Below are 132,002 nucleotides of genomic sequence, written 5' to 3'. Positions count from 1 at the left end.
GTCATACACAACTGCATCCGTTTGTGGGTAATTTCCATAGGGGCCGTCCATAAATGACGTGACGAGATTTTGGACGATTTTTGACCCCCCCCCCCCCTTCGTCACACGACGTCCCAAAAAGTCAGACCCCCCCTCAAATTTGACGTCATAAAGCTCTGCACCCCCCCCCCCCTCTCAAAAAAATGTAACATGCTTCAAGTCGCTTTAAACTATTGTCATTGTAGTGCGTATTTAATGTGGCGCTGCACTCTTATGTTGAAGGAGAAAATATTTATCAAAAAGTATATTTAATTACGTAAGTAGAACGTGTTGTCTATATTTAAAGTTGCGCATTTGTATGTGACGTCACATTTCTAAACCCCCCTCCCCTCGTCACACATCGTCACAAATGTCTGACCCCCCCCCCCCCCCTCCTAGGTGCGTGACATCATTTATGGACGGCCCTTACCTGTACCTAACTTTTTTTTCTCTGGCGCCTCTTACTCCCACATGTTTGCACTGTCTGTTTCGATGTGCGTGTCTCTGTTAGACTATAATATACCTGTGCATTACTTGTTATGGTGCCCATTGCTCTCACATTCCTTTCCTACTGGTTTTTTTTCTCAGTCTGTGTGTGTGTTTCTTTTACAAACGTTAAATACCTCATTTGTTAATTGTGCAATATTCATTAAGTGCCCTGTACTCGTCCTCTGTAATGTTTGTGGTGTTGTCTTTGTTTTGTTATTGCGTTCACTCACCACAGATCTACCATGTAAAATAGTTGGCAAAATGAATAAACGGGATCATCCGTGTAACAAATCAAGTAAACTTAAACCTATTGCGTGGTGCCAGTGGCCTTTGTATTTGAAGACACATGCCAGATATGCAGCGTATTGATGTAATCAGCTGATAAAATAGCCTGCGTAGCCAAGGATGTTTAGGGAAAACGGTGTCATCTACTCAGCCACCGTTTGTACCGGTGGGAAAAGCTTCCACTCCCCGATGAGCTCACCGCAAGAAAGTGGTAAGACATCACAGTTTTCAGTTTCATTTATTTGGTATAGCCTTGTGAGTCATTCTGCTCTTGAATCGGGTGCAACCGCAACAAACAAAAAACAAAAACATGAACAAGAACACATCTTAAAGTGACTATGTGCAAACAGAAAATCCAAGAATAGACAGCAAAATATTCCAGAAAAGCACCGTACACCAACGCTGTGTGCAAAAATCTCAGTGGGATGCAAGTCAAACAACAACAACAACCACAAGACAACTTAGATTAAGGCCATCAGTCTAACTCCATACTACAACAAACAAACATGGCCCAACCAAAAAACCGTTTTCGAAATCACCAAAATAAAGCCATTATAGCAATGTAACAGTGATCCTAAGAACAGTGACAGAATTTTCATAATAAACGACATAAACAACATGTACCACCGCACCCTGCAGCCATAGCTGGCTGCATGAGTCACTCCACAACAGCAGGAGCATTTTCAATGCCCCTTTAAGATCAGCACACTAAATCAAGGGATTAGGAGTGTGCGCTATGGGGCGAATACGAACGGGTGTCCTCTCACCAACCACTTGACTGAGTCGGGAAGCGTCGTGAACTCTGTGCTATCTGAGGTCAAGCTCCGGGCTGAGGGGGAGGAGACGGGCGAATGGCAGGAATGCTGGACGATGGACAAGGCAGAACGACGCACATATCATCATAATGGCCCAGTAAACACATTCCTGCGGAGGGAGCTGGTAGGAACGTTGGGTTGCTCGGTCAATGGCCAGGGTCAACGGCGGCGTGGTGTATTCCGCAAATATGGCCGACTGTGAGGGTGGGCACAAGCCGGCCTGAGTTGGTTAAACGTTGAGTTTTATAAGGGCACCACGGGGTGACCAGCCCCTCCCCACCTAGCCTCACCCCCCCACTCCCTACCCAGCCCCACCCTCCCCACCCAGCCCCCCCTCACCCTCCCCTCTCCACCCAGCCCCACCCCTCCCATTTTTGGATGCACGACGGACGGACACAATAATCTCCTGTGGGCTGGTGGAACCAGGTGGTTCCTACCAATAACATTCCCATATCTGCAACGAAGAGGATGAATTCCTCCTCTTTGCGGATACGCAGATACACGGTGCTTTAACCCAATTGTCTCCAGAAAGAAATCCATATTAGTATTATCCACAACTATAGATGCGATTATTTTAGCAAGCAGTACGTTACTAGGATAAGAAGGCTTCGTGTCATGTATTAAACCCACACCTCGTGGTTGCAGTAGGCATGGCAATGATTAGTGACAGTGGTAGCAGCTTCAATGATAATATCCTCGTTAAATGTGATCCATTGTCTACATCCGTCATCACTTACATCAACCATCATCAACTCGAACGTCATTTTGTCATCGTCATTACCGTCATCATCCAATATCACTGTCATATCTTCACAATGTAACCTTGTCATCATCGTCACAATTATTCCTATCCCACAGTCGGTGTCAGCACGGAACGTCGGGGGTGCTGACTCCGTTAGCCGTATCCCACACTGACGATTGTTTGTATCGCCAAGTGTTTGCCATCCTCTGGGAGTTGAATCCAATGCCACTCGGCTGTCTTGGTGGCGGTAAACGATAAATGGGGGCAAAGGTCATCTTCATTATAGATTGAATTTACGAAAAGCAGCGAACTTGGCAACGACAACAACTTTCGTTTTTACTGTAAGGCGCTGAATCATATAACCAAACGTCCATCGTTAACATAATTGTCTTTTTGATTTAAAGCTTTCGTAGAAGGGAAATGTCCCTTCTACGTGACTTTACCGAAAGAACCAAGAATATAATTGTCCTTATCCATCATCATTCTAATATTTGCTGTCATGCATATCATCATCATAATTCCTGTTATCGTAATTCATGATCGTGATTTTAATTATCATAAAACTATTTTTGAATCATTATTCTTCATCATTGTAATTAGCACCTATCATCCAACGTCATCATTAACGCTCGTTGACTTGATGAATCTTCAGTCATTGTTGTCATGTTACTCTTGTTCACTTTCACAAATCGTCTTCATTGCCTAACAAGTTACCCGTGATCTATTTATATTTTCTCCTTTGATGATTACAGTCTTACAGACGAGTGTGTTGATGTGATTTGCTTGTGCACCACTGCCACCAAGGATCACCAAATAATTAGTTTAATTGCGCGGTTATTGTGTGGGTTTAGCGCTTGCCTTCAGACTCTTTAACGCTCTTTAACGACAATGTTATTGACCAAAATATGTTGAGTTTTTTTCATTCAATATATGTGGAACATTGACGCCGCTGTGCAGATGATGAGTCACGGTTAAAAATGGCCATAGCTAAGAGGACAAGGTGATTATAAATAAGTAATATTTAAGAATACTTTTTTTAAAACACGCTTTAATGAAATGTACCGTACTCGTAATGGCAGAACTCCACGACTCCAGGAAGTGGCCCCGAAGCTTGCCACAACGTAAGTGGCCGTGGTGATTTACTGCCAATGTCAGTTAAGCGTGGACAATTTAGACCCAAGGCGAAACGTAAGATATAAAAAGATGGTTTAAATTAATTTTATTTTTAATGATAGAATATAGTATTGTCGTCAGTATGACATAAGTATACCATGTTTGCAGTCGATACCACATTGGGAAGTGGGTTAAAATTGAGTTACACCATTTGAGGATACGACAACAGACGGAGTGAGTTAAATAAAAAGCGTTCAAAATAAAAAAAATAAAAACGGGTTTCAACGCTGTCATTGTAACCGGAACAAGTCCTACAAACATTACCACGTTATTTCTAAACACACGATGTCAGTGTTATGTTCTTCGTTCTCTTCATTCTCCAGTGTTGTCGTTGTCAGTGCTTTAGCCATTTATAGTGCACTACTTCGGAGTTGTTCATAAGAACAAGTATAACCCGTAAAAACAAAGTTTTTCACTATAAATCCTTTATATGCGTGGCGGCTAGAGTCCTCTCGTCCTCTGGCTTGAAATGGCTGCCACCTATGGGTCAGATGATTGTCTGCCAGTATTAAGCAATTGGTAATTAAATAATTACTTTGTTTTCCCTAAACAGTGTAAAATTTTGGAATTTTTTTTTCCACGAAAATTAATTGTCTCGCAAAACGAGTCTGTGTGCAAAATGTCAACTCGATTGGATCACGGGAAGTGGGTTAAAAAACGACCGAAAGATTTGCACGGTCGTAAGCAAGCAAGCAAGCACGCAAGCAAGCGAACTTAATATAAAGGATTTAAAAAGGACGATCTGTTGACCCGGCACGAGATTGCAAGTCGAGTAAGGTCAATATAAATGGTTACTTCATTTAGTGCTGAAATACCGAATATTTGGCAGGAGATGGCACCCATCATACAAAATGCACACGACCGAGGCTTCGCGCACGTGTGTGTAGAGTATTTGATTATCTTACTCGTCCTCGGTGTATGCAGCACAGACAACACGCCCCTGTTTGTCAATCGACTGCTGGTGCTAGGACATGGCCGTACTGCATTGTATAACAACGCGAAACGCAGCAAAACTCTTGACCTTCGCGGGGGTTAGGGGCCGTCAATAAATGACGTCACGCGATTTTTGACGATTTTTGACCCCCCCCCCCCCCTTCGTCACACGGCGTCACAAAAAGTCAGACCCCCCCCTCAAATATGACGTCACAATGCTCTGCCCCCCCCCCCCCAAATAAAACATGCTTCAAATCACTTTAAAATATTGTCATTAATGTGGCGCTGCACTCTGATACTGTAGGAGAAAATATTTATTAAAACGTCAATTTAATTAAGTAGAACGTGTATATATGTATTTAAAGTTGCGCATTTTTACGTGACGTCACATTTCTTAACCCCCCCCCCCCCCCCCATCGTCATACATCGTCACAAATGTCTGACCCCCCCCCCCCCTAGGTGCGTGACATCATTTATGGACGGCCCCTTACGTTCTTCAAAATAGCCGCAATCGGGCGAATCCACGATCTGCAAACTCACACGGGAAACGGGACAACTCGGGGTTTAGTTCCCGGTTCGGAACACGACACCCACCCCTCCTTTTGGGTTTCATGTCACCCCACATCAAACCAAACATTAAATGAAAAGCGTATTTTTTTTCATCACGTAAAATCATTAATATTTTCCACAGTGGTAAATATGACGTGTGCACGTACAGCACATGTATAGAATGGGAAAACATAGTCAGTAGGAAAACAAAAGTATGGATTCTAGATTTGAAGCTTTCGTGACTGCAAGGATTCATACTCTTAGGTTTTTTTCGGTAAAGTCACGTAAGTAAAAAAAAATAAAAGTAAAATAATATATTCTTGGTTCTTTCGGTAAAGTCACGTAAAAGGGAAATAATAAAATAATAAAAATTCAACATAATAAAATATTATTTATTAAATAATAAAATAACAAAAAGAAAACATATTTAATTATTTTATTATGCTTTATTTTTATTATTTTATTATGTTTTATTTTTATTATTTATTATTTCCCTTCTACGTGACTTTACCGAAAGAACCAAGAAGATGAATCCCTGCAGTCACGAAAGCCTTAAAAAGTAAAATAATAATAAATGAAAATGAATAAGTATGGAGTTGGTGAGAAAGATTTTTAAAACAATGTAGTGAGATGGGAACGCCACGTGGCTTGGGACCCAGGACGGGCAGCATCGTCGCGAGCAGTGCAATCATGCAAGCTCCTGTGCAGCAACTTCTTGACGTGGCCGCAGGAAATCTCGCGGTCAACCGCGAACGTTCAAGCCGCAGGACATTTTTTTCGCGTGGATAGTTAAATCCGCGATGGGAAAGCCCGCGAGCCATTGGTGTGTATATATTGTAGCTATACAATCAAATACGCTGACAAGCCCGCGTTGCATATTTTTTGTTTCATTGTGAGGAGTGAGCTATGACCCACGTGCAACCTGAGATGCGTTACAGAATCAGAAGATTTATTCATACCGGAGGAATCCGATGAGCTCTAAAGCTCTTTTTCACAGGTGTTCAGTCGCTTGCGCAGATGTCCATAGGACACAGATGCAGTATGCTGTTTGTGGGCCTTGACTAGATCATGCAATATGTAACACGATGTTTGTTCCTTGGGTAGTGTTATTTTTTAATTGCTTATGCCTCAAAAGTATAGAAAATGGCTATTCCCCACAAACTTGCTTTTGTGACCAGGACTTTATATGAAAGAATGGCACAAATGCACACCACGTTTTCGCATTGAAAATAGGTACATTTCTAAATGTCACTGCCCTGGTCACAAAAGCAAAGGTTGTGGGGAATAGCAAGTTTCTGTACTTTTGAGGCATAAGCAATTAGGAAATAACACTTACTACCGAGCAGCAGCAACAACATCCGAGTGTTGTTGCTGCTGCTGCTCGAGACCATCACCAACACGTGCGTTCTCTGTCTGCAGGATTACTGGCCAAATCACCTGATGATGCCTTTGAGTGAACCACATTCCTTCCGATATTAAGACGACACTGGAGCTGTGCACTTTTAAATCATCTAGATTGAAAACTCATTTCTTTAGAACTGTTGTTTGTGTTTCGTTTGTTTTCCTTCCCCCGCACATCCGATTAGCGCGGTTGGCTACGTACGGTCCGCAAGAAGTTCAACACACATTCAAATGATCTTGTTCTAGACTCAAAGCACCAACGTGTGTAGCGATTCGAGACATCAACTAGCCTTTTAAGGGAAAGCCATAACTGTAGTTTCATTAAATTTCGATTTAAAGCTTTCGTGACTGCAGGGATTCATCTTCTTGCTTCTTTCGGTAAAGTCACGTAGAAGGGAAATAATAAAATAATAAAAATGAAGCATTTATTCCCCACACACACCACTATTGAATTTTTATTTTTATTATTTTATTTTGTTTGATTTTTATAATTTAATTTAGTTTTTATTTTATTATTTCCCTTCTACGTGACTTTACCGAAAGAACCAAGAAGATGTAGTTTCATTATGGAGAATTATCGGTGGTGAACATCCTCACTTTCTCTGGACCCATACACACGTATTCACCAAATAACGATGTGGTCATTTATTGAAATGGCATGGTGGGTGGGGTGGGTGAGTGGTTCAGCGTGTCCTGATGTGGCACGCCCTACAATTCCTGCCGAGGCAGTGGCTGTGGGTGGGTGGTGTGTGTGTGGGGAATTTCCCCTGACCAAGGCTGTCAGGTTCCCCAGCAACGGCGATGGCACGTAGCGAAGGCTGCCCGGCAGCAAAGATTCCGCTGCCTCTGACCAGCTGCACGTACGTGCAAACAAAGGCAGAGGGGTGACCCGTGAGAGGGCTTAGCTGTTTAAAGCTTTCGTGACTGCAGCGATTCATCTTCTTGGTTCTTTCGGTAAAGTCACGTAGAAGGAAGTAATAAAATAATAAAAATAAAACATAATCAAATAATTCTCACGACGTTTCGGCCACAACGCAAGCAGCCGTCCTCAGGTGAAAACCAGGTCTGACGCTGTCGCCTCGACAGACCTGGTTTTCACCTGAGGACGGCTGCTTGCGTTGTGGCCGAAACGTCGTGAGAATTATTTTATTATGTTTTATTTTTATTATTTGATTACTTCCCTTCTGCGTGACTTTACCGAAAGAACCAAGAAGAGGGCTTAGCTGATTCTAGATTTGAAGCTTTCGTGACTGCAAGGATTCATACTCTTAGTTTTTTCGGTAAAATAAAAATTAATAAAAATAAAATAATAAAATTAATTTTGATTAATTTTAATTTAATACAATTTATTTTTATTAATTTTAATTTCATTTTTTTACCTACGTGACTTTACCGAAAAAACTAAGAGTATAGGGCTTAGCTGACTTTTCGGGGCAAGTGCCGTTTCGTGAGCAGCACCTATGAAGGCCGGCAACGGCGCGAGATGGGTTGGTCAGCACCACGCCCGCCCGCCTGCCCCCCTGTGGCGATGCTTAAACACCGCACCAGGCGCTCATTATTTGAGGCTGAGTCGACCTAGGAGAGGCAAGCGGACCGGTTCAGGTTAATAGTCACCGGTGCTGGCCGTGAGTGGGAATCGAAAAGCAGGTCGCTGGGTTCCGCAACGCACGTACGTCCACGACAAAGACAAAGGTCCCCCGTATAGCCTCAACAGACGATTGGGGCAAGTGCTGTTAGAAAACACCTCCGAAGGTCGACGCGGCTCACGAGCAGGATGGGTGCCCGGCACAACGCCCGGCCGCCTTTGTCTCCCCCATTGGCGATGTTTAGACACCGCACCAGGCACTCACTCATTAGAGGCTGAGTCGAACACACACACACACGCGTGTGCTTTCAGGGCTCAACCCTTGGCTTGGCCTTGTGTTCAGTTTCACCTCGCCTGATGCTTCCTCTGGGCTGGCCTCAGAGGCTTTGTAGCCAACGTTTTCCATTGACGGTGGAAATTCGCTGAGGAGTATATTTGTATTGAGCATAGCAAGCTGCTGTAAATGTGTCAGTTTTTTTTTCAGTTTTTCATTTATTTTGGTATAGCCCTGTGAGCCATTCGGCTCTTGAATCGGGCGCAACCGCAACAAACTAAAAAAAACATGAACAAGAAAACATCTTAAAGTGACTATGAGCAAACAGAAAAATCCAGGAAAAAACTGCAAAGTCTTCCAGAAAAAAAGCACCGTACATCAACGCTGTGTGCAAAAATCCCAGTGGGATGCAAGTCAAACAACAACAACAACCACAAGACAACTTAGATTACACACTCCGTTTAAGATTACAGGGGCGGAGTTTGTGGGGGGGAGGCAATGCCCCCCCCCCCTCCCCAAAACTGAACAACTTTATTAATTTATTTTCAGTAGTTTACAATTAAGATGACAAATTAACTATATGCACCCGCTATTTCTAATGTAAGGGTCAAAGCGAACCCCTGACCCCCCAAATATAGAAGTCAAACACCGCCTATGCATGGAGCCCATTGCGGTACGTTATATTGCGTGTTGTGAATGTGAAGAGCCGTTGCCTGAAACGTCGCCTCTTGTATACCATTTCTTGTTTTAAGTGTATTGAGGAATGTGTTGCGGGTTTTTTGTTGTTGTTTTGCTATTTGCATTCGGGTGTAGAGAAATTGTGTTTTCCCAAGGGAATTCGAACAGGGGAAGATTAGGAGGCTCTGCACAATTCTGCACTCTGCTTGCCATGCGATTATGAAAATTGTTAACGAGCGCAAATTAAACACGCAGGATTTCGCGACCAATATCATCCATAATATAGTTTTTTTGGGTTAGATCATATAAATATGGAAACGTGTCGTTAAACCCGCCATCACCCTACACAGCCAATTAGTAAGGTTTGTCACGTAAACAGAACATGCCAATTCGTCACTAGTACAGCACTAACCGGTGTGTTGGAGTGCAAATCCACAACATTTACAATCTGAGTACGACGTTTCGCCAGTAATTACAACGGGCATCGTCAGACAGACAGCCGAATCTGGCGTCCTCTGGTCTAACACCGTTTGAGACTCGGCTCAAAAGAAAGCTGTATCTGGTGTGGACCAATCAGGTTCAAAGACAATGCATATATTATCAGAGTATGTTTTTTTTCATTCTGACCACAAGTGTTGTGGTTAATGCAGACATGATTCCTTGTAAAAGGTTTCAGTTTGGTGTTTAAACATCTAAACACCAGTTTTGTTGCCAGAAAAAAGAGGAAAACCTATTCTCATATTTTGGTTCTGGCAAAGGAGGTCCAATGATGACACATTTATATTTACGTGATCTAACCCAAATCATCCTATATTATGAGCTGAAGTTCAGAGCACCAGTGTGATTTTGCGAGGAGCGGTAATTGAATGTGTTGGTCATTTAAAGCCACTGTAAGTGCACAGTCGAGTAATAATGAGACAAAATAGTAAAACAAATAAAGCGATACTGTAATGGCCATTATGTTGACAGCAAGGCGAACATAAAGCTTAATTGCCATATATAACATCATACTAAACGTTTAGTACTTTAACAATCTTGCAATATAATAGCGTTACTTGATATTTACGTACAGTGTCATTAATGTAGCCAATAAAAGGAGACGTATCACCAAAGGCCAAGATAAAGACAAACAAATGAAACCAGGTGAGGACAAACGTAAAATGAACTAAAAGGGCATGAGCGGGTGATGATACTCCATTCACAGGTCGCAGGAGAGAGAGAGAGACAGAGGAGTGGGTAGTGGTGCCGTTGCTTCACCCTGCCATCATCGATGAGATGCCCTGATAGCTGAGGGCTTGCAAAAGCAGGGTGAGTAGCCTGAGTTGCAGCTGGTGTTCTGCATGTGCAACGGTCTTCAGGGTTTACCGTCCCCGCTCTAATTTCACTCGCGTGGATACTGGGCTTTCCACTACAGTACCCCCACCTCTTCTTGGTTCTTTCGGTAAAGTCACCGTAGAATGGAAATAATAAAATAATAAAAATTAAATATAATAAAATCATTCTCACGACGTTTCGGCCACAACGCAAGCAGCCGTCCTCAGGTGAAGACCAGGTCTGTCGAAAAGACAGAGTCATTAAGACTCTCGACAGACCTGTTCTCCACCTGAGGACGGCTGCTTGCGTTGTGGCCGAAACGTCGTGAGAATTCTTTTATTATGTTTTATTTATTTATTTTATTATTTCCATTCTACGTGACTTTACCGAAAGAACCAAGAAGATGAATCCCTGCAGTCACGACAGCTTTAAATCGAAAAGTACCACCACCATCACCTAGTCCAATCCTCATTATCAAGCACATCGGCTGTGAACGCAAAAGCTATCTCATGAAAGTTAGACGTTCCTAGGGCACTTATGCACTTTTCAGTCGGAATATATCTATCACTTCTGACATCATAGCCTGGATTACTGCTTGCTCAATTACACTTATTCCCCTGCACAAACTTCGAAGTATATTAATGGAGTTTTCTCCCAGCTCCTTTACTCTGCCGAGTTTCACATCCATGGTCTTGACCTATCCCACTCCAGCCATGACTTGCCCTAAGATCACTGACACTTCTGAAAGACTGGCCGAAATCACCTTTTCATCTTCAACTTTCCCAGTTTTTGTATTATTTAAGTTCACCTTCATGGTTTATATGACTCCAGGATGTACGTGACTTTAGTGTGAATTCAGTGTGCTTTGTGCTTTCAATGCGGTGTTAGTCATTTGATTGTATGATCACGGTAGTTGGGTTATGCTGATCTCTGTTTATTTTCCCATCTTTGAGTCACGCTTATGTTTCCTTTGACTTTATTTCACACCATTAACGTTTGCCTTTTACAACTTTATCACGTTGCATTTAGATTTTAGCATTGTGGTCACTGATCTCAGTCTCGTGTCCTTCATTAATTGAGTAATTCTTGAGCACACTCTGAGGACGCTGTAATTTTTCACACCCTCAACCCCGGCTTTTTCGCCACGAGCTCACACTTTCGGCCTGACCACCAATTGTCCCCAGAGTTCCTTTGGTGCCCCCTTTAGGATAGTTGGGGTAGGCCCCTAGGGAAGTGGGTGAGATTTAGTAAGCTTCATGATAGAGTGTTATTTTACTTCCAGACGTTTCGGGGGGTTGGGGAGGGGTGCTTCACATTGACCAGCGAGCTCTGCTATTGCTCCCCTTGAGGGCAAGCGTGAGGGAGGTGTAAGAAGGGGTTTGTTTGAGGTTTTTCGGGTGGGTGATCAGAATGGGCTGCCTCGTGTCTTTTAGATTGTGGATTGTGTGAATGGGGTTTCATTGGGTTCTAAACATGAGATGATAAATGTAGGGAAACATAAGAAATATGTTTTTTAAACTGTTTCGCTGTGTTTTAAATACTGGGCACCTCCGTGCAACTACATTATTTGTCGGTGCGCATCTAAAATAGGACTGCTTTTGCCAACACTTATGAATCACTCGTATAAATGTAGTTCCAGCAACAAGAACAGGACTACATAAATGAACACATACCCGCCTGCAACACTGATGTATGGGGAATAACAATGATTTGGTATACTATTAAAAAGTACTTTTTGGAAAATATATTTAGGACAAGTACATTTCAGGTGCCATACACCACCCATAAACAAAATAATAAAGTAATTCACTCCAGCGTGCTCAGATCACTTTGTTGTCTGTGCACAGCACAATGCGTTATTTATAATGCTTATGCAATGCCGCGACCAATATTATTCATAATAAAAGTTGTTGAGTTAGATCGCATAAATAAAAAAAAACGTGTCGTTAACCCACTATCACCGGTCAGTCAGTAAGGGTTGTCACGTGAACAAAAGTGCCAATTAGTTACTATTTAATCACGCCGGTGTGTCGGAGAATAAATCCACGACATTTTGCTTATTGTTAATGTTGTGCGTTTAGTTGTGGTGGGTTAATGACCGTAGACCAGTAAGGCTGAAAATCAAGAATAAAATTTCACTGGGTACACTATTGCTCAAAAGTACGTTTGTTTGAAATGTGCATGAAGTTATCAATAATGCACATCTACTCATGCATTACCATTGAAATTGAATAAGCTAGTGAGAAGGCTGGGTGATCCACAACTGGACAATGGATACATCTGTATCAAACCGTCTCCTCTCTCTGGATCCACCCATCTTCCATCCCCCCTCAAATTCCCTCCACCAACATATACAGTGGATAGTGAAAGACCCAACCCAGAATATACCTAGGTTTTATCCTCCACGAAGCTCATGGACCACCCTTAATTGCATCCACAAAAAACCGTGGCAGATGCGGATACCTGATGATGCACAAATGGAAAATTAAAAACTCTCCATTGTGCGACTGTGGTCATCTAGAACAGACCGTACAACACATAACGACGCAATGCTCGATCCACAAATACGAAGGAGACATTACAGCAATACACTCCGGTGCGCCTGACACTGTTATCTGGCTTGACCACCCGAATGTGAAATTGTAGTTGTTGCTCTGCATCAACATCAGCCACACGGAAGAAGAAGACTGGATATGAAAGCCTTGTAAAACTGTACTGCCATGTACAACTGTACATAAGTGGGATGCATGATAAAATGTAACGTACATTTTAGTGCTTAGATGATACGTAACATTGGACCACGTGCAGGACTTTGATGTAAAGCGCAACTTATATGTAGATATGAAATAATCCAGATAACCGGAAAGGCTGAATTGAAAGGATGTTTGAAGCAAGGCTGGATTACGGACCAGGCCAGTGGGGCCAGTGCCCCGGGACCTCGGACTGCCAGGGGGCCTCCAAGCCTCAGGCGTGGCCCAAGGCCTCCGAAAGAAGTTGAACGCCAGGGCCCTCAGTGGGCACAGCGCAAGCTGACCACGAGGCCCCTGGGTGCTTAGAGCGTGAGCTCGCCACCAGGGCCCGCCATACCCCTCAGGGCTTACAATGTGAGGCCCCCCAGACCCCTTGGCGTTTAAAGAGTGAGCTGACCACTAGGGCCCCGGGCCCCTGGGTGCATTCAGTGTGAGCTGACCACTCGGGCCCCCAGACCCCTCGGTGCATACATCGAGCGTAACACCTGGGCCTCTTGGTACATACAGTGCATGCTTAAAACGAGAGCCTCTTGCTTGGCACACCACAGTATTATAGTAATATATTCAGATAATTTTATCATCTTTTCTAAACCAACAGCATTTGTAAAGGCTATTTCAACAATCCCTCCTAAGGGCTATATTCTAACAGCCTTTTTTAAGGGTTAGGGTTGTTTAATTTTACGTGCTTTTCTATTTTTTAATTTTATCTACTCAAAGCTGCCTTTAGGTACAAGTAGACTATAAAATACTACCACTTGATTGTATTTTCCAACAACAGTATTTGAAGGGTGTTGTTATTATTAATATATATTAATTCAATTATTATGTAATAAGTATTGAGATATGCTATAAATATATTCATATAAATAGCAAACTCGTTCTGAAATATGGACCACAAACGTTGGAATTGTGGTGCTTCCAAAAGGAATGCCAAAAAAGAAAAGGAGGCAAGAGGAGCGGTTTTGCTTTCAAAGTGTTCCACTCATTGCCAATTTCTTTCAAAAACCCTCTCATAGAGTTTGTGCCTTACGCAGCGCGTTCACTTAACTTAGTTACCTTAGATGGCAGTAGCTCAGATGGTGACGAGTTTTTTCACATGTTGCAGTCACTGTATACATTTTGCTCTTCATCCACACACAGGTGGAGGAAAGTCTTTCGGAAGACAGATACCAGACTGACATTAAAATCGCTGTCCAGTACTCAGTGGAGTGTTCGGGCAGAGTCAACCAAGGCACTGTGGAGAAATTACACCCTCATTAGAGAGGCCTTCAGTGTTATGTGCAATGATGATAATGAGATAAGAGATACTCAAATTGAGGCCGCTGGACTATGTGTTAAATTGGACACCTAAGAGATGGTGTTCATGACACATTTCTGGGACATCACACTTGACCGGTTCCACGCAACAAGCATGCACCTACAGAAAAGTGACATTTACATCTCTGTAGCAGCACAGCGTTTTTCTTCGTTGAGGTTTTTTTTGTGGCAGGACAGCGAGACCAATTTGAGGCTTTTGAAAGGGCAGCCTTAAATGTGACAGGTTTCTCTCAGTCATATAAGCACGATATTCAGCGAAAGAGGAAACGCAAAACATTTGCAGATGAGAGCTCAGAGCCAGGTGTGACACTTGAGGGGAGGGAGAAGTTCAAAATATAAACATTTTATGTGGTCATTGATAAGTTAGTGGCATGCCTTGAACATCGCTTGGATGCTTACAAGCGTCTGAGCAGTCTCATTTGGAGTTCTGTTAATGTCAGATCAGGTGTCTAACAGTGATGTCACACTGGAAAAGGTAAATGCACTCTCCGCTGCATATCCATCAGACCTGGACATGGATTTTGCCAACGAACTCATCCAATTCAAGACTATCATGTCTGACTCTGAGGGTGAGAAGTTCCCAACTAAATTGCTTGAGACGTTGCAGGCACTTAATCTGCAGTCAGTGTTCCCCAATGTTTTCGTGGCATTTCGGATTTTTCTAACTTTGCCAGTGACAAACTGCCAAGGTGAGAGGACATTTTCCTTTTAGGCAGAATAAAAAAATTAGCTGCAGAGTAGCATGTGCCAAACACGTCTCAGCTCATTGTCACTTATGTCAACAGAGTCAGACCTTGTCAGACAGCTAGATTTTTACGGTCTAGTGGACGATTTTGCGAGGAGGAAGGCAAGAAAGACACCCATATAGGAAAGCGGAGGGGGGGGGGCCTCCAAACGACATGTGCTCAGGGGCCTTACGGGACCGTGATCCGGCCCTGGACTTTGAAGGTTTGCTCACAAGATATGCTTTAGAGTGGGGAAAATGCCTTGACAAAAATAAACATTCTTCACAACCTGATCTATATACACTACAATCCCTTTGATAATAGATATTTTAATGGCCTCGTAGCTTTGAGGACGCCATGAGGAAGCCCCCCGCTGCGTGGGGACACGGAGTGTATATACTTACAGTATGTACGATGAAAAAAAACGTATTCATAGACACAATGGGACGATGCATACACACACACATTCAGACACTGACTCTATCTTCACCGTGTAATGTGAGCAATACCCATCCCTGCGTTTTCCATATCAAGAGTTCTAACAATAGTCATGTAAATGAGATTCCTCAAGAGCACCATGGATATTGAATAACCAATCCCACAGCCAAGTGATTCTCCCTCTGTTACAATTTAAGGACTGGGAAATGTGTGCATAATGTACATGGTAAAAGGAGTGGATATGTTTAAGTAACTCATTGGAAAGACAGATACACTAATAAAGAGTGAAATGGAATATTTTTTTATGAACCCAGACAATTTGTATTAGTGGCTGGAAAACCAAAGCGGCCAATCTCTCCTCAAACAACGCAAGGTGACTGCTCACATATGTTGGGGGACCTTGGGGCAGCGGTGGAAATGTCAGAATTGACGATCATCTCCTCACACTTGCTTAAACTTTTATAAATTCGAATTTACCAGCCTCCGTTCTTCCCAACTAATCAACGTGGGTAATTCTTTTTTAACGAGAGTTTATTTAGTGTCTATAAGCAGGGTTTTCCAAAAATGCAGTCTTCGCGACCCACCACGCTACTACGTCTTTCCGCATTTGCCAATTTACTTCCCAATTGTAAATGTTGTGGATTTACTCTCCAACACACCGGTGGGCAGAAGTAGCAACTAATTGGAAGGATTTGTTTATCGTGACAAATCTTACCGGCTGTGTCGGGTGGTGGAGGGTTAGACCACATTTATACTTGTGACTGTAGGTGTGCACATATCAACAACTCGTCACATTATTTTTAGGTGAGGAGGAATGTAACGAAGGCACATGAGTAAACATGGGTTATTCTCGAAATTAGTTCACGATACTGTCAAAGCACAAAGCACGCGATAAAGCACTGCGTGGGTGTGGACTTCTGGCACGTGGTCGAGGTGGAAAGCACCTCGTGGGTATGGACTGCTGGCACGTGGTCTAGGTGGCAGCACGAGGCTTTGTACAATTGTTTAACAATTCAGCTGGTATCGACCCAGCTCAATGAAAAATTCGGTTGGCTGGGGTTTTAACTCTGTTGAAATATATTTTTTAGACACAGAGTATCAGCATTTCCAGTGCTCGTTGCTTTTATGGCCAGCAAATCCTGGAATCCAAGGCAAAAAAGCAATACCCAAAATCGTATTATGACACCGTTGTAACAACATTTTCACACGTTTCATAATGATCTCATTGAAATACAATTATATATTTTTCTTCCCTCCCCCCCCGTCAATTTATTTTCCAGAACTTTAATTGTTCATGTAACATGCAAATTGAATATTATCGTGCAGCTTATTTCCTGTATATACATGTTGCTGTACGTGTGCAATATAACGTAATGGATAAATGATGCAATTATCCATTCATTTGTTAACTATCCGTAGCCAACGTGGCGTGGGTAGGCCTTCATCCTGCAGTGTACTAACAAAGGGCTGTACAAATCCAAATATACTTGTCCGGCATTTCCTACTCGCTATACTAAGTAAAATTTATGACTGAATACGCAAGGAGTTGTACGTAATGTTTTTACAAAATAATGTAAGTTGATTATGATTACTTTTCTGATCGTTTTTTTTCTAAATCAACATCGTTTAGATAGATTTTTATATTGATTTAACCTCGGCCAACAGTACTGTGATTGTAGGCTATATACAAATTAACCATATTAATTTCCTACCATATGGTCCTTGCATTGTTCTAAGCTTCTGCCATGATATTTTAAACTGTTGCAGTTACTTTTGAACAACAATAATAATGTATCGTGCTGCTATAAACAAAACAAAAACACCATTGATATGTGCTTAAGTCACGATTGTCTGAATACACATATCAAAAAGTATGAACATATAAGAAAAAAAATAGTGGTATCTTTTGTAGTAATTACAGTACAGTCAAGCTAGTGCAAAACAGTACACGTTCATTAAACGTGTTTTTTTTTTACATTTTAATAAAATAGCGTACAATTATTATTTCCGTTGAGGTTATTCGATTTGCCCCCCCCCACATCCCTTTTTCTTCCTAGTTGCCTGTAACCTCTGTTACATTTCCTGTTCTTTTTTTAGATTTTCTTCCACAATGTCTCCTTTTGATATCATAACACATTCCCACTGCTCTGTGGTTGACACACACGAGCAGGGGAAAGGGAAGACGCTTATCTTGCAACTAAAATGGGCTGAGCAATCCATGTTCCGGATTTGCTGCACAGTTCAGCATTGACTACACAATGGTCCAGGACTGCTTACTGCAAAATATTGTTGGCAATTACACGTACGAAATAAGTCGAGCGAAAATTGAACAACTTGTGCATCCTTTGCCTTCTAATGTTTGATACTTTGATATATACTGTACTGTAATCACGTGATGCCACATCAGTCATCCATGCATCAGTCATTCACTGGCTATTACATTTGTAATGGATTAACTACTGGTAACCGAAATAAAAACTTTAAAACAAATTAATTACAGAACACGGCACCAATGGTGACAATTAAGGAGACAGAATCCGTTATTTGAATGAGGTAGGTACTCAAAATATTCAAACTTGTACGGTATTTTAATAAGCTGGGTTATTGCTCCTTCCTACTGGAAACTCAGTGAGAATTTCTGATCCTTCTCATAGCTGTTAGTGGGCAGTTCCACATTATAGACAAACCTCCGTCATAATTTCAATCACCATAATGATCGATCTGTAGAATCCGAATCTGGATTGATACTGGAGGAATCCGATGAGCCATAAAGCTCTTTTTCACAGGTTTCCAATAGGGGCGGATCAGAAAGTTACCAGGCCTTAACTGGTAAAATAACTTACCAGGCTTTACCTGTTAAAATAAAAATTGTTTAGTTCTTAGCTTAGTTTACAACAAATGTAATCACCATTTTTCTCATCAAATGTGGGAAGTTTATTGATATCTGAATTAGTTCCAAATAGTTAATATACAGTACTCTGCCTCAGTAAAAAATTATAATGAATTATTATGCTGATAACTATTATACACATCTTGAATGCGTTGGAATTTACTCCTGAAATCGTTGAACTGCCCTAATATGCAACGAGAACGTCTTTCACAGTCAGCAATGGTTTAAAGACTGAGTCATCTCATTCTGCACGCTGTGTTTTTGGCTCCAAATCGCATTGCTCACGCTGATTATGAAGGGGCGAGTACCATTTCTCAGAGGGCACCTGCCCAGGCTGAAAGTATTGGTTCCAAAGCTTAGCAATACAAAGACAAAGTTGCCCCTCATAGCCTTGAAAGGTTGTTGGGGAAAGTGCTGTTCCTGAGCACCGATGAAGGCCGGCACGGCAAACGACGGGGTGGGTGGCCGACACCACGCCCGACCGCCTTTGTCTCCCCAGTGGAGATGTTTTTTACACACCGCAACAGGTACTCATTTGAGGCTGAGTCGACCTAGGGGAGGCCCCGGACCGGTTCAGATAATCGTCACTGGTGTTGGCCGTGAGCAGGAATTGAACTAGGGTTCGTAGCGCAGCAATACAAAGATCCCCCATATAGCCTGAACAGAGTGTAGGGGCAAGTGTTGTTAGCGAGCACCTATGAAGGCAATACATTACACATATACACGCACAGTACAGCCCTTTTGTCAACGCTTTTCTGGATGAGGGCCATGCCACGCCATGCGGGCTGTGGCCTATTTCTGGCCATACTTCACCACACTGGCCAGTGTGAGTTGGTGAAGGCGAGAGCACAGACCTTGCGGCATAGTTCAGTACAACGCTGGCTACGTGGCCCCTATCAGCCTCTGCCATACATGGTCCCTCACCCAAGCAATATCCAGGCTAAACTTGCTTAGCTTCAGAGCTCTGACAAGTCCGGGTGGATCCCAGGTGATTTGGCTCATGAGATCCACAAACACCAGGCACACGCATGCAAGTCAATCCCCTAGCTCTCCACAAGCAGCCAGGGTTGTTGCTGCAGAGGTTCACGGTTCGAATCCAGTGGCTGCCCAGGTTATTGGGGGGGGGGGGGGGGAATGTCACGGTGGCAATGTTAACTACCTCGCCTGGTATACAGGAGGTCGTGGGTTCGATCCCAACCCCGACGCCTGCTGTATATATGGAGTTTGAATGTCTCTCTCCCCGTGGTCACGTGGATTTTTCTCCAGGGCCTCCGGTTTTTCCTTCCACATTCAGAGTATTTGGCTGTTATACTTTTCCACATAAGCCACTTCGTTGAGCTATCATTTGTGGCCAGGTCACTTCTGAAAAATAACTATATAGCTCAGCGGGTCTTTCCCAGTAAAATAAAGAATACAGATAGTTACTGCCAATGTATTAGCCGTAAATATACTGTCCGCGCCGTCCGCTCATGTGGACATTTAGGATACCGTGACGTCGTTTTTTAGAGTAGGTCATTGTGTGCTGGGCTCATGTCATGGTGCAAATTTGAAAAAAAAAAACTAATTTCAAATATATCGCAATTATTGCACCCAGTGGCGTCACTAGGGGGGTGCGGGGGGTGCGGACCGCACCGGGTGACACCATCAGAGAGGGTGACACCAAAACGACTGTCTATACAATTTTGTGCAGTGTTTCAACAGAAATGTATTATTTTTAATTAAAAAAAATTCCTGTAGTTAGTTATAACAACAAAAACCTCTTTCGTAAGCCCAGCTTACATGGACTGTATCAAATTACCTACAAGGCTAAAACTCTATGCTAATTTACTTTTTGAACCTTCTAATGTGCTCCGGTCAGAGCTGTCATTGTTACCCAACTACAGTGACGATTCCAGTCACGTGCTTTCGTCTGCCACGCGCTATAAGCGCGCGCTGTTGTTTTCGTCGCTGCTCGTGAATTTTCGTCGCTGATTTTGTCAAATTTTCTGGTGTTTTAGCTACAATATTGTGGTAATTCGTATTGGTGAACCTATATCAATAACTTTTTTGAGAATGAAGTAGTAATTAATGGAAATATTGCAATTGAAAGGTGTAATTTTAATGTTGCTAGTTGTTTACGTCACTACTATTGCCATTACATTCAGTGATATACGGGAATTACGATTTACGAGTAACATTAGTACAACAAAAACATTACTAAAGGATTCTGTATAGTCTGGTACGGGCGGAGGTCCATGAGGGGTGACACCACGAGTCACCGCACTGGGTGACACCAACCAAAGTGAAGTCACTGGGTGCACCCGATTGCGAAAGTCTGGCAGGACCCTGCTGAATAAGAATCTTAAGACCCAGTGAGGCTTTCCTGGGTAAAATACGAGTTTTTCTTCTTTTAACACATTCCTGCGGAGGGAGCTGGTAGGAACGTTGGGTTGCTCGATCAATGGCCAGGGTCAACGGCGGCGTGGTGTATTCCGCAAATATGGCCGACTGTGAGGACGGGCACAAGCCGGCGTGAGTAGGTTAAACGTTGAGTTTTATAAGGGCACCACGGGGTGACCAGCCCCTCCCCACCCAGCCCCACCCTTCCCACCCAGCCCCTCCCCACCCAGCCCCACCCAGCCCCTCCCCACCCAGCCCCACCCTCCCCACCAGCCCCACCCTCTCCACCCAGCCCCACCCCTCACATTTTTGGATGTACGACGGACGGACAAAATAATCCCCTGTGGGCTGGTGTAACCAGGAGGTTCCTACCAGAACCAGTATAATTGCTTCATAGCTGTACTCTTTCTTCGTTTTGCTTTTGTGACATTGATGACCCAGGTCACTCTTGCAAATTAGGAGCCGTCCATAAATGACGTCACGCACCTGGGGGGTGGGGGGGGGGTCAGACATTTGTGACGATGTGTGACGATGGGGGGGGGGGGGTTGAGAAATTTGACGTCACATGAAAATGCGCAACTTTAAATAAATATAGACAACACGTTCTACTTCATTAAATATACTTTTATACTAAATGTTTTCTCCTACAACATCAAAGTTCAGCGCCACATTAAATACGCACTACAATGACAATAGTTTAAAGCGATTTGAAGCATGTTTTTTTTTTTGGGGGGGGGGGGGGGGCAGAGCTTTGTGACGTCATATTTGAGGGGGGGGGGTCTGACTTTTTGTGACGCCGTGTGACAAGGGGGGGGGGGGGTCAAAAATCGTCCAAAATCACGTGACGTCATTTATGGACGGCCCCTTAAGACGATCCTGGCATCGTGTGTTCCTCACCTGGTTGAACAAAATACACTTGCAACTCCGGTCTACACATGCCACTCGGACTAAAACACAAACAAATGAGTTATCGGTGTCGATTTAAAACGTGCAAACATGGAACGTTGGCACCAACGTTGGGTCAACGTTGGCACCAACGTTGGGTCAACGTTGGCACCAACGTTGGGTCAACGTTGGCACCAACGTTGGGTCAACGTTGGCACCAACGTTGGGTCAACGTTGGCACCAACGTTGGGTCAACGTTGGCACCAACGTTGGGTCAACGTTGGCACCAACGTTGGGTCAACGTTGACACCAACGTTGGGTCAACGTTGGCATGTTGACTGGGCAGGGCCCCTCCCTGCAGCTCCCTCTCCCCCACCCCCACAACGGCGTGGTGGTCGTGACGGTATGACGTCATGTCACCACGGCAAGGCGTGACGTCACGCCGTGGTGGGTGGATGGGGTGGGGGCATGGAGGGGATGACGTAATCTGTCCGCACGAGCACGAGGGAAGGCGGGGGGAGAGACACACACACAGTGAAGAGTCATAGGCAGGCGGACGCACACACACACACGGACCCACACACACACACGAGGGAGACATCGGCAGAGCGGACAGGGAGGCACGAGGCTCCCGGTTACGTCCATTAGAGAGTCGCCCTTTCGCCTCGGCGCGGCGCATCGCCTCCCCGAGCCATCTCGGTGGGTCCCTTCCTCCTCCATCTCCTCCATCTCCTCGTCCTCACCGACTGCAGCGTAGCAGCTCGACTCAGCAGGTGAGCGGCCGCGTGTCTGGTTCGACTCCGGCCCGGGTCCCACGGTATTTCGTGGGGTGTTGGTGGTGGCGAGAGAGAGGGAGACGGGGTTTAGTGGCGGTGATGGTGGTGGTGATGGTGGTGGTGATGGTGGTGATGGTGGGCGCTACGGGAGGGTGCTGCTGTGCTTGAGGGGGGGGGGGTTGGAGTGTGTGCCGCTGGGTGCCTTTGTTTGCCTCTGCCATTAGGAGCCTTAACCCGTGCCTGTGCGTGGCTCTGGCAGGACGAGCCTTGGGCTCTCTCTCTGTTCACTCATCGGAGATTTCAACCCCTAACCCACGCACCCCTCCACCTCCATTCCTTCTCGTGGCTCACGTGAAATCGTCCATCACCTCGCTCCCTCTCGCACTCGAGTATTTGGTATGCGATGGGAAATCCATCCGTCCATGGGCATCATCATCATCATCCTCCTCCACCTCGCGCGAGCCACCGAATACTCAAAGCCAGCCATGATCGTTCACCCTTAAACCCACCACATACGTCCCAACGTTCATCGAATACTTTCCTCGAGCACTAACTCCATCCGTACCTATCGATATCTGTCAATCGAGATATCATTCACACAGCCAGCCACTCGGCGGGTGACACATTTGAGTAAATGTCTCTCAACCGTCCGTCCCCAATTCACTGCTGAAATGATGAACCCATTTGCATCGCTACGTTTGTATTGAAAACAATCAATGCCACTATCACGAAATGCCTCCTAACGCTCATTGCAACTACCCCTATTCCCTATTTCGCGCCTTAAACCCGACTATCCCTTTACATTAATTAAATCCCATGAATATAACTTGGATCTAGACCAAAATCCGTACATTTATCCGTCGTCCTTATAATATCTGTTCACCCCTCTTATCATTAATCCAAACCTTAGCCCATCCTACCCCCCGCTCATACATCTCGTTGTTCCAATGCATTCATCCAATCCCACAAGTACTGTACTGTCAACATCCATACTGGAATCGGTCCATCCCCTCTTGTCACACTGCACGTGTACTCAACAGCTATCTCACTACCATATTACCAAGTCCATAAACTCCATCATCAACCCTTCTACCATTCTCTCTGGCTCATAAACATCATGCAACCTTCCTTATCTCATTAAATCCAGTCCTCGTAACCACAACATATTTTGACCAATTTGTCTACAGCCATGAAAACAGGCATTTATCCATTCATCAAGTACTTTCATTCTTTGCGAAATCCACCCTTTCCTCTTATCACTCTATCCATGCACCAAGTCATGACACAATCACTAAAATCGATAACACAGCCAATTCTGCTATCATTATAAATACTTCAATCCCTGCAGTCACGAAATCTTTCAATACCTCAAGTAGTCTATACCTAGATATCCAGTACAGTCACTCTATGTACACAAAACCCAGACAGCCGTTTGTTGGTCGATGCATACATCATTCAATTCCTCTATCATTAAACACAGGCTTTTCTGTAACTATCTCCACATTTTCAGCGAACCCTCAAGCACTACGCATGAGCAAACTCTACATTTCTCATTAATCTGATCCATCATTGCTGGGCTATTCCTAAAGCCACTCTTATTATTATGGGCACAAAAACAGCCATAGTCTGATTGAAGGTGGTCTATGGGTCTATCACACCATCCGTAAAAGCAAAGCCATCTCTCTTTAAATCCCTAAACCAATCCAACCCTCCGCTCCTTAAAAAATTCCATCCTTCTAATACCTTTTTCATTTACCCATTATCATAATTCCAAAAGTACATTTATCCAACCATCCACCCCTCCACCATCCTTTAACATGTCAATATTTATTCAATTCCGTCCATAAACCATGGCGACCCTCCATAACACCCTTTTTCAATCTATCCACGCATATTTAAATCCACAGCTGGATTAAAGCCACCTCCATGCCGTGTCAGCCATGGGGGTTGCTTGAATCTACTTAACCATACTAATGAAGGGTGTGGTGGTGGTGGTGGTGCGAAAGCAGGCAGGGTCAGTTCAGATATCACCTGCCACTGATCTTAGCCATCAATATACATCCGTCCTGAACCCGTCGTGACAAAAGCCACCCATTCTAAGTACACACATCCCCAAACACATTCTTGCATCCATTCTTCCATTCTCTGTCAGCGACACATTCATCCATCCATAAGTCTGCCGCCTCATTCATTAAACCCTAAGTCATACATGTCAACTCCATTCCTTCCAAAATCTTCCTTCTGAGCTAATACATTAATGTAACTCTCTCCCATCCATCCTTAAAATCAAGTATCCAAGCATCCCACCGTGTAACTGTCTCTCACAAATTCCATGTCTCTTTACGTGTTTGTCCCTCGCCAAATGAATCAATGACATTCTCCATCCTTTACCACGATTCATCAGCAACAACACCTCCACGCATATTATCATTCTCGATATGAAACTCCATGACAACAAAATCACATTTGCATACGTGGGCTGTAAGATTCATTACGTACGAATACATACAATTGCAAAGCAACTAGCGTTAAACGTCCGGTCGTTGGTTAAATGTGCATGCAGAGGATGTTAGGAATTTGATGGCACAAAAAGGTTAAGCATCTTGGATGTTTGTAAAGGATCATGGTGAGAAAGTGTTTTCGATGTAATCAAGAATATTTAGTTGTGATGGGTAGGTCCTATGCACAGCATGGAGAAAGCAATGGGCCACCGTAAATCGTATCTGATCTGGCCACGGCAGTTGTAATTACCTTTTCCACCAATGGAAGAGGTAATAGCATCGTTGAAATATGACTGCAGTGCATAGCAACAACAAATAGTAGAACATCGTTGAGCCTGGAAGCCATCGGCTGCATTTACAACTTAAACAAGGTCGTGCAGTTGCCACTCAATACATATCTATACATATCCAAACAAAAGGAGGAGACGGCATTGAGAAGAGACACGTTACAAAGACAAGCATTGCACTGGTAATCCAGAGTTTGGCAACCAATGGGGAAAATCTGAAGCCAAATGGTGGAATAATGTATGAGTAGCCAACTGCGACAGGATGTGGTCAAGAAACTCGGGTTGCAGCCATATCATTTTTCATTATGTGCTACTAAATGTCACGGTATGGTGATTATTGCAATATCAGTTTACCGTACCTTTAACTGTATTTCACACTCTATATTCTTGTTGTCCTTCGATGTTCTTCACATGTGACTAAAGATGACCTCGTCGTTATTCAACCGCATTTCGCTCAACGCAAGCGTTTTTTATTTACTGACGCTAATAAAAATAATGCACAACCTTTCATAAAATGGTGACGTTTTAGAATCGAGGTATCAGTTACCCTCCCCGAAATTTTACAAAGCGCCAATTTACCAGATAATAGCAATGTCATAATTCGAATTTTTGTCGTTAACTTTAACCACCGTTACTTCAAAAATACATTATTGTTTGTCGGCAAATGAAATATGTAAAGGACAAATTTAAACCAGCGACCATAATCTCCATTTCATGATGATTTTCAAAACGGGGACGGTAAGGTTATTGTGTGTAAGCTTATTGTACCGTATTGCCATATCGCAGCAACCTTAACAGGAACTGGGCGATCGTGGGTCTGATGTGGCATCGGTTGGATCAGCAGTGGCATTGGCCGTGGTGCCGTTTGGAGCTTCAATGCCTTCCAAAAGCCACCGTGATGAGCTGTGGTGCGGCGGAATGAGTGTGGGTGGAAATTGGGCGCTTACACAAAAGGCTTTCCTCCTCCACCACCCCCAGCCCATGCCATCGAATCGTCATCGCCTCGACACCAGGCTTGCCATGTTGTGTCATCGGTGTCATCAGGAGGGCAAAACAAAAAGCTGGGGAATTTAAAAGGGCTCTGATTGCCTTTTCACGTGTGGGAGTGAGAGAGGGGGAAGGGCATTTAGCCGAGTAAGAGGGATGGGGAGTGGGCAGCTGTTGGGCTAAGTGTTAGTGAGGTTGTGCACATTACCACCGCTTCCCATCTCGCTGTCTGTGGGCTGCCCGTCGCCAGCCAATCCGTAATGTCATACACCCCTACCTATGTGTATATGTCTGATGAGGAAATGGAAGAGATGCGCCTATATGTGATGTGTTTACAAATACAAACGTCAATGGATTGCCAAAAGGAGAGATTATCCCCCCCCTCCTCGACTTTTCAAATGTAGACTTATTCACCATTGTCTCAGTCGCCAATAGGGATGCGTTACCCTCCCTATGATCAAGTCAGTAGTGGGGAGACACTGATGTGTGTGTGTGTATATACACTGCTTAGCTTTCCAAAGTAAGACTAACCCATTGGTTGTCATCTGTACGAATGCAATTACTGTCATTGTTTATATGCGCAGTGTGTGTGTGTTTTATATAAATATGACATACAGCATCACACAAATTAGCATTCGCCTTAGAGAACACCAATGTAGAGGCATCTGCTCATATTTTAAAGTCTAATTCACACGGTTGTGGAGAGGAAGTATGATTTAATAAAAGTAAGAATTTAATGTAGATTCAACAACGTGGCTAAAACACGATAACTGTTTTTAAAACATAGGTTTAAGGAAGGTCCAAACTAAATCAAACATGTTGAATGGGAAGAAAGAGGGCACTGTAGGTGTTCACTTTGCATTGAAATATAGTGAGAGCCTTCGAGCACAGACGGCAAAGAAGATTGGTTTAGACTGGGGGGGGGGGCATCAGAGGGCTCCCCCACCACCTCCCATTACACAGAGATGAACCCAGAGACCTGCAGAAGGAGATAGTGGGTGGAAGGGAGCACAGGTAGCTGGAATTGGGTTACAAAGGTAAGTAGGAGGCAAAGCCATGAATGAATGTCACGACACGTGAAGCTCTGTAAAGGCACACTCTAATCGATTATACAAATTTGTCTTGCAACGCATTTTTAAAGCCTCTTAATAGCCCCTTTTTGTACCGTGTGTCCCTACGTACAACGTCTTCACAGGTGATAAATGTGTATATGATATGCACTGTTGATTTGTGTGTGTGTGGTTAAAGTAGAACTGATGATTTAAAGTAAGTATCTTGCTGTCCGGATTGATGTAATTATTCATTTCACTTTACTCTCCCAACCCGGATGCTGATGTCAGCAAGAATGGGGTAAAGACACTGTCTCTGATGCTTGCATAAATCTTCAAGATAAATAGGTCCTGCTGTGCGTGACGGGCATGGTTCACCAAACCCATCTTAACAAGGTTATATTTAAAGATATTTGCTTTGAAAATCCTCCTTTAATGTGTTTATATTTAACGGTAAATGTTTGTATCCGCATGAAATGAGCTATTAACCTTCGTCATATATGTTTGGTTAGGATAAAAACACGCGGTATCCACTACCGTTGTTGGCTCGGGGTTGGATTTATTGATATATTTATTGGTTAGAGGCAAGCATCATTAATGATTTGTGTCAGGCAAGTGAATAAAATCATGAGTCGGTTTAGACAAAGACAAATACAAAGATCCCCCGTATAGTCTGAACAGACTATTGGGGCAAGTGCTGTTTGTGAGTCATTTTACACACACACACACACGCCACTAAATGCCATTATACTTGAGCGTGCACTTAGTGAAACGGAGCCGTCCAGAGAAGATGGGCGCTTAATGCGGAAATATATCAGAGGAGAAGATTTATTTTAATGAGCGTCAGCGTTATTACCCTAGCTGCACCGTTTCCTGCCAAGCGGCACTTGGACGCCACAATTACAAAGGGTAGCGTCCGGGGCTGATCATTGCATCTCAGAGGTCGCAAACGGGTTTTGATTCCTTACCCGTACCCGGCTGCACCAGGGTCGCAAACGGGTACCCGTACCCGGCCGTACCCGTACCCTACCCCCGTACCCGGCCGGGTACGGGTATCGGGTACCTGATTGCGACCTCTGGGATGAAGCCATGTTGCAGGCGCGGGTGGGTTGATTCTAGGAACTTGAATTGTGAGAATAGACAAGACGTTGGGAAATGAGTGACCAAACAGTTACTCACCAGTGACTCACGGTCTACCCGTACCCGTACCCGGCCGCACCAGGGTCGCAAACGGGTACCCGTACCTGGCCGGGTACGGGTGGCCGGGTATCGGGTAGGGTACGGGTATCGGGTACCCGGTTGCGACCTCTGTTACATCTTAAAACTCGTCACTGAAAGTAACGTTTGAAATTATCGCGTCATGGATCCCCCCCCCCCCCACGATATGTAGAACATGCACAGAAACAATGATTACTGCGTGAATACACATCTGCACATGTGGGTTCCTTCTGCATGTACAAAAAAACTTAGTTTGGCTGAAAATAAAAACCCAATGCAGGAGCCTCCTGAAATTGAGTCTTTGATTTCAGTGTGGCTTTCCTGGATAAGTATTTATTGTTGCTGTGTGTTGTTGTGCATTTGTGGTCACACGTGAACATATAGTTTATATTTTTTCACTGTTACGCTTTTAGGTGTTCCTAGTTTACGCGTGTAAATGCAAACAACCCCCTATTTATGATGCCATAACACAAAGGCTTTGGGGCCATCAATGAGGTGTTGTTTTAAGCTTTGGCCGTTACATATCACGTTGTTTAGTACTGCACACACTGATTTCCTAAATTGATGTTCATGAGCAGGAGATTGATTCCTCGTTAGGGTCCCTTATGATCAGATGTCGTTAAGCTGCAGCATAAATAACGTAAGCGTGCGTCTCACCTTGTTGTGTGACGCTGTTTGTTGGAATTAAACAAACGCACGTTGCTTTCATTTTGCTGTGGAAATTTGTTTTCAGTATGCAGCGTTTTTGCGAAATAGAGTGCTGATTTACGGATTGACTCTGGTGGGTGGTTAAGCTGACAACAATATAAGTAATGCAATAAGCAGTTGTCTCAAATAGTGATGTGGGCTCTTCACAAGCAAGTGTATGGTTTGACCACTACTACCCCACTTCACATACCATACATGGGATTTCGGTACGGGCTACCTTGACATTTAATTCGGTTGGCATTCCAGGTCAAATTCTTTAATTGTATTGCCAATTATTTGACTGAAGTGGTGTCATGCGCATGCCTTGCTGCGGCATTGTTCAACAACTGAATAGAGTGGTTCAGGAACCCGTGTCAGAAGGGCGATCCCTCTCAAAGGAGCCGTTTACTTAGCTGCAAGACAATGTCTGCATGCCGTCTTTGTTCGTGGCATAGATAATGAATGTGCATCTGTGGTCTTTGGCTCGTGTTCTCAGTGTATTTAAAATAGGCCGCGATTCAATTGATTATTCTGTGTTGTTAGCACAGTAGTAGAATTTGTACCGTCACATTTGCACATTGTCTTGTGTACGTTGCCTTGACAAAACGTAATTTGGCTGGAATTTAATAATCTGTCTGTGATAGTCGAGCATATGCATTGACTTACTCGCGCAGCGTCAGTGCTCGTGGCAGATTTCCATTTTATTATTTTTTTCATCCCTCTGCCGAACGTTGAGGTTACTCAATGGCGATATGGTACAATTTCAAAATCACATCCTTCAATAATCCGCAAATCCTAAAGTTCGAGGTGCCTCCGCTATTTACCACAACTCACTTGCCCCGTACATAATCCACCTGTGCAAATTTCCTAAAACCTGCGAGTTTTGTCGATTTTTTTAAATCTTTGTGGAGCCGTTGAGTAACCTCAACATTCGGCCGAGGCAGTATGCTGTGGAGGAGTCCCATGGCGAAAAATACATAAAACCTGTGAAAAAAAACAATTTTTTTCGTACAAATGTCTTGATTAATATCGCAGTGCATCGTGGATTACAGGGGCCATGAAACTCTCTCCCCATATCACCACGGACGAATGGGGTTTCACTGCTGTGAAAATGTGGCTTGGTTTTAATGGCTTCAAGCTCGTGGGGCGGCGTTACGTTAGACAACCCCATAACTGAAAGCATGGTGGGGGGACGGGGGGGGGGCTATAATCCAGCAGTGGATTGACAAAGGGGTCTGTGTGTGGAACCGTATTATGAAAAGTATAAAGAGCTACCTGCGAGTCAAAACTATGGCACGAAACGGGCTTAGTTTTGCCAATTACATCTCTTAACCACAACACTCATGAACTGCTGATATATGCGTTCAGCAGAGGTGAGTGTATTGCCACATGTCTATATTGAACAGTATATGAAGATTGAATGTGCCTTCATGTCGCCACTGTTGAATTTTTATTTATAAATTGCAGGCCACAATTTCTCTTATTTGCAATGTCTGCCTTGCATGCTAATAGCCTCTTGAATTCTGACTTACTACCATATTAATGTGAACTCCCAACATCCTTTTGTCCTAAACCCAGTCTCCCACAGAGTCCTTCACTTCCTGCAGGTGACTGTGGTGAGGAAATCGATACAAACAAAGGCCACAGTGATATAAGTTCGTTTGCAAGCAAAGTGCAAGCCGATTAAAAATTCATGCTGGAAAAAGAGTTTCCCCAATGTGGTTTTGGATCCGAAATTGATTGGCATAAACACCAGTGTGAACTTTGAGCGATATTGCTCGTTCGTTTTGTATGCCTCTGACATTCAATAAATGATACAACAAATGATACGTCATAGGTACACGTCTGTGCACATTTTGGAATGTTAGTCGGTTCCCCTGATGCGTTGTTGCATTATCATAAAATAATAGGATGTTTGGCATTCACAACGTTTTCTGTCAGTTTAATAGTTTGCACTAGCTATAGGCTCACCCCTTAATGAGTTGTTACATGTCAATCCCAATGGGTGAATGCATTAGTCTTCAAAGGGTTACACAATAAATACACACTCGTTATTGTTAAAATGCTTTGTTATTATGAACGAGGTTATTACAGCATTGCACCAATATCACATTGTGATGTCTGCAATGTACATGACAACCGTGATACCTGTGGCTTGCCAAATGTTTCCTGCTGCATTATTTCATGAAGTTGCACAGGTGCACTTTGGGATGGAGATGAAATGTGTCCATAATTTCCATGCTGAGCTTGCGATGGAGAAAGTGATTTCCAGTACACTCTCGATTATCCGCGCTAATGACAGGGAGGACACCCGCGGATAATCCAAAAGTATCCGTTTTCTGCGAATTTCTGTGCCAAAAAACACTAATATAGGCATACATTTAAACTCACAAAATGAAGAATCGGATAAAGCACTCAAAATAAAGCACAACGTACGATTTTGATTGTTAGTATTTCGATTTAGAACTAATCCTAATGATCGACTGATCGATACGTGTGCTCAGTAATAACACTTTATTGCTCCCGCGCAGAATACTCCACCCAACGAGTGGATATAAAATCCATGCCAATCAAAATCAATCAAACTCCTCCCACTGTTGTAAAGATAGGCAACTACTGTACTGTAGAGGCAATCACGTGGATTTCGGATTAACCGGAGCACATATTTGTTCGGTTTAAGCACGTGACTTTTAATACACATTTCCAATAATAACAGTGTATAACTGTTTTTAGATTATTAATTTGGGCTTTAAAAAAATCCATGAGTTATTTATGTCAATCTGGATAAACCACACACAGATAATCGAGAGTACTGTGTATATAAAGTACGGTGGGACATGTCTGTAATCCAACACTTTGGAGGATTATTCAGAGCTCTCGACATGCACTCTGTGACAATTAACCTCAGTCGACTGGGTGGCTCGGAGATATCGGTACAGCAGTTGGATTTTAGCCATATCTCTATTAATTGTTGAGCATTCAACAGCCAGTCCAGTTGCCGCCTAATGGCAAATATGTAAATGTTACAAATGAACTGGTCACGTGTGTTTAAGAAGGACTATTCTTTAAAACAGTCTTGAGGCTTTGCAAGACTTTCCTGAATGATGACATTATTGTTGTGATTTATTGCTTATCATATGAAGTAGAATCGTTGACCTGGGGTTTGGTGAGCACATGACAAATACAAGAGGAGGAGGAATTCACTTAAAGCCTTTGCTGTATGAGGGCTAATGCTGTTGTAATCTAAAGTTGTGGCTGTAGAATCCTTACTGAAAGTGCCCTTCTTAAAATGAAGGCTTCTTTTCTGCTCTATAATCATTTCTTCATACTGTATAGGTTTCAGAATAAGAACCTCAATGCCATTGATTGCATCTGCTGTTTGTTGAGCCTTGATATTACTTACTTATCTTTGAGGTTTAAAACGTGTGGTTGTGTATCCTTTAATGTTTGTTAAATACATGATAAAACTCAACGTGTTTGTCAAGGAATAAAAATATATTATAGGTGATATCTTTAGCAATGGCACCACTGCCAATGCAGTATCACATGAAAAGAATACCAATTGTTGATACTTATTTGCTGATGTGTTTGTGCCTGGATCGACAAGTCATGTTGTCTTGATTAGAGTTCGAAATTTCTTAGGATTCCTCTTCTGGAAATGCAATTTTGATTCTTACAATCGAATATGATTCCTCATGACATGCAGGCAAGAAGGGGGCGGGCCCATGGGGCTTTGGACGAATTGCCAATTAAAATGACGGGTCCACGCTTCGGTGTAAATATGTTTTAATGGAGATTCTGGGTGTTTTTCTTACTAGGTAAGGCCCCCACTGACCTTATATATACACAGCTTTTATTCAGAATCGACCTCGCCACAAATGATAGCTCAACAAAGTGGCTCATCACGTGGAAATATATTGCAGCCTAATACTATAATCGCATGTTGATTAGAAATGTGGAGGGAAAAACTGGAGTACACAGAGAAAAATCCAAGCGAACACGGCGAGAACATGCAAACTCCAAATATACAAGTGTGAGGGATGGGAGCAAACCCACGACCTCTTGTATATCAGGCGATGTAATTAATATCTTGCCACCATGGCATGCTAGAATCCACCCTAATACCAGCTGGTTGATACAGACCAGATTTGCCATTGGATGGCAAATGCTCAGTAATTGAAATGTTGCATTAAAAGTGAAGAGTTGTGAATGTGAACCCATATACTGTATTGTAGTGGGAAATGTGCAACATAGGTCCCTTTTTAGGGGTAAATTATTCCAGATTCAATCTGTATCAAAGTAGGTTATGCTAGTTAGATAATTAATCTACGTGTGAACATGCAAATAATGTTATCAATTGCCTTACTTGTCTTGAATATTTTAATGGCTCACAAAACATATATTTCTTATTGTGCAGTGTGATTACTTTTAGAATAATTATCCTAATGTTGCACACTTCCACAGGATGGCCAGAAATGATTGAACTGGGAAAATAAGTATTTTTTCCTCGCCTTACACGGCATATCAGATTTCCTGGGTACATCTGGGGAGCATAGCCATAAACGCAGGGGTCAATGGCGACCTCCTGTGTAGCATCCCATCCGTAATGGAGTCAATCGGGTACTTGCTCTATCCGGGAAAATTGTGACGTTATGCCGCATACCGACACAATTAGTGTCTGCGTTAGGAATGCGCATGAGAGGTTGTAAGCTCGTGCATCTCACATTCCTGCGGAGGGAGCTGGTAGGAACGTTGGGTCAACGGCGGCGTGGTGTATTCCGCAAATATGCCCGACTGTGAGGGCGGGCACAAGCCGGCGTGAGTAGGTTAACCGTTGACTATAGCCCCACCCTCCCCACCCAGCCCCTCCCCACCCAGCCCCTCCTCACCCTCCCCTCCCCTCCCCACCCAGTCCCTCCCTGCACGACGGACGGACACAATGATCCCCTGTGGGCTGGTGTAACCAGGAGGGTTCCTACCAGTAATACGTGTGTGTCTGATCGTTTGTGTGTACCTTTTCCTGTTTTCCTACAGTACTTGGCATTGCAAAATAATTTTGCGATAACTTCACTTGCAATTACATTTGATATCTACCCTTGTCTGTTTCAATATTAGTTACTCTAATCACCCTAAATCTTTTCAATGGTTATGTAAATTAATTTGTAATTGTGCTGTGATCAGTCTAACAATAATCTGCCGAGCTGACTTTGCGCTACAGGGAATTTATTATTTAACATTGGTTTGTCTTTTGTGTGATATTTTTTGATTTTCTAATTTGATATCGTTGTGTTAGCAGTGTTTTCTATGTGCTTCATTCGCTATACTTTTTTTTGCTTTTATCATTTTGGGTGTCCCAGGTCACTCGTGCAAATGCGGCTATATCCTGATCTCCTGAGTTCTTACCTAGTGGAACATAATACACCTGAAATTTGAGCTCCGCAAATTGACCGTCTTTCCAGGCTTGTTTCCTCTGGCCACTCACCGTGCCCGCTTGCAGTGATTTGTGCTAGCAGGTAATTTGCTGGGGTGCATGATGCATGTGCTATTAAAGCACATCTATTCTGAGCAAGTCATCCATCGCAATACTAGACTTTGGATTTACAGAGCGTCTGAATACACATGTATCTCAACGTGCTGCATGACAAACGAAGGGAAAGGAAATGGGTCAAGGAAAACCATCCGCTTTTTAAAACCAGCAAAAGAGGCAGCCACTCGTCTTTGGGAAGCTTTGAGCCAGTCACGGAAATTCCTCGTTTCCAAAACCACGGTCATGCTATATATGTAGGATGATCACGGTTGAGAAGAGAGCACGTACATAAGTAAAATTCACAACAAATACATTATGGACAAGGGTAATTTCACGAGGATGAGAGTATGCAATGCATTGAAGAATCAGGATTTGACCATGAGTAATGGGGATTTGGTAACTTTTACGTTTGGAATGAAAGCTGAATTACAGTTAGAGGTGAAGGGCTTTGAGGCTTATCGCAGCAGAGGAAAGAGTGACCATCATGAGAGGTTGAAATTAAGGGTAACTGTTTTAGTGTTTGGTTAAAATGTACACATTCTTGGTTCATTCGGTAAAGTCACGTAGAAGGGAAAATAAATATTTTTATTATTTTATTATTTCCCTTCTACGTGACTTTACTGAACGAACCAGGAATATGAATCCCTGCAGTCACGAAAGCTTTAAATAAAAATTTAAAATGTACATGTTTACAGTCGATCGACATTTATATTAACAATATAACTATAATGCACAGCAGAGTTCTTGTTATAACATCTAGGCATAGCGTGTATGACGTCTGGACAAATAAACATTTGCAATGTCTAAATGCCACATTTAAGTGGACGTATGAATGGCATCAACTCGGCAATGCTGCTCAACACGAGTACATTAAACATGTTTGGATACAATTGTAGCCGTGAGGTTGACCGCTTAACTTTTGTTATGATAGTTAGCTAATCCATTTTTAATTTTACAGCAATGCGTGTAATCCTTAATGCAAATTATAACTCAAATCATTCTAATTAAGCAAGTGATATACTGCAGTCGCATGATTCGAAGTTTTCTAAACTCTCATGGTTTTCCATTAATCCTGTGATCACATTGAATTGTCTATCTTTTTATTATTAAGTAACAAACTAGAATAACTAGCTTTTTGTTGTTAAATTCTACAGCATTTACTTTTCTTCGAAGTTGACTGGAAAAGTTGGAGCTGTTTATGTTAATCACCCCTGTGGTCTTCCAGGAAGAAATTAGTTTAACAAGAATAATTCTATATAATTTATTTACTACGTGAACTGTAGATGAGCCTACAATTCCAAATTAGGATTTCTTAATTCAACATTGGGACATCTGATCCAACCTTGGTTTTTCCCCCCATCCCAAAATGAAAAAAAATGAAAAAACAAGAAAAGCCCACAAAAGATGTGTATCTATATATGCAAGCATTTAGAAATAAAAAAAATTCGTTGAATATTCATGAACCTTAAACGCTCATGGAGATAGTGAAGTGACCCTTATCCGTGGTACAAATGCATTTAGGATTTATACATTCTCTAAATTAGACCACATCTCAAGATACTCTACAGACACGGTGTGCATATTTATTTTAGAGGGAGGCATTCAGTCATAGGCAGAGGAAAAATGGAAGGTCTTGAGCCTGGACTCAAACAAGGACACGGATGTTGATGAAGGATCTGCCTACAAAATATTGAAACTATTTTTTTTATTTAACCAGGCAAGGCGCCCACTGAGCTATATAGCTCTTTTTCAGAAGCGATTTGGCCACAAAAGGTACCTCAACGAAGTGGCGTTATCACGTGGAAATATATTGCAGGCAAATACTCTTAAACGCATGTTTTGAAATGTGGAGGAAAAACCAGAGGACCTGGACAAAAATCCACTTGACCACGGGAGAAACATGCAAGCTTCAAATATGCAGACGTCAGATTGGGGTTCGAACCCACGACCTCCTGTATACCAGGCAAGGCAGTTAACAATTTCGCACTGGGGTGCTATACACTCCCATCCTACCCAACATGTATCTGTATTTGGCTACATATTTGACTACAATTCTGTTGAACCAACTGCATCTCTCTCAATTTATCTCTGTCGATTACAAAATGTGCGTTTGTATTAAAAAGAAAAATCAACAAGTAAATCAATTATGATCAGTTTGCCACAAGAATGAATATGGAAGGAAAATTAGCTGGAAAGGAAAATCTGGTGACCAACACCTTGGGTGGATGGCAATATCATCAAGACACTTGCCGAGCACCGCTTTGGCAAACGCACCAAGAATAGCACGCGATTGGGATTCCTGGCAAAGTAAAACTGTCAATGGCTTGAAAGATCAGTATTGATTTTAGGACGAATAGGATATATTACGGCACATAAAGGGGCTTGGTGTCGACAGCGTCGTCACTGCTGGTTTCCCCAGTGCCGATGTTCGCATTACACAGCAGATTCCCTTGGGGGCGAGTCGAGGCCGGTGGATACAGACGCCACTTGTCACTGCTTTCCATTGCCAGGAATCGAACCCACCACGTGATTAGGGTTCATAGTGCAGTGCACACACGCACGCGCAAGACAAATAAACCCCATAAAACACGTTTGGTGCAAGAGCACTTGTAAAGAAAGGCCGGCACGGCACATGAGGGGGTGGAGGTGTCCAGCACCACGCCCGACTGCCTTTGTGACCCGTGGCGTTGTTTACACATCGCACCAGGTACTCATTTGAGGCTGAGTCGACCTAGGGGACACACACAAATGTGCACACTCCCATGGTGCATTGCGTTGCTGCTCTCAATCTCCTCCACCACTGCTGTCTCCCCCACACTGCCATTGTGTGTCTGCACTGTGCTCTCTCCTCCCTACGCCGTGTGCTGCTCAGTCCTCGCTTCACTAACCCAACACTTCTTCCCCTCCACCCCCAATGCCGCACTCCCCTACCCCTCTGTGCTGCCCCCCTTCGCCCCTGTCTCAATGTCCCTCCGCTCCTTCACCCCCACTCATCGTTTTTTTAAAAGCACGGAATGGAAGAGTTGGTTAAACGGCGTTCGTTTATTTAAGTGCAAAATGCCATTCCCAATTACATACGCTGGATCGCAATCAGCTGATCTCAATGAACTCGGACTCGTATCTTACAGAGATGGTGCTTGTTGCGTGTGACATTTGGCAGTTCACCATCAAGCCTGACCGCTTGATGCACTGTGTCGACACCAGTCCACAGTTTTGCTTGTACTGAATCGATGCTGCGGAAATGATGCGCTCCCAGAAGGTTGGGTGGCTTGATGGGTTGGCTTCAAAAAAATACTTAAATCTTTTACGTGGAGAGACCAGTGGTGTCTTATTATCTACTCAGTGTTCCACGCTCAACTCTATTATTAATCGTGTTCGTTTATTGAATGAAGTTTCTAACAACTGTACAATTAAGTACAATGCAACTCGAAGGGCTTTTGTATACTTGTATCTACTGTACTTTTGCTAACCTACATGAATATCCACATTTACATCGTCTAAAACAGCATTGCTGCGATGCCACAATTTTCTGGGAATATCTACCATTACCGATGCTTGTATGCTGGAATCTACTTGTAATTGCCATCCGCGTGTGGCCCTGCATAACAACATAAACTGTACAACAGCGGTGGCTAGCTCGATGCAATTCACTGAGGTCATTTTAAAATACATTTATAGATGTGAGGTTTGTAGTCTAAACATCCTGACTTTGCAGCCGGGCGATTGTGAGCGTGTTGTGATTAATGCAGTTGTTGCAGATTTAACACACAGATGCTTCTGCGCAGTTCATGCATGGCAGGCGCAATAATAAGCCCCTAGCATATACTCATTCTAGCAGCTGGCTGTGTTCTCACTAGATGTGTGCAGGCACATACATTCAAAGACAAAGATCCCCCGTATAGCATTAACGGGCTTTGGGGGAAAGTGCTGTTCGCATCTAGCACCTATTGAGGCCGGCACGAGCGGTGGGTGGCCAGCATCACGCCCGGATCGCCTTTGTCTGTCCTGTGGCGATGTGTTTACACACCACACACGTTACTCATTTGAGGCCGAGTCGACCTAGGGGAGGCCCAGGACCGGTTCAGATAATCGTCACTGGTGTTGGCCGTGAGTGGGACTTGATCTTGGCTTGCAGCGTTCGTAGCGCAGCGCCTTAACCATTGCACTACCGCTCCCTGCTACATACATCGTACACACACAAAATATGGTAATTGTATTTCCTTTGTGTCGTCTCACTTGACCAGGTTCCAAAGTCCTGCCCTGAAAACGTGCAAGCCTATAGCGTTGCAGTCATCTGCATAGGCTTGCACTCTTAAAAGGCAGCAGGTGCAATTGTGTGTTCAAATTCATCGTACAAACATGATGGAGCAGAACATTATTTTTACTGCAAGGTTTAATCACGTGACTTTCTGCCTTAATCCTGCTCCTCCCTGAATGCTCCTAACTCGCCCCTTTGGCTTGTTGCCAAAATTCTACTCATTTGCCTTGAACTCTTCACATTGCATGCAGCGGGGATGTGGAATTGGCACGTGAATTAACGCTACGAAAATTATTGGGATTTTTTGAAAACGGAAGCAACGTTGCCATAAATAATCGCACTGCTTTTTCTTTAATCTCCATTGGCAGCCATGAGCCAATAGTGGGAATTCCTTATTTTATCGCCCCCAGATGGGTGTTGGGCAGGACAGTCTGTTCTCATGTCACGTTTATTTTAATAACGCGATTTGGATATAACGCGATGGATGTATTTGGGAACACATTTTTTCATGGCGCCGATGCGAATTGGCTATAATGCGATTGAGTGAACAGAAGTACGTCGCAGCACGAGTAGGGAACACGCGGTTGTACGTCTGCCTCGGCGTAGCATCACGCGAGGCGGGATGCTGCTGGATGCTTCTAGATGCTACCAACACGCCACAGTCTTTGTTCAGCCTGCATACGCATCTCACGTGTTATTGCGGACTGTTTTTACCATATATTTTTCCATAACGCTGTGTTCTTCAGGAACGCAACTACCGCAATATAGGAGAACAGACTACTCTACAGTGATGTCAAATTAGCTAGAATGGAAAACGTATTTTTTACAATAATTGGTTTGAAATCCAAATATGATGAAGAACAATGTATACAGTTACAAAGGAATGCCAGATATCCATGCCCATCTTGTCCCCAACTTGTATTATCAATTAACCAGGGCTGATTTGTGAAACCTATTATCTGCAATAAAATGTATCCTTTCCTCCAGTTTGCTGGTCGCAGTCGACAACACGCTCCACTCTTGACTGATGAACCCCGTGTCCGTGTACCGGCACTGTCGTAAAAATGCGCTAAAATGTGAGCGCTTTGATTTGATCGCACCTTCCTTTGCGATGTTTCTTTCACAGCCTTCTCCCATCCCGTGTCCATCCACCAAAGTAAAACGTCCTTTCGGTGGCTGCGAGCACATCCCCAGCGGGCGAGGTTTTTGCGTGGTGCAGGGGGGGGGCCCTCCCTTGAGTAGTGGGCAGAGCCAGAGGCGTCACACTGTTGGCCTCTCGCCACAGCAGCCTCTGATTGTGTGGAGCCATGTGGCTCGGATGACCCTTGACCTGCCGACTCGGGTACGAACCCTGTTGGGAGCTGTCCACGTGGTCCACCGCGCTATTGCTCCCGTGGGGAGCTGTCCGCTCGTCTCGTCGCCCGTTGCTGATCTCGGCACCAAGGCGTCCCACGTCGCTCCCGCCACATCTCACCGCGTTGTCGCAGGTGTGGGGAGCGGTGGTGCAGCGGTTAGCGCGCTGCTCTAAGAACCCGGCGACCCGAGTCCGATTCCTGCTCACGGCCAACACCAGTGATGATTATCTCAACCGGTGCTGGGCTTCCCCTAGGTCGCCTCAACCTCAAATGATACCTGGTGTGGTGTGTAAATATCACCACTAGGGAGACAAAGGCGGCCGGGCGTGGTGTTGGCCACCCCACCCCCCCTCATGTGCTGTGCCGACCTTGATAGGTGCTTGCTAACAGCACTTGCCCCAACAGTCTGTTCGGGCTATACGTGTGATCTTTGTCTTTGGCGTTTAGTGCCTGTGTTGTTGTGAGGAAGCTCCTACGTGTCTTGAGGCGTTTGACTGCAGCAGTGCGGTTGTACAGTACCCATAACATTTACCTCCTACACTTTCAGGCTTCTTGCAGATGTTGCTCCAACGTGCGATTACATATTCATAACAATCTTTCCTTTTCCCCCTCCACATTTTGCTAAACGTTTGTTGTTTTCATTTGTGTGCATGTTTAAGTTGGCGTTGTGAATTAAAATGACACCCAGTAAGTGTCACGGATTATTTTCATTCTAAACTCCATAGGTAGTTAGTACTACTTAGTACGAGCTGAACAGCGTGGTGCTACAGCCATACGCATGGGGTGGGTTAGGAACAGAGATTCACGATAGACCAACAGCCCCAAGGGCGTCCTTCATCTCTTGTGATAATGGTGGTGGGGGGGGGGGGTTTGAGTCTGATGAAGAGTATACAATCACCTTAATTCTTGAGCAAGAAAGGTTAGCTTCCCACAACTTTCTATTAATCATACAAGCGTAGTATTATGGTAGCCATCTTCTAGGTAGGATGGGTTTAAATGCAGTCACTGCTGTGCGAGAGTCAGTTCGTGTAATTTTCTTCAGGTTGTTGCCAATAATTAAAGCTCAAGGTTACGCGAACAATTTTTATGCAGCCGGAATTGTGCTTCACTTGGTTTTTCTGTAAGCCATTCGCATGAAGACTGAAACGGCTTACACAATAGCGGTGCTGAGATCACCACTGTATTATTCACAGTGTATATTGGCCCGGCGAATGAATATTAAAGTGGACAACTGTGAGCTTTCATTATAAAAGAAACTAATAGCAAAATGTTCAAATGTATGATGGTCACAAAAGTGCAAAGTTGTGTCAAATTGAAAGGCTGTAAATGGCTTTGTAAAGGTGGCTAAGTTTAACAAGACACAGTTGGGTAAAACGCAGTCCTGTTGAAGAGTAAAGATGTACATTTCTGGATAAGTAGGGTACACAGGAATTGTTCATTGCAGTAAGGGGTAATATGTGATGCATCGCTGAACATGAAGTGACGTGCTCTTTACAGAGCTCAGTCAAGCACTACTGTTGTTGATAGAGACACTGGTTGAAGTAACTCCAAAAGCATTATATTGGTGTTTTTACTCCAAGGCCATTTTCGTACATGACGTGATGCTTTTCTAAGAGATCAAGAATCCCGTGTTTTCATCCTGACATGACCCCACAGTCATCGAAATAAGAATGTAACAGCTGATACTAGACATGCATTAGTGGCATTGAGAGGCGATCAAGAGGGAAGAGGGTTGGATATGTTACTTTGCAACAATTTTGGAATGCAGCAGAAGGAATTAAGTGATGGTGACGTACGTGCCCAGCAGTGGCATTGTCCATGATTATCTCTCGATCTAATCTACAATATGAAAGCAACGTGATGTTTTATTTGAGCAGGGTGTACAGAGTTAAGACAACTTATGAACAAAATGAATGGCAACCGGATAACGAAACCAAGGTGATTACATAACACTGTGTAACAATTTATTTTTTCCTTGGTAGTAAGTGTTATTTTCTAATTGTTTATGCTTCAAAAGTACAGAAAATGTCTATTATTCCCCACAAACTCTGCTTTTGGGACCAGGACAATGATATTTTGAAATGTACCTATTTTCCAGAACAATGCAGATAAATTCAGTGCTGAGTAAACTTGGAGTAACTTCTAGAACATTCTAGAACTTTCCAATAATATAAATAGTATGAATACAGGGGCCTTAAGTCCACCAGTTTTTTTGAGATGGCATCAAGAGGCTGCGAGCATCCGGCAGACACATTTTGCTATGTCTGCGGCCAATTTATCAAGACGAGCGAAAAAGGTCTCTGTAGAAGCATCTGCTAAGATGCGTGAGGCCTACAAGGCATATTTCAGCATGCCTGTCGGAGATCAAGACAAACCCTCGGCACCTAATTTCACCTGCGATCAATGCAAAAAAAACGTGGAACGTAAGATGGACAATTGTTGCTCGGAATTTAATGTAATAAAATTTGTTTTAAAAAATTTAATTGCGAAAGTTTTAGATTTTAATGTTTTACAATGTTATTGAAAAAATATAATGTATGAATAATGTTGCGAGAATCGTTTACACATTAGTCATGGGTGAAATAAATGTATTTTTGTAGAATGGTACAGAGGGGAAAAGAGAGCCATGAAGTTCGCTATCTCAAGAATTTGGCGGGAACACACTGACCACTCAAGCAACTGCTACCTCTGTATGGTGGACCCTTACAAATGTCGGACTGGCAAGAATGCACTTGCTGTCACATATCCGGACCTTCCTTCATCCATCGCCCCGGTGCCACACTGCCATGAGCTCCCCATACCCACTCCTCCGGAGAGAGAGCAGCCGTCTTTAGAAGAGAGCATCAAATCAGAGAGCGAGGAAGACGTAGATCCAGATGAAAATTTCAGAGGTGGAGCTGAGGAGAGAAACTCATACTACCCCAACCAAAAAGACCTCAACGACTTGATCAGAGATCTTGGTCTCACCAAGTCCAATGCCGAGCTTTTGACGTCTAGGTGGAACTTGTTGGATAAAAGTGTGCAAGTCGCAGATAAGAGGAAGTGTCACCAACCTTTTTGCAGCTTCTTCACAACATGGGCTCTGCTTCTGCCACAATGTGACCAATCTGTTTCGAGGCAATCGGAATCGCCTGTAACCAGAATGAGTGGCACCTCTTCATTGACAGCTCATCCAGGAGCCTCAAAGCCGTGCTGCTCCATAATGGTAATAAGTACCCGTCTCTTCCCCTGGCTCACTCTGTGCACCTCAGAGGATTACAACAGCATCAAGACCTTGCTGTGGACACCCTTGAAGTATGATGAGTGTGGCTGGGAGGTCATTGGAGACTTCAAAATGGTGTAATACTTGATTGGTCTCCAAGGCGGTTTTACCAAGTTTCCCTGCTATCTTTGCCTTTGAGACAGCAGGGACACCAAGGCGCACTACCACAGGTAGGACTACTACCCACAGCGGACCAAGTTCTCTGTGGGGAGGAACAACGTCAAGTGGGAGCCACTGGTGGACCCCCGGAAGGTGCTGATGCCGCCACTGGACATCAAATTAGGCCTTATGAAACAATTTGTCAGAGCTGTAGATAAGGAGTCGGCAGCCTTCAAGTACCTTCAAGACGTCTTCCCTAAGCTGTCTGAGGCAAAGGTCAAAGCCGGTGTCTTCGTCGGACCACAGATAAAGAAGATCCTGGAGTGCAATGAATTCCCCAATAAAGTGGCTTGGAACAGCTTTGTCGCAGTGGTTCGTGGCTTTTTGGGCAATCACAAGGTCGAAAACTATGTGGAGCTGGTTTGCGACTCTGGTGAAGATCTACGGCACAATGGGCTGTAGGATGTCCCTCAGAGTCCATATCCTTGATGCTCATCTTGATAAATTCAAGGAGAACATGGGAGTGTACTCGGATGAGCAAAGCGAACGCTTCCACCAGGATATACCAGACTTTGAACGCTGCTATCAAGGACAGTATAACGATAACATGATGGGAGACTACATTTGGGGGCTGATTCGTGAAAGAAATTTGCAGTTTAATCGTAAATCTCGAAAACCTACTAAATCTTTTGTAGTCATTTTTTTATTACTTTAGTATAAATACATGTTAATTTTGATTCGTATGTTTTTTTCTGACTTTATGTGAACGAAAATACTCAAATTTGCCCGTGTTTTTCATAGAAAATGGGTAAATTTTAAAATATCGCTGTCTTGGTCACAAAAGCAAAGTTTGTGTGGAATAATAGCCATTTTCTATATTTTTTAGGCATAAGCAATTACGAAATAACACTTAATACCCGGGAACAAAATTTGTGTCACAGTGTAATCGAATAATGCATAAGCAATGCTTGAATAATTGACGGTTGCATGAAATGGTGGCGATGAAGTACTCTAAATGCTCTGGCTACATAGATTAATTTAGTGTCCAATGTTCACTCTCTTTTACAATTATGGCGATGAAACGGTCAAGTTGGTGGTGTATCGCCGCTTGTGCAAGCTGGTCGCAGTTCGAATCTAGACGCCTCCCCGGGTTAACGCTGCGGGTGTGCTAACCGCGAATATACGCGCAGTCTGCCTCACGGTCGATGTTACGAGATCCCATGACGTCATTCGCAAGAGTAGCCGTCGTATGTCAGCAGCATCCAAATTGACCAAATTTGAAGGATTACCTGCAAATTACGCGATTGAAATATGCAAAGCAGTCATCGCCCCCCCCCTCACATTTCAATCAGTGTAATAAATCAATCTTAAAATATACATGTAAATACTTGTAAAATAATGAGGAAATTAGTAAATTAATGCAATGCAGGGAGCTTCAAACGATATTTCTCTTGTCCGTTTGCCAACATAACAAGAAAATGGAGTGCTCGATTTAAAGCTTTCGTGACTGCAGGGATTCATCTTCTTGGTTCTTTCGGTAAAGTCACGTAGAAGATAAATAATAAAATCATAAAAATAATACATAATAAAATACAATTCTCACGACGTTTCGGCCACAACGCAAGCAACCAAGAAGAGAAATGGAGTGCTTTTTGTAATTGTAAATGTTCTTGGGTAATTCACTGATAAATTACAAGACACATTACATTGCTTGGAAATTATCTACCAATGGGAAATGTTGCTTTAAAGAAATGAAGTTAAAATTATTTGTCATTTTCTCCTTTTCAATGAACTGCATTTCAAAGTTGCGACATCCTTCCACTTCTGCCAATGTAGCAATTCTATTCTATGGGTCTTTCGGTAAAGCCACGGTAATAGAAGAATTATATGAAGATCACGACGTTTCAATCGCACCACAAACAATCGTCTACGTGGCTTTACCGAAAGACCCATAGAATATGTATTCCTGCAGTCACGAAAGCTTTAAGTCAATGTAGCAATGTTATAGACACATGTCCATAACCCTTGCGTGTAATAACACTCCTAAGAATACGGTTATTTCATTGGATTTTTACAGCTTCATTTAATAATTACCCACTTAACAAAAGCATTAATTCATTAAGCCTTTTTTTTCCCAGTAACATTCACGGAATCAAAGCAATATACTCGACGCATTTCCATGTTGCGGTTTCGTGTATAAGTAGTTTTGATGAATTATACATTCATCATATTTGGACCTTGGTTTGAGAGCTTTTACGTCTGCTTCATTTTTCTGCTGAATCAAATGCCTTTTTATAGTCTATGTAAGCCAAGCATAATGACATTTGTGATCTCATTGATAGCTAGTACATAGACGGTCAGTGGTAAAAATAAACTATTCGTGAAAAAGCACAGTGTAGAAATCAAAAGAGTAAGTCAAGGGCATGTGCTCTCACCAAGACTATTGACGGAGCAAAATTAGATAATATATCCTTTGGGGAAATAAAGGCATGAACGCAAATGGAGAAAGATTTAACCTACTCTTAGTTCTGACTTTACCGAAAGAACTAAGAGTATGAATCCTTGCAGTCACGAAAGCTTCAAATCTGGAAAGATTTAACCATCTCAGTTTTGCATGATGGCCTGTGAATATGACTTGCAGGAAATGGTTGAAGAGTTTAAAAAAGAAAGCGGAAAAGTTGAGCTTATGATAAATGTGGGCAAAACAAAGTGACAATCCTACAAGTTTGTTGAACAGAAGGAAATAATTCTTAAGCGGAACACTCGTGAAAAATACAAAAGGATATTTATACCTAGATCAATTACACTGGTCAACAAAAAAAACATTTTTTCTGGCCTTGACATTTGCAGCTGTTTTAGACTAATTTCAGGGTGCTGATTCCAAATCTGATCTCAGATTTGCTCTATCACATCTCATTTTTATGCAATCGGCATACCCCATTTTCATTGATTTTACCTGATATTAACTCTGTCACTTATGATTGCAAGTTGCGAGTCAGTGACTGCTTTAGTGTTAAAATATGGTGCTGTATTTTTAGGATAGTGTGTTTATAATATCATTTTATGTAGATATCCACATTTATTTAATATTTTTATTCTGCAGTTTTATTGAAAATGCAATATTTGATATCTAAAAAAGCTGATGTGATAGACAAAAACTGATGTCAGATTTGGAATCAACACCCCAAAATTACCTTTAAACCGTTGGAATACCTTATTTCAGAAAAAGTGTGTTGACCAGTGTTATTTAAGGCAGATTGTGGCGAAAATTCTGAAATAAAGAGGTGAACGAGAGTGTGATGGAGACATTTTGGGAAGTTGAATTTGATGATGAGAAGTGACAATCTATATTGTGCCTGAATAGCTCGTTTCTATCAGTGCTCGTTTGCTGTGTGGCATGTTGGTAATTCCCGTTGCTCTTTATGAAGTCCGTCTCATCAGAGCTGGTTAACACTACCACCACCTACCTTTACGCAATCATTTCACCAAATCTAAATGTTGTCAAACTTCGAGAACACTATGAATAGCCATGATGAGAGCACATCATCTTGCCTGACTCCTTTTGATTTTATGACTTTATTCAGTCTCAATGTGATTGTTCCATCTCGATAAATGGTTTTGACAATTTATATATGTATACATATTTGTAGTAAGGCCTTGGTTCATGAGGGCTTTGGTGAATGCATCGGATGCCACTGAATCAAATGCCTTTTCATCGTACAATATACAAGAGCCAGGCCTAACGGTATTTGCTTTGGTTTAGTCTTTGCTAGACTTACACTGACAGTATATTGTTAATAGTAGGAAAACTTTTAGAAAACTGCCTCACGCTTGTGGTTGATTGGCCTCTAAATTGACCATTATCCAGCTCTGTGGTCTTCGTAAAAGAACAGTTTATATGTGTATAATAAGAAGATGATTTGTGTATTATTCTTAAAACGTTCTATTTGGATATGAATGTTTTGGATTTTCTCTTGGGGGCTTTTTCATTGTGTTGTGTTTCTATGGCCTGACTTGTATCACGTGTATGCAACACTTTTCCTCATTTTGTGTTGTGTGGGTTCAACACTCTTCATTAGTTATGGTTCATTAGTTGTGGAGATATTCCGAGGCTAATCTCACGCATGCACTATGTATAATTACCGACACTCACCAGTATCATTTCTGGGTCTCGTAAAAATTTCTGAATTTTATTTTGTAAAGGTCAGGGAAAGACGCAGCATGTTAGCCGTGTTTTTGTCGTTTGGTATTTCTCTCGCACTGAAAATTTTTAAATACATTAAATTATAATGCAATTAGTTGTAATAGCAGTGCTAAGCCATGCGTGTGGTGGTGTATTTCTTACAAAGGCATTTTTTTACGTATGTGATATATTCCTATACTTTGATACATTATTTTAAATATTGCATTGTGCATTATTGATAATAATAATACGGAATATTTGACATTATATGCGTTTCAGTGTTACAATAAAATTCTCAATGGCTATCAGTTTATAGATATTCAGATGTGCTGTTGTCAGAGAAGAAGAATCGCCATCATTCCCAAGGATGTGAATTAAACTCACGGTTTGAGAGTGACTCGTCCCATCGTCCCTGCAGTGTTTATAAAAATGTGTATCGCTTTTGGGAAGACAATAGTGATTGTCCTTGGCCCAAGACTTGCCACCACCCTAAGAATGTGGAATTTCCAGCACGACTTATGGGGAGCAAACGTGTCATGAGCGCCTCCCCAAACTGAGTGGAAATCACTTTTTTATTAAATCACTTTTATTTGAATTTAGACACAAGTGCAACTGTTGCAGTAAATGTGATCAAGTATACAGTATCAAGAAACCATTTGGCTGTACTCCGCATGTTAATGAGAAATGACGACAAATATCAATATCCATTCCTATAGGACTGTAACATAATTTTCTTAATTAATAATCAATAGCCAATTTTATTAGCTCAATGGAGAGATCCTCCTTCAGACTTGCCTTTAAACAAGTGCAAGTGCTTTTAGTCAAGTAACTGGGCGTACATTTGACCGATTTCATCGGGCAGCACATGCATGGTTCGCAGTATTTGTCGACACAAAGCACCGTAAATAAAGCTCCTTGTGAGCCGCTTTGGCATTAGAAGTTTCACGAAAAAAGACATGAAGCCAAGTCTCCTTGCCAGACCTAATATTGCATAGATCGTAATCTTCAACTTAATGCATGACCTAACTGGCAAGGTGCCCATTTGTTTGAATGCGAAACTACAAAGGAATCTTTTTAAAAAGCAATCTCGTACCCAGTCGAGCTTTGACGGGGACTTGAGGGGCATCAAGGCTCAGTGAACTCTATACTTGGTGGCAAAGGCGTTGAACCTATAGTCGCCATATGATGTCAGATCATTGATCAGCGCACTCACACCAGCATTCGTAGTCTGCAGATCTGGGTTTGATATTCGCAGTATTTTTGCACCAACAACAAAACGCACAACACATTGATGCACACGAGCATTGTGTACATTCAATTTCGATTTAAAGCTTTCGTGACTGCAGGGATTCATCTTCTTGGTTCTTTCGGTAAAGTCACGTAGAAGGGAGATATTAAAATAATAAAAATAAAAATAATAAAATACAATTCTCACAACGTTTCGGCCACAACGCAAGCAGCCGTCCTCAGGTGATGAACAGGGCTGTCGAAAAGACTCATTTAGATGCTGTGTTTCGGACAGACCTGTTCGTCACCTGTGGACGGCTGCTTGCGTTGTGGCCGAAACGTCGTGAGAATTGTATTTTATTATGTTTTATTTTTATTATTTGCCTTCTACGTGACTTTACCGAAAGAACCAAGAAGATTTTGTACATTATTACATGTATGCATGGTCCGTTTAGGAACACTCTACCAGTCACATGACCAAGAAAATAACACATTCTCACGTTCCTCGGTTTGTGGGACCCTGTTCAGATACGCTTTCTACTTACTGTCATGCATGACACTATTGCATTGGTGATATAAGTGTAGCTTGGCTAACAGCGGTGCAATTAAAATTTATTCAAGAATTCATAGATAATTGTATGGGAATTGAACTTGCAGCCTGCCAACTGTCAGTCGATAACTCTAACCACAGCACCACCCAGCTGGATACATGCGAAACGGTTTAATATATTGCCTGCAGGTGTTCGTGGATACAAGGTATGGCATTCATGTATGTCATAAACAGATTTCTTTTTGATAGGCCGATTAGACTGGTCAGAGCACACTTACTGCAGGGCACAAAGGGAGATGTTGGGACTTGAATTGCACCTGGCCATCTGTGATTCACCAGCTACGGTGTGGCTACATCAAGTACTCCTATCAGGGCAACATTGATGTAGAGACATTCCGATCGTGGATGGAGAGATACAATTTCCCTCCCTTGCATTTGCCATTTAAGAAAATGAATAGCTTAAGTGCCAATATTCTAAGCCGAGCATTTGTATACAATGAGATTGCGCAACCGATGTCTCAACGTGTATGGCAAAATAGGCGGCTGCAAGGAAGTAATTCCTTTCTCTGAAACGTCTCGTAAGGCAAACAGTCTTGGTTGGTTTCATTTTTTCTCCACGCAATAAAATGGTATCCTGTTGTGTACATTCGGAATGAGTGTATCATGTTTTGTTAATCTACTGCTGGATAAAGGCCTCCCAAGACATGTCGGTCATAGCGTTTTGTGCCACCATACTTTGCCATGCTGGTTGGTGTGCATTTTTGAAAGGGAGTGGGTGGGAAAACCCAGAAACTTGCACATGCACCGGAGACAACTCACTCACCACTCCCTCTCATCACACACCTGACTCAAACCACCACTCAGACACCCACCAGACTCTCCAAACACCCCTCGCTCACGTTGACCGCTCGGCAGACACCGCTCACCAACGCATGCGTCCCTCGCGCCTGACACGAGACACTCACCCAGCACCACTTGCACTCAACCACCCACCAGATGCACTCGCCACACACTCCTCATCCGGCACTCGCTGCTCAGACAATTACCACTCGCGCACGGCAAACGCAGCAGACACTCATTGTGTACTTACTCCTGAAAACCCAAGTATCTGTTGAACAGGCTGCGCCCTAGCCCTGTATAGGCAGCGTTAGTGCAGAGTAACAGCGCGCTTATGCAGCGGGGTGCACACATCTTTGCGATTAGGAGGCAGACACTGTTTTTTTACCTAGACCAAAGATCATACATTTTACATAGGCCAGTTCCATCCCCATCGGTGTCTGGGTATTGACGGTCAGAATGAGCCCATGTTGGTTGCTGTATGAACATATTTACAGAAGTAACTGCTGTGGCCAAATGTCAGACCTGCAACATATTAACCGTGAGGAGTAAGGCTTTAGCTGTAGCACTGCCCGTACGTATGTTTTCATTGTATTTTGAATACCAAAAGCAATACATTGCACTCAAAGAGTGTGCTGTTTACACCATCTGGACACTTATGAGGGGTTAAACAATCTCGGGTACAATGTTCACTTTTTTTCTTCTAAATTATTAAAGCCGTTATTAAAATGTTGGTGTGAGCATTACGACGTTGACATGTAGCATCGTGCCTTGATCGAAACAGCAGAGTGCTTGTGCGCCGCTCAGTATTGGAACAGATGGAATTGTTTAACACCATCCGCTGGGGATACTGAGCCAGAAATAACATAATTGAGGGGATTGTTTTTTTAGGTTTTGGAAAGGCGGTCACAGTGCCCGAGATGGCGACACTGGAGGCTGATATACATTTTTGGGCAGTGGCAGTGAGGGGATGATGGGGGGGGGGGGGGCAAGTCGGAGGGGGGTGTGGGTTTGGAAGTAGATTCATATGCACTGCATCACGTGGATCAGAACCGTGGACGATAGTAAGGACATTTGGAACAAAAGCTGAACAATGTGCAGAGAAGTGTGGAGAGGTGCGCGCCTGGAATTACACTGAGAGACATGAACACATTCCTGCGGAGGGAGCTGGTAGGAACGTTGGGTTTGCTCGGTCAATGTCCAGGGTCAACGGGGGCGTTGTGCACTCCGCTAATATGGCCGACTGTGAGGGCGGGCACAAGCCGGCCTGAGTAGGTTAAAGGTTAAGTTTTATAAGGGCACCACGGGGTGACCAGCCCCACCCAGCCCCACCCCTCCCAGCCCCACCCTCCCCACCCAGCCCCTCCCCACCCTCCCCACCCAGCCCCTCCCTGCACGACGGACGGACACAATAATCCCCTGTGGGCTGGTGTAACCAGGAGGTGCCTACCAGTAAAAGGAAACAACGTGGATTGAGATCACATTCAGGTTATAGGCATCACATTGACCGCAAAGGAAAGTAAGTTGTTTTGGTCTGGGTGAACCCAAACTCAAAGAATCTATTTGGAACAGGCAAGGGTTATGGTAAAGAAATAGGTTTTAGAAATAAAATAAAAACGTGAAGGTATCGATTCATCCAGTTTTTTTTTATCTGCACACCTTCACTCGTGGACACGTTTTGACATGTTCATTTTTTCCAATCCCATGCTACCTCCGAAAGCAATAACCGTATAATGTTGCATGTGTTACAGACAACACAATAAAATGTGTAAATAGTACTTGGCCTCTATCAGCAGTTCTTGAAGCTGTGCATTGTGGTCCTCTCGTCTTGGGTCATTGTACAAATAAATTCGACCAAATGTAGCCGATTGGGAGCAGCACTGATAGAGAGACACAACTAGACCGGGTTCGTTCTTATTAAGACTCATCAGTCGAGTAATAGTCACCAATGCTCACTGTTGCTGCAATATTTACCTCTGGGAACCATTTATGTCGAGTCCCCACCTTCATGCTGCGGTTCCCTGAGGCAGGTTGGATTGCTGTTGTATATGCCACGTGAAATAATTAAATGTTATTTTGAATTCAACTTTATTTCCCCAGTGTTGCATTTCATAGCAAATGCAGCAACATGGCATACATGTTATTGTAGAAGTGCCGCACCATTTAACCTCAACTTTACACATTGCTCCGTCTCATTGTCCGACATAATAGGCCAAATATACCATTCATTATAATTTAGAATCTGCGTGGAAGCCGGTCATGTTTAAAAACAATACTCTACAAGCAATTCCCTGATGTGAACATAATCCGGAAGTTGCATTCCATGTATAACACACTACGCGACTTGAATCTGTGTAAGCGTGACCCTTGACTTATATTAATATAATATGTAAACAATAACGTGGACTGAAATATGAACAAAATAGGGTGCGTACCAGCTAAGTCAACAAAGAGAATATATCGGAACTGCGCGAGTAAAAGGTTTAATGTTTGGGACGATTGACAAAAGCGGTATCAATAACCGGCTAGGTGGCAATGTGGTTAGGGCACCCTATTCTCAGATCTGAGCATTTGAGAGTTAAAATGCCAGCTTGAATGCTTGACTCATCCCCCTCATCTCGCCAGCACTGGGACACTGAGCATTGTCCACTTGGTGGGGAGTCCACAGTCGTTGTCTCTTGGAGGCGCACTGAGAATTTAATTTGGACTGCTCGCCCAGGGCCATGAACAGATAAGAGCTCCTCTCTCCTCCGTGCTTCCTTGAGCAGGCAAATACAGTTTATGAATATTTACAATTGTTTTGTAGTTGATGGTTAATAATTGATGCATTTCTCACATGAATTCCTCCAAAGGTCCTGGGGCTCGGTGTGCATTTATACTTGTAAATTTGGCAAAGACGGTAAACAGGACATGAGCGCATGTGATGCAGCGTGGCATTTTTGTATCGCATGTTGTTGCTTTTGATGCTGGATTTAATATCTGGTTGAAATCTGAAAGAAAAAGGTGCAAGAGACTGAGCACTTCCAAAATTTAAATATCTGGAATAACTGCTGTTTTTTTAACTATGTTTTTGAGTTATTGCATTTCGATAGTTTAACTTATGAAGTGACTTCACACTTGGCTTATGAACACTGTGTCTCTGTTAGCCTTTAGAAATAAATCATCAATACATCTGCTTTAAATCTGTTCCTGAGCACATTTTTTCGTCATTTAAAACGGTCCATTCTCATTTCAGGGACATGCCTGTCCACAGTGCAACCTCGTAGAATATTCGTGTCAGTCAAATTGCATTCCTTGATTGCACAAGCTTGCAAGCAGTGCTCACCCTCCACTGGCTATCTGAAGGACAACTGTTAAGATCTGCATAAAGAGATGCGGAATGTATTCATTCCTGTGGGAGGACGGGTTTAGGGTGACCTCCGTCCAGGATTTGAACTCTCAAGCCCATCCGAGATTGTAAGGTGTGTGCTTTGCCATACCCACCACACATCCACGTATTTACAACGGTCCAAAAGCCAGGAAAGAGCCGACTAACTCTGATTCCAGGTGCGCATTATTCATGCCCTCTCCGACATGCAATCCATTGGGGAATCTTGCAGAGCAGCAGTGCATGACCGTGTCGGAGAAGAACCTTTGGAAGACAATGTCAGAACTACTTCTTTAAAGTAACATCTGTATATATGTGCAATATATCACTCTGTATGTGATACCAATTTACCAATACTTTTAGAATGATTCAGACAGACGATAAAATCCAGTCTTGTCGTTTTATATTTCATTTAAAAATGTACACTGGATATTTCTAACGCTAAATTACACAATCGAGTCAGGTGCTTGACATCACATTGGAAGGTTGCAAGTTCAAATTCCAGGTTCATGTCACGTCAGCCTATCATTTCTCGAGTATCTGTGAAATGAGGACAACTCCCTGGGAAGTCAATATTTGTTATTGTTGTTTTATGTGAATGACCCAAAACAGCACGGTAAAACATGACTGCATCCAAGACCACTGTCGTCTTTACTTGATCGATTCAGCACATCCACTCAACATTGGAATGTCATTGGCAAAGGCATAACAGAGGGATGATACAAACATTGATACTTGCCTATAAAGTTATTCCAGCAACCACCATAAACTAAACATGACCCTGCGGGGTCGGCTGGTAGGAATAATACTAATACCGGTACAGGGATATTGACCGGGTATAGAGGAGTTAAAAAGAAAATGATTTGTGCATGGGGGGTGAGCGATGACGTCCACACCCCCCTCCCCACTGACTCGCGCGCCCACAGAGCAATGACGTCCACACCCCCCTCCCCACTGACCCGCGCGCCCACAGAGCAATGACGTCAACACCCCCCTCCCCACTGACTCGCGCGCCCACAGAGCAATGACGTCCACACCCCCCTCCCCACTGAATCGCGAGCCCACAGAGCAATGACGTCCACACCCCCCTCCCCACTGACCCGCGCGCCCACAGAGGGATGACGTCCACACCCCCCTCCCCACTGACTCGGGCGTCCACAGAGCAAGGATTGCAACAGGCGATGTCATTGGCTGCGCCGGATGCGACGGCCATCTTGTTTAGTTCATTTAGTTCACGGATTGCAGGGGGAGCGGGCAGCCATCTTGTCGGACAGACGGCCTCGCGAAGCCTGTCGCAGTAGGCTTTGCAAAGCCTCCTGCACTAGGCCTCGCGAAGCCTCCTGCAGTAGGCCTCGTGAAGCCTTCTGCACTAGGTCTCGCGAAGCCTTCTCTGCAGTAGGCCTCGCGAAGCCTTCTCTGCAGTAGGCCTCGCGAAGCCTTCTCTGCAGTAGGCCTCGCGAAGCCTTCTCTGCAGTAGGCCTCGCGAAGCCTTCTCTGCAGTAGGCCTCGCGATGCCTGCCGCACTAGGCCTCGCGAAGCCTTCTCTGCAGTAGACCTAGCGAAGCCTGCCTGCACTAGGTCTCGCGAAGCCTTCTCTGCAGTAGACCTAGCGAAGCCTTCTGCACTAGGTCTCGCAAAGCCTTCTCTGCAGTAGGCCTCGCGAAGCCTTCCCTGCAGTAGGCCTCGCGAAGCCTTCTCTGCAGTAGGCCTCGCGATGCCTTTTCTGCAGTAGGCCTCGCAAAGCCTGCCGCACTAGGCCTCGCGAAGCCTGCCGCACTAGGCCTCGCGCCGTGCTTTTCGTGCACAAATAAGGCGATTAAATGTATCTCGTATCTGTGTTAATAAATGTATCTTGTCTCTGTTAAAAAAAAACGTGCTGCATTTCAGTAAAGTAAATTTGAAGCGAAGTTTAAAGTTTCGCCGTGAGGCGCCGGAAGCGACGGCCATCTTGTTTAGTTCACAGATCGCAGGGGGAGCGGGCAGCTATCTTGTCAGATGGACGGACGGACACATTAATCTATTGCATGCTGGTATACACTCAGTGTTACTTCGTTCCTACCAGTATAAACGGTTCCTTATAAAACATCACTTTTAAACTAATAAATGGTTCCTTATAAAACATCACTTTGGCGGTTGACCGCTGTAGAATTTAGACAACGTGTGTTAAGTTTACAATATAGTAAAGCATGAGGCATCGGGTCAATTACCGTGCTCGAGGTCAATGATGTTTACTCGCCTGCGTTTACTGTCATCCACCGAGGTCTGTTGTTATATGATGGCTTCAGGAAGGCTTGAATTTTGTGCCGTGATTTGACGCGACACATGAGCCGTGGCTGCTAAGGAGAAGCACTCCTCTTTTTGGAAATGGCAAGTTACTCAACTTCGAGGAATGTGTTTTTACTCAAACTAAGCCTTTTATTTCTCCCCACTTCTTTGTGCAAACTCAGTGCGTGATGGAACTTACTGTCTTTAATGGGTTAACTTTCCTGACTCAATAATTATGGATGACCTACAACAGGACAGAGGTCGCAATCGGGTACCCGATACCCCTACCCTACCCGATACCCGGCTACCCGTACCCGGCCGGGTACGGGTACCCGTTTGCGACCCTGGTGCGGCAGGGTACGGGTACGGGTAAGGAATCAAAACCCGTTTGCGACCTCTGCAACAGGATGATATTTGACGGGATGATATTTGATGATCATTTTCGACTCGAAATACTTTTGAGATGACTGACAATGCATAACCATGGCCTACGTCAAGTAACACGAATTGTTGGTGCTGCTCATGGGTAATTTGCCGGAAAGGCATGAACAATATCCGGAGATTAAAAACAAATGGATGATGCACATTATCTCGTGTAACGCAGAAACCGTGCAGATGACGGTGTAGATGTATAGCAGGTAAGCAACGGAAGGTCAATCGTGTGCATTTTCACGTGACCATTACATGGTTGCTGATTTATCAGCAACTACGATCTATCGGCAACCCCGTGAGGCAATGATAAAATGTCCACATTCCTATGAAAGATAACACATTCCTGCAGAGGGAGCTGGTAGGAACGTTGGGTTGCTCGGTCAATGGCTAGGGTCAACGGCGGCGTGGTGTATTAAGCAAATATGCCCGACTGTGAGGGCGGGCACAAGCCGGCGTGAGTAGGTTAAACGTTGAGTTTTATAAGGGCACCACGGGGTGACCAGCCCCTCCCCACCCCACCCAGCCCCTCCCCACCCAGCCCCTCCCTGCATGACGGACACAATAATCCCTTGTGGGCTGGTGTAACCAGGAGGTTCCTACCAGTATCAGTCTCTCCGTAGGTCTATCACCGTTGATCCATCAGTCAGGATGTGAACTCACAGCCTGACTGCGAGCTGGGCCACTCTGCTACTGTGCGTCCCAGGGAGAAAATAAATAGTTGCTACATCAATATATTCTGCGCCTGTAATTGGCTTGTCAACATCAGAGGGGCGTTTATTGCTAAATCCCTATTTACCAGTTGCATATTGATTTTTCCTTTAAGTTTTACATCTATAAAATAACACTAAATGAAATTACCATGTGTGGCGTTTTTTTTTACGTGCAACAAGTGACTGTTTTGTGACTTAACCCTTTCCCGTTCCAAGAAGTCTGCAAGTTGCAGGGTCGGTTTCCCGTTCACTGCTGAATCTCGGAACGCGCAAGCGGTTAACTAAAATTTGATTTAAGGAGGCATTGGCATCATTGTTTTTAAAGACATTGTATTCACCGCAGAGAACTGTAGCGACACAACCACACTCTATATGATAGCTTGGCACCAAACTGTGCCACACGCCCTCCCACATGGCATTGTGGGAGCCTCGTTATGTCTTCCGATGTGTTTTGCTTTAGTGTGCTGATCTTAAAGGTGCTTTGAAAAATTATAATACTCCGATTGATGCTCCTGCTGTTGTGGAGTGACTCATGCAGCCAGCTATGGCTGCAGGGTTTTGGTAGTACATGTTGTTTATGTCATTTATTGTGAAAATTCCGTCACAGTTCCTATGATCACTGTTTCATTGCTTTCATGGCTTTATTTTGGTGATTTCGAAAAGTGTATTGGTTTAGCCATGTTTGTTTGTTGTAGTACAGATTTAATCTAAGTTGTCTTGTTTGACTTGCATCCCACTGGGATTTTTGCACACAGCGTTGGTGTACGGTGTTTTTTCTGCAATATTTTGCTGTCTTTTCTTGGATTTTCTGTTTGCACTCAGTCACATATTCACTTTAAGATGTTTTTTTGTTCATATTTTTGTTTGTTGCGTTTGCACCCGATTCAGGAGCCGAATGGCTCACAGGGCTATACCTAATAAATGAGCTGGAACTTGAACGTCATTGGATGGGAAAGGATTAACAAGCAAGCAGAAAACTCCTCGAAACGCTGGAAAGTAACCGCCGAAGCGTCGTGTTTTTGTCGTGCAACGTGTGCAGCCATGTCGAGTGGGCGCGAGCCTCGCAGCGCGGACAGCCCCAGCACCAGCAGCGGCAGCTCGGACGCTGACCAACTGGACGCCCCCCCACCAGAGACCGAGACACCCCAGCCCAAGAAGAAAGAGGCCAAGATCTCGGGAAAAACAGCTGCCAAGTTGTCTACCAGCGCCAAGCGGTACGAGATGATGAAGCCGTGCGCTCCCTTGGGAATGCACCGAGCTTGGCATCGCAGTTGCGTACAAACGTGCGCTTGTACCGCTGTTGAAATGTGTAAAGTGTTTTTTCATGTGAGCACATCAACACAAAGTCAAAGGGGTCTTCTCCCGGCTCAAGTGAGTGTGGGGCAGTGTTATTTTCCTTTGGCGGCCGCGAGCCGAGGTGGAAATGACACAATCCTATTTTAACATCTAATCTCTTGGTAGCATAACGCTTGTCGACTCCACAAAGTGGGGATTGCTGTGTGGACCCCAGTGCAATGATGGAGGCCCGAGTTATCACCGATCGTGGTTTAAACTCGCTCCCCTCCAACCACGAGTCAAGCGCTCTGCCATATCGCCACCCAACCGGTTTATATAAAGCGTCGGCATTAAATTAACTTTTTACTCTTTGAAGGTGTGATGGCTGTTGACGTTTTGTTTGTACGTGTACAGCTATTTATGTAAATCCACTTCTGCATTTGAGATGCTGTGCGGGTCATGGGAGTTACTTGACCACATGTTTCCACGCCTGGTCAGCGCAGATATGGTGAAGGCATGGAGCATACCATGAGATTATAGTGCAGAAAAACAGTAGCCTTGACTGTCCTCCCCTTTGTTGCCCAGAACCTAGCCCCCCGCACCCGTTGCATTTGGCATTCGCCTATCCAAGCACTTTCCAGGTTAAAATCTGCTTGGATTTCTAGATCTGCCAAGATCTGGGCGTTTTGTTAGTGTTTTTTTTCTAACCTGTGGACCCAAAAAAAACTCGTAGATGCCAATGTTTATGGTGTGGTGTCAGACTAATGAAATAACACTGGTCAACACACTTTTTCTGGCATAAGGTATTCCAACGGTTTAAAGGTAATTTTGGGGTGCTGATTCCAAATCTGGCATTAGTTTTTGAGATATCAAATATTGCATTTTCAATAAAAACTGCAGAAGAAAAATATTAAATAAATGTGGATATATACATAAAATGATATTATAAACACACTATCCTAAAAATACAGCACCATATTTTAACACTAAAGCAGTCACTGACTCGCAACAACTTGCAACCATAAGTGACAGAGTTAATTTCGGGTAAAATCAATGAAAATGGGGTATGCCGATAGCATAAAATGAGATGTGATAGAGCATATCTGAGATCAGATTTAGAATCAGCACCCTGAAATTAGTCTGAAACAGCTGCAAAAGTCCAGGCCAGAAAAAAATGTTTTTTTTTGTTGACCAGTGTAATCCCACAGTAGCCTTCCCCTACCCTCTATCTTTTCATTACCAGCGACATGAATGCATGCTGCTGACCTTGCCATCCTAATGAAAGCCTGGTCTCCCAAAATTCCTGAAAATGTCCATCGGATTTCAAATCTCTCTTCTTGGAAAAGTCCTAGAAATGGGTCATCTCTTCCACCATTACCAAATGCCTATCGCAGTACAGTCTGGTTTCCACCAAGGTCATTCTACAGAGACCACTGTGTGTGGTCAACTCGTCACATTTCGATTTAAAGTTTTCGTGACTTCAGGGATTCATCTTCTTGGTTCTTTCGGTAAAGTCACGTAGAAGGGAAATAATAAAATAATAAAAATAAAACATAATTAAATAATTCTCACGACGTTTCGGCCACTAACGCAAGCAGCTGTCCTCAGGCGAAGAACAGGTCTGTCGGAATGACAGCGTCTGAATGAACACCACCAGACTTGGCAGCGTATATTTAAGCTGGGTTGGAGGCGGAAGAGCGCCTTGACAAAATAATTTGCATATCCAGAGGGACGGCTGCTTGCGTTGTGGCCGAAACGTTGTGAGAATTATATTATTATGTTTTATTTTTATTATTTTATTATTTCCCTTCTACATGACTTTACCGAAAGAACCATGAAGATGAACTCCTCGTCACAGTTGAATCTATCGCCTAGTTCTCCGAGACCTCACTGCTGCTTGCAACACCACTGGCCGCTCCATGCTCATTGAGCATCTCCATAACTATGTCATTGTCTCTGGCACGCCTCTCTCCTGGCACGGTTGTTGCCTCTCAAAATACTCCCTTGGTTTCCACACGAGGACTGTATCTGTCCGAAAATTCCCATGTCCATGTGCCACGGGCTCCATCTCTGACCCCCACAAAGTCTTCCCGTGTCGCTTGTCAATTTTGCCCAAGTGCTGGTGATGCTCAGCTCTATGTTGTCATTGACTCCACAAGAGCACACCTCTTGTGTGTCCTGCCTTGTTGCCGTCTCATCGTTGGATTTTTCAAACTCCTTCTCAAGCGAAAGGATGCCAAATCCAATGTCCACACCTCACCAGCAATAAAACAGTCCACCGTCAGCACACCACTCCAGTTCGAGCATGCACCTCCGAAAACTCCCAACATAATGCTGGCAAAGAGCATGCATGATCTTGCTTCTGTTCCTGTTGATCCCAAGCTGCTTTGTATATTATTCCGTTATTTTAAAGAAAGTGTACGTAACAAAATGTTTTTTTCAGGCAAGATTTACTATGCGAAATCTGACTTCGTCTTCAATGGGTGTACCACTAGTGCTTTGACCATTCCAATCGCTTATGACATTAATGCATTTATATCTGATGGAAATTATATGGTACATACATTACCATTTATATCATTCACTTAACTATGGATATCAGATTCGTCTTCATCCAACTACGCAAGGATTGGTCTTATCAAAGTTCTATTTAATCAGCTAACGAACATGATGCGTGTGTGTGCAGGAGCGATAGTGGAGCGGTTAACGCTCTGCGCTACGAACCCGGCGACCCAGGTTCGATTCCCGCTCACAGTCAACTCCAGTGACGATTATCTGAACTGGTCCTGGGTCTCTCCTAGGCTGACTCGGCCTCAGATGAGTACTTGGTGCGGTGTCTAAACATTGCAGCTAGGCAGACAAAGGCAACAGTGCATGGTGCTGGCCTGGCCACCCACCGCCTCGTGTGCCATCTCGGCCTTAATCAGAGCACCTGGCTAACAGCACTTGCCCCAAAAGTCTGTTAAGGCTATACGGGCCATTTTTGTCTTTGCAGGATTCAGAAGGAGCTTGCGGAGATAACACTGGACCCCCCTCCCAACTGCAGGTAAGCCCCCCCCCACCGGCCCCCTACCCCCCCTCCCCCTGCTCCCCCCACAGGGAGTCTCAGCAGAACACCTCAATGCCAGTTCCATTTTCCGCCAAGCACAATGTTGCAACAGCGCGCGCTCTGGTAACGACGCAGCCATTGTGGACGTGTGCGTCTGTTGTGTCTATTTAATTAAAGCCAAGACCACTGCAATACGCAGGCAGTAGATGGTGATAAGATATATTTTTTTGAATGTTAGTCCCGCGCAGCACTGTCACGCAAATGCTATATCCCCTGTCCCCGAGCAGCAGCAGGGAAATACGAGCCGGAGAAAGCAAGCGATAGTACGTTTACATGAGGATCCTTAGATTTATTGTAATTAAAAAGTAAATGTTCTCGTTCAGATGGCCAAGTGGAAATTCACACTGGCTTGACCTAAATGACTACTTCTCCACTAGCTTCAATGGCCTTCTTACCTTTACAACTTTCACGTTTTTGTTTAGCCAGGTGCAAACTTGAGAGATACCAGGATTGTCTAATTTGCCAAGAGAGAGCACACCTTTTGATCAATGTCCTGCACTTATAATTTGTCACTTGGCAACCCAATCAGTAAGAGCTTGAATGTTATAATGGCAAATCACATTTAATATGACCTCTTATGTGTGGTCATTGGCGGCCAAGTTGAGCCATCACTGATGCGTTTTCTGAGACCCCATTAATAGACTTGTAGCTGCCAGATTTTGAATGTGTATTCTCACAGATCGTTGTTCTTGCTACGTCCATCATCTAGCAATGGAGACACTGACCCTTTGACCTGCTTTGAAAAAGAACACGAAGAAAAAAAACTTCACTGTTGCCCATAAACTCAATCCCGCTGTTTTGCGGAAACTTTAAATAGTGCTCCCTACTGCTAATGAGGTCGGCAAGAAATTCAACGGCAGATTTTCCAAAGTCCAGAATCCCCTGCGAGTTGCACTGCAGTACGGCATCACCCCTTCCCACCCCACCACGTACCGCGGTTATCAAACTTGACCGTGAAAGTGGGCACTGGAAGACCATATCTCTCTTAGCTAAGAGCCATTACATCCCTTCTTTTGGACTCCAGTGAACTACACGTAAAGGACTAAGCATTTAATTGCATTGTGTAGTGTAAATTTCACACACGTGATAAATTGGCGAAGAAAGAGGAGTGGAAAGCAGAGCTTTCCGCTGCTATTCCCTGTCGGCTTGCCATCCGGGTCTCGCTTGAGTGTATTGGCAGCTATCTCTGTTGTATTTTACTGCAACTTCCATCCCTACCATCTCCGTGCACTACACTAACCACGTCTCGACATTATTCGAAGGCTTCCATGCCGACAAATATATACCTATGAACAATCGTTACATTAACAATTCGGTTGTCACAGTTTGAGGTTGCAAATCAGTTTGATTTATTTTTGCTCTCCTTTTTGTTTGATTTGTAAATAAGCGACTTGTACGTGTATGATTTGATGCACACATCGGGAGTGTACCAGTTAATTTTAATGAATCAATTGTGGTTTTTAATGCTTGAAATGTCAACCAAGGTTGGCTCGGCCCCACCACCCCTCCTGAGTTGCTAAAAAAAAATAGCAGCAACTGAAAAACACATTGGTAGACAATCTACGGAAAACTCAATTCACTAGAAATGTGGATTTCGTCTCCACGTTAGAACTTGAGTCCAAACGCGATCGTTTTCTGTCTGCAGATCTCAACATGGGACCGGCTGCTCATCTTGTTTTGGCAGCCCTGAGCCATTGGTGGAAAATACGTATTTTAATAGCAGAGATGAGATTCTCTTTAGAACGATGAATGTTGACGAACCGACAAAGCGGTACTTATTTTGGTGAACCCAGAAAGAGACGAATGTACTGTCAGCCGCCGACTACGATTTGAACTTTTGCAGCCATTCAATTGTGGTCCAAGAGCTCTCATCATAGCACCGCCTGCTTGGAGATAGAGCCCACAATTAATCCCAATTGAACATTTGCCTTCTAAGCTCTTTATCTATTAAGAATGGTCATTTACTGTGCCTATTCAGCGAATCCTACACTCTTGTTTATGGAAAACAAGCGCATGAGAAAAATCTATTTGCACTCAAGAGGCAGTAAACAATCCCAGATGTACATCTGCTGCGCATATCATTGCATCCGTCGACGAGGCAGCGTTCCAAAAGCGATATTCAAAGCGCACGGAACCAGAGGTGGTGCACCATTTACAAGCAAGGCTGTGAAAGTGGTGGCACAGAGCGCCTTGTCACTTTTTTTTTGTATTCAAACACAACACTCCTTGTTGGCTGCAGAATAAAAAAACAAATCATTAGCTAAGTGTGGAGGCTTCTGACCTTTTCCACCACTGCCCTGTGAATAGTTTCCACTCGGTTGTGTTGCACTCCGAGCCTCGGAGAAAGCGTTATTTTTAGGCCCTGCCGGTGGGATTAGTCCTTATATGACATAGATTGTAAAGCAAAACTCTTAAGATGGTGGATTAGGTTAAAAATGTTGAGCAGCGATTTATCAAATAGGTGACATAAGGTCGGCATGATTGTATAATTGATTGGGGCGCTACGGTGGCGAGATGTTAACGACCTCGCCTAATATACAGGAGGGCGTGGGTTCAATCCTGACATTTGCTGTATATTTGGTGTTTGCACGTCTCTCTCCCCGTGGTCGCGTTGATTTTTCTCCGGGTCCTATTTTCCCCTCCACATTTAGAAACATGCATTTCGAGTATTTGGCTGCTATAAATGTCCACACGATAAACCACTTCCTTAAGCTATCATTTGTGGCCAGGTCGCTTCTGAAAAAGAGCTGTATCGCTCAGTGGGCTTAACCTGGTAAAATAAAAAGTAAAGTGTCAGTTACACGCGAGTGTAAGAAATGCAGCTTGCGTGAAGAGAGTGCGGTTATTAGTGATATTGGCAAATGTGACGCGTGTTGTGCGGGGTGCGGGGGAGTGTTGCGGTGATGTGGTTTGGTGAGTTATGACGGGTGTGTCTAGAATTAGGTAGTCAGATGAGCGGGAAGGGGGTGGCGCGGTAGTGGGGGGGGGGGGTGATGTAGAAGGGGGGGGGGGTGTAAAAGGGGGGGTGGCAAGTCTGGGAGAAGGTGAATTGCATTGTAGGAGAGAGCAGATGTTCTCAGGGAGGCAGATTTAAATATTTGTTGCCGGTCCCAAGTTCTTAGGGTTTTTACGCGATCTTTACAACGGTTTCAAATGTTACAGTCGCGTCTCCGATTAGTGCGGTTGGCTACGTACGGTGCGAAAGAAGTTCAACACACACACTTGCGTACATACGTTAGTGGTCGTGCGGTAGCTGTGAGGTGTAGGGTGTGTTGAAGTATTGCGAGTCCTAGGTGTGACGCGAGGCCGAGAGGGCCAGCCTCTAGGGGGAGAGAGAGAGAGCGCTGTGGTGGTGGGGCAGACTCAGGGGGGTGTCGTGTTGCGGAGCGGTCGGAGACGGCTACCCCAGTTATATCAGGGCATGTCCAGAGAGAGCACGTTGGCTTGCTTGGGGGGAATGGGGTGAGTTCACCTGGCCACAAAGGTTGAGTGAGCGAGTGCAATTTGGCACAATACCAGCTTGTTGTGATAGATACATTTGGCAAATTTGCTGGCTGATTGAGCCTTCCCGTGTTTGAACCAACCTATAGCCTATTGTTGTCAAATATGAGTCCATTTAAACAGTTAACATGATCCAGGCGGTTTCGAGAGAAATGGCATTCCTTGACCAACGGTACAAAGTTCAACCTTATCACGCTGTCAGCAACTGCTTTATCAATCTATGGTTCTCAGTCAAATGTATTTTTATCGCACCAAGCTCAGCCCTAAGCCACCATCAGCAAGTCCCGTCGGAAATTTCACCAACCATTTGAAATTACACACAATAGAATTATGACCTTCATTAAAATCGTCATGCTGACAGAAACTCTATTATTCTTTCTGTTATCACTGCACCCACCTGAAAGTAATCGACTCGGGTCAATTGGTGGCTCCACAGTCTATTTATGGCACCCCCGTGGCAAAATGTTAACTCCCTCGCCTGGAATTCAGGAAATCGTGGGTTCAATCCCGACCCTGACAACGACATTTGGAGTTTGTATTTACTCGCTGTGGTCGTGCGCATTTTTCTCCGGGTCCTCCGGGTTTTCCTTCCCCATTACGAATCATGTGTTTTAGAGTATTTGGCTGCTATAAATGTCTACGTGATAAGCCACTTCGTTGAACTGTCATTTGCGGCCGGAACACTTCTGAAACAAAGCTATGTAGCTCAGTGTCGGTCTTACCGGGTAAACAAAAAATATTTGTATTGAGTTGCAGGGCTAAGGAAAATGCAATGCAGTGCCCATCTTCACACTTTCCTGGGTTGTGCTAATTGATGTCTGGCGACTTGTATGTATGTGCGTACTTAGCCAACCATGCAAAATCGGTGGTACGGTGGGAAATGACAACAAACTAAACAGAAAAAGCAGTTGCTGAATGGCCCAGTGTCCATTATACTCGTACTGTACCTGGGAATCCAAATAAACCGGTGTACTCAAGAAATCTGCCTGGAGCCTGCGCATTAGCAAAAATTAACACCGACACTATCCATCAGCCTCATTAGCAACGCCAGCACCATACCAAGGGAATGGTTGCTCCGAGGTTGAAGAGCAGCGAATAATACAATTACGTCAATGGGAAGCATTGCCACAGCCACTCCTTGTGCCACGTGTTTATTTTTCTCTCATTGGTGTCCTTGAGGCTTCGAGGTGACATTCCCCTGTGCAAGTCCTCAGCAGTGAGCAACCGTGCTGAGACCCTGGGCAGGGTTATGCTTTTCCGTTTTATGAATTAATTGTTACAGGTTTGAATCATTGTTTTCGTTATTTTGCGTTTGGATATACAACACACGTTAATTGGTTTCTGATTTACAAACATTTTTATACAATACAGGAACTCCATTTGGATATACGGCCAAAGCTCATTATGGGAAAGCAAGGTGAAATGTAAAGCACTAAACGAATAATGTACGCACAAAATACTTTTTTAACTGGGCATTGCAGCCGGGCTTCAGTGACTTATAAATTTTTTAATAAAAAATAAAATAACCCTATTAGGTTTTCTTTGTGTGTGCTCAGCAGGGAGTTGGCAAGCAAATACGTGGAGTGAATGTCGAGAATTCCTAACCCTTGGATACATTTCAAAGAGGAGATGCAAGAGCATATATTGGCCGCTTGCGATTTATTTGGCGATTAACACATCTATGAAATTAACGCTTATATATTCTTGGTTCCTTCGGTAAAGTCACGTAGAAGGGAAATAATAAAATAATATAGATGTAAAACAATAAAAATTCTCACGACGTTTCGACTGCAACACAAGCAATCATCATCAGGTGTGAAATCCACAGAAAGAAAAATTGAAAAAATTGGCGGTTTGTCCTAACGTCAGCACCACAGACAGCGATTTGGCAGTTTGCAGTCGAAACGTCGTGAGAATTTTTATTATTTTATATTTATTTTATTATTTCCCTTCTACGTGACTTTACCGAAAGAACCAAGAATATGAATCCCCGCAGTCACGAAGGCATTAAATAAAAATTTAACGCTTATATAAAATTATATACGTTTTTTGGGTGGGGTTTTCTAGGTTTCGTTCAGAATCCTTTCTGAGCATGTTTTTCAAACGTGGCACAAGGGTATTGTTTTGCTGTTTTTAAGACGTGGGATCATCTAGCTGACAACTAACATGATACATTTGGGCAAGCTGTTTGGGCAAATGTTTATGTACTTTTATCTTGCGCGTACCGATGAACACCGAGTACGCTGGATTACAAACTCCGCTCACAGTCGTGTCGTGGTGGATTGTTGGTCACCATCGTGGAGACGACTGATTGATATCTCTAAATGAACGAAATTAACAGGATGGCAACAGCATCATTAATACATAAAAATCACATTGTACTTAGCAGCAATAAAAAAAAACCAGAGGGACAAGGAAACGTTTTAACAAAGAATATATATCCCTAGAGCTTCAACCTCGGATTTCACAGGTACAGGAATCATTGCCAAATCATGTCGCACAGACCAACGAGACGGACAGGACCAAGCGCTTGGGTGTTCATGCTGCAATGAGTCCTGTAAGTCACCCGTCCAACAATAGGTGTGGTAGCTTTTGTTGGCAAAAGAGCTTGATGGGTAGAGCCATGAGTACAGGTTGGAGCATCGAAGGCAATGCAGACCAGCATTGAAGTGTACACCAAGTGGATAGGGATCAAGGGAAGACGAAGCCAAATGTTGGGAAACTTTGAGGGCAAACCTTGGAGGTTGGGTGTCTGCTGTCCAACACTTGTGGGATCTGGCAGTCAGCTGACATGTTGGCTGAGACGACATTTTACAAAATGCTAGTCCCTTGTATGCTTCTTCCTCAGATAACAGTGCTAATGTTAATGTCGGTGAGTTGGTTTTTGTATACACGTATACAACACAGCCAAAGCTTATCCTATATTGTAAATGTTCCTAATTCAAACTATTTAAAAAAATACAATACCGTCATTGTGCCCGAGGGGGGGGGGGGGGAGAACACAGAAGTACGGTACAGCAATGGATTTGGCTGCACTGCCCTCTGCTGCCCACCACGTTGTTCCACTGCAGCCCGACAACAACCCCTTAGTAGTGCAAGGGGCTCACATATCCATTGCTCAAGCCGGCCAATTTTCCCGAGTTCACAAAGAGATGGGGTGCAGTCGAACGCGATCTGATAGGTGTTCATTACGGCGAATTAGGGTATCACTGCGTTGAGTGCAATAATTGCTATGCATGCTGCAAAGCGACTGATTACAACCAAATGGAAGCCTTTGTGAATTTGCAAGGGTTATCCGGTGCACTTGGGTATTAAAGTGTTGTGCTCTAGAGAGTTAAGTGCAAGTTGGAAAGTCGCATAAATAATGCAGAACAACATTTGTTATTATTTTAAAAAATAAATGTAATTAAAGCCTCGTGTCATTGCGCTGTGGTGCGGTGGTTACTCTCGGCGCACGCAAACTCGCACTGGATGCAATGAGAACGCCGCAGCCCATCGTGCCTGTGGTGTGTGCCACAGCAAGGCTGAGCCATTGTCATGGATTGTGCTCTCTTATGCTCTATCTGTTACGTGTAATTAACCTTTTTATTCGTGTCTGTTGCCCATATCTTCATTCAATTATTCCATGAAAGCAAGTTAGATGCCATTTGAATTGCAGTGTAGCGTGGAGATCCGTGTTTAAGCCTCGCTGGAGGAATGCGAGTCAAAGCGAGACACGCACGCACACATAATAACGATCATCTTCACACGGTTATCGCTCATGCATTACTCCATTCACTAGAAATACTCGTGATTAGTGCATTGTTTATAACGTTTTTAAGGTATTGGCAAATCAATGTATCACCCGCAATGCGTCCGTGCGAAACGTTGTGTTTGTAAGGATTGATTAACATATAGTTACACTTTAATACTACTACTACTTATTATATATTCATACCGTTATAAATTCAACGTGCCCACCAGGGATACGAATAATGGATTCTCGAATTGAACCATGACCCCCAAACCGTGAAAGATGTTCTAATCGTAGCGTGGATAAATCGTTATATCCCTTCTTAAAAACTGGCACAAGACCTCTGAAGAAAACAGCAGTTGTTTTACGGTTTACATGAGCTCTGATAGCCTGCATGGCGGCAATATGGGAAGTTATAACATAATTTGCGTGAAAGCCTCATACTTAAAGCGTGGATTGTGTGTGCTTTCAAGAATATACAAGACAATGTTTATACAGCTTCCAATTACCTCGATATTTGTTGCAAGTAGTCTTTGTGTTATGTGTATACATGTCATGCAATTTCCCGCATTTGAATTATCCTCGAATTAGATTGTCCATGAGTCAAATTAATCTGAAAAGAACCTGCCTTCTACTGAAACCTCTTATTGGTGTAACTGACATTGGTACATAAAGTACTTGGAGGATATCAGTCATTGTTAATGACCCAGATGATATTTGACGCTTCTACCAGACCGACGCATATCCATACACTCACGTGTGTGCGCGCACTCGCAATCGGGCATTCTGGGTGGCCCAATCTGGACACATGGGGTTTAATTTATTTCAACACTGGCATTAAAAAAAGTGTATTCTTCGAGTTAAAATTATATCTATTATCATTATGAACATCTATTTTTTTTATTCCTGTGGGGGTCATCTCAAATCCGTTGTATACAAAACTCGATTAAGAGCCCCGAATGAATTGGGATGAAATATAATTGATACGTTTTCAAAGATTACATCAGTAATCTTAAAAAATAGTCTCAAATTCATACAATAAAAAATTATGCGCACATGAATGTTAATGGAAGTCAATTTGAACATTTGTTAAAATAAAATAAATTACCCTATGCGATTTGTTCATAGAAGTATAATAATAACCTTATGCGGGCTGACTGTTGGGCCCACTTTAAAATACTCATCAAGGCACGTAATTGTAAGAATAAAACTAATGTCCAGTTATTACATACTTAAACGCAATCGTTATATACCAACCAAAATTGCTACAATCATGAACCCTTTCCCATTCCGAGACGTCTGCAAGTTGCAGGGTGGGTGTCCCGTTCACCCCTGAATCTCAGAACGCATCAGCGGCTCGCGTTTATTTTATCTCGAGAGGCATAGCGCCGTTGTTTTTAAACACAGTGTACTGTACTCGCCTCGGAGAACTGCAGCGACACGACCGCACTCGATGATAGCTGGCGCCAAACTGTGACGCCCTCCCACATGGCCTTTTCCTTCCGATATATTTTTCTTTTGCATGTGGAAATGTCGGAACTGTAGCAATGGCATATAACGCTACAGCAAAGATCCGCTCTTGGTCGATTCATTTAGATTATATAACTTGTGTGTGTTAGCGTTGTCGTCAATTTGCCTCTCGTCCCTTCCGCGCGCTTTGCAAAAGCGGTCTCTCAACAATTTCTGCAAGACTCCCATTTCCACGAACCGCTGGTGACTGCTGTTGCAGTTTATGCAAAGTGATTGCGGTAATGCTTTCAACATCGTTTGCTAATTATTTCAACTCCTTGACTTGACGCATCGGTGCTACCTGCAATTATGGCCTTGCCACGTTTGTAGTAATAGAGTGGGAAATGGAAAAAGGCCATAAACTCACATTGCCTGTTTCGCAATAAAATATAATCGTCATTGTCACATTTGCCATTGACAGTTGGGCCCAGACTAAAACACATGTTGTGCATGCAATGAATTGAGCCACAGGCCACACAATGTGATTGTCCACGATAGCCACTTACTTGGTTTATGGTTGCTGTATACACAAGCTTAGTGGCTGAATTTCAGTGGTTCAGTGGAATGGGATGTTGTGCAGCATGGCCATTTCAAATTGGTTGCCAGTCGTTTTAAGTGGCTGGGTGAGTGCTCTCGGCAGGAGTTGTGAGCCCCTTCGGGGACGTATTTACCCGATGGTGGACAAAATTATCGCTCTTATCTTGGCGTTGTTTGCGTGACAACATGTGCTAAAGAATGCGGGGAATCATTTGAATGCGATAGCTTTTTAAACGTATATTGTGTATTTGGAAGCTTAATGTGACCTCCTCCGAAGGTCTTAGATATTACATGAAAATGTCTCCCTACCTATTCTGCCACATGGTCGTTTAGATCTAAGGGGTCTTTTAATAGAAAGTCTTCCAAGGACTGCCCAACAGTCTGTTAAGGCTGTCGGGGCAGGTGCTGCGGGATATTTGTCTTTGCGTGAGCGTGTAAATGTGGGAAGAGGTAGTGTCGTGATGAACACACTTCGCCACGAAGTCGGCCAACCAGTTAGATTCCCGCTCACGGCAAAGACCAGGTGACTATTGTCTGAATTGGTTATGGCCTCGTCTCGGTCGATCACTGTTACGTTGTTTTTATAGCTTTATTTTGGTGATTTTGAAAAGTTTTTTGTTTAGCCATGTTAGTTTGTTGTAGTACAGAGTTAGCCTGATAACTTTAATCTACATTGTCTTATGGTTGTTATTGCTTGACTTGCAACCCAATAGGATTTTTGCACACAACGTTGAAATACGGTGTTTTTTCTGGAAGACTTTGCTGTTTTTTCCTGGATTTTTCTGTTACGTGTAGTCACTTTAAGATGTTTCTTGTTCATGTTGTTGTTTGTTGCACCCGAGTCAAGAGCCACATGGCTCACAGGTTTATATACCTAATAAATGGAACTGAAAACTGAAACTGAAAAGACAATGGAGGGGAAAACCTGAAACCAGATGATGGATGGGCTTTTCGAGCAGACCTTCGAGGACTGCAATCATTTGTGGATCTGGCAGAAGGAAAGAAGCAATGGCTGGATGTGGCAGCATCCCCATTAACCTTCATGCTGCACTGCAGCATGCGGTGAATCTACAATGGGGTGCTCGCACGAGCACACAATTAAAGTGGACCTTGAAACTCGGCAATATATATGATTTGCAGACACATTGAGGCACATCGTTCCATCATCAATGGGGGGCAGAGATATATTCACCATAAAATCACCGAATATACACACTGGAACAATTCACGGAACGGAAACGCCGATGCAACACGCGCAGATGACTCAAGGGCAAGCGTTGACAACACAGCCATGCATGTAAGCGGGCCCACATTGACAGGAAACGCCATTCAGCGCCATGCGCCGCATCTGTGTTTAGATGCTGTATGAATCAAAATTGTATTGTACATTGTATACACACACAGAGGTGTAGTACATAAACAGTAGTACGCAGAGACGTGTGGCACTCAGCCTTGGCCCTATGACCTGCATGCAAGAGCAATCGGCGCCTTAAAGAGCTTGAGCGTAGAAATTGAAGGTTTTCCCACCGTGCATTATCTTCCCGTGACTATTCCACGTTGTGGAATCTATTACACGCCAGATTCTCCAGATATGTTACGTCAATCGAGAGACATTTTAGGAATGTATTAAGCTCAAATTTTTTTTCCAGTTAACACAGACAAGGTGATGTCAGTAAATTATTTGCCATGACATTTGGTGGGATGGATCGGTGGAACAGTGTTCTACACACTACGCTATTAACGCAGCGGCTTGAGTTTGATCTCATCACAGCTGGCACAATTTGTAAGCGATATCTGAACCGATCCCTGGCCCCCCTTAACCAACCCACAATAAAGAGTGTGGTGAAGTATCGTCTTAAAAACACTCTCAACTAGACGTGAAATGGGGAGGCCTTCATCCAGCAGCGGATTGAATAAGGGCTGACAATTATTGGCTGTCCCTTCTTAAAGTGGTCATTAATCCAAACTTTCACCCTCTGTTATAGCACTACTCCGATGTCAGCCAGACATCTAGATCTTTTGTTATGTCATCATTTTGAAAGTTAACATACATTCGGGAGTTCAGAGGCTGTGCTGTGTGAGGCAAGACGGGAATGAAAAATGCTGTTTTGCCATCAGTCTGTTGCATGGACGGCAGGAGTCGGTCAAGCAAATAGAACACATTCTAGAAATTGTAGGCAGAATCGTGGCTTGAATCTCTTGAGAGAAATGGCCATGATGGTAGCAGTAGGAGAGAACAAGGAGGCAATCGACTTATGTACGGCACGTGGTAATTACTAACCTGCAAGTGCAAATCGGCAATATGGACCCGCCGATCAAACACTGCTTTGTCTATGCCTTTAGGAGCATTGTGGTAAAAAGGTCACTTTCATTGCCACACCTATTAACATCATGGGGGTGGGGAGGGGGGAAGAATGCCAATCCCATCATATCTTGCCTGCTTGGGTCTGCAGAATTGCAGAATATTTTTTATGAGGTCTTGAGGAACGGGGTTGGGGGGCTCCTAAGTGAACATGTTGTAAACTAAACAGTTTTTTTTATTTACCAAGCAAGAGTCACTCTGAGCTGGAAATCTCTTGCCGAAGCGACCTGTCCACATATGATAGCTCAGCAAAGTGGCTTATTGTGTGGAAATATATAGCGGCCAAATAATCTAAACACATGTCTCTCAATGTGGAGAGAAAAACCGAGGACCCGGAGAAAAATCCAGGCGACCACGGGGAGAGAGACATGTAAACTCCAAATATACAGGCGTCCAGGGTCAGGATCGAACCCACGACCTAAAAACCAGGCAAGGTAGTGAACATTTCGTCACCGTGGGCCCCCCCCCTATGTTGTGGTAGTATAGATGATGGATGTGGCTTCTGCTGAAGTCAACTGATTGCTTCGCATTGGTTAACCATGTCGTGTATGCGAATTACCTGGTGAATGCTGGCTATACCGAAGAGTTAAAAACCTTAATGCGTCACCTGGAGTTTTCTGTAAAGATTAATTTTAGCCCCATTAAAAACGAAGCACCTGCCGGAGCACTTTGCATCGTCAAGCAATCCTCTTGTTAGGCGACACATTGCAGGCTAGATGAGTTCAGGGAAGGTTAGAGAAGAAGGGTCGATCTTGTGCAGGAGAAGCTGGTGCCGAGCGGACTTGCATATGGCTGGTGCCAACAGTGTTAAGATAATGAGCCTTTGTGGAGGAGGCTTGTGAAAGATGATACTGGGTGGCTGGCGACAGAGCCGTTCCACAGCGAAGGCAGGTAGAGATCCAATGCTCATTGCAGAAAGGACAAGGTGGCTGAAACACAATGAGCTGACCTAGTGGGCGAGGTAACGAGCTGTCATCATGGTGCATCTTCCAGTCTCCCTGGTCTCGTAACTCATAAGAATAATGTTTTAGTTTTATATTGCGTCGTTGGTGCAAATGACATCTCATAATCGCCGTGGAACCATGGAAATTCTGGAAGGCAGCCAGGTAGTGAGCAGGTGCCATCTATTGCCAATAGCTTTGCAGTCCTTTAAGTATTAAGACATTTTCATTCATTAATGAGCGTTTATACACAATGATTGTGCCTGTCCTCTGACTTGTGGCCAGCATGTTGTTTTTCCACGCAAGATATGGTGCACACTGGCGTGCAATGACTGCCACTGAGTTGCAAATGGCAGCTGTTGTCTGTGTGTGCGTGCAGTGTTAGATAATGGCAGAGGGGGGGGGTGTGGTAATGGTGGTTAGCACACTTCCGCGACCCTTCTAGTCCTGGGATACGCAGTGGCAGCCCACCATGATACCAACCACACTACCTGCTCGTGTGCCTTGCCTCCTTTGCAAGTTCTCGCTCATAGCGTTTGCTCCCTGCTGTCCGCAATTCTAATTGGGGAGCTATTTGTCTTGTGCCTGGTGCGCGTGCCACGTGCAGTGCTGGCCCGAAGGGAGACAACATCTACGAGTGGAGGTCCACCATCCTGGGGCCGCCAGGCTCCGTGTACGAGGGGGGCGTCTTCTTTCTGGACATCACCTTCACCCCCGAGTACCCCTTTAAACCCCCCAAGGTATGTACGTATATTCTTAGGTTTTTTCGGTAAAGTCACGTAGGTAAAAAATTAAAATTAATGACAGTTAAATAAAATAAAAAATCACGACGTTTCGGAGGCAACACAAGCCTCCGTCTTCAGGTGGAACCGTCACAGCACGATGGCTGTATCAAGTACTTGATGCAGCTATCGTGCCTCCGAAACGTCGTGATTTTTATTTTATTTTTATTTAACTTTTTTAAATTTTTTACCTACGTGACTTTACCGAAAAAACCTAAGAATATGAATCCTTGCAGTCACGAAAGCTTCAAATCTAGAAGTACGTACGTATGCATGTTGAACTTCTTTGGCACCGTACATAACAAACCGTGCTCAACGGAGGTACAGGGGAAGGGCAACAAACTAGACTCACAAAGGTATTGTACCTTTGTCACACGCACACACACTTTACTGCTGGGATTTCTGGAGACTATACATGACCCTGTATTTAAAATACACATGTATCCAAGGTAATCCTTTGATACACGCCAGACATGTTTGCACTGGCTCAAGCATACATGGTCGTGGGCATTTAGAAATGTGGAACAAGACAAACAAAATATGGAAGGTTCTATAGTTTTTCTAATTTAAACACATAGATTAATACATTAAATACCCACTTGACATTTTAATATCTATCTTAAGTTTCATGGTAAAATTACAAAACATGTCTATACATGGTGTCTGTGTCAGGCGAGTGATTTCTGGTGAATGTCTGATGAGGAGTGCTGAGTGAGTGTGAGTGTTTGCAGAATGATGTCTGAAAAGTGTTGTATGTCTGATGTCTGTCGGGTGAGGGTGGTGAGTGTCTATGAGGAGTGTTGAGTGTCTGGTGAGTGCGAGTTGTGAGTTTTTGCGAAATGATGTCTGGTGAGTGTCAAACGATATGTTGAGGATGAGCTGCCCCCTAGTAATGTGCATACAATAATATACACGTGATACATTTATACCGTAGACATTCACAATGATTAATTACGTACGATTATTAACATTTTATCATGTGCTAGTTAAATTGACACGCAAAATTACTCATTATTAACCGCAGAAAGGCTGTCATAATGCCACATTATTTGTACAATTCCTAATACAAAACATTGAAACACAGACAGCAAAGAAGCTCACTGGTGTCCTAACGCTAACTATTCTTGAATGGACATGTATTAACCTACATGCTCTGAATTGTTGGAATATTAAACAACCTCGGTGTAAGCCCCACTTAATGGTAATAAAATACAATGAATCTCAGAGATTAATAACTTCATGATACCGCGTCGCATTTTATAAGATGTATAAATGTAACTAATTTGCTTGAAGTGTTTGCAAAGGGGTAAGGGGACACTGGCTCAAATGCACATGAGCAGTCTATAAACTATCATCACATTTCTCAGATGTTTGAAGGAACTTTTTGAAAATGTTCAATATATAGAGCAGCTTTCTCTCTGAAGGTTATTTAAGTTTACATTCAAATGCATTCCTACGTCACACGTGTCGTGAGCAACATGCTGTACACGTTTCTATCAATGAGTTATTTTGGTAATATTTGAACAGGGACAACTTCATCTTCTTGGTTCTTTCGGTAAAGTCCCGTAGAAGGGAAATAATAAAATAATAAAAATAAAACGTAATAAAATACAATTCTCACTGACGTTTCGGCCACAACGCAAGCAGCCGTCCTCAGGTGAAGAACAGGTCTGTCGGAAAGACAGCATCTGAATGAACACCACCAAGCTTGGCAGCGCATATTTCATTATTTATTATGGGTGTATTTATTTATTATGTTTCATTTTATTTGTATTATTTTATTATTTCCCTTCTACGTGACTTTACTGAAAGAACCAAGAAGATGAATCCCTGCAGTCACGAAATCTTTAAATCGAAAGGGACAACTTCTTTAAGCCAGACTAATTGGGAGAAGAGCCTGTCCAGTGTTAGGGGATGGCCGTCATTCTGCCTTATAATCCCGAGTCAAGGGCGCTAAACATAATGCCCCACCCAGCTTAGAAGTGGTCTTCAACTTACTGTCACTGCCAGACACCCTTCCATGCCAGGCCCCTCGGCATTGCTCAACCTCAAGGTAAAAACGAGGCCTTGTTCATATCAAGCAAATATGCGTCCTGTCTGAGAATACGAAAGCACATTACAGACCCTGCGGGACTTGTCGTAACGAGCTGTGAATCTTGTCTGCATACCCTTCTTCTGCAGGTGACTTTCCGTACACGGATTTACCACTGCAACATCAACAGCCAGGGTGTCATCTGTTTGGACATCCTGAAAGACAACTGGAGCCCGGCACTCACCATCTCCAAGGTGCTGCTTTCCATCTGCTCCCTGCTCACCGACTGCAACCCTGGTGAGTTAAGGGCACTGCAGCGTGTCCGTGGTGCCTGCTGGACCCAACCTTGCCCCATGGTTGCTGACCTTTGGTAGTTTTGCTGAGTCACTGTAGCAGTTGTTGCTGTAGTGTCGGGTGAATCCAGTGAGGTGGCAGGGTGGGTTTGGGAGAGGCCGTGGGAGCCTGGCTGGGCAGGAGGGACTTTGTGGAACCACCAGGGGCCTTAGCGGATGGGATGAGATTTCTGATATGATTTTATTTTTACTCCCATAGCTGTAATTTCGTGATAAGTGCAGAGCCAAATGTGATGGGGTTTGCAAAAATAAAAAAAAAATCACGTTTGCCGAGCACAGGGTTCGAGGCTCAAAAACGCCAAGTGATGAGTATCGCACGTCCGATTGGCACGTTTGGCTACATACGGTGTGAAAGATGTTCCGCATGCATACATACATAGGTATTGAACAGCACTACAAGTTTCTATTAATTTATAGCCAATGCAATAAAAAATATAGGTCATTATTTAATAACTTAATTTGCCAGAGGCTGCAAAATTGGGCTCAATATAAATGTGAAAAAAATGTCACGTCTAGCAAGTTTGTGTGTTGGAGGGACGCAACCCGCAACACACGTGACCAAAGTTTGTCCACCTAAGACGGTTATTATGGTGGACTGGGAGCAAAATGATGACATGAAGAAGTGAACGAGGGTGGGTAGAAGCACTTTTTGAAAATCTGAACTTGGTGGTGAAAGCAGGCGGAGCGATGAAATCCCTTAGCGAGCAGGCCCTGGGGCAGTGGTTGCATCGTGAGACCGCGAGGGCTTTGAGAGGCCTTCATCCTGCAGTAGATAGGTCATGGTAGCTGGTGATGTGTCATAGATGTATCATTTACTTGATTTCTGCAGTCGGTAGCGGCATTAAATGAACCTCATGGCGGTACCCCGGGGTACCATAACACCCTGGCTGTCGCATAATGTCCGTGATGCAGTCGTTTTTAGTCTGTTGATGGTCGGCGATGCGGCAATACACTCGTCTCGACGAGCTGTAATCACGATGCACCACCGCTACGGTGCGTACCGCGAGCGTTCAGGGTTTCAGCACAATAGTCATCGCTGCGTTTCGACATTGCGGAGTAGCACTGATTGGGATTGATTGGTGTACCCCAGTCGCGGAGTTAAGTACACCCCTGGAAAAAATATCGTGTCCCAGAAATACAAATATTTAATTGCCTCGGCCCATTTAGTATTATTTGGTATTCCGGGGTACCGCCATAAGGATCAAATCAACCCCACTGTTTGTAAATAATTAACTTGAATTGGGACAATTTGAGGTGGATGACATAAAAAAAACTTAATAATTAGCCAGTATACTGTGGTACCAGTCTGTCATTGGATGCAGCAAAAACTAATTCCTTATGCATTTCTAAGTATCTTGATGTTTTTAAATGGAATTTTCTTTTGTTTTTGTTAGTAATGTGCTCCAGCTAAGCTAAATAATTAAAGCGCGCCTGCTCCGTTCTGCCAAACAAAGGATGCACTCCTAATCATCGCCCGCGGTCGCACGGCACAAAAGTAGTTTTCTGCAGCGACCACCTCGTGGCACGACAGGAGTTGTCACGTATTCAGAACATCCCACTGGGCGTTCCTTGGAGATGAAAGTCTAATAGCATTGAGCCCCCAAAGAATCTTACAATTTACATTAATTGTCTGTCGGCATCCTAGGGATTATCTCTTGAATGACGTTCACGTGCACTCTGCGAATGTAGAGCGTTTGTTTTTCTACGTTTGTTGCTTTGCTCTGAACCCAGCGGCAAACGTGTGCAGACTCTGTTTGTCCCGAGTAGATGTCTTGTGCTGCACAAGCCACTTTGACAGCGACACTGTGATTTGCACAAACTATTGAAGACATTCATTGTCACACAGATAGCAGGGTGCAGCTTGGAATATTTGAACAGTGTCCTATTAAATACAGTTATAATAGGTCGGACAAAGGAGTACCTGATCATCTACATAATAAAAAAATCATTCATTATTAACATAGTTTAACATTGCAAACAAATTAACGTTATCAGCTAATGAAGTATAACAATGTTATGCAGGAGGTTGTCGGTTGCATCCGGACCCTGACAATGCTTTGAAGTTTGGAGATGGCGTGTTCTCTCCTCTCCCCTTGGTCGCGTGGCTTTCTGTTCGGGTCCTCCGGGTTTTCCCTCCACATTTATAAACATGCGTTCAGATTATTTGGATGAATTCCTACATTGTGATAAGAAGACACTTTGATGACCTATCATTTGTGGCCAGGTCACCTCTGAAAAAGATAGCGAATAGCTCACTGGGCTTTACCTGGCAAATAAAATAGTAGAATATTGTTAAGCGATGCACAATTTCAAGACAAAATAGCATTTCATGTCGTGATACATTGGGATTGAGGGCTTCACCACAACTGGCACAGAGGGGGGGGGTTCAATCTGAGCACGCTGCGCTGCTGCTGCAACTGCTGCAGCGTCCAACAGCCTGGCCCTGCGGCCCCCACCACTCCAGCACAGCACGTGCGTGTGCACAGCGCGTGCGTGTGCACGGCGCGTGCGTGTGCACAGCGCGTGCGTGTGCACGGCGCGTGCGTGTGCACGGCGCGTGCGTGTGCACGGCGCGTGCGTGTGCACGGCGCGTGCGTGTGCACGGCGCGTGCGTGTGCACGGCGCGTGCGTGTGCACGGCGCGTGCGTGTGCACGGCGCGTGCGTGTGCACGGCGCGTGCGTGTGCACGGCGCGTGCGTGTGCACGGCGCGTGCGTGTGCACGGCGCGTGCGTGTGCACGGCGCGTGCGTGTGCACGGCGCGTGCGTGTGCACGGCGCGTGCGTGTGCACGGCGCGTGCGTGTGCACGGCGCGTGCGTGTGCACGGCGCGTGCGTGTGCACGGCGCGTGCGTGTGCACGGCGCGTGGGGGAGGAAGTTCCCCGTGTCGTGTGCTGGGCAGGCAGTGGTGACAGCACTCCAGAATCTCAGCGCTCAGGCAGGCACAGGTCTTGCTCATAGGTGCTCATCCGGCTGCTGCTGCTGCACCAAGCCTGTGTGCACAGGCACGGTGTGTTCCAAAACTGGGCAGATATAGGTCTGAACAACCACACACGTCCCATGATTTCTTACCCAAGCGGTACAATTCACACGGCATAAACAGTCTAACTGCACAGTAGAATAGTTGCTCACCTGTTTTCTGGAATGTTTACCTTTTACCCCATCATTAATAAGCTTTGATAATCTGCAAGTATTCTGTTTTCCTACATATTTCCAAAATCATCATTAAAGACCTGGACTAATATCCTAATCAATGAATCTACTGAAAAGGTCCTGTGACCCAGTAAAGCGTGTAGATAATGGATGGGAAACTCAAAAAACACTCAGTGCATTAATCATTATCCCTGCCTTTTAACGGGAAAAATATCGAGTAGGCTTGACACTTCGGTCGGCAGCCCTTCAGAGCAGAGAAGGCAGGAAAATTGCCGTATAGGTGGAGATTGCATTTTACACTGTGGAGCTTGAGAGCCGGGAAATATTCGTTGAGTTGACAAATGACAGTCAGGTGGTTTACTCTGAGTGGACATTAAGTGGTCAAACCTTTTAAATCAACGAGTCTTGAACAGAGTTTTTTTTTTTGCCAATGTATTTCTCGCTTGTAAGGTACTGCATTCATCAAATGATTGGAAACAGAAATGTGTTGATAATATATTTTATGGTCTATGTTTGTAAGTTGAATCATTCAGAATTGTAAATGGAGATGAGTATGCACCGTGCTTGGTCATACAGTATGATTTTACTTTTTTGACTCGATCAAGATGCGCTTCCCTCCCCAAATGTTATTTCTCTGTCCCCCCCCCCTCCCCACCACCAAAATCCCAACCCCCTTCTCCAGCTGATCCGTTGGTGGGAAGCATCGCCACACAGTACCTGACAAACAGGGCCGAGCATGATCGGATGGCTCGCCAGTGGACCATGCGCTACGCCACGTAAGCTGGTTGCTGCCCAAAAGAGTATTTTCTACGAGGGGTGATCGAAAAGTTTATGGCCCGATGTAGAACTTTCATCGTGCTCACCTTGATGAAACCGTGCTATTGCCCGACCTGGCCCCCTCATGCAGTTCAAAGTGCTTCGTTCCATTGATTTTCCAACCCTTCGACTATGCTCATGAAATATACATCATCTTCTTACGACTCAAACCACTCATTTACACCATTTTTTGTTGTCATTATCAGTCAAAAAAATTCTCTGAAAGATATATATTTGTTTTACTTTGGAAACATGCAGGAGTCACTACAAGGCCCAGATCTGATGATTGTGTGGAATGAGCGACCAATTCAAATGCGACATCACGAGTGGCAGCCGTGGCAACTTGGAACTTGTGAGCTGGATCATTGTTCTGTTAAAACAGCACAATGTATCGTGACGTTTAGAATCTTTTTGATAATTTGTGATGTTTTTCTTTTCAATTGGGATCTTTGCAATGCTGCCGTGTGATGAAGGTGGCTTGAAATACGAATGTTGTGACTTGATCTGCCTCCCATGAAACCAACACTTTGCCTAGCCTTCAAGTCTACACTTTAGTGGTAGTGATTGTGTTTCCAATGAATTATCTGAGCTTTGGTGTCTGAATCAAAGTGACGGATGCATGTTTTATCTTTAGTCCCTTGTCTTTTAGATAACTTTTTTTTATGGAATTTGATTTACGGTCCAGGGGAACATGACTGCCTGAGTCTAGTTCGCTTTTACTGGACGTTCAACATTTCTGAGGACGCATGTCGTCACTTGCTTGTCCATATATTGTTGGTCAATCTCTGCCTTTTGAGATACTATATGATGGGCCACAAGTCTCAAATATCTCTTACGATCAGACAGCGATGGTGTTGATTAGCTCATAAAATGTTTATTATTTTCAATGTTAGTAGTTGGGTGGACATACCCATGGCACATCAGCGTCACAAGTCCTCTTCCACATTAAATCCCTGCACACTGCTCACCATGAGATATGATGAGGCAGTCTGCTTTGTCAGTGTTGGGTCATTATCTTGTGACTGTTCTCAGCTCGGATTTCATTATTTCTCAACTAACACAGACAATTCAAACTCCTATTCTGCATGAAAACACGGTTATCATTATGAAATCAATTGAATCTGTTAATGGAACATTTACACTTTGCGTTGTAGCACTAATAGTTCTGTGTTGGGCCGTGGGTCATTGATCACCCCTTGTCAAACCTTTCATGGAAAAAAAAAGGGGGAACCGAGATGTATATGGTGTAAAGTCACTCAAACTGTAAAGTGATTTTCTATTATAAAAAGGAAAAAAAACAAAAAGCAACTAATGATTTCTAGAGCCTTTGCAGGTGAGCTTTGAGGTAGCAACGTAGGCCAATTTTGTCTCGTTTCCATTAGGGACGTAGTGCGCGTTTTGAATATAACCTCCAAGAGTTCCTAGATTAACGTGGGCAGTGCCAGATTTTTGCATGTGTCAGTGCGTGTGGTCCAGTTGGTTCCTGATTGCAGTGTTACATTGTATTTTCAGTATCTTGACATGTTGGAGTAGTGTTTCAGCAGTAAACTATTATTCAGGAAATGCAGTCTTTCAAAGGTGGAAATCTGTGTGCGTGTGTGGTATAGAAGAGGGCAAATGTCTCCCTGAATGTGCTTATCAGTTTCTCTTTCGTTACAGTCTCCAAAGAGCGCAGCAGGTTGAATGTTTCCCCCTTTGCTTTTGTACAAGCTTGTCCATATGTATCATCATCCAGTAAATGAATGGTGTAGTTCATATGAAGAAAAGTTAATTGTTTAATGCTTTTAGATTAATGTTTTTATTGAAATGCCTGATAACTAATTTTTCGGTTGTTGCAACCACAACATATTTCAATGTGTGTTGAACTTCTTTCGCATCGTATGTAGCCAGCCGTGCTAATCGGAGGTGCGGGGGAGGGCAACCAACTAAACGCAAAAAGCAGTTCTAAAGAAAAGAGTTTTCAATCTAGCCGATTTAAAAGTGCATCGCTCCAGTGGCTTCCTAATATCGGAATGAAGAGCGTTCCAGACGGCCACAGAAGCGCATCTGAAAGCGCCGCGCGATGCAGCGACCACCGTCTTTGTTGGACGGTGCACACAAGCACGGATTAAGTGGCTCGGCAAAATGTTAAAGGATAATATTTTAAGAAACAGCCTTTGTCAGAAAGGGAAAAATATGTTACTTTGACCAGTCAAGCCTTCTTGAGCTTAATAAAGTAGGGATATGCATGAGTTGTTGGTATGTTTAAAGGCTTGTGCAATCTCTTGTTATTGTAAATGTACATACTGTTTACATTTTATTGGAATTTTCCCAACACTAAATTCGGGGGTTTCAGCCATTTCCAAAACATGTGATTAAGACCCTAATTCCTAATCCTTGGCAACTGTGCACTGTTAGATTTCCCAGGAAATGTTAGGCCTGGCAAATGTTACAAACTCATAGCCATGGTTTTCTTTCACCGTTACCAGTAATACATTTGAAATTTAAATCTTTCACCTGTACATTTTGCTGACGTAAGGCATAATGAATGCAATAAGACGATTTACTGTAACTGTTTAACACGTAGTAGGCTTTCGCGACCAATATCATCCATAATAGAGGTTTTTTTGGATTAGATCACTTAAATATATAAATGTGTCGTTAAAACCCACCACCACCCGACACAGCCAACTAGTAAGGGTTGTCACGTAAACAGAACGTGGCCAATTCGTCACTAGTACAGCACTAACCGGTGTGTTGGAGAGCCAAGCCACAACATTTACAATCTGAGTACGACGTTTCGCCAGTAATTACAACTAGCTTCATCAGGCGATAGCCAGATTTGTGGAGAAGTCTAACTGTTTCGTTCCTTATATAGAGGCGTAGATGTGGTGATCACGCTTCTATGCTCTTGCACCACGTGGGGTGGGGGGGGGGGATTCTAAAGAAAACGTACGCTATGCATTAACCTGATGTCCCATTAAGACCCATAGTTAGTACAATAGGCTCTGCCATGTACAAATTAGCACAATACCCAACGAAACAAATACAGCCCTACATTGGTAGGACCTCTTCGTTCATCAAAAACTCTGAACATCTCGGAAAAATATAATCAAGGATAATAAGCTTAACCCTAATGATATTCTCATAAGTTTTGATGTGACCTCTCTGTTCACGAGGGTTCCAGTCAACGAGTCAATTAAATTACTCGACACTCTGGTAACGAACAAAGGTTTAGCCAAAGATATCCCAAGACTAGCTGAACACTGTCTAAAGAACACCGACTTCTTGTGGCAAGGTGAATTCTATAAACAAAAGGAAGGAACAGCAATGGGCTCTCCTTTGTCTCCTGTGATAGCGAATTTGTACGTGGAAGATTTTGAAACAAAAGCAATAGCTTCAAGCACTCTAAAACCATCTGCTTGGTTTAGATATGTGGATGACACATTGGTGGTCTGGCCACACGGCAAATATACACTGAACGCATTTCTAAATCATCTCAACTTGCAAAACCCATCCATCCAGTTCACCATGGAAGTGGAAGCTGACGGAACTCTACCATTTCTGGATATTCTGCTCGGACGGGGCCGGAGTGGTAAAATAACACACAGTGTTTACCGAAAGAAAACGCATACTGACGCCTATCTGAAAGCAGTCACACCATCATCCCACGCAGAAATCTGCTCTTATCAAGACGCTCATTCATCGAGCTAAGAAAGTGTCTGATGGTGACAGTCTGAGAAGTTAAATTCAACATGTTAAAGAAGCACTGCAAATGAACGGTTACAATGGTGCACAAATGAACAGGGCATTGAATGCCAAAGCCAAATCAAATAACACGACCATTGAAACTGCCCAAGTAATTAAAACGATCAAATACCGTACATTGCGGGAGTAACTGATAAACTAGCCAGATATTTGGAAAAACAAAACATCCGAGTCAGATTTGGCACGGTACATAAAATACATAAATTAATATCTGGTACAAAGATGTATTACCGAAGCTATCAACCGAAGGTGTGTCCAGGATTAACTGCACGTGTGGTAAATGTTGTGTTGGGCAAACAGGACGAATGATCAGCACGAGACTAAAAGAACATCAGAGAAATATTAAATTCTCCCAAATTGTACAAGAGCGCAGCTGCGTTGTCAACGCATCTACGCCTCTATATAAGGAACGAAACAGGTAAGACTCCACAAATCTGGCTGTCGCCTGATGAAGCTAGTTGTAATTACTGGCGAAACGTCGTACTCAGATTGTAAATGTTGTGGCTTGGCTCTCCAACACACCGGTGTTGCTGTACTCGTGACTAATTGGCCGCGTTCTGTTTACGTGACAACCCTTACTAGTTGGCTGTGTCGGGTGGCCGCGGGTTTTAACGACACATTTATATATTTACGCGATCTAACCCCAAACAACTCTTATGGATTACTGTAACTGTTTTATTTGTGTGCTGAAGCTGTACCGTGTGCTGTCCAGTTCCCCTGAACATGACTGTAGTTTATACGATTTACAAATTACATTTATCATGCAAACTACTCATTGGGTTTTTGTTTATTTTATTTGACTGCACCAGCAAGGAAACTCAAGGCCTCGTGTACCATTTAGTGCAATGGAAATGCCCCGTTGTAGCCTGAAAACTCTGCCCCGCAGAGCAAAGAGGCACTTGACTTGCGTTATACTTAACATGGTTTCATTGACTGAAATGGCAGTGCCACGAGTTATTTTGTGTGCGCGTTAGTGGGCAAGCCTGAAAGGTGAAGCAGTGTTTGAGATGATTACGAGGCCATGTCAGCGCACCACTTAAGAGAAGAAAAAAAACACCACCTCCGTCCAATTTAAACAATTCTGTACCTGCACAAAGGCACAAAGAGATGGCAGCAATTGCGTGTCGTAGAAGGTTAGCCACTGGGCGAAGAATCACATGTAGTGTTGGGGGGGGGGGGGGTATAGTGTCCGATGTGGTCGGCACCATTCACGGCATCGCACTGGTCAGAACTGCAGTACAACAAGCAGACAACGGAAGATGTCTGGCTCTTGAATGCAGATTACGAGCAGCATAAGTTCCTCGCATGATGAGGTGCTCAACTTGAAAGTTTTTTTTATTAAAACTTCACAAATACAAGAGAGTAGATATCATCGTGAAGTGGGAGAGGGCACATGTCGTTGCAGATGGGTTTGAGGCTTGTCACTAAACAGAGCTCCTGTTTGCTGTGCAATGTTCATCAGCAGATGTTCTCAAAACAAACTGGATCCTTTCTCAGTTCTGCAATGCGACACTCTGTTTCACTCGTGCACAGGATCATTTCATCACTTCATCCTCCTTTAGGTAAACTTCTAATTAATTGGGTCACAATCTGCTTTCGAGATGCTCCCCTGGATAGAGTAATCTGCTGCATGAATGACATTACTCTGAAAACACGACTTGTTTTTGCCCACGTTACCTTTCGTAAAGCGTTGCAGCCATTCTCCGTTCTTGCCATGCACGGCAACCTTTGGGGGAGGGGGAGGATATTCGTGATTGTGTGTATTTAATGGAGCGCAATAAATCTGCAACGTGAGTAATTAGAAGAAGAAAAAAGCCCTGTTGTACTCACGTGACGCATTTCTTCACTGCTTCGTACATGAGGCCCCTTGTCTGTCCGGTTATGTAAGCAAATGGATGTTTCTAGGGAAACATCCAAAACGTTATCTGTATTTCTGTCCAACAACATGGTTCAAGAAAGCCTGAAAACGCGTACCAAAGGAATATTTTTACAAACCACATCCAGATTTCTGCTGCTATGTGAAAATACAGGTCAAATTGTAAGAACCTATACATTATGAAGTCGTATTGCCATCATGGATTCACGATCAGTGGATTGGGTTCAGTTGATCCATTGAGCCATAGCATTATCAAGCTGCTTTTATGTTGCCATATTTTGGGTTTTAATTGAAACCAAATCAATTATTTGGTACTTTCCGCTCATGGCATTCGGAAACATTGTGTTCTGCCATCTTCATTGGACTTGCTGGTCATGTGTCCTCACTGTTTCAGGGCAGATAGCCACAAATATATGTACATGAAGTATTAGCAGTGCAGTAAATGAGTATTCATGGACAGCATTGTTCTCTATTTTAAGAGGTTAGGTTTTTTTTTTCTTTCATAAATCTAAATGTGTGTACTATGTGGTTAAGATTATTTGGATGGTAGCAAGTAGGGTCAGGTACAAGCTATACTAGGTTTTGGGAACAGTATACGTATGTGTATGTACAATGAAAGACTGTTGAATTGAAGACTGCTCTGTATCGATGTCATTAAAGGCACTGTTTTTCTCATCTGTAAAACATGTTGTCATGCTTTCTTTCTGTAATTGGTCTCGTTGCAGGCTGAGAGATGTGCCCATTGAATGATGTAAATGAGAATATTTTTGCCCATTATGTTCCAAGAAACTTCCACAAAGATGTATTGCTTGAGGGGTACAATGTCAAACTGGGATTTTATTTCACGGCCGATCCATTATAACTTTCCACAGGTTGCATCTGCTTTTGAGTTTTCACATTTTGAAGGCTGACTGCTCCTATATGTGTGCGGGCCTGCTATTTCTCAATGAAAAATATTTAAATCTGGGGTTCTTACCATAATGCCTGTGGGGTTCAGGCACATGCAACTATTATAGAGCATTGAGAAGATCGGACGTTCTCCAAGCTGCGATTTCAATGTGAAGTCCGGCGATATATTTAAGAACAAGTTCAAGTATTAGGTATAGCCCTGTGTGAGCCATTCGGCTCTTGAATCGGGTGCAACCGCAACAAACAAAAACATGAACAAGAAAACAGTCTTAAAGGGGATATGTGACTAAGTGCAAACAGAAAATCCAAGAAAAGACAGCAAAATATTGCAGAAAAAAACACCGTACACCAACGCTGTGTGCAAAAATCCCAGTGGGATGCACATTTATCGACACTAATTAATACCACTGTAAAAGTGTGAAACATTCTTGACAATTGATTGACAATTTCTCTTAATTATTCGTTTTTATATTTCACTGTGAAAACTTCGATCTGCTGATCCTGGTCTACTTATTCCATAGACCAGACTGTGTTCTATGGGAGACGGAGATATGCTGTACCTCGGCTGCACAATTGTGGAATTGCCTTTGTCCTACAGGGAATTCGGAGTCTGTTACACTTAAAATCGCATGGTAATACCTGTTTTTTTACAACAGGCTTGCTTCATAACCTAAGCTTTATGTCAAGTGCTTTGAGGCATTGTGCGAATTACGCAGCAGATACACGAATATAGTGTTTTGCATATTCTTGGTTCTTTCGGTAAAGGTACTGGGGCAAGATTGAGAATTGTCAGCAATATAAGCGTGAGCTGGCTGCGTTACACATGCACGTCCCCCGTACTGTGAAACTTATTTTGCCTCCCAATTGAAATGTGGAAAGTTCAATCCCAGATAGACGTTATCAGGTGATACTCTACATACCATTAATAGAGTTCTTCGCATCGGCAGCTTCTGACAGGAGTATCCTCTTCTAGCCACCCACTTCTTCCCACAGAAATATCAGGAGAGCATCGTATGTGGTGTGTGTGTGTGCGGGGTGGGGGTTGGATCCAGTGCTTTGGCGACCTAGAATATTGCTCTGGTTATACTGGTAGGAATCTCTTGGTTACACCAGCCCGCAGGGGATTATTGTGTACGTCCGTCGTGCATCCAAAAATGGGAGGGGTGGGGCTGGGTGGGGAGGGGTGGGGCTGGGTGGGGAGGGGCTGGTCACCCCGTGGTGCCCTTATAAAAGTCAACGTTTAACCTACTCACGCCGGCTTATGCCCGCCCTCAGTTGGGCATATTTGCGGAATACACCACGCCGCCGTTGACCCTGACCATTGACCGAGCAACCCAACGTTCCTACCAGCTCCCTCCGCAGGAATGTGTTTGATTGATTCCTGGTGATTTCAGGGTGAATTTCTGGTCGGTAATGGCAGCCTGTGTTGGCTGGGGTAGCGTTTCACGGCAACTGGGTGGGGACCCAGAAATAATTTGTGGCACTCCGGCCCTTGGGGCTCTTGAGTTTCCGTTAGGTATAGATTGTTATGGCTCTTGTTCGTAGTATATACACGGAGCTGGAGCATGTTGACGGCTGCATACACAACATTAAATCTTGTTTTAATGCTCCACACAACTAATACTATTTTCTTTTTTCCCCTGCTCTGAAAACAAGCGCTGTGGATTCTCGCAAGGGAACGTCAAATATGCATTGGTTGTTTATCTTGCAAACATTCAGTAAACAACCCTGCTCAATTGGCAATTACTATTTTTGTAACCAGTTAAAGCTCACTGAGCTGTTTGTTATTTTTCAGAGGCGGCCTGGCCATACATGATGACAGCCCATTGAAGTCGCTTTTATCATTATAGCTGTACTACCCGGCTTCGCCCGGGACTTGGATTCACCACACCCGGCCGCCTTTGTCTCCCCAGTGGCGATGTTCACACCACACCAGTTACTTGTTTGAGGCTGAGTCGACCTAGGGGAGGCCCAGGACCGGTTCAAATAATCGTCACCGGTGGTGGCCGTGAGCGGGAATCGAACTCGGGTCGCCGGGTTCATAGCGCGGCGCGCTACCCACTACACTACAATGCGCTACGCTTCCACGTGCGCAGGTCACGTGCGCAGGTCACGTGACAGATTTGACGTCACAGCTCACTTGGCGTGCAAAACACGTTCCTTCGGAGTGGGCAGGTAGGAACTTGGTTGGACAGCGCGGCGTTCAGGGGGGGGGGCAGTTGGATGAGTGGGCGTGTTGACCCTTCCCCCCCCCACCCTCCCCGACATCGTCAACCAATTGCGGCGTAGCTTGGTGTTCGGTGGGGGGGGTGCATGGGTGGGCAGAATTCTGGACATGCACGACAGACAGACAAATAATCCCTGGTGGGCAGTGTGGAGCCTGTTGTTCCTACCTGTATAACACTCTAGGTAACTAAGACGCACACACACATACACTCACTCTCACACTCTGAGACTCACACTCACACTCTCAGACTCACACACATATACACTCACTCTCAGACTCGCACACACTCACTCTCACACATACACTCACTCTCAGACTCACACACACTCACACCTCACACTCTCAGACTCACACACTCACACTCTCAGACTCACACACTCACACTCTCAGACTCACACACACACTCACATCTCACACTCTCAGACTCACACACACATACACTCACTCTCACACTGGGACTCACACACACAAATTCACTCTCACACTCTCAGACACACACACACTCACTCTCAGACTCACACACACACTCTTACACTAAGACTCACACACACAAACTCACTCTCACACTCTCAGACTCACACACACACTCACACTCTCAGACTCACACACACACTCACTCTCACACTCTGAGACTCACACACACAAACTCACTCTCAGACACTCACTCTCACACTCAAACATACACACACTCACTCTGTGTGTTACCAGAATTTTTTAGCAATTAGCACCACCACAATTGCATCACCGATGCCACCGCGACCACTGCCACCACCAACTTGGCTACACGTCAGCGGCACCACGTTTGCCATTCTCTGAAGGGGTTTGTTTTTTTTAACACCGTAGCCAACCTGGACATCAGGAGCTTTTCGGTGGTCACATTGCACAACAATTTGGCATTTGACTTGCTTGTGGGTTCCCGTTAACGTTCATCTTCCGTGGTGACGGAGAGGCAACCACCAACCCTCGCTAGACTCCTCACAAGGCGATCACCGGCACGCTCCAGCTCCGATACATTTGAACTACCTATATACCGTACTGCATCCATGTACCGGGCACCCGGACAATTAACAATCACTTCATTGATAATTGTTTTTTCACCCTTCTATCTGGCAATAAAACTGACAACTTTTTTACAAGGAGTCATGTTTGCATATGTAGTATTGTAAATTACGGCGGGAGACCACTTGACGGGTAGCACTCTTTATTAACACTTATCCTTGCCACAATAACACGTGTGGTCACTACAGCTCACGCTACACGTTCCACCCGGCTACACACACACGGGCTCTCCAGCCCCGTAGCTTCCAGGGGAACTTACAGACCCACCCCAGCTTGGGTATGGGTCACGACCACTGGGTCCCGCAGCCCGGCCCTCACATGGACGTCCGGCCCCAGGTCCCAAGGTCCCGCCTCTGAGCCACACAGGGTCCCGGCCCTTACAAGGACAGCGGGACTAGGGGTCTCAGGGCCCTATCTCTTCCTCCTCCGTCTTCCGTCTTCACTAGTTACCAACTCCCCGAGCGCCTGCGCGCATCGCCTTTTATAGTCCTCCGCTCCCGAGTAGACGGAGCCTATGCGGACCGCGATGTGAGCACCCACCCTAGTTGACCAATCACCACGCGCTGCCACACGATCCCTTTTTCCAGCGCGTGTCAGCACCACACAACCAATCACCACGCGCTGCCCCACGATCCCTACTGCCAGCGCGTATCAACCCTACACATAGACCACAATACCTGCAGCCATAATGCAAAAAAAACATAACTCTGATAATGTATGCACTGTTTGCATTATTGTTTGCATTATGGCTGCAGGTATTGTGGTCTATGCAAACATGACTCCTTGTAAAAAAAAGTGTCAGTTGTATAGCCAGATAGAAGGGTAAAAAACCAATTCTCATATTTTTAACTGGCAAATGAGGTTCCAATGGTGTAAATCACTTAATTATTATTATGAACTCAAACCGCTCCACCTCCGCCACCATCTCCTCGGTGTTAAAAGTGTCTGACCACTGAGATTAGGCCGGGCGTTATCGTTTGCGCCTGTCCTCCTTCAAGGCTTCCAGCACGTGCCGATGAAATCGGTGCGTAGTGTAGTGGTAAATAGGGTTACAATGACTGTATAGGTTTATTATGTCCCTTGCATCAAGCCGTGGACCGACTGTGATAGGTTTGTCATCGCCATCACTGCACCGCCAACAGCGACAAGACCGAGTGGGAGAGCGTTTCACGTTTCGACTCTAGTGGCCGCCCTGGTCAATATCGTGTTGGCCAAACATAAATGTGCACTGTCTGCTTCGTTTAAACAAACATTCCTGTGACATCTCAACTAAGCAATAAATTGTTTCACAAGGTAAGGCTCACGGAGCTGTATAGCTTGTTTTTTCGAAGCGACCTGGCCACAAATGATAGCTCAACGAAGTGGCTTATGACGTGGCAAATGTATATCGGAAGCAACATCGATTTGACGTCCACAAATTTGCGACGGTTGAAGAATCGCCTACAAATGGCTCCGTTGTAATCATCGCCCCCTACTGCGAAAACTTTGAACAGGACCCTCCTGAAAAGGAGTAGCGAGACGTTGGGTTTCCCCGAGTGAACAAACGCAATAAATAAAAAAATACCGCCACAAACCATCAACTATCTCATTACCAATCACCATCGCAGCCACGGCCATCACGACCGTCATTATCCATCACCATTAAACGCCCTGTGTATTTCATATCGAAATCGCCTCCAATGCTGTTGCTGCTGGCGGCAATAAAAGTTGTTTAAAAGTCAAAATCTTCTTGGTTCTTTCGGTAAAGTCACGTAGAATGGAAATAATAAAATAAAAATAAAACATAATAAAAATAATAATTTTTATTATATTTTATTTGTATTATTTTATAAAAATAAAACATAATAAATATAATTATTTTTATTATATTTTGTTTGTATTATTTTATAATAAAATAATGATTTTTATTATGTTTTATTTTTATTATTTTATTACTTCCATTCTACATGACTTTACCGAAAGAACCAAGAAGATGGAATCCCTGCAGTCACGAAAGCTTTAAATCGAAATTTAAAAGTCAAAAGTCGATATATCTCCATCCATATTACTTTGCTTAGAGACTTCCCTGTGTACATTCGGTCGGCAATGCGGAGTTTATAAACTCGCAAGGTCGGCGTCGTCTCAGCCCGGGACAAACTCCTGACTTGTGTTGTCAAACGCACTCTTGTGAGATTCACCCACAGCTTGTGAAAAAATAACCCAACGGCGTTGACTTCCTCTGAATGGACATTGTCATCCTCTTGAGTGAGATATCTTGATTTGAAGCTTTTGTGACTGCAGGAATCCATACTCTGTGGTTCTTTCGGTAAAGTCACGTAGGTAGAAAAATAATAGATCACAACGTTTCGATCGCAACGCAAGTATGCGTTTTTTTCTTGCTGTGGTTGTCCCACCTGATGACGATTGCTTGCGTTGCGATCGAAACGTCGTGATCTGTTGTTCTTCTACCCACGTGACTTTACCGAAAGAACCAAAGAGTATGAGTGAGATATGTTCACTTTGTGCCACTGCTTCCACCTGCAAAGACATGGGCATCAATAATTGTTGTTGTCATTAAAAAACACGTTCCTTCGGAGTGGGCAGGTAGGAACTTGGTTGGACAGCGCATTCGTGCACGACAGAAAGCTCGCGGTCACGTGACGCACTTCAACCAATCCGGGAGCGTACATGTTTGGGAGGGGCTATGCACGACAGACAAATAATCCCTGGTGGGGCAGTGTGAAACTGTTGTTCCTACCTGTATAATTCCACTTGTTGAGTTATCCTTCAGCAATGAGGACTCCAGACTGATTTTCTTCTCACCCACTCCGTTCGACCACTACTTGGCAAGTCACAACACTTTTCTCTCGGCTTCCTCCACGCACTGCTCAAATTTGGAAGTCCATCCTACGGTTTCAATTCTAATTATCTTGATAATTGCCATAAATATTTTGATTTCACACTTGATGACGATTGCTTGTGTTGAAGTCGAAACGTCGTGAGAATTGTATTGTTTTTATGATTTTATTATTTCCCTTCTACGTGACTTTACCGAAAGAACCAAGAATATGAATGCCATAAACATGTTAACTCTTATCGACTACAACTTTGATTGTAGTGCTGTTCATTGCTGACATGTTGGTCTTCTGGATCTGTGCTCAGCAACCATAACGAATGAAAACAAGCCACGCATATTCCTTCGAGTAAAATTGTCCACTGGCAAAATAGCCCCTCGTGGAGATGCCGGGGATTGAACCCGGGGCCTCACACATGCGAAGCGTGCACGCTACCACTGAGCTACATCCCCATGGTGGTTCTACCTGGGCGCAGTTCCACCTCGATACGGGTGAAACATCGTCATCAGCTTCCTGAATTAGGAATAGCAATGTTACTTGGTCAAGTTGTCATCTTATATGTGCGTTATTATAATACTGCATTTTATTGCTACAAACTATCAAGGACAGAACGTTACCTATTAGCTTTGATCGCAGTGGTTTATAGGCTGCAAGGCTATTTTGGAGAGGCATTAACACCTTCAAAGTTATTGGGGCACATTTATACTTTCCACCAAGCTTGGTGTTAAATCAACATTCCAGTAACTGCCATGAATCAATATAAAAAAAATTGCATCGCCACACTTAAAGAAGGTGAAAAAACATGTTTTTAGTCATTTTATTAGTCAATAAAACATAATGTTTTATTTATTATTATTTTATTATTTCCCTTCTACGTGACTTTACTGAAAGAACCAAGAATATGAATCCCTGCTGTCACGAAAGCTTTAAATCGAAATTTGGTAGCCTTGTTATTATAAGTTTCCAGCAAAGAAGCATTATCCAAATCTGTTAAGTTTGGAGAACACTTTATTCACCTTCCTCGGGTTATACAGACTTTAGACATTTAATGGAGGCTTCGAACAACCGCTTGTCTTTCGATTTAAAGTTTTCGTGACTGCAGGGATTCATCTTCTTGGTTCTTTTGGTAAAGTCACGTAGAATGGAAATAATAAAATAATAAAAATAAAACATAATAAAATTATTCTCACGACGTTTCGGCCACAACGCAATCAGCCGTCCTCAGGTGGAGAACAGGTCTGCCGAGAAGACAGACTTTACCGAAAGAACCAAGAAGATGAATCGATTGTCTCTGAATGAATGGCCCATTCCGAGTGTGCGATCTATCATTGCACGGGGGGGGGGGGGGGCTGACATGTTCGAACCATCTTCTTGGTTCTTTCGGTAAAGTCACAATAAATATAAAACATAATAAGAGTGAGTGTACGTTTCGGCCACAACGCAAGCAGCCGTCCTCAGGTGAAGAACATGTCTGTCGACAAGACAGAGTCTAAATGACACGTCTTAGGCTTGGAGTGTCTATTTAAGCTGTGAGGGAGGAGGAAGAGAGCCTTGACAAAAGAATTTGCATTTGAAGAGGAATTTAGCATATTTATGGGAAATGCAGGAATGCGAATAGTGCTAATTGTGAAATGCGACAGACATGTTCTTCACCTGAGGACGGCTGCTTGCGTTGTGGCTGAAACGTCGTGAGAATTATTTTATTATGTTTTATTTTTATTATTTAATTACTTCCCTTCTACGTGACTTTACCGAAAGAACCAAGAAGATGAATCCCTGCAGTCACGAAAGCTTTAAATCGAAATGTTCGAACCAGTTGAACAGCACCCACCAGCTGCCTCTCCCACCGCGCCACCTTGCCGTGAGCCATTCGTTGCGTGAGCCACAACTGGGTGAAGAAGACTGAGGGCTTGCGGTCCGACCCACGGGGCAATTGGGCTAATCCCATATCTGCATTTCCCATAAATATGCTAAATTCCTCTTGATATGCAAATTCCGTTGTCAAGGCGCCCTTCCTCCCCTAACCCAGCTTAAATATACGCTGCCAAGCTTGGTGGTGCCCATTCAGGCGCTGTCTTTCCGACAGACCTGTGCTTCACCTGAGGACGGCTGCTTGCGTTGTGGCCGAAACGTCGTGAGAATTATTTTATTATGTTTTATTTTTATTACTTTATTATTTCCCTTCTACGTGACTTTACCGAAAGAACCAAGAAGATGAATTGGGCAACAGTCAAGGGCTACGTCTCCCAAGACCCGCATGCGATAACAACCTACAGATACCATCAGAAGACTGCTCAGGATACTCGGTTTTTTTGGATACATATTATTCGCATGCCTTTAAGGCTGTAGTTAGCAGGCAGCACGGATCAATTACATTCACAAGGGGGCAATTATATTCCGCCATGCACAATATATATAGGGCGAGAGGGCATTGCAGCAAAATAAACAAAAATATTGTACTATACTTTTATGCTTTCTTATATGGCTCTCATCTTCACCAACTCGCACTGACCAGCGTGTGGTCCAATAATACTCGCGACCAGCACGGCATGAGGGTGGCCCTTATCAATAACTGTCGTGGCAACATGTAGAACATGGGGCGATGTACATTCGGTCACACCGGCGGAACACGTTGACACATTTGCAGTGGCGCTATCTCAGCCGCGTGCTGCGGAGGGAGATGTTATACACGACCTCGCAAGGCCAAGAGCCCCAGCATGATATCTGTCACCCGCAACGAGGTGAGATCTCCATCGCGTTCGCGTGCAAACAGCTCTGGGTCTCAACCTGCACGAGCGGACCTGGCCTGCTGATCATCACTCTCACTGCACCCACCCACCACCACCCTTCTCCCAGTGCCGGATTCTCCTCGTAGCAAAAGTCGCTCCCTATGTAGCTACGGGCCCCGCACTTTCAAGGGCCCCCAGCTAAATGCTTTCAAGCTCTCAATTCCGGTTCAGTGATTCTGCACTTGCTCGATTACTATAGTACTATACCGCCTTCAACTTTTGTGAACGACTGGGTGTTTAAGGTTAGCTATTTTTGTCGTATTATCTGGCTGTATAGCAAATGAAAAAATACAATTACTATGCAAGTTAAAATGTTGTGTTTTAATATTTTTGTTAGGGCCCCTTGATAACAGATACCACGCGGCCCCGCACTAGTTGAATCCGTCACTGCTCTCCCTACCCCAGCACGCCTCTGCAGCTCTTTGAAAATCAGTAAATTTGTTGCAGAAGAACACCGCCCTCACTCAGCTCGCACTGCCGTGCCCACGCAATGAGAGACCGTCCTGTGTCCCAGCAGCTCCCTGTAGCCCCCCGGGGCCACAGACCGGTTATGCGAGACATGCCCGGTCACAACCCACATGCCGTGGGTTATTGATGGGGGGGGGGGGGGCATCGCCTATGCCCGACAAAAGCCAGTCTGTCCAATTTGACGTTGCTTCCAAATGTGGTGGTGGTGGTGGTACGCGCACTGCGCTACAAACCCGGTTGACCCTCGTTCGATTCGCTCTCACGACCTATAACTGTCTTCTTGGTTCTTTCGGTAAAGTCACGTAGAAGGGAAATTAAAAAAAACATTAGAAAATAATTCTCACGACGTTTCGGCCACAACGCAAGCAGCCGTCCTCAGGTGAAGAACAGGTCTGTCGGAAAGACAGCGTCATTCAAACGTCGTGAGAATTGTATTTTATTATGTTTTATTTTCATTATTTCCCTTCTACGTGACTTTACCGAAAGAACCAAGAAGATGAATCCCTGTAGTCACGAAAGCTTTAAATCGAGACCTATAACTGGTGAAAAAAAATGTGAACCGGTCCTGGGCCTCCTCTAGGTTGACTCAGCCTTAAATTAGTAGCTGGAGTGGTGTGCAAGCATCAGGCGGCCGGGCGTGGGTGCTGGCCACCCATCTCCTCCCGTGTGCCGTGCCAGCCCTTCGTAGGTGCTCGCGAACAGCACTTGCCCCAGTCTGTTAAGGCTATACGGGGGGAGCGGAATATTTACCAAACTTGTTCAGGGTATATGTGTAAACAAAAATTAAATGCATAAGGAATATGGGATTCTGTCGGGGAGAACCAAACGGCTCTCCCCTCCCATTTCGTGTGGCTCAATGGGGTTTTATTTTTCGGTACGCGACGTTGTTAACACGACGTTCTGCCAAAGGAACAGCTGCTATGGACGCAAACACCCACGCTTCTTTAACACGTACCAGGCTTTCGCGACCAATATTATTCATAATAAACGTTTTTGGGGTGAGATCGCGTGATTTATAAATGTGTCGTAACCCTCCACCACCCGACACGGCCAAACAGTAAAAAATGTGTCACGTTGACAAAAGTTCACTACTTGAGCCCACCGGTGTGTTGAAGAGTGATTCAACATCATTTACAATTTCGATTTAAAGCTTTCGTGACTGCAGGGATTCATATTCTTGGTTCTTTCGGTAAAGTCCCTTCTACGTGACTTTACCGAAATAACCAAGAAAATAATTTACAATTTTTGAGTACGACGTTTCGCTGGTAATTACATGATGATGCTGGATGTAATTACCAGCGAAACGTCGTACTACTCAAAAATTGTAAATAATGTTGAAACACTCTTCAACACACCGGTAGCCGTGTCGGGTGGTGGAGGGTTACGACACATTTAACACGTTCCTCGGAGTGGGCAGGTAGGAACTTGGTTGGACAGCGCATTCGTGCACGACAAACAGACAAATAATCCATGGTGGGCAGTGTGGAACCTGTTGTTCCTACTTATATAAGTGTAGTGTATCGTGTCGTGGTGTAGCGTGGAGGTTAAACGTTGAGTTTTATAAGGGCACCACGGGGTGACCAGCCCTTCCCCACCCAGCCCCACTCCTCCCAACCCCGCCCCTCCCCACCCTGCCCCTCCCCACCCTGCCCCTCCCCACCCAGCCCCTCCCCACCCTGCCCCTCCCCACCCAGCCCCCACCCTCCCCTCCCCATATGCACGACAGACAAATAATCCCTGGTGGGTAGTGTGGAACCTGTTGTTCCTTCCTGTATAAATAACGCGATCTAACCCAAAAACTTTATAATGGACCCACGCTACTGTATGAAACATCACTTAAAAGGCATGTACATGGTCCCACAACAATGCAAACAAATGCGTAAAAATATAGTTTTGTGTTGAAAGCATTTTATTAACATAACCTACAGGGTAATTCCAACTTAAAAGTTATTTCTAAAAAAAAAACATTTTTTTCAGAGAATTTTGTTTAAGAACACCTGAATGACCCATTATAATCTCATTCAGCAAAGTCGAGGGTCTCCACGTTTACACATTTGGCACATTCACTTCCCCCACCCCCCAAAAAGCGTTCCGCTGGATTGTCTCACATAAGCGTGCTGTATGCGGCATCGCAACAGGCAAAGCTTACATGATGGTGCTGCTCAACTTGACCGCAGTGGCTATGCAGGCAGCAACCCCAGAGTACTACTACATATTTGGCTCAAATTCTTTGCTCGCCGCGCCCGATTGATGCAAAAGCTTTGTATTATCTGACTGTTTTGGTGCCACGCAAAGAATGACAGTACTCCGTGTGTCTCACGTGATCAGTTAAAGCCCAAGCCCCCAATCACAGTAACAGAAAAGGCATAACATGAAAAACATTGCTTTAAAAAAAATTCTATAACAAAGAGAAATATATTCATAACTGTCACGTGCGGAGTGATCGAAAGGTCTGCTGCCTGACACGTGAGCGGCGCTGCAAGGGTGACGAGTCACATTAAAGTGCAGTACTTTATTTGAATGGATGACCGACTTCATTGCAATTGTTTAACTATACATTTAGAATGTGTCCGACTTGATCTTGTCTGCGTGTAAACTGTATATTGGGAGAACTGAATAGAGCAATCTGGATGACAATCACAGAAAAGATAGGTCACAGTGAATGAGACGGATAAATAGTTATTTAATTTGTACAAAATCGTGTCATTTGACCTCATTTTAACTGGAAACTGCATTTCCAGACCACTGACTTTTGGATCACTCCTTGTACGCTGCTCTGGCTGTAACGGATTGTGCTCATTGACAAGGCTGAACTGCACCACCATCCACTACAAGTACACGTACCCTACGTCAACCCCCCCCCCCCCCCCCCCACTGAAATATAACCACAAAATGCATACAAAATACAAGTCACTTAGCCTTGTACTGCACTAAAATAACATAAATACAGTACATTATAGGATGCGATATATTTATAAGGCAATATAATAGATGCATCACAGCAACAGCGTACTGCGTGATGAGGCACTGTCTATATGAGCAACAGTTATGAGCTCCGATTTCATAGCACACACGAACCGGTTTCAACATGACATTTGAAAGGGTAAAAAAATCAGGACAAAAGAAGGTCGCTCTCAAGTTCATGTCATCCCGCTGGTGCAGTCTACTTAATGCATTGGCTCCATCGTGGAGTCATGTGACTATCTAATGATGTTGCTGCCATTCGTTATTCTCCGCCATTGTCAGTTTAATATCATTTAAGAGCTGCTGATGCATGGATGTCAACCGACAGTCATAGAACCCTGATAGCGTGCTAATGAGCCTAGGGCTGTGTAACCCGGTGTGCTTTCACATCGAGAGCCAAAAGCGAGAATTTGCAACGTGGCAAAGAGAAAAAAATCAGGTTTTGTATAAAAATTAGCCTCTTAAAAATGTTAATTTCTCAACAATATTCGATTCGTGTTTGCAATCCAAATAAAAAAAAGCCCAATAAAAATTGGAGACATTTGATGATGTTGCTTGGATTTTGAGTGCGAGTAAGCTGGTGGGAGTATCATCTCCATGCGGTAAGAAGTTTCTCCGTGATCACATGTCCACAGAAGACAAAGCCTTTATATGTCCTGTTGTTGAAAAGTACAGATGTTCCATTGTTGAACAGCTATATTCCTCAAAAGGTTACAATAAGAGCGGTCCGGTAACTAGCTTCCGCTGAAGCAGGTGAGCCTTCCAAGTCCGAGCTGCAATCATTTTGATTCCCCTTTAGTGGGTCGCGTTCAGAACCACATCATAGTCTTGGGAGGAATCATCGGTAGGTTTGACTATCTGAACACATGCCGAATAAATATACAGGTCCTTCAGCATTAACAACTGTCTGATCAATTTCACCTCGGGCAGCCGACTTGAACAGCCATTATGACCATCTTCATTTGCAGTTTTTCCTTGTGTTGAAAAAATTACACGACCGTCAATTTTCATCAACAAGCGCCATTTACTTCCCGCATTTTTGCCTGTGAAGAATTAAAAAATATACGACTTCCTTTCAGAGTAGGCCTTTTTTTTATACATATATAAGGGACGAAAATAAACAATCTTTTTAGTGCATCTGCAGTCGGCAGGAGGCGGCGGCGGGGGGGGTTCACTTCTTGACGTGCGGCTGAAGCGGCTGCGGTGGCTGAGGCCCAGTTGAACACCTTGCAAGAGCGCCCTTGCTTGACGGAGGCGCCAGGTCACGTGCTGCTGCTGCCGCCGCCGTCACAGCAGTAGCGGCGGTCGAGCTGCTGGCCCTGCAGTCCTCACTGCCCCCCCCCTTTGCTCTGGTACACTTGGTGCCGCCCCCCCCCCCGGACGCTCCGGCCCCGCCGGTCTTGCCCGCGGAGGGCTCTGGCACGGGGGCCTTGTTTCCGGCCGCGGGTTCGCTCTGTGGCGGCGGCGGCGGTGGGGTCGTGCAGCCTCCCTCGGGCCCGTCGGGGTTCTCCAGCATCTCCTGGATGAGCGGTGGCATGGAGCCTGGGATCTCCATCTTGAGCGTGATCACGCGGTCCGAGCCTGGGCAGAGGAGGAGTGGTGTGTGGGTGTGAGTGCTCGTATACACGGTTCTGGGGAGGTGCAGGGTACTGAATGTTTTTTTCTTTTCTTTTAAAGCTGCAGTTACTTTCCTGGGCATCTCCAATTGTCACCTATCCTCCCTGGTCCATACTGGAATGCATGTTCGATTATGGCAGTGGGGGGGTTGGATTATGGGAACCAATGTGATATGGTGAAATTAGCATTGCAGTGCTTTGTTTAAACTCCAATAGCTTAAAACTGCTGTTGACTTCCCACACACTGATACTCGTTTAGAGGGATCACGTGGTGATTCAGCCACCAACATGGGTTTAAACTCACAACCGATGCATTACGTAACTGGAAGACAACAAACAAATAACAACAATATTCGTTATTTACCAGTGAAAGCCTCACATTGTATCCGTAATATTACAAGCGGGATTCCTGCTGAAGATGTTCGACCAACATCCCATTAAAATATTGTTCTATAGAGGGATAAAGCCCGAGTAACCACAGAAAACCAAACGTGCAAACGTATAAACACTGAAAAATAGGCACATCGGTCAGTGACCTTCTTGCCGTTTTGCTATCTCCTGACCACCTTGGAGGCCATCAGGGTGACTGCCATGATGAGATGCAATCCCTCAATCCCTCATCAAAAGCCCCGGATTACAGGCGTGCACCATTACATTTCCTTTCTGTATAAATTATATAGACTTGGATTACTTTAGACATTAAGGTCATGGGTTTTACAAAAACATGACTGCACGTGTAAGTCTCCATTCTATCGGGCTCATCACATTTGTCTCCCCAATTTGGACGCATTAAATCGGTCCGCTCGTTTGAAATCAAGTTGGCGAAGGCCGGTATATTTCGGGAGGAGTGAATTCCCCCCATATTCCACATTGTTGGCATGCGATGCGATACGATATCACATGCAAAGCATTGACCATGTCAAATTTAGTTCCACGCATAAATAAGGTCAATAAAAATGCTACATTTATCATACTTTACAAGTTGTGCTTTTCTTTTTTAACCACCGTGGATTTGATATTTTGCGAACATATAAGCAAATAACGTTATGGATTGCTATGAAAGCACAATTCCAAATTGAACTGCGTGCACTTATCTTGAATTCCAACGTGTAATCAAGATACAGAAGGTGACATTGAAGGACATTGCAAGCTTCCAATGAAGCAATTAACCATATTCACTTGTGTGCTCAACTCCCAAAAGCAATTCAAGATCAACTGCAAATTCCCACTCGGGTCAGGATTTAACTTAGATCATCATCCCTCCCAGAATGATACAATGAGTTTCTCTTTTTTTGGGAAATCAACAGTGGTTGTCCCGTGAAAAGGCCTTGTCTCCCCGCCATCGGCATACGGCATCTTCATAACTGGCCGCCGAGGGCCATGAACGGAGATGAGGGCCCCAACGCCCTCAATCCTTCGAGCACGGAGACAGACGCGTTCAGACTGGGTGTCATTTGGTGCATTTGTAAAGCCAAGAAGTGGTCGGAAACTGGTGCCACGTGTTTCCATTGGTGCTGACAACCACAGATCAAGTTATATCTATTTTATTTGACCAGGTAAGGCCCACTGAGCTATATAGCAGCTCTTTTTCAAAAGTGACCTGGCCACAAATGATAACCCAAATGAAAGTTGCTTATCACTTGGAAATATATAGCAGCCAAATACTCTTAAACACACGTTTCTAAATGCGGAGGGGTTAAACCGGATAAAAATCCACGTGACCACGGGGAGAGAAATATGCAAACTCCGAATATACAACAGGCGTCAGTCGGGATCGAACCCAAAACCTCCTGTACGCCAGGTGCCATGGTATATCTCGCTTGCGCGGTTGGCCTCGCTGAAACAAGGCTTCCCCAAGGGCCCTCGGATTGCCGGTCTCGCTACACGACGGACGCACCCTTGGAGCTGATGCCACGGAGGTCGGTGATCTTCATGAGGATCTTGGGGAACATGTGGGGCTTGGTGGGCCGCCGCTTGCGCACGTAGTACTTGAGCGCCTCCAGCAGCGGCTCCTGGAGCCGGTCCACTCGCTCCGGGTGCTCCAGCTCGGGCCGGTCTGCGTACAAATAAAGGCAAAGGTTCTCCAGTTAGCCTCTGCGTCAGTAGTGGGTGGGGGGGGGGGGGGCACTTTCGCCGATAAGACATCATCGGCGCGAGGGCCGCCACACGTTTGAAACAATTGGGGGTTTGACAGCAGCACGGTGATGTGGGGGTGTTGTCACTATTTGTGTATTGTTGGGGGCTGCACGTCAGGGGCCGCACTAAAGGCCACCAGGGGCCACCAGTGGCCCTGTGGGCCTTGCAATGAAGAGCACTGCTCGTGCTAATTGGGCGCGGTTTTATTTGATGTAATTCGCAGTGGCTGGAACGGCACGTGGAGGTGTGTTGATGTTTACACACCATGCCAGGTGCGAATTTAAGCACTGAAGGTGCAAATTACCCTATTGTGATCCTATCCATGCTTGGTATTGCAGAAGTGACAAGATTACACTTGTACATGTGCATGTTAAACGTATTTTGTGTCGTACGTAGCCAACCGTGCTAATCAGAGGTGCGGGAATAGTGATTGACATTGTAGAGGTACTGCAATATACAATATCATATTGTTAATATGTTCAAAGTAATTTCTTCCGATTACCTGACCAACAACTTTTAAAATGATTCATAATATTGGTTTTTGGGTCAAAAACCTATATTATGAATAATATAATATTGGTCGCGAAAGCCTACGTGTTAAACTTTTAAAATTACTATAAACTGGGATTAAAAACAGGAGCTTAGTTACGCGATTACATGTAGAGAGACATTGGAAGAGAGGCAGACGGACAAGAGGGCGAGAGGATGGAGGTGGCAGTGAAACGTGGCCACGTGCCCGGTTCCAAGCTTCCACCCGGCAGTCAACGTACCGCCCGTGATGAGGCAGATGGAGGACAGCAGGCCGGCCTCCGTGTCGTCCATCTCGAGCGGCAGCAGCTGTGCGGCGAACGCGAACACCAGGTCGGTGAGCGGCCCGAAGCCCGCGTTGTGCATCTGCGTGCGGTTGAGTGTCAGCCCGTCCGAGAACGTCATCGTGTCGTGCTCGGGCGTGTAGCGAGTGCAGATCCGCAGGATCTGGGTGGGGGGGGGGGACAGCGGAGCGATCGCGGGATTATAGCACACGCGCCACCGCGGGCAGCAGTTAGAGCAGAGGTCGCAAACGGGTTTTGATTCCTTACCCGTAACCAGCCGCACCAGAGTCGCAAACGGGTACCCGTACCCATACCCGGCCGTACCCGTACCCTACCCGTACCCGGCCGGGTACGGGTAGGGTACGGGTATCGGGTACCTGATTGCGACCTCTGGGATGAAGCCATGTTGCAGGCGCGGGTGGGTTGATTCTAGGAACTTGAATTGTGAGAAGAGACAAGACGTTGGGAAATGAGTGACAAACGGTTACTCACCAGTGACTCACGGCCTACCCGTACCCGGCCGCACCAGGGTCGCAAACGGGTACGGGTAGCCGGGTATTGGGTAGGGTATGGGTATCGGGTACCCGGTTGCGACCTCTGAGTTAGAGCCACGGTGACGCACCTTGCACGTGCTGATCGCGCCTCCGGTTAGCGCTCGGTTGGCTAGGTACAGAGCGAAGGAAGTTCAACATTCACACATACATGTTGAACTTCTCTCGCGCCATGCGTAGCCAAGCGCGTGCTAATCGAGAGGTGCGGTGTTTTTTTTTTAAGAAAATGACTTAAGAAATAAATGTAATGAGGGGTTCAGACTATGGTAAAATATCAAACATTAATTTGGTATTTTTAAAGTACATTCATGTAATACAATAAAACGCCTAATTTTTTTTATATGGGGGGGGGGGGCGGTTGGGTTATATGCAAAAAACATGTTAATAGATTTAATTTAGTTTCCACCACCATCACTCACGAGTGACACCTGTTCATCCGTGAAAAAGGCGGATAATAGGAAGAATAAATCTACGTACATAAGGAGTCTCTGTAGCTTGATTCAGAGTCCAGGATTACATTTGCTGATCAGAGAGGTGTTGCTCTACGTTGATGAATAGTTTCCCTCTGCTTAGACTGGCCCCCACCATAGTGATGGGGAATTTCCACCACTGGCTCAGTGTAGCCCACTGATATAAGCACCGTCTCATCCTCATATGAGCAGGACAAACCTTGATTTTTTTTTCATGAATACTCAAAAACACAAGAGTTAAGCGGAGACCCTCGACCATAAATACCCAAAAGCAGCTTGTGAAATGTGCCTCCGTTGTAGAATTATAAACGGTTTAACAGTCGGTTAAAATCTGGAGGGGGGGGGGGGGGCTCCAGATGTTTTTTTCCCACCCATGGTTTTGCAATAAGGCAGCTTTGCCTGATCGTGTGCCTACTGGAGCTTGGCTGAGCCGCTCGTGCTGGGCAATTGAGCGCTGGCACCATGCGGTTACCATTCAGTGATATTTTTGAGAGAGAAAAGAAAAGCCTCACGCTATAGCAGGGCTCAAGTTTCCTGGCACTGTCGAGGCTCAGCCTCCACTAAACGCGATGAAAAGGCCAAGGGAAATTCAGTTATCGTTGTTGCTTTATAATATTTAATAATATGTACAATTTGCCCCCGAGGGAACTAATTATGGTCCCCAGTCCGACTGCTACTGGAGCTGTGTGACAAGTGGAGTGTCACCTTGCCTGGCACGTAGTGTTGCAACAGGAATCGCAAAATTGCTTGAAGGATCTCTCCAGAAAAGGTACAGAAACCGAGTTAGTTTGGTGATACATTGGAAGAAACCCAAGCAACCCAATCGAATGAGTGGAAGCCACGCAAGGGCCGATCATCTCAACATGGAAGCAGGGCTCCAATGGCAGCGAGTCATCCCACCCAGCCTGTGGTCACCACGTTGCATCTGGGCACCCTGCCCTGCGCGTGTTTAACGGCTTTCTCGCCAGAAGCTCCCCTCCATTTGCCCGCAGCACGCGGCTTCCCCACCAACTAAGGTTCTCCCCTGGCCCTCGCCAGCAAAATGTCTGCCCCGAGTCTTCAATGATGGACCCTACAATACGTACTCTGGTGGTGTGGAGGGAGCGGTGGGACAGTGGTTAGCGCGCTGCGCTACTACGAACCCGGCAGAGACCCGGAGTTCGATTCCCGCTCACGGCCACCAACACCAGTGTTGATTATCTGAACCGGTCATGGGTCTCCCCTAGGTCGACTCAGCCTTACACGAGTACCTCGTGCAATGTGTAAACGTCGCCACTAGGGAGACAAAGGTGGCTGGGCGTGGTGTTGGCCGGCCACCCACCCCCTCGTGTGCTGTGCCGGCCGTAATAGGTGCTCGCTAACAGCGCTTGCCCCAACAGTCTGTTAATAGGATATACGGGGTGAACTGTCTTTTTGTAGTGGTGTGTGCACTTACAAAAGTGACAGTTCCGTGAATCTGACTGTAGGTGGCACTCTTTGCCCAAGGAATAAGAATGCCCCCACTAATCTCCCTCAACAGCATTGCTTCTGTTTCATTAATAAAATAAGGATGTCGGCGAATAGTCCCATTGGTGTTTATTGATGCATGTCAACAGTGATGAAGAGTAATGAATTTGCTGTCATCACATTACTGGAGGCGGCAACTGATGAGCACATATTATTGGAGTACAATATATTGTCTTTCAGCATGTCGGTTGTACATTGCAGTGTTTTTTTATCATTAAAATTTGTTTATAGTCTAAAAGTATACCGAAGCCTCATGAAAAGAGGTGAATAGATCTTAGACAAAGGCTTAGGTTAACCTGTGAACATCAGCAGCCAATACATAACAGATCATACAAAGCCCCACATTACACTAGAGTGCTTGCTATATCCGAGCTGAAATGACAATATATTAAAGACATAATAAATAAACAAAAATTAGCTTACGATCATTTAAAAGACCAAATACACGTGTGATACGTTCCTCATAAAATCTCGAGTATTTCGTGATTAATTTTTGAAAGTACCCTTCATAACACGGCCGGCTCAACACAGCCCCAGCATTATTTCACTGGTACAGTGTGGAATGTGTACATGCAATTACGTTTGCGTAAGTGTGAAACACGTTCGGAAAATATTACCCAGGAACTGCAAGGCGTGCGGGGACAGCCCAAGTCACTGATGAAAGTAGATATGAACACGATTCATCAAGTGCTGCCCTCCCAGTGTACGATTCGTAGCACTGTGCATCTGGGGAGGCTATGTATCGTGTTATCTCGGACATGCAGGGATCACTGGATATACACACCTGCCAAGCAGCTTTGATACGCACAATAAATATTTATTCAGTGGAAGCAAACCAGATTCAATTCACGTGAATAACACAGTGGATGTATGCATCCCTATGGCATGAATGCTGTAAAATAATGTATTGATTAACCGTTCATTTTATTTTACTTTAGCTGTAAAAAGTGCTGTAAATACAAATGTTAACCTGGCAATAACATTGTGCAAGAACGAAGGGGATTTGTTGTCAAAATATTAAGCGTTGAATATGTCCACAGAATTGCCAATCGTTGAGCAGGGGTTTATGATATTCATGTGATGTGCCCATGTACCCCCCCCCTTCCCATGTGTTCACAAATGCATTATCCCTCCCCTCATTATAGGTCACAGAGCGTAGGAGCACAATACGTTTATACTCTAATCTCATTCTAAACTGGTTGGATGCGAGCCACATTTAATTAATCGATCTCTGGGTAGAAAAATGAGATCTTAATTGTAAATCCCTCTACCCAAGTCCCGATCATCCGTGCACCCCAAGCAACCTGCACCACTTCCCATTGTCCTTGTGCTACATTTTGTCCTATTGGCCAAACTTTCGCTCAAATGAGTGAAAGTTCATCTCCGTTGCCAGTCTCGGAGCCATTCGTGGAAATTCCACATTCCCAAGTCGGGGCCGCTTCTCACGAAACAATAACCACCATCGGCTCCCCACCGAGTGGTATGTGCCACCCTTCCCCTTACAGTGACTGCTGCCACCACCCAAGCAGCTGCCTGCCCTTGCCATTCTTACTTTTAATTAATTCCCGATGCTAAATCGATCTCCGACAGACTGACTATTTATATTATGTTTATTCCACAATGCATCCGTCTTGCTTGGCGCTGGCTAAACGTTATTATAAACAAGGGAGTGCGAAGGTCACACGTGTGTGTGACAACGCTGGCTCTGGCAGTAGTCTGACACAAGAGGCTCACAGCACGTCCCGTGTTTACGATTCTTCGCAAGCGAGTGCTAGGAGAGTACAGATCTATTTAAAATCCGACATTAGCGTACCCCTCCGGTAGCATTGCTGCCGTTTTCTCCGCACAAAAGAGAGCGGGGAAAGAAAAAAAAAAGCACCTAAATGTCTGCTTCCAATGAAGGTGAACATGTGCCACCTTCACGAAGCATTCAAGCAATGCAAAAAAAGCACTATAACCCTTTCCTGTTCCGAGAGGTCTGCAAGTTGCAGGGCGGGTACCATTCACCGCTGATTCTCGGAACGCGTAAGCAGCTCACCGCTAATTTTATTTAGAGAGGCGTAGCACCGTTGTTTTTAAACACAATGTACTCACCGCAGAGAACTGTAGCTACACGACCGCACTCTATGACTGCCGATGCTAAAATGTGCTACGCCGTCCCGCGTGACATACGTGTACTTCGTCAGAACAGAATCGGAAGAAAAACTGAAACAAAATAACTTTGCTGGAATAAAAACGGATGACATACGTCATCAGTTTTTTTTAGAAAAAGCGGAAAAAGGTGAAAAACAAACTCCAACTTCAAATCAGTGCCCATGTCAAGCACCTCCCTCTGCTCAAATGAACAATGGGTGTCGGTTACCTTTGGCCAGTGGTGGAAATTCACCGTTACCAGGCTTAATCAGTCTCTTCAGTGCACAACCACTGTTGATTTATCCCCAATGGGAGGATTGAATAAACCGAGCCTAATCACATTTGCCACGCAACCAAATGTGCCGTGTGAGATTTGGGCGCCGAACGATAACTCGATTTGTATTGCCAGTGTTACCATCACAGCTCCCTTGCTTGATTACGACGAGTTATCAGCGCAAGGCGAGAGCTTTGTCAATGCCACTGCTCACCAAGATGTCGAGGCAGGCTGCCTTGAGCAAAGTGATCTGGTCGTCGATGCCCAGGGTGGAGAAGCCCGGAATGCGCTTGGCGAACTCCACCGTCTTCACGATACACTTGGTGGACAGCTCGCTGAACTTATCCCACAGGTTTGCGTCGAGCGTCACGCGCTGCCCCGATCCATTGGACTGCGGAAAGCACAACAGGAGCATTCAGAACGGTCCATGTTAAAACAAGAGCGTTTCAATCAATCAAACTTTATTTCCATTCTCTTTGGTTCTTTCGGTAAAGTCACGTAGATAGAAAACTAATAGATCATTTGTTTCCATTGCGTTGGGGCGATGCTCATCTTCCACAGGAGGCCGCGTGCCAGTTGTTCAAATTTCACATTTCTACGGTCTACCCTCAAGACAAGTATTAATTTCGTACAAAGTGGTAACAGCTGCGTTTAAACTCGGAGAGATGATGTGCGAACTCAACCGTCGATGGAGATTTGGGCCACAATTCACGCGCGCGTTTTCTACGGCGGCGCTTTCGTGCCCTTCGGTGGCAGATTCACAGATTATTTGGTCCAATCCCACCCACCATTTACAATCCAACAGTGGCTATATCCGCCACTGGGACCGCAACCTGCCCTGAAAGGTGGAGCGAGTGTGGCCAGGTGCGTCCTGAGCGTGGTGGCCCACGCGAGTGTTGGGCGAGTGGGCGTGGCGATGTATCCGGTGAGGTCTTGCCACATCCTCCTTGCCACTGTGGCAGGGGCTTGCTGGCAGGAGGTCACGTGGCAGACCCAGATGTTAGGTGTTCACATTTACACACACACTAACAGACTGTTGGGGCAAGTGGTGTTAGCGAGCACCTATGAAGGCCGGCACGGCACACGAGGGGTGAGTGGCCAGCACCACGCCTCGCCGGCTTTGTCTCCCCAGTGGTGATGTTTACACACCGCAACAGGTACTCATCTGAGGCCAAGTCGACAATATTGCATGTGTACTATACATTATACCCACAAACACACACATGCGTATACAGTACAGAACATCTGATGGAGATGGTCGTGCCTGAGCGACTACTGTAATTTCTGCAAAATCCTACCGAAATAAGGCAAATGCTACTACTGGTTAATTGTACATATACATAAAGATAGCAGCATCAACAGGAGTGGCATCATCAGTGTCACCTGCATCACCTGTATCTTCACGTCTATTGTCCATCAGCATTGGTGAGAAAAAAACCAAGGAACTTGGAGAAAACCCGTTTCTATAAGGGATTGTCACTGGCGCTTATCCGACATACAAAACACCAAGTGTAAAGTCTTTCCTCTTAGACCGGCAATGGATCGGCACTCATTTGAAGAGCAAAGGCCAGCCTCTTCATAGGATCATCAATGTTAACCTTCCACAAGGTAGTATGTACCATGAGACCTCCTTTGCCAGTATTAAATTATGTTAGTAGGGTTTTCCTCCTTTCTGCATGTTCACCACAAGTATATGTAGTTAAATTTCGATTTAAAGCTTTCGTGACTGCAGGGATTCATCTTCTTGGTTCTTTCGGTAAAGTCACGTAGAAGGGAAGTAATAAAATAATAAAAATAAAACATAATAAAATAATTCTCACGACGTTTCGGCCACAACGCAAGCAGCCGTCCTCAGGTGAAGAACAGGTCTGTCGGAAAGACAGAGCCCATTCAGACGCTGTCTTTCCGACAGACCTGTTCTTCACCTGAGGACGGCTGCTTGCGTTGTGGCCGAAACGTCGTGAGAATTATTTTATTATGTTTTATTTTTATTATTTTATTACTTCCCTTCTATGTGACTTTACCGAAAGAACCAAAAAGATATATGTAGATAATGAAGACATGATTCCTCGCAAAGGTTTCAGTTTGGTGTTTTAACATCTTAACGCAGCTGTTTTATTGCCAGGAAGGGGCAAACCCTATTAACAAAGTAGTATGTATTTTACACACCCTGAAAAAATGATAGACTAACAACCACTGACAAGAATTGTAACCCAAACATCCTTATTTTCAATCTGGCAAATGACACATAACACCACCTGGCAGGGCCACACTTATTGCAATTTGCCATCTTTTTTTTTAAACACACAACCGACTCGTACATGATTACTGTGGTGGAAAAAAATGCCTTTACAACATTCAAGCACGTAAGAATAATTTACTACAAAGTGCTCCCCTCTGACAAGCAGCAGGGCCAGCCGTGTTCCAGTCCCGTCTCAGGATCCGCAGCCCCGCGGGTGCTACCCTAAATGCTGGGCGTCCCGCATGAGAGGCACGCCCAACAAACCTACAGATTGCTTTGTGCAGGGCGACCACAAGCACGTCGAGTCAATCGCCAGGATGTGTACAGGCAGTGCACCGAAGGCAGCTCTCCTCCATGAGACACGCCAAGGACAAAGATGCCACGTATAGCCTTAAAAAGGGTGTCGGGGCAAGTGCTGTTAGTGAGCACGTATGTTGAACTTCTCTCGCACTCTACGTAGCCAACCGTGCTAATCGGAGGTGCGGGGGGGGGGGAAGGTCAGCACGGCACACGAGGGAGGTGGATGGCCAGGACCACACCCGATCACCTTTGTCTCCCCAGTTGCGACATTTACACACCGCACAAGGTACTCATTTGAGGCCGAGTCGACCTACGGGAGGCCCAGGACCAGTTCACAAAATCGTCACCAGTGTTGACCGAGCGGGAATCGAACCCGAATCGCCGGGTTCGTAGCGCAGCGTGCTAACCGCGCCGCCACCGCTCCCCACGTGAGACACACCACAGTTGGCGAGTCCCAGTGCGCAGTGACAAAAGTTATTTGCTAAAACCGGAATGCCTACTCTTACATGCTGTGGTTATGCACGTAGGAGCACACCAATGGGCATTACAGTGTGAATTGTACAGGTGACTGGAGGACTTTAAATCCAAGCATCCGCATATGTTAAGCCTACGACAGCCACTTCCATGAATTCTCAAAGTGCTCCAACCCTCGATACCAGAGCAGTTGGGAGAACATTCCTCAATGGAGTCTCCTGGAACATTGCTGAGGAAAGCATTTTCCAAACTCCAACCGCTTGTGCCATCCCTCCTGCTCCAACAGTAATCAGCAGGCTGCAATGTTTAACAGCTTCTTTTACATTTGAATGATGAAGACTTGTGAACAGTAGGAGACGTACCGCAATGTGACGTCAAATGGCATTTTGGGAACTGGCTGAGAGGAACAGAAGTTGGCTACGTACAGTGTGAAAGAAGTTCAAAATGCATACATACAATAGTACAAATGTTATCTTTCAGGTGTCAATGTTGTAGCAATACAGGTTATGTTTTTCTGTGCCGTTAAGTCACATGCGAAACACGTGAAATGTCCAAACAAGTGTAGTTTGTTTAAGATTTCCAAGCAAGTAGGATTCGGCTGTGTGAATTGAACACAGCAGTACAAGTCAGTTAATCTCCGCTCAAATGAGGAATGGGCTTGTGCTCATTTCCAGTGATGGACCCGAGCCTGCTGGAAATTCCATATTCTCTCGAGACAGAAGCCAGTCCTCTATGGGAAGACCGCCAATGACATCCCACAATGTAGTATATATTTTATCGACCTCAAGAGAAAATAAGCAAAGGTTGCCCACGACTAGGAATTTAATTCACCACCTTAAAATAATAAGTCAAATAATCTAATCACAGAGTTCCCCATAAACAACTTAATTGCCGCTCTCAATGCAATGCTTCAGCACAACCTGAATTAAATCTTTCATGTATTATAATAAACATTCCCAAAAATTACAGGTCTCTTCATAGAACGTTTCACTTAAGATTGTCCCCAATGATAGAAAAAATCAGCATTAGTAACTACATTCCTGCATCAACCTGGGAAATGTATATATGGTGTACTTTTGCGAGTTGTGACTTGTGAATATAAACAATAACATTTCACAAACTAGATCAAGGGCACAAGTGTCTTTGTATTAGTTGCATAAGTGCAATGCATACAGGGAATCACTATCAAGATGAATGTTACTCTGGCAAGGCCCAGGGTTACTGAAAATTAAATCCTGGCTTCCCAGGAATTATGAAATATTCAATATATATGGAGCTTCCTGTGACTGAATGGTTGGACTGAGTTGGTGATGTAAAGTCTCACAATGTTGTAGAATGCCTAGAAAGCTGACATTAGATAAACATTTTTTTTAATTATGTTTATACCTAGAAACGAAAAACAACAATTTGCGATTAGTGGGGAGAAAAAAAAACGTTGTAAACGTTTTTGTTTTTGAATCAACGACTCCAATAAAGTTTGTATCTTGAAGTATTCAAAACTTAAAATAACCTAACATTTCAACAGCTGGCACTGCTGAGAATTTTTGGACCGACACTTGTAATCTTTGATTTTTTTTTATTAAATTAAGATTTGTAAAAAAAAAAAGTCGTATAATCAGTCTTGATTTGAAGCTTTCGTGACTGCAGGAATCCACTCTTTGGTTCTTTCAGTAAAGTCACGTAGGTAGAAAATAAAACAATTTTATTTTATTTAAGAGTTATACTTATAATCAGTCTTCGGAAGGATAGTTTCCGTAGCCCAACTAGATTTCCCTCCTGAAGCCAATATATTAATGTTTTAAAATACAACCAAAACTTTGAGATTAGATAACCAAAATGGCACCTACACTTTATCAAAACACCACGCCGTACGATTCACTCGTTTCTCAACGCCAACCAACTTGAGGACTCTTGGCGTTTTTTTTCGAAGCTGTCAAGAAGCCAAACGTAAACCACAGAGGCTGAGGAATGAAACACCGTGATTATTTTTTATACTTTTTTCTAACAAGAGACTGGGTGGATAATGAGACGGGGTTCTTACTGACGGGACCAAGGCCCCTGGGGCATTTGCGCTAACGTCTGAGACGAGGTGAAATTTTAGCAGTGCTATTATAACCCAGTGGAAACCAAGTCTGGCATCGAGACTGCTTGTTTTCAAGCAAACTTAATAACTTACCTGTTTTGTGAATTAGAAAGACTACAATTTAAAAATAGATAATTGACAACCTTTCATCACGTATTATTTTGTATAACAAATTTTTTTTTTTATACAAGTACATTTTACACAAATGTTACGTAAACCAATTTGGCTTGGCAGAACAGATGAAGCGATTGTTCATGAAAATTCTGTAACATTCTAGTTGCATACCCTCGTCTTGACTGTCAGTTGTTATGCTGTGCATGTGCAGCAACTAAAGTTACTGCAAGGAATGCCCATGACGTGTATATGGTTAGGCTTACAGTACAGCAGCGCACTTACTTATGAGATAATGGGCCAACCTTGTGAACTGAGGGGTTTCTCAGCTTTCTGGAACGTTCTTCTGACAGAAGCCTGCAAGGGCCACTTCTGCTCAATTCAAGAGCGATATAGCGGCCAATTTCCAAAACCAGGGACAGAGCGAGGGTCTTTTGCCAAAACGGGGTGAACATCACCGCACAATCCCCAAGCCACAGTTATGGCTGAACCAATACAGCTGTAATGTGTCTTACACAAACATGTACCGTAAGAGCCGGGCGATTCCCATGATTATTGTCCTGAATTCACTATTCCATGTTTAGACTCGAATATGATTTATGATGGGGATGATGGGATCGGTTTGAATCGAGGAATAATGGGGAGCTGGCCTGTGGTCAGCCTGGTGAGGCATTCAGACAAGGGAGGACCCGTGGGCCCTGTCCATCCTGGCGGAATCACAATTTACACAGTAGGGCCTCAATGCCTAGGTAATGTTGCAAAAGCGACTCTGGTTGATACCGGGCAGCTGGTATCAACCAGAATCACTGTTTAGATAGAAAGGCACTTTCTAGCACATGTCTGTGGAATCCAGATGTTGGGAAATCCCAGGAATCGTGAGAAATGCACCGCACCTATATTAGCTTGTCATTGGCCGCAATCTAGGATGAAAGATGCACGCATATGGAATCACGCCCCACGGTTTAGGTGGTAATTCTGCAATTTTGTGGTGTTTCTCTTCCGCCGAACCCAGCCCACTTTGGCACATTCCACCATGGTGACTGAGGCACAGTCAACAGATACATTGAAAGCATCTGAATTTACCGCAAGATTGGCCATCATTTTGCCAAGAGGGATGGAGTGATTTCAATCTCTATCAAAGTCAACTCGGCCCATGCTTGCCTCCAAGATTAGTACAAAGAACATCACCTGCTGTGACTCGGTGAGATTTAAACGTAAGTTGTTCTATACACTGGTATCTACTCATTTGAGCATTGGATATTTTTACTTAATATTTGACACAACACTTCATAAAGTAAATAATAAACAGCAGAACTACTTTTTATCTGTGCCCTGCAAGATGGTACTAATTACTACTATAATTAACCAAGAATGGGTGTCCCGCACGTGACGTCACTCCACATGAGGCCCACCCGCCCTCATTAATATTCATGAGTGGGTGGATTTTGAGACTAACGCAGAGGAAGGTCGAGCTGAATTAAATAATTGTTTACGCAAAGTCGCTTCAAATATGACGTTTCTTTACAGAAAGTGACGGTAAAAAATAAATCTACGCAGCACACTGCTACATCCGTGCGTGACGTCACTGCAAGAGCCCCCCCCCCCCTTCATTAATATTCATGCCCACGTGGACATTTACACGAACGCACAAGAAGGTCGCTCACTCCACATGCCGCACCCCTCCGCTCGTTAATAATCATGAGCGGGTGACGTCACTACACATGCCGCACCCCTCCGCTCGTTAATAATCATGAGCGGGTGACGTCACTCCACATGCCGCACCCCTCCCCAATAACCGTGAGGTGGTGACGTCACTCCACATGCCGCACCCCTCCACAATAACCATGAGGTGGTGACGTCACCCCACATGGGGCAACCCCCCCCACATTAATAATACTGGTCAACAAAAAAAATACATTTTTTTCTGGCCTGGACTTTTGCAACTGTTTTAGACTAATTTCAGGGTGCCGATTCCAAATCTGGTCTGAGATTTGCTCTATCACATCTCATTTTTATGCTATCGGCATACCCCATTTACATTGACTTTACCCGAAATTAACTCCGTCACTTATGAGTGCAAGTTGTTGCGAGTCAGTGACTGCTTTAGTGTTAAAATATGGTGCTGTATTTTTAGGATAGTGTGTTTACAATATAATTTTATGTAGATATCCACATTTATTTAATATTTTTCTTCTGCAGTTTTTATTGAAAATGCAATATTTGATATCTCAAAAACCTGATGCGATAGACAAAAACTGATGCCAGATTTGGAATCAGCACCTCAAAATTACCTTAATACCGTTGGAATACCTTATGCCAGAAAAACTGTGTTGACCAGTGTAATCATGAGCTGAACAATTTTCTATTGAATATTTCAGATATACTGCAATATACACCCGTCCTTGGACGGGCGAACAAGCCAGTTTAATTAAGAATGGCCAAAGTTGGACCTCATTCTTCTAACGTGAAAACATCCAATTGTGTGTACTGTGAAGAGCTCTGCTGGCGGTGTCAATAGGCATAACGGCATCGCCGCTCTCGTGTGTGTGGTCACGCAGGTCAATAAAAACACATTTTAGTGGATACCCGCCCGGCGAGCTTGGGGATCCCATTTAGGAGGCAGTAAAGCAAGTAGATCGCAGATGTTTGAGTGGAGCGTTAACCTTTTAATTGCTGTGGGGATTCTCCAGCCACTCTTATTTCATCCCATATGTAAACATACCCAATTGTTATTGACAATTCAAAGAGAATAATCAACCAACAAAGGTTTTTTTTTTAGCAAATAAAAGATTATTATATCATCCGAGAAGGGCAACTTCACTTCCAATGCTGCACTTTCAACTCGCTTTTCTTACTAACTGAAGCTTGTTCGAAGACAATATGTACTTTATTGTTGCATATCACAAAAGGAGCAAAGTCATTGTGGTGACATGCGTGATTGTTGTAGTGCTCAAATCGGAGCTCTCCGATTAGATACATCTTTTAATGTCCTCTATATTCTTCCCAATTCTTGTTGCCACATTCTACGTAATCTATTCACAACAACAATTGTGAAGAACACATATCCATATCCATGCAGAGCTATTTCTTGGTCAAACGATAAAAAGCAGAACCACATTGTTTGGGAAATGGTGCCATGGCAGATTTTCCCTGCCTAGCACGCCAGTGTGAGCCCCAGCTCATTTTCAGTTTTGTCGTGCACCATACAACGACGCTAAAAGTGACATACTTGAGGAATGTTTCCAAGATAAGCTCATTTAGCAACACATTCGACTCTCTTTGTTGTTGTTGTTGCCTAAGTAAACATTTTATGCCAGCTCAGAAAAATATAAACAATATTAAGTTATTAGCCATGTTCAGGTTAAACAAAATTCCAGATTAGCATTCCTCTTTGCTCGTAGAATACAGAGAAATTACTTTCACCGAAACACACAGCAAGGCCCGGGGGCTGTGGGAGGCAGTTACAGCATGTTAAGCATTTGTCGCTCTGGGATGTAGAATGTTTCAGCAAACATCCAAGCAAAACACGGTGCCAGTTGACCTTGCCATAAAATACAAGCTCTGCTGAGTGGCAGACTGGGAGTGCTTTGGACAGAAACCCAAAACCTGCCCAGATGGAGACTTCATTAACTATGGTACACGTGGCCTAAGGCTGACGAGAAAATAAAGTATATTTTTTAAGGGCCAGCCACACAATACCCCACCTCCCCACAAGTGACAAGAAGGAGCAGAAATAACCAAAGAAGCTCAAAGCACGAAACACTGCTTTATCCACACGTGTGATCTCTGACAAACATTCTCGTGCCAGGTAAAAATAGAACCGAGGCATTGTTTCCAAAAGAAAATGGTTGTATATTGTACATGAATCGAACTTGATAATCGAGCTTTCAAATGTAAAAAAACAAAATGTTACTTGAAACAGCATAAAGAGTCAGTGTCTCCACCCCCTACTAGGTAAATGCTGCAAATATTCGGTTTTCTAAATAAAAATGTTAACCAGGCCAAAAAATAAATATTCAAGATAATCTCATTTTTTGTTTTGCTGCGGATTGTTCTGGAAAATCGAAAGTGATACATCACTAATCTTCGCGTTTTCCCACCAAACGTGGTGGCACATGGCAGCGGGTGACAGTCCCTATTCTTAGCAGAAACACATTTTTATTCGTACATAAAATGACAGACTAATGAACTAAACCATCAACAGTTTTTTTTTTACTTCACCAAGCTATATATAGCTGCTTTTCAGAAGCGACCTGGACACAAATTATAGCTCAGCGAAGTGGTTTATCACGTGGAAATGTACAGCAGCCAAATATTCCAAACGCATGTTTATGAATCTTCTTGGTTCTTTCGGTAAAGTCACTGAAAGAACCAAGAAGATGAATCCCTGCAGTCACGAAAGCTTTAAATCGAAATTTAAATGTTTATGAATGTTGAGGGAAAAACCGGAGGACCTGGAGAAAAATCCTCACGACCATGAGGGGAATATTCAAACTCCAAATATACAGCAGGCATCAGGGTTGAGATCTAAACCACGACCTCCTGTATACCAGGTGAGGTAGTTAACATCTCGCCAACGCAGCCCAGGTGCTATAAATAGCATTGTACCCACAGGGACAGTTGCCACTGGGAAAGCCCTTTCAAATGTTTAAGACGAGATTAAATGTGAGCTTATTGTATTGTAAAGCACTCTAAGATGCTTCGGCGTAAAGGGCGCTATATACAAATAGAATCATTATCGTTATACTTTACCACACTGATCAGTCTGTTTTGGTGTAGGGACTGCTGAGGACTGGTTGAGATATCACCTGCCATTGATGTTAGTCATGGCCGGGAATCAAACTAAAGTCACTGGGTTCAGACAGCATTGGGCTGTCCACTGCATCAACCACCACACCCCCAGATAACTTAACGATTTTAAACTTTGACCTCTATAGTCTTAAGTGGAAACCATCAAGAGTTATAAAACAGGCAACGCTTTGGCCAGAAGTTCATCTCAACAATAACCATTCCCTTCGAGAATATACTGGATTAGGATTTTCCTGAAAATGTCTAATTGTGGGACGAAAACAAAGATAAAAATGTGCACTCCACGTATCGTATCCACCATATGGATTTGTCCCATTGTTTCCAGCGCGTAACTGGAAGTAAACACTGCTGCTGCTGCTGCTGGATGTGGGATGCTTGCAGCCAGTGTCAAGGATATGAAAAAAAAATAGTCGCAGATAACAGATGATTTGCAGCCCTGCTCTCAACCACCACTATCAGTCAGTGGGTTCTTTCTCCTCCTCAGGGGGTAGAGGAGGAGGGGGGGGGCAGAGGGAAAACTGCTTGTGTTGCCAATGAGATTTTACCATCATGTTCACAAGCCATTCTATTACAAATAACAGGAGCAAACGTATTGCACAGATTTCATGCATTTAGCATGACATTAAGCACGTCCTGCATTCACTATCCTGCCGAGTGGCAGTTTGGCGATGTGTCCTGGCGTAACCCACTTTTTCTCTTCACAACGGCCAAGAGGGGACGTCTCTGGGTTGTGTTTGTTCTCCCATCCGTAGCTTGGATCCTCTCTATCTGTCTCTCCTTAGAATTCCCAGCATGCGTGCCTCCATGCTTCTCTTCGTGTCCATTTTTTCAGTATTGCTCCATTTTCCGTGCCATATTTCACAATTCCGTTCCATATGTCACAGCAGCCAATATACACAATTGAAACCGTTCCGCGTCAGGCCCACTGCTTTCAAATATGAATTCAATTTTCCAAAAGCACTCCAAGCCTGCCCTCGCTCACCTTTATTTCATTACTTTAATCCTAATCCACTTTCAAAATCACTCCCCTGAAAATATGCATACTCGGTTGTGCTTTCCAGTTTAAACCGGACAACAACCATGTTCTTTTGCATTTGTTTCGCTCATACCTATGGAAAAATTACTCAGGTCGGGGCGCGCATGACTGAGCATTTGTATTACACTTCGGTGAGGTGCTGCAAGTTGATTTGCAAATGCGCGAGCTTCCTTTGAATGCATGCGGTGTGCTCAACAGCGGCAGGAGGATGTGAGACAGGGCGCAATTGCAGCTCCTCGTTTATCAAGATCACCGCGTCGCCTCCCACTCTCGCAACCAAACGCATTTACGTTCGGTTGAGGGATTCATAAAGAGGCCACAATGAATGCGATACATACAAACAAATAAGCACACTCGAAAACACTTTAGATGGGAAGAGAATGGCAACGTTTGTGTTAGGATACTTGCTAACAGCACTTGCTCCTACAGTCTGTTTAGGCTATACGGGTGTCTTTGTATGTCTGTTAGCGGTAAGAAAGATTTAAATAAAGACCATTCAGTGAGGTCCAATTAAGTAATAATCCAGAGATAAGCTGCACACTATGGGCTATTAACAATTCAGTGGAGAGATGCATGCATGCACGCAATTGATGAGGGTGTGCACATGCATTATGTATGTGAAGGACATATTATTACGTGAAGCATCGTAATGAAGAATGCACAGGAAGGATGCACGTGAAGGCTGCAAATTAAAACTGCACCACCGACTTGGGTAGGAGGAATGTGCATTGAGGAAGAAGGTCGGGTTATTTGTGGGGCTATTTTTCTTATAAATTCTGGGCTGCCAGCAAAGAATGGCATTGTTATCCCAAAATGGCAACAATCTTAAGATTATAATAACGGTACTTTTTATATATATATCTCCATAAAAAAAAAACATCGGTGAGTTTCAAGAAAATGTTCTGTTCAGAAGGGTTCCGCATGGGATATTTAGCCAATTTCTAATTTGAGCAATGTGCATGCAGGGGTAACGACAGTGCTTTGTGGAAAACTTATGCATCTCTCTATCGCTTTAGTTCAGCAGGGAGACCACTTATAATCGTGACTTTGAACTCTAATATTGTGTCCGATATACCTCACGAAAGCTTTCAGCAACCAAATCCCCGCGCTGACATGTATTAGCCAACTCAATGCCTTGAGATCATGGAATGCAGTGCATGCGCGCGATTTCTGCATTGTAAACCAGCCCTGCCTCGAAGGTGCTTAACCCCTTCCCGTTCCGATGACGTACGTGCAGACGTCAACAGTTTTTCTTCCGATTACGTTCCGATTATGTACGTTTACGTCGTCGGAACGAAATCGATTTAGAATAGAATCAAATCGATTCCACAAGAATCGGAAGTAAAAGGCCATGCAGGAGGGCATGTGGCACAGTTTGGCACGAGCTTTCATAGAGTGCGGTCGTGTCGCTACAGTTCTCCAAGGTGAGTACAGTACAATGTCTTTAAAAACAACGGCGCTACGCCTCTGTGAATAAAATTAACGCTAACCACGTGGTTCAGGGGTGAATGGGACCCCACCCTGCAACTTGCAAATGTCTCGGAATGGAAAGGGTAAACTGCAGGCATACATCACCGCACCTGGCAGAATGTGAGCAGATGGGTGTGAAAATTAAATTAGCAATTATTTAAATGCACGCACCACACTGAACAAAAGCTGATCTTTAAACGTTTGAGAAAACTCCGTGTTAATAATGAGTTATATGTCAGAAATAAAGGCTTTGTACAGGTATGAGATGGGTTTCCAAACAATATTAAAAGCAAATATAGTGGCTTCACAAGCAGTAGGTCATCAGATGAACATTTATATTTCCCTTTTGCCGTTGCAGTTTTCTTCAAAGACATCGAGGTTAAGCGACAATTTGGTAATATCAAAGTCGCATTGTATTACTTTCCCATTTAATTTCCAAACATTCAATGCAGGTACGAGAAGCCAAGTCAAGTGCCTTCTGGCTCAAGTGAACAAGGAGCTCCACGCGTCACGAGGCTCCCTGGATGGAGTTTTTGTTACAAGAATTTAAATAGAAAAAAAAAAGAAATTTATCGTGAAAGCCTATAATTTCTCGTAATTTATCCACCGTTTATTTTAAACACCTACATGACTGCGAAGTTGCACCTAACGAGTGACGTGACGGTACACGCACCTGGCTTTTGTGGTGGCACCATGGGTGTCACGCGCTGGGCTCTTAAGCATGCAGCAGAAGTGAAACCAATGAGCCTATGGGGCTGGGTTCTTGAGCCCCCAAGCGATCGGTCTGGCCTTGTGGGCACTGCCAGAGGGACACACAGCCTCTTTGGCCCAGCGAGGTGCGAGAACCAGGGCAGCCACAGCTCCTACTGGGCTTGGAAACGCGGTAAAGGTTCTGGAGGCCCTTTCAAGGAGGTGAAGTAAACAGTCAAGGTTTGAATATAATTGCCATTTTTTTTTCCATGAATGTATTCCACAGTCACGAGTTTGAGCTTTCAAATCCTGGTCACGGTTCAACTCGGCCTCAAATTCCTTAAGGGTTGGCAAAACGCGTACCCATGTGAAAAAGCCACGGTGGTCGTCCTGCGAAAAGAGAAGGGACCCCCCCCCCCCCACCTCTCCACCACCAAGGGAATGTGAAATTTGCCCTTGCAGGCTCTGGGGTTCACCCAATGAAGATGCCCCCCCCCCTCGCTCGAGTCAGCGGGGACACTTTGAGTGTTGACTTTGAACTCGAATGTTATACCCGATATAGCTCACAATGACTGACATGCATCTGACACAAAGCACTATAAACCAGAGGCTATCACTTGTTCAACCCTTGGCGGGCATGCTACTGCTGAACCCATTGACACATTGTACGGTCACGTTTTTATCAAGCGTAACACGGACCGTGCAAATTTAAAAGGCCGAATTAAAATGTGTATGTATTAAATCATGATTTGCACAGTAATTATGTGTGTGTGCACACCTGTATATGTGTGTATACATGCTTTGTATAGTGTAGGGGGAGCGGTAGTGTAGCAAATAGCACGCTGCGCTATGAACCCGGCGATTCCCGCTCATGGCCAACATCACTGACGATTATCCGAACCAGTCCTGGGCCTCCCCTAGGTCGACTCAGGCTCAGATGAGTACCTGGTGCGATGTGTAAACATTACCACGAGGGAGACAAAAGTGGTCGGGCGTGTTGTCGGCAACCCACCCCCTCGTGTGCTGTGCCGGCCTTTATAGGTGCTCGCTAAGAGAACTTGCCCAAACAGTCTGATAAGGCTATAAGGGGGATCTTTGTCTTTTATACATGCTTCGTGGTGTGGGTTACTTTACGTGCTTGCATTGCCAAAAATATATACTGCCATGTGCACGAATGAGCAGCGAGAAACATGTTACTGCATGCTCGTTTTTTCGATTGTGTGTATGCCTGTTCACAAGTTTATAAATGATGTGTAAGCAGGCACACACTGAACGATGGTGGATTTGACATGCACGTGTAAAATTTCGATTTAAAGCTTTCGTGACTGCAGGGATTCATATTCTTGGTTCTTTCCCTTCTATGTGACTTTACCGAAAGAACCAAGAATATGCACATGTAAGTTTGTGCATATTTCTGTGCACAATGCACACCTTTGTTAATGCTTGAAATAAAGCAGTATGTGCCAGAATTTATCATTTTGTATCTATGACTGCAGGGCTACACGTGTATCCCTAGAAAATGTGGGAAAGATTTATAGAGTTTAATATTACTGCAGTGAATTTAAACTTGTGACATTGCGTATGGGAGTCGAGTGCTCCACAACATGACGGGTGGTACAAATACATAAATGTTGACGATGGATGGCCAGTGATTGCATACAGCTTTGGTGTAAACATCCGAGTAACACTTCATTTATAATGCTATTCAGACACAAGTGATGCTGTGGTCCAAACTCGTAACTCAGAATAAGGAAGTTGCAAGCACAAAGTTCAGTTGAAGGTTGACTTGGATCATGATCCCTCCGGGGTCAATATTGGAACACCAATTTTGTGGGAAGGCACAAATTAGTTTATTATAATGAAAGAATGAGACAACATTAACTGTTATATTTCGATTTAAAGCTTTCGTGACTGCAGGGATTCATCTTCTTGGTTCTTTCGGTAAAGTTACGTAGAAGGGAAGGGAAATAATAAAATAATACAAATAAAACATAATAAAATACAATTCTCACAACGTTTCGGCCACAACGCAAGCAGCCATCCTGTTCTTCACCTGAGGACGGTTACTTGCGTTGTGGCCGAAACGTCGTGATAATTGTATTTGATTATGTTCAACTTGTATTATTTTATTATTTCCCTTCTACGTGACTTTACCGAAAGAACCAAGAAGATTAACTGTAATGTTAACTTTGGGGTAGTCACAGTCCAAAGTTATGGACCCGTCAAGCAATCCTATCTATTCTAACACTGATAAGACTGCATATTAATTTCTTTCTGCATTTAAAACTCAAGTGGAAAGCATCACAAAGCCACAGTATGACTGAATATGTTCTTTTACTTCACTCACTCCTGACCCGTCACCGATTCTTGAAAAGAACCACAATGACTCTCATGATGTAAAATACTTCAAAGCCAGTATAAAAAAATTACACGTTCACTCACTGTCAATTCTATTCCTCTTCAACTACATTTTGGCACCCCTTACACTCAAACGATCTTGAAATCTGAAAATTATTTCCATCATGAAAGGGCACCTCTTAAAAAAGAATTCCTTAATGTGCAAAATATGCCGAGCAAGTAGTAACTCCTATCTACAAATCACAGTTTTTGCTCAGGATTGAACTGCTGCTTTCACATATGGGCAGTGCATCAAAGATGGCACTAAAACGGTTTGACAGACTCCACTCACGAGTTGTTATTCTTATTTACGATCCAGCCAGGTCCACTTTTTTTCCCCTCCCAATTTCATCGTTTGCTCCGTTGCCTTCTTCTACTGTTACGCCCGTGACCAGCGAGCCCTCTTCTGAAGTCTGCCCGCGTTATTCCCCGTCTGGTTAACCTGCTCGTGTTACTCTTCCCTCCCTTCGCCTCGCCCTGCGGGTCGTGATTTCTTGCCAGACTGTGCCATGAAGTGCTCCTCTCCTCCTCCTCATATGCCTCAAACCCTGCGCCGAAAACTCTCAAATGCTTCAACTACCTATGTTTTCGTACCTTATTCAAATTTTTGGAAAAACACAATATACAATTTCATACCGAGCGCAAACATTAGAGTGTTAACCTCTCGGATTGACAACGTTGATAGTGTTTAGTCTAATGATCACATTTAATGAGTGTAGACAATACTTATGGGAAAATTACTATATTTTTTTTTATTTAAGCTTGTGCCTCAATGAAGCATTGTATGTTTGTTTTTATTGGAAATGATATCATGACTTCAGTGAGTATATTCATATAATAGTGTGCCTCTTATTGTAAACTAACCTTCAAGCAAACAATAAGATTAGAAAGTACAAATTAACATCTTAGCTCAGTTACATTCATTCTTATGTGCTTTTTCAAACCAAAAAATGCATCGTTAATTCTAATTCCATATGTAAGGGGTTATTCTTCACACCCACAACTACATAGATGCATATATTGAGTATGTGACATCAGCATTACAAAATATTTCTGGAGCCAAATTATGAATTCATATACCCTATAACAATATAAAACATTTCATTCCACAACAAAGTGATGGATTAAGTGATCAAAAGGAAATTTAATATTTTACTTGACTCCATGACCATCTTTCATCACATTCCAGATGGTTTTCAAACTGCTGTTTCAGAAAACCAAGCGCCAGGAATGCGTATCATTTGGAAGGGTTTTTTATACTACTTTCTAAGGCTCGCCATCATACATATTGTTTTATACCGCCATACTTTGTGGCCTGTATTATAATTCACCAATACACATATATATATTTTTTTCCAATAGTCCAATGTATTCGTAGAGCATTTGCAAACTTTGGTCACATTCTTTTGGCGAATTGTACAGCAGCCAAGGAACACTATTTGATACGCTCTGAGAAACCAACAGTGCATTCCAAAGTGAAACAAACACCAGGCATTAAAACAAAGCAGGCCCTCTAAAAGCTCTGCAGCTGCCTGGGAGAACTCTTCACTAAAAACCACAGAGGGAGTTTTTGATCGCAAACCGGCGGCGGGGGGGGGGGGGGCACAAACCTGTAGTAATAACACAAAAAAATGAAAATGCCGCTCACACCCACAATGTGAGCCACACATCAGACGGCGCGGCAGTCGCAGGGAATAAAATGCCCAAATGCAAACATGTCACGGCCTGCGCGCTGGCTGTGAAGGAAGAGGGGCTTTTGCCAACAGATGGTCCAATGAACGATGATAGCAGGTTGATTTTGCTTCTATGCTGCAAAGCCACGATCACATATCAAAAGGTTTGCTTGAGTACTGGTAGGCTTTTAAAGCAGGAAATGTACAGTAAACATTGAGGCGATTATTTTTCTAAGTGCTGCATTAAAGGAGAAGGGGATTTATGGGTGTGGATGTTTTTGAGGTGACATTCACAGCCAGAACATGTTTCAGCCATCAAATCCAATGTCCATTTTCATCACAAAATGTCCCCAGACTGCAGGGACATATCTCGTGGAGTTACACTGCATAAATGGGTTACAACCAACTTCAAACTGAACATATCTACCGTGACATATTTCAGAACAATGTCTCACAAGCATGAGGTGGCTTCTGCCGTGATGTGGCGACACCATTTCTGTTACATTCACAGAGTGACTGCTACATCAACACAAACTAAACCACGTGCAGTATGGCCAAACCTCCATGACTGCGAGGGTATGGGAAGGCCGTCATCCAGCAGTGGAGTGACAAAGGGCTGTATTATCAACACGAATATCGAAAACGGCATAAATCAAAGCAATTTTTCCAAATCGCCAAAATAATGCACGTAAATAATATTCTGTACTCGACAGTATGGTACAATTTTTTAATGCAGATCAGGTGGTGGTATTAATCAAGTGAGGACGTAGTTGTGAAACTACATTAAAAGGGTGAGACGTTACAGTACTCATAAGAGAAGAAATTATGGTCATCTCTGATGTCCTCAACGACGGAGAGAATGAGCGTGAGAGACGAACGGGGATAAACTCTTGCCGATAGCATCGGACAAAAGCGATGTCTTCTACGAGGGGGGGGATATTCCGGATGCCAGCTATCTGTTACATCAACCCCCTCTCAGGACTTATGGGTAAACAGAGCACTCGTGCTCTTACACATACATTCAGACTCACTCAAGTGTTGAGATCACCACGACAAATGTCCTGGGGGAATTAAGACTAACTTAAGTATTACGCTAACATCCCATGCACGATAAAGGAACGTAATCCTGTGCTAGCCTGCCCCGGTTATAAGAATTAAACACGTATTCTTTAGCCGACTTACGTAGAAGACAGTTTGAAATCTTTCACCTTTCATGAAAGGCTAAATTAGAGGCTGGATAATGAATGAGATGGTTTATTGCAAATACAAGTAAAAGCCAGAAATGTAGCCGGGATTCCAAATTAGACTCGCTCTGAACCTCCGGACATTTCCAATGGCAGGTCAAACCTGATTAATATGCTCTACATCATGTGGACATTCACCATAATGTAAAACAGCTGGGTTATATGATCATGCAAGGCAGTCATTTTTCAAAGGGTTAACACTGCATTTGTAATAGCACAGCTTACTTAATTACAAAATTGAATCAAACACAGCAATAACAGATGCACATAAGTGCTGAAAGAAAATATCTTAATGAGTTCTTGGCCAGACAGTCTGTCTCCCAAAAACGCACCAATCATTTCAGGGCACGGGCTTTTCACAAATACTTAAGGATTGCCCCGACACCGGCGTTTCTCAAACCTCTTTTTGGTCCGCGGACCACCCAGCCCCCCTCCCTCCCTGGTGACAAAACACAATCACTTCTCTCTCTCTAAATTCCACTCATATAAAAATGATTCAAACTGCCGGATCATTCAAAACTTTTTTTTTAACACAGGTATAAGGTTTTTTGTTAGATCTTAGGGTTAGGGTTGTTTAAATCAGGGTAGTTTACCTAACTTACATTTTTTTGTTAAATTAAATATCATGATTAAAAGGATGAATTCATGCCCGAAACAAAAGGTGTAAACATTGTCATTATTATTGTCCGGATCAACCTGTATTTGCATCGCAGCCCCGCCGACCATCGCAGACCACACTTTGAGAACCACTGCTGCTCTAACACATTTGCTTAAATCTTCATGTTTTTTTTTTATTATTCCACGTGTTTACCCAGGAAAGCCTCACTGAATCTCAACACTCATTCTCAGCAGGGACCTGCCAAGTTTTTGCAGTAGAGAGGGGGGGGAGGCGACGTCGCTATGCATAATTCCAATTGAGAAATTTGCAGGTGGGGTCTTTCTGCACTGAAATGTATTATTCATACAATTAGCATTATAAGATAGTTGTTTTAGCTGATCTATATAACACGTACATTTGTTACACTGGTTAGTGAGATTCTCATAAATCAGTGGGTTGCTTTGCGACCACGATGTCCTGAACGGGGTTGCACCCTCAAGCGTGCGCGCAGTGTGCCGTGATGGATTAGGGGTCTGGCAAGCAAAAAAAAAAGTCTCGCCTAACTTGCCGAGGAGGGTTATGTTCCGCGTGTCATAATGAAGTGAGCTTACATGTACTTGTGGAAAATATAGTACATCTTGTACGTATATTATTTTCACATTCACATAATTGAACATTTCAGCAATTGTTCAATCGTCACGCGCTCTTGTCCATAGAAAATTGCGAGGCACAGTTCTAGACCTCCACGTTCCTCTGCCTTCCACTGCTCTGTTCATCTGCCTCCGTGCCCTTCATCGTCGAACAACGCCATTCTTCACCTCCCTCTTGGTCTTTTCCGAAAGAAATATTCCCTCAATCACTTCCTTCAGCAAGCCCCTTTTTCCCTCTCGCTATGTGCCCAGTACAGATGTGCTTGCTCTTCCTAACAACAGATCGAATGCGTTCACTTTCTTCTCCCGACAGACGGAGCAGTAACATTGTTTGTTTTTCTCTCCGTCCCAGCTTATTTTCATAACTCTCCTCCGAATTCACATTAAAAACCTTCCAAACTCTCCCGAGTGTTCCCTTTTAGAAAGTCGACCTTAACATATTTTAATATGTAATGTACAGTGTCCTGTTATATTAATGTTTAAGAATAAATCTTGCTCCCTGGTGTGTGTGCGTGTGTGGAGGTGGCTTTTGGTGGATAATCCAGATTTTCATTCCGTCCTGCGACACTACGGGGCACTACCGTTGGGGCTGTGAAGGTCGCCAGGAAATGACAGTGAAGACAAATAAAGAAACTGGGCTGTGGACCCATTTGTAGTGGCCACGCGAGTGCTATCCCCACATGCGTGCGGGGTTTTTATTTTATTTTACAGCTACTTTGGTGTACTCCCACATATGGCATCATAAAGGGGCTCTAATCAGGCTTGATAATTAAGGGCATAATGACCAAAACAATTGCCAGATTGAGCAACGGTCTCTTTTTACCTTTCAGATGTTTTTTTCGGGGCAATCTAAATCTTTTTGCCGCTTGTTCGTACGGCAAAAGTTGCTGGAGGTCAGATGTGCAGATATGCACAGGTGCACGTGTGTTTGAAGCTTCGTTTCCGCAAGATTCACACAGCAACCGTTAAGAGAGACGGGGATTTTTTTTTTCTTCCAAACTCCGGTGCTAATGACCTCGAACGGCGCGCAAGCTTTACGTAATTGCTAATCTTTTCCATCAATATGTAAATTAAGCCGCGACACATTGCGCACACATGGTGTGGTTGGTAATTAAGGAAGGCTGCACCGCGGGGTGTAGTGAGCACTGGAGTTGAGTGACAATGAGACAGACTGCTGGACAGACCTGTATAGCAAAGGGACATGTGTGCTGGTGGAGCGTACCTATTAAAGCCAACACAGAACGTGATGCCAATGGGTCAAAGGGGTTTGGTCAATGCCACCTGGGTTTGTAAAATGATATCAATGGGCAGTGCTCACAACGGGCAGAAACTTAGCAGAAATATCGTCTGTTTTATACACACACTTCCTATTTATAGTCATATGCCGAGATGTTTTGGATCACATTGTGTTTTTCAAATTGACATTTTCAAGCAAATGCAACAGGGTATCCTTATTTAACGACATATTTCTCATTAAAAAAGCAGGTACCCTGTTCCTCTTGTTATTATGCATGTTTGCAATGAAGAGTTCATACATTCAACCCTGAATGTATTTTCATTTCCAGTGCTGAAATGTACACATCATGCCAGATGCTCACGTTAGGGTGGGTGGACCTAGGGCAGACCCATGCCGGAACCATGGACATGCAAGGGCATGATGAAGGAAATGAGTTGTATTCATTCATTACCTGGAGTGGTGTCGCGAATTCTGCGGAAAACTTGCTGCTGCTCCTTGAGAATTATTGCCGATTGGTGTTAAACTTTTATTTTAAAGTAACATTCTCAATATAGTATTAATCACTATGACACCAGCTCTTTGACCAAATCATACCACCGAATAGTGCGTCGCGGTGCAAGAGTATAATTCACAGTTGAGTTTAAAAGGTCATGGCATTCTCAGCCTCTCTTACCCCTTGGGTTGATAAACGCAGGTTTGCGATGTGGGCATCCATCAGTGGTTCTTGCTAAGAGACAGAGCCCTGCCACAGCAATGTGGAATTCACACCAGCCCCACTTGTTTGTATAAATCAGGGAGATCATTTGACTTTTGACTCTAAAAATATAACGTAACGATCCTCGAAACGTCATTTAAGAAAATAAGATCAGCCAACCAGGACTGCAATTGTCCAACTGAGCAAAAGTTCAAAGTTCATGTATTAGGTATAGCCCTGTGAGCCATTCGGCTCTTGAATCAGGTGCAACCGCAACAAACAAGAAAACATCTTAAAGTGACTAAGTGCAAACAGAAAATCCAAGAAAAGACAGCAAAATATTGCAGAAAAATCACCGTACACCAACCCTGTGCAAATATCCCAGTGGGATGCAAGTCAATGGAAGGTTTCAGTGACAGGGGCGCCAAGTCCACCTACCGTCGTGTACTTGCCGAGCTGACACAGCGATGGGAAAGTCTCCTGGTGGGCACGGCGCACGCGGTCAATGAGGTCCTCGATCTCGGGACACGGCGGAGGAATTTCCAGCAACTCCGGTCGCACCACCTCCTTCTTCTTTTTGCTCCGGTCATTCCTCACCGCTGCTC

At 44.1% G+C, this 132,002-nt stretch overlaps 2 protein-coding genes and 1 non-coding gene across 5 annotated transcripts in view; 1 reads left to right on the top strand and 2 right to left on the bottom strand.

Moving 5' to 3' along the window:
• Window positions 1–22,142: 22,142 nt before the first annotated feature.
• LOC133345873 (ubiquitin-conjugating enzyme E2 E2) lies at window positions 22,143–85,836 on the top strand. Its single transcript, XM_061556937.1, has 6 exons — window positions 22,143–22,413; window positions 58,257–58,431; window positions 61,488–61,538; window positions 74,792–74,924; window positions 77,148–77,295; window positions 81,185–85,836. Exons 2-6 carry the CDS (start codon window positions 58,259–58,261, stop codon window positions 81,280–81,282), a joined length of 603 nt encoding a protein of 200 aa, XP_061412921.1. The 5' UTR covers window positions 22,143–22,413; window positions 58,257–58,258; the 3' UTR covers window positions 81,283–85,836.
• An 8,514-nt stretch (window positions 85,837–94,350) lies between these two features.
• Window positions 94,351–94,422, bottom strand: TRNAA-CGC (transfer RNA alanine (anticodon CGC)). The gene has a single exon. It is a non-coding gene; the product is annotated as a tRNA-Ala (tRNA).
• A 4,678-nt stretch (window positions 94,423–99,100) lies between these two features.
• The window catches only part of LOC133345872 (retinoic acid receptor alpha-like), a 262,449-nt gene continuing 229,547 nt past the window's right edge, over window positions 99,101–132,002 (bottom strand). For 2 of the 3 annotated variants that reach the window (XM_061556935.1, XM_061556936.1), the window contains exons 5-9: window positions 131,836–131,996; window positions 109,904–110,080; window positions 104,714–104,918; window positions 103,705–103,863; window positions 99,101–101,772 (exon numbers count right to left, since the gene is read on the bottom strand). In XM_061556935.1, the coding sequence (XP_061412919.1) occupies window positions 101,363–101,772; window positions 103,705–103,863; window positions 104,714–104,918; window positions 109,904–110,080; window positions 131,836–131,996 (1,112 nt within the window). In that variant the 3' untranslated portion in view covers window positions 99,101–101,362. The remainder of the gene's footprint in view (window positions 101,773–103,704; window positions 103,864–104,713; window positions 104,919–109,903; window positions 110,081–131,835; window positions 131,997–132,002) is intronic. The other variant, XM_061556934.1, reaches the window with a different exon arrangement.

Source organism: Lethenteron reissneri, chromosome 23 (genome assembly GCF_015708825.2).
Source record: "Lethenteron reissneri isolate LAM-NWPU_2019-01 chromosome 23, ASM1570882v1, whole genome shotgun sequence".
NCBI classification, from domain to species: Eukaryota; Metazoa; Chordata; class Hyperoartia; order Petromyzontiformes; family Petromyzontidae; genus Lethenteron; species Lethenteron reissneri.
This window is presented reverse-complemented; position numbering and strand designations above follow the sequence as displayed.

What these genes read in the sequence shown, in the direction of transcription:
- LOC133345873 (XM_061556937.1), top strand. Translation starts at nt 58,259, where the DNA reads ATGTCGAGTGGGCGCGAGCCTCGCAGCGCGGACAGCCCCAGCACCAGC. An exon ending in TTGTCTACCAGCGCCAAGCG is followed by an intron (nt 58,432 to 61,487) that starts GTACGAGATGAT and finishes TTGTCTTTGCAG; the next exon opens with GATTCAGAAGGAGCTTGCGG. An exon ending in GACCCCCCTCCCAACTGCAG is followed by an intron (nt 61,539 to 74,791) that starts GTAAGCCCCCCC and finishes TGCCACGTGCAG; the next exon opens with TGCTGGCCCGAAGGGAGACA.